The sequence below is a fragment of the Pan troglodytes genome, chromosome 15 (genome assembly GCF_028858775.2).
Source record: "Pan troglodytes isolate AG18354 chromosome 15, NHGRI_mPanTro3-v2.0_pri, whole genome shotgun sequence".
Lineage (NCBI taxonomy): Eukaryota > Metazoa > Chordata > Mammalia > Primates > Hominidae > Pan > Pan troglodytes.
This window is the reverse complement of record NC_072413.2, coordinates 26017043-26161221: the sequence shown is the minus strand read 5'-3', so window position 1 is coordinate 26161221 and position 144179 is coordinate 26017043. Positions and strand designations below refer to the sequence as shown.

The following is a 144179-nucleotide window of genomic DNA, read 5'->3' as shown; positions in this document are numbered from 1 at the left end:
TTTTCACGATATCGATTCTTCCTACCCATGAGCAAGGAATGTTCTTCCATTTGTTTGTATCCTCTTTTATTTCCTTGAGCAGTGGTTTGTAGTTCTCCTTGAAGAGGTGCTTCACATCCCTTGTAAGTTGGATTCCTAGGTATTTTATTCTCTTTGAAGCAATTGTGAATGGGAGTTCACTCATGATTTGGCTCTCTGTTTGTCTGTTGTTGGTGTATAAGAATGCTTGTGATTTTTGTACATTGATTTTGTATCCTGAGACTTTGCTGAAGTTGCTTATCAGCTTAAGGAGATTTTGGGCTGAGACAATGGGGTTTTCTAGATAAACAATCATGTCGTCTGCAAACAGGGACAATTTGACTTCCTCTTTTCCTAATTGAATACCCTTTATTTCCTTCTCCTGCCTGATTGCCCTGGCCAGAACTTCCAACACTATGTTGAATAGGAGCGGTGAGAGAGGGCATCCCTGTCTTGTGCCAGTTTTCAAAGGGAATGCTTCCAGTTTTTGCCCATTCAGTATGATATTGGCTGTGGGTTTGTCATAGATAGCTCTTATTATTTTGAAATATGTCCCATCAATACCTAATTTATTGAGAGTTTTTAGCATGAAGGGTTGTTGACCCAGCCATCCCATTACTGGGTATATACCCAAATGACTATAAATCATGCTGCTATAAAGACACATGCACACGTATGTTTATTGCGGCATTATTCACAATAGCAAAGACTTGGAACCAACCCAAATGTCCAACAATGATAGACTGGATTAAGAAAATGTGGCACATATACACCATGGAATACTATGCAGCCATAAAAAATGATGAGTTCATATCCTTTGTAGGGACATGGATGAAATTGGAAACCATCATTCTCAGTAAACTATCGCAAGAACAAAAAACCAAACACCGCATATTCTCACTCATAGGTGGGAATTGAACAATGAGATCACATGGACACAGGAAGGGGAATACCATACTCTGGGGACTGTGGTGGGGAGGGGGGAGGGGGGAGGGATAGCATTGGGAGATATACCTAATGCTAGATGACGAGTTAGTGGGTGCAGCGCACCAGCATGGCACATGTATACATATGTAACTAACCTGCACAATGTGCACATGTACCCTAAAACTTAAAGTATAATAAAAAAAAAAGTTAATTTGTCTCATACTAAATTCTATATTCTTCTCCTACATACTTTTTATGTTTTAAAATTTTGTATATGGCTTCCAAATTTAGTAAATATTAGCTACCTACTTCACTGTATACATGCACACCTGTACTTAAGATATTATCTAAAACCAAAACGAACTGATTAGTAGGACTGAAGATGATATTATTTCTAATTGCAGAAAAAACTATAGATTTTTTTATGATTCACTAAGTGTTTATTCAGTTTTATTAAGTGGAAAGAATAGTGATGAATGAAATTGAATTATTATTTTAACCCTCCTAGAGATATTTAAAAGAAAAATTTTCACTAATCCCACTACATGCATTTATTCCTTGAAATGAAAACATTTTAAATTGACATTTAGATCACTAATTAAGAGTGAAACTTAATGTTCTATTGTAGTTAGAACTTTGTAAACTTGATGTTCCTCAATATTGTCCCATGGTAGAAGAAACGTTTATATTTAGAACACTTCACAGCTTCCTAAGTTTTTGGTATATAGAGAAGTGAAACCTTAGCACTGCTTATCATTTATTGGGTGACAGTTAAGTTTCATTAAGGTGACAAAAACTGCTTTTTTAACATAATTTCTTTGCAGTGATTGAACCAACCACAAATATCAATACATTATAAACGGAATTTTGCTTTAGGCTGAATCCAGTTTAAACATATTTTTTTTCCTGGGAAATTCTTACTTTTAAGGTTCAAGACTATCTACTATGCATATATCACTGGAAAGCATCACCTACTAACCATGAGTCTATGATATCTTTTGAAACCATCAAAGTGAAAAATGAAGGCTTGTTTTATCACTTTAAGAAACTGGCAGGTAATCGACATGGTAAATATAGTATATATTAAAAAAACACAATAATCTACAACAATCTGGGCTTTTAGTAAGTAGTATTTCAAAATTTTGGTACTTGCTATCTTTTCTGCTAAACCTAACAGTTTCAGCCTCAGGTTTAGCCAAAGGCAAAGCTGTGAGTTATTTGAAATTTGCCTTTACAGTTTCCAGCCTCCTTCTCTTGCCTTCTTCTCTCAGAGCAGAATATCTCTGTTCGGTTATCACATGTCCTAGACAATTAAGCTCTTAAGCATCTTTACAAACTATTTTTCAGTTTTCATTCATAATTTGTGCTATTCCTTGTAAAATTATTTATTGTTTGACATCTACCTTTTCATTTTTAACATAAATTTAGTATATTCTGTGTAAGTTACTAATGCCAAATTCTAGGAAGCAAAGCTCCCTAAAAAGCTCATAGCCTGTTGGCTAGATAGAAACAAAGGAAAAACAAGAAATAGGGATATCCTAAAGCAAAATAAATGAAATGGATTAAACCAGAAAGAGTGAGAACAACAGCAAAAAGCCAAAATGTGAATATATGAGTTCCTGAGATTCATGTGGACTGCCACCAGAAGAAATATTCATAACATAAAAACTTTGAAACCAGAGATGTCTAAAATGTTTAAAGTTGTCTTATAAATCAACATGAAATCAATATAAAGGTAGACAAAAAGCATGTAGTATTTTCATATAAAAGACAATTGTCAATAGCCATGTGAAAAGATGTTCAAATTCATTAGTGATTGTGAAAATACATAAAAGACCACAATGCATTATGACTGCATGGATCATACTGGCAGAAAGTTGGCAAGTTTTGTATTACTAAGTTTTGGGTGAATATATAGCAATAGAGACACATATATTTCTGAGGAGATCACAAATTGGTTCAACAATTTTTAGAAAGTTATGGGATGTTATCCACTAAAATTAAATATGAACATACTCTATAGCTTAGTAGTTCAATTTCAAGGCTTAGCCTGCTGAGAGATTCTTGGGCACTTTCACAAGTACAAACTCTTCATAGCTGCATTGTTTATAAAAGCTAGTGACTATGAACAACTTAAATATTTGATGTAAGATTCAATAAATAAAATGTCATATAATTTATAGATGTGAAAACACATAAGCTATATTTATGTCATTATATAGATTACTAATATGAATGAAAATATTACAAGATATTGCATGAATAAAAACAAGCAGCAGAAGAACACATAAAATTTAACAGTATTATTTATAAGGCTTCACAAATTTCCTCACGCATTTTATACATGTGACAAAACAAACAAAGAGAAATGATAATGAGACATTCAAAATCCAGAATAAACACAAATGTGTTGGAAGGCAACAGAGTCTCTTGGGAATAATTGAAAAAGTAGATTTAATGTAATAATAATGACCTAATTCTCAAGTCATTTGATTTGTTCATGGGAGTTACTTTTATTACTGTATTTGAAGACTTGTGTGAGTGTGTAATATTTTATAAGACACCTAAAGTACTGAAAAATAAGCATATGTGAATTGGAAGAAAATTTTCAGTGTTAAGATGTATTCCAGATTAGAAATATATTAGGAGTATAACAATGGAAAAGAAGGTAACAATTATTATCATTTGCAATAGATATGATTATGTATCTGGCATAACCACAAAATTCAAGGAATAAAACTAAAAATGACTAAAGCAATAATAAAATGCAGTTAGTTACAGAAGTACAAAATTAATACACATACGTTACCACCGCTTATGTTTCAAACAGCTATTTAGAAACTATTTTAATGAAAGCAATGTTACAATTTAAAGACGCAACAGGAAAGATAAAATTCCTAGGAATAAACTTAAAAAGAAATTTGAAAGAACTATATAAAGCAAATTTTAAAACACTACTGAAGGCACTAAATACATTTTGAATATATGGAAATAATTATCATGCTTTTAGATAGGAAAAGTCAATATTAAAAAGTCAATTCTTTGTAAGTTGATAAGGTCTAGAAAGAATACCGGGGCCTGTTGTGGGGTGGGGAGAGGGGGGAGGGATAGCATTAGGAGATATACTTAATGTTAAATGACGAGTTAATGGGTGCAGCACACCAACATGGCACATGTATACATATGTAACAAACCTGCATGTTGTGCACATGTACCCTAAAACTTAAAGTATAATAAAAAAATTACGCTGGTCAGAACCCACTAAATTCATCCATTACTGGGTTGGGATCACAGTTTACGAAATACAGGTCTCTGTCTATCTCCTATGATAACAACAGATCTTGATGATTACTTCTGGAAAAGGGAACTCAGTGGCTGAGTCAGGGGACTCTTGCTTTTAATTGTCCCTCCTTTTGAAACTTTTATTTTTGTATTATTTGCATGTACGTATTCAATAAATAAATGCTATTTTGACTCAAAAAAAAATTTTGACAAGTTGATTTTAACATTTACTTTGAAAAAAGCAGACAAACAATGATAGCCAGAAAAAAAACAATAAAAACAAAAACAAAAATAAAAATTAAAAGAATAAGAGATACTAGTTTAATAGTTATTAAAATATATACATGAAATAATTAAATATATATCAAAATACTTCCTTAGTTATCTAAAATCAGTTTTTCTGGAAAGCAAACTCAGTTGGAGATTTGTGTGCAAGAAGCTTATTGAGGAATGGACTCAGGATAAACACATGAGAGGGAGGAAATGGAGAAAGATTGGACGAAGAAAAAAAGTTGATCTATGATGCAGGCAATTCCACAGAGTATTCTTAGAGATGTTCCACCTGAATAAATGAGGCTGGGGCTTTGAGTCCTAGCATCAACCAGTGATTGAATGTGAGTTGTCTCCAAGGTGGGGATGTGGCCTTAGAAAATACTCTGGCTAAGGATAGTCTCATTCACACTCCCAACAGTGGTATAAGAGATTTGGTTGTTGTGTTTTGGTTTTGGGTTCTCTCTCCCAGGAGAGAGTGGGTATAAACTCCAAACATGCCATAATAGGGTTCCTGTGGAGGAACTGTGAATTTTACAGAGTGTTTTTCATGGGATACTTTTTGTTGTGGCAGACAGCCTAACGCCTAATGCCCAGTGCCCAAGTGTGACCAGGAGTCCCTCTCACAGAAAAGTTAATCACACTGGCAGACAACCTAATAGCTCTTGTCTAACCTATGTCCAGTGTATTTGTACCAACTTAGCTACTCCCTAGGAGAGCCTTGACTGGGAAAGAGGTTAGATTTGGGTGTGTCAGTCAGGTAAGACACAGAGGAGGCAACCCAACAAAACACATGAAATAACAAAAACAGTTTATTATTTACAAATACAGAGAGAAGATGGAAGTACACCTTGAAGAGCCAAAAGGAAGGTGAGGGAGGTGTCCAGGACATGCTTGCCCAACCAGAAGATACAGAGCAAAAAAGAGAGAGCAAGGGACCTACAGGCACAGGCCTTTACTGGGGTCCATTGTGTTACCTAAGTAGATTTCCCCAGAGGAGTTCTAATTGGTAGATTTAGAGCAGTCATGAGTTCCATGGAGTCATGCTGTGACCAAGAGGTGGTTGCTGTGGTGTATCTGTGCAGTCCACGCAGGATGTGGGGGTCAGTGGGGTAAGACAGTCAGTTGTATCTAGCTATCGCATATGGAGGTAGTCACCAGAAGGTCGTTGTATGAGGTAGATGTTTGATCAATCACACTGAGAAATGGAAAGAAGTGGAGAACTGAAAATTGTGTCAGGGATGACTAAGCCATGCTTCTAGTATAGAAAGTTATTCCTGTTTTCAAATGGATGGTGAGGAGACATCAAATCATAAGAATTCACTACATTGGGCAGCGTATCACAGCATCCACTACTAGCTTGTAATGGACCTACTTGCACCACTCATTTCTACTTACCTAATATAAAAAGTTCTAGAAAATATTACTGCTCTGAAGCATTTGAAAGAAAAGTGGCAAACATGATAACCATGTACCCATAAGTGGTTTTATGTGTACTTCCTAAGAAGAAGGACATTGTGTCATATATTCACAATTACCAAAATTAGGGTGGTAGAATATTGTTTTATCTATTCACTGTTTCTCCTTCCTCATATGCCCCTTTCTGCTTTTCCTACTCCAATTGGTGTGTTGTTCTCAATAATCCACTAAAATCACTCTTGTAAATGTAGCCAATGCTTTGATGACATTGGCTATTGACTATTGAGTTAGTTCTCCATTCTCTTCTTTTTTTAATCTCTTGGTAGCAACTGTTCAACTGATCAGTCTTTATTATTATCGTTAAACATTACTTTATTTTTACTTAGCCCATAGTGTACCATACCCTCTTTGTTCTATTCCTACTTCTATAGCAATAGTTTCTCAGAGCCCATGCTGTTGCATCTCATCTTACAAACTTTAACATCTTGAGAGGTCAGGGCTCCATTATGAGCTTTTTCTAATTTCTATCTACACCCATTCCTGGGTACCCTCATACTGCTCAATGAGTTTAAATAAATTGATGGCCTTCAGATTATTATCTCCTGCCACGACCTCACCTGTGATTTCCAAACGTATCCAGTTGCCTACTTGACATATTCCCACTGACATTTAATAAACATCTTACATTTATCATGTAAAACAGAACTCTTAATTTCTCCTTAATCTCTTTAAACCCTGCCCTAGGCTTTTCAGTAAGAGGTATTTTCATAGCCTTACCCCAGGTGCTCAGGCCAGTAATCAAGTATTCATCCTTTATTTTTCTCTTTGTCTACTTTTCAGGTATCTTTCTGCAAATACTATGTATTTCAATCATCAAACCATATTTTTAATTCAATCAGAAATCTTCTATTTCTGATTTTTTTCTAAGCTAAAATGATTTTTCCCCTGGACTACAGCAATAACCTCTAACCTTACCTCTTTGATTCTACTCCTGGTGTCTCTGTGTCCCTACAGTTTATTTTTCACTTCTTAGGAGATGAGATACTTTAAGAGATAATATATTATGAGTTGCCTTCAAATCTGTAATGATTTTGGGTCATACTTGGAATAAAATTTGAAGTCAGTAACATTTCCAAAGTGTCCTATAACATCAGACTTCTGCCAAATTCTTTAACTTAATTTTCCATGACCTTCTAGCCTGCTTACTCCAATCCAGCCGTGCTGGACTTTTTGTCATATCTTGAACATATCAATCACATTTTTGTTTTAGAGCTTTTGCTGGCTTTGTTACCTCTCTTTAGAATATCCTCCATGGAGCTACATGGCTTGCACACTCACAACATTTAAGTTATCTCTTCCTCAAAGATGTCTTACTGGACAAGCCTATCACTCATCTCTATTTCCTATTTGTAAAATATCTCAATCCCACATGACCATCTTTCATCTTTTACCATCTCCTTCAACCATCTCTTTTTTTAAAAATCTGCTTTTATTTCTCTTTAAAACATATATTAATGGAATTATATTGTGTATTTATTTGATTATGGTATATCTTCCTGACAACAATATAGTCTCGATAAAGACCAAAATGTGCATTCTATTAAATGCTGTTACCTCAAGGCCTAGAAAATAATTGATAATATAAATGACACCAATATTTATATAATAAATGTGACATATTTAATGTTTTCTCTCTTCTTTATAGCATCCATCACAAAATAGAGTTTTGTGCTAATTGTTAACACCTTTCATCTCTCAATTTCTCTTTTCTAAACTCCTAACTGCATTAATCCTCATGTATACATTAAAACATCTGTTGTTTCCTTATAAGAGAATAGGAATTTTCAATAACTGCTGGTTATGAAGACAACTGGTAAAATCTTTTTGGAGATCAGCTCCGTAATACCTGATAAAGTTTCAAGTACACATATGTGATAACTAAGAAATTTTTTATCTAATTATATGCCCTAGAAAAAAATATAAGGAGCCATGGGCAAAGATGTTAGATATAAGTGAAATGCCCATAATTAATAGAATAGTTAATGAACCTTGGTTTATTTGTATATTTATATTTAGCAGTTATAATCCATGAACCAGATCTGTATGAATCCCTGTACCTAGGAAATGTAATGTTGAGTGAAGAGAGCAAATATCACAATTTTTTATATTTACAGCAATTGAAAACACTCACTAAACAATATTATATTTGCGTAGTGTGTATGAATGAATGTGTGTATAGTTAAAATATAAAGACATGAATTTGATAATAATTTTATGATTGAACCATTGATCCAGGAAAATGGCAAAATCCAAAGTCTCATTCTTTCTTTGTGCCTCCTTCTCTCTGCCCACCCTCTCTTCTTATCTGCAGCAATTCATAAGTCAACATCCAACTTTCCAGTCACTTTTTTAGGTTAATTCATTAACCTAAGAACTTGAATAACAATTTTCTAAATCTTCATATTTCATATTAAATGCTATCTTTAAAATGTATTTGTTCTCATGCTTCGCATTTTTGTATATAATCTCAGGGATCTCTACTCAGAATGTGTGAATGGCATAGCAATGTCCCATGTTGTGATATCTTTGTCAGGTTTTGATATAAAGATAATGTAGGTCTCATAAAAAGTTTTAGATAAGATTCTCTTTGTTTCTATTCATTTTTAAAAACTCTGTTGAGAATTCCCTGTTGAAAAACATGTGGTTCCCAAAATTTCACTGGGGAACATTTTAAAATTAAGAGTCTAGTTACCAAATACTTACAGAATTAATTTAGTCTCATATTTATATAAGCCTCTATTGCTAAGTGTTGTATTTTTCTAAGACTATGACCATTCAAAGTTATTTGTAAATTTACCCTGTTTATAAAAGTATTCATAATCTGGATAATTTAAGTTGTTTTTAAATGACATAAGATGTACATAAAATAATATGCATACATTTCAATGTATAGCCACATGTTTCACTTAGACACATACCTAAATACTACCACAGAGACTAATACATTTAACATTTCTATCACACCCAAAATATTCTCCTGTGTCCCTTCTCAGTAACCATTATTACCCCTTCTAAAACTACAGATGAGTTTCCTGTTACTTCATATAAATGGAAATATAACCTAAAGTGTCTAGCTTATTTTGCTCAAAATAATTTTTTACTCACCTTTATCACTAGTATATCTTTTGTTATTATATAGTATCCCATTAGATGAAAATACTACCATTTACTGATTTTCTGCTAGATGAGCATTTCTGTTGTTTCTAGTTGTTAGCTATTTTGAATGAAGCTGGTATTACCTTTTTAATGCATCCTTTTTCGGTAATATGCACTTCCTTCTCTTGGGTATATACCTACAACTGGAATTTCTATATGTTTAGCTTCAGGTATTTTTGAATTGTTCTCCAAAGTGAATACAGGCATTGCACTTTAGCAATTATGCATAAGATTTCTAATTGCTCTATCTAATACTGATCTTACCAACAATTACTATTGTCATTCTTTTTTATATCAACTATTATGTCTTTGTGGTTTAATTTGAGTTTTTCTTTATTCTAGTGATGTTAAGTGCCTTTGAATATTTTTCTAGATCATTTGGATATCTTACATTCAAGGTAACTCTATTTTCCTCCTATCTTTATCTCTGTCTTTATTATTGATTCGAAGCAGTTCATTTTCCTATATACATCGAAATCTTCTAACTCATTTATATGTAACAAACATTTTATACCAGTAGTTTGTTTGCCTTTTTATTTTATGAGTAATTTTCTTTGTTGAACAAATTTCTACATTTTAGTAAATTTCAATTAAATCAATATCTTCTTTTAAGGATAACTTTCATTTCCTATTTGAAATGAATGTTTACTCCAGTTTCACAGGAGAAAGAAATGAATGGAATCCATTTGGTAAAGAGGAATTTAAACTGTCACTGTATGCTGATGATATGACAGTGTAACTAGAAAACTCTAAAGACTCATCCAAAAAGCTCCTAGAACTGGTAACTGAATTCAGCTATGTTTCAGGATTCAAAATTAATGCACACAAACCAGTAGCTCTGCTATATACCAACAGTGGCCAAGTGGAGAATTAAATCCAGAGCTCAACCCCTTTTACAATAGCTGTAAAAAAAGAAAGAAAGGAAGAAAAAACACTTATGAATATACCTAACCAAGGAGGTGAAATACCTCTACAAGAAAAACCATAAAACACTGCTGAAAGAAACCATAGACAACACATCTTATGTTCATGGGTGGGTAGAATCAATATCGTGAAAATGACCATACCGCCAAAACCAATCTACAAATCCAATGCAATTCTCATTAAAATACTACCATCATTCTTTACAGAATTGGAAAAAACAATCCTAAAATTCATATAGAATGAAAAAAGAGCCCACATAGCCAAAGCAAGATTAAGCAAAAAGAACAAATCTGGAGACATCACATTACCTGACTTCACATTATACTATAAGGCCATAGTCACCAAAACAGCATGGTACTAGTATAAAAATAGGCACAAGAACCAATGGAACAGAATAGAGAACCTAGAAATAAACCTAAATACTTACAGCCAACTGATCTTCAACAAAGCAAGCAAAACCATAAAGTGGGGAAGAACACCCTATTCAACAAATGTTGCTGAGATAATTGACAAGCTACATGTAGAAGAAGGAAATTGGATCTTCATCTCTCCTTTATATAAAAATCATCTCAACCTGGATTAAGGAAGTAAATCTAAGACATGAAACCATAAAAATTCTGGAGGATAACATTGGAAAAACCCTTTTAGATATTGGTTTAGGCAAAAACTTCATGACCAACAACCTAAAAGCAAATGCAACAAAGACAAAATAAATAGTTGCAATTTAATTAAACTAAAAAGCTTCTGAACAGCAGAAGAAAAAATCAGCAGGGTAAACAATCCACAAAGTGGGAGAAAATCTTTGTAATCTATATATCAAACATAGGACAAATATCCAGGAAAAATAAACAATCCCATCAAAAAGTGGCCCAAGAACATGAATAGACAATTCCCAAAAGAAGATTTACAAGTGGCCAAAGGCGTAGGAAAAAAAATGCTCAACATCACTAGCAATCAGGGAAATGCAAATCAAAACCACAATGGAATACCACCTCACTTGTACTGGAATGGCTATAATCAAAAAATTTAAAAATAATGGATATTGGTGGGGATGTGGTGAAAAGGGAACACTTTTACACTGCTAGTGGGAATGTAAACTAGTACAACCACTATGGAAAACAGTGTGGATATTCCTTAAAGAAATAAAAGTAGCACTACCATTTGATCCAGCAATCCCACTACTGGGTATCTATCTACCCAGAGGAAAAGAAGTCATTATATAAATACAAAAAGATATTTGCACATGCATATTTATAGCAGCACAATTCACGATTGCAAAAATATGGAATCAGCCCAAATGCCCATCAATCAACGAGCGGATAAAGAAATTGTGGTATACATACACCATGAAATACTACTCCACCATAAAAAGGAATAAAATAATGGCGTTCACACGACCTGGATGGAATTGGAGGCATTATTCTAAGTGAAGTAACTCAGGAATGGAAAACTAAACATTGTATGTTCTCACTAATAAGTAGGTGCTAAGCTATGACGATGCAAAGGCATAATAATGATACAATGGACTTTGGGGATTCAGGGGAAAGTGTGGGGGGTAAAGGATAAGACTGCAAATTGGGTACCATGTATACTGCTCAGGTGATGGGTGCTCCAAAATCTCAGAAGCCACCACTAAGGAACTTATTCATGTAACTGAACACCACCTGTTCCCCCAAAACCTATGAAAATAAAAATAAAAATAATAAATAAATAAATAAATATTACCTGTGGCATTTGATCACTTGGCTGAATAGAAATAAATATATAAAAGTGAATATATTTGTCTTCATTAATACAAATATAGAAAATTAGTATTAATAGAAATATTACTTTTTCTTTCACACAACATAGCATTTAACTGCCAATCATTTTTGTTCCATTTTTCTCCCCAAATGCCGTGAGAATCATTCATTTTTCCTCTGTTATTCACAATTAGAAATTCTGTAGCTTAGAACTCTTTTCAAAACTAGAATACCTGCACTCTTCAAGGAGTCAGGAAAATGAAAGAGGCTCCTATTTAACATGATCTAGTCAGCTTGAAGGGTAATTCTAACTGTAAATAATGTTTTCTTTTAAAATTAATGGAACAACACTGTGTGTCATGTGAAGTAATAACTGAAATCTGCACTCCTCAGACAGTGTCTGCAATATCACACCCCATACCTGGGGCACTATTTTAAATGACATACTGTGACAGAGAAGCATTATCAAAATAATTCAGAAATGGTTTTCTATAAGCATTGCTTTTAAGGAACTGAAATCAGTGAGAGAAAACAAAGAAAAAAAAAGGCTTCAAAGACATTGTAGAGAAAATTTTTCCATTGCTAGAATGTTAGATAAAATGAATAAGGGCCAAGCTAATTCTAAGATTTAAGCTTCTACATATCGGCCTTTTTTTTGTTTGTTTTTCATGTCATTTATTAAATAATTTTAATAAACAGAGTAGATAATCCTCAGTTTGCCATCACTTCAAATTGTTGTAACTTTCAAATTAGTGCTAAATATCCAGGGAGATTTATTTTATATTAAAAAGAAAGCTTTTCTTGACAGCAAACTACTCATCTATTGAGAAGGATTATTTATCCTTTTAAGAAACCGGTGTACCAATTATCTAAGAAAATTCATTTTTCGTCCAAGATAAAACAATATATTTAATATATATTCAGATAATAACTTCTGTATGAATATGACACTGTGGAGAATTTTCTTAGGTTAAAGTGAATTCTCATAGTTCTATTTTTTATTTTTATTATTTATTTTATTTTATTTCAACAGTTTTTTGTGGAATAGGTGGTTTTTGATTACATGGATAAGTTCTTTGTTCTTTCGTGGTAATTTTTGAGATTTTGGTACATCCATCACCAAGTAGTGTACACTGTACCCAATGCGTAGTCTTTTATCCCTCAACCCCCTCTCACCCTTCCCTCTGATTCCCCAAGATCATTGATATCATAATTTTGCCTTTGTGTAATCATATCTTAACTCCCACTTGTAAATGAGAACATATGCTATTTGATTTTCCATTTTTGAATTACTTTACTTAGAATAATAGTCTCCAACTCCATTCAGGTTGCTGCAAATGCTATTATTTTATTCCTTTTTATTGCTGAGTAGTATCACAACTCAAGATGGACCAAAGACTTAAATACAAGACCTGAAACAATAAAAAATCTAGAAATTAACATCCAAAAAACACTTCTGGACATTGCCTTAGGCAAAGACCTCATGACTAAGAACCCAAAAGCAAATGCAACAAAAACAAAAATAAATAGATGGGACCTAATTAAACTAAAAATCTTCTGCACAGCAAATAATAATAATAATAATTAGCAGAGTAAACAGATAACACAGAGAATGGGAAAACATATTTGCAAACTATGCATCAGACAAAGGACTAATGTCCAGAATCTACAAGGAACTGAAACAAATCAGCGAAAAACAAAACAAACAATCCCATCAAAAAGTGGGCACGGTACATGAATTGGTGACTCTCTAAAGAAGATATACAAATGGCCAACAAACACGAAAACTCTCAAAAGAAGAGAAATTGTCTCAATTGACAACTCTCAAAAGAAGATCCACAAATGGCCAACAAACATGCTCAACATCACTAATTATCAGGGAAATGCAAGTTAAAACCACAGCGGGATATCATGTTACTCCTGCAAGAATGGCCATAATTTAAACAATAATAATAACATGTTGGCATGGATGTGGTGAAAAGGGAACACTTCTACACTGCTGGTGGGAATGTAAATAGTACAGCCACTATGGAAAACAGTGTGGAGATTCCTTAAAGACCTAAAAGTATAACTACCATTCAATCCAGCAATTCCACCACTGAGTATCTACCCAAAGGAGAACTGGTGATTATATGTAAAAGACATATGCACATGCATGTTTATAGCAGCACAATTCACACTTGCAAAAATATGGAACCAGTCTAAATGCCCATCAAAGAACAAATGGATAAAGAAAATTTGATATATATTTTTTCAAATTCATTGACTAGTCAATGTTATTTTAAAATAAAGACTGATGTCACAATTCCTGTTTTTGTTACGATCTTTGTGCATTGGATCTGATTGTGTATAATCTTTCTAGTTCCCTTGACATTTATATTGGCATAAGTTTAGGCACCTGAAAATATTGCCCTCAGATACTCAATGCCTTTCAGATTTGAATCCTGATGTTATTGCTACAATTCTGATATTCTTTCATTCTGCTTGATAATGACAAAATTCAGTACTTCAATGTATTAAGTACATCTGTAAAGTAAAAAGGTGCTTATATATGCACAACTCAGCATGCATGCATGTATACACAAAAACACACAATGTATTTGAAACCCATTTTTCTCCACTGGAAGATATGTTCTTCTTTTTCTAAAAGGATAACTTTTTCCTGTTTCTGATTCAGTGTTTTCCCATATGATTATCAACATTTTGGGCTTATAATTGTAAGTTGTTTATTCTCAACTACAGCTAACATGCCATCTTTTTCAGAACGATGTCATTTTTGAAAACATGTGGTCATAAGGATTTCACAAAAATTTAGATTCAGAACTATTGTCTGACTAGACATACATGTCCTCTATGCATGCCTACTTCCATTTACATTTGATTTGGTTTTCATAACGTATATAGATTTCTACACCTATCCATCTACAATAGATTCAAACAACAAATAAACAGAATTTCTCATAAATTCTATAGGTTTATGTGCATATTAATGTGTTTATGTATATGTGTGGTGGTGTGACACAGATTGGTTCTGTGTCCCCACCTAAATCTCACTTTGAATTGTAGTAATCCCCATGTGTCAAGTACAGAACCAGGTGGGGCAGGGCGTGGGGGAGGTTTTCCCTATGCTGTTCTCGTCATAATGAGTGAGTCTCATGAGATCTGATGATTTTATAAGCGTTTGACATTTCCCATGCTTGTGCTCATTTTCTCTACTGCTATCCTGTGACGTTGTGCCTTCTGACATAATTGTAAGTTTCCTGAGGCCTCCCAGCCATGCAGAACTGTGAGTCAATTAAACCTCTTCACTTTATAAATTACCCAGTCCTGGGTATTTCTTCATAGCAGCGTGAGAACTAACTAATACAGTGTGTAAAGGGGTTAATTTTAGAGGAAGAAAAGTCACCGTCTGTATAAACATGTTATAAAATTCTTTGATATTTCATTTCATTCTATTTTCCCCATTCCTCTCCCTACTACTTTCCAAGAAAAGTTATACTAATTATTTCTTTTTCCTTAAGTTATTGGGGTACAGGTGGTATTTGGTTACATGAGTAAGTTCTTTAGTAGTGATTTGTGAGATTTTGGTGCACCCATCACCCTAGCAGTATACACTGCACCAAATTAGTAGTCTTTTATTCCTCACCCCCACCTCCTAAACTTCCCCACAAATCCCCAAAGTCTATTGTATCAGTCTTATGCCTTTGCTTCCTCATAGCTTAGCTCCCACATATCAGTGAGAACATATGATGTTTGATTTTCAATTCCTGAGTTTCTTCACTGAGAATAATATTCTCCAATCTCATCCAGGTCGCTGCAGCTAATTCATTCATTTTTATGACTGTTTAGTATTCCATTGTGTATATATATACACCACAGTTTCTTTATCCACTCATTGGTTGATGAGCATTTGTGTTGGTTCCACAATTTTGAAATTGTGAATTGTGTTGCTATAAACATACATGTGCAAGTATCTTTTTCATATGATTACTTCTTTTCCTCCAGGTAGATACCCTGTAGTGGGATAGCTGGATCAAATGGTAGTTCTACTTTTAGTTCTTTAAGGAGTCTCCACACTGTCTTCCATAGTGACTGTACTAGTTTACATTCCCACCAGCAGCGTAGAAGTATTCCCTGGTCACCGTATCCATGCCAACATCTACTGTTTTTTGATATTTTGATCATGGCCATTCTTGCAGAAGTAAGATGGTATCGTATTGTGGTTTTGATTTGCGTTTCCCTGATCATTAGTGATGCTGAGCATTTTCTCATATGTTTATTGGCCATTTGTTTATTTTCTTTTGAGAATTGTCTATTCATGTCCTTAGTCCACTTTTTGATGGGATTGTTTTTTCTTACTGATTTGAATTCTTTGTAGATTCTGGATATTAGTCCTCTGTCAGATGTATAGATTGTGAAGATTTTCTCTCACTCTGTGGGTTGTCTCTTTACTCTGCTGACTGTTCCTTTTGCCATGCAAAAGCTCTTTAGTTTAAGCCCCAACTATCTTTGTTTTTATTGCATTTGCTTTTGGGTTCTTGGTCATGAAATCCTTGCTTAAGCCAATATCTAGAAGGGTTTTTCCAATGTTATCTTATAGAATATTTTAGTTTCAGGTCTTAGATTTAAGTACTTAATCCATCTTGAGTTGATTTTTGTATAAGGTGAGAGATGAGGATCCAGTTTCATTCTCCTACATGTGGCTAGCCAATTATCCCAGCACCATTTGTTGAAAAGGGTGTATTTTCCTCATTTTCTGTTTTGTTTGCTATGTTGAAGATCAGTTGGCTGTAAGTATTTGGGTTTATTTTGGGGTTTTCTATTCTGTTCCTCTGGTCTATGTGCCTATTTTTATACCAGTACAATGCTGTTTTAGTGACTATGGCTTTATAGTAGAGTTTGAAATCAGGTAGTGTGATGCCTCCAGATTTGTTCCTTTTCCTTATTCTGTTCATATGTTTACTTATTAACTTTTCTGCCTTTTTCTACTAAATAACATTGAGACCAAGTTCAGCATTTGGCTAGATGTTTTAAAATACCCATTATAACAATATTTGTGTTTCATACATATTTAACGTACCCAGTTGGGTGGCTTTATATCCATGAACACTAGAATTCTTCTTTACTCTTCATATTACATTCATGGAACAACATTTCCTTGGTCTTCAAGTCAGTTAGACGTTCTTTGGAAGTGTTTGCTGTAGAATGAAAAGTCAAGAAGATTCCATTCATGAAAAGGATTTCACGTGCCTCTGTAATGCAGAGCCCATGTGCAAAGACCTGAAAGAAGCTTCTTGTGGTGAATGCAGTTTCTGATTGACAGAAAGTGAGGAAACCGGGACCCCAGTCTTATAAATGTAAAGTACTGAATTTAGCTAACAGCCTAAAAGAGTTGTTCTTTCTCAGAACCTCCAGTAAGAATTCAGCCCTGTGATAATCTTGAGTTTGGCCTAGTGAGATCTGTTTCAGATTTCTGAGCTACAGAACTGTGAGGTTATATAAATGGATGCTATTTTAAGTCAATGAGCTTTTGTAATTTGTATGGCAACAGTAGGAAACTCATACAGGCAATTTCAGAAAAAGGCCTAAGGAGTGTTTTACAATATTTCTAATTCTCTTAAGTGATTGGTCTGATAGTGACTCCATTCTCAACCCAATTCAAATACCATTAACAGTTTCTCATTATCCATAGGGTAAACCTTACAGTTCTTGGCCACACACTTTAAGCAATAGTCCTAAACTGTTTTTCTAAATCTAATGAAAAAAATTTCTTTTGAGTGACTATTCATGACTTCTATTTGCAGTCAGACTAGACATTTTGTAGCCAATCTGGGGTTTTCTGATAAAATACAAAGCACACTAAAATGCATTTAACATATTAAATGCATTTACTTTTTTGTAGTATAAAGATGAATGAATTTTTAGGTTTATTTTTTAATGGAGTTTTTACAGTAGTCTGCTTTACACCTTAAATTCTGCAGACAGTGACTTTATCACATATCTCTTACAAAGACTTCTTATTTTTTAGCAAATTTTTAGGATTCTGCCCAGAAATGTATCAGACTAACAGAAAACTAATCTGTCCATCTATTATTTTAAAACATAACATAATAAACATACATAAAGCTTTTTGGTCATTTGTTGTTTTAGAAATAACCTCTATCACTTCAAAGGATAGTGACAAATTTGCAATATAATAAGATATATTCTGTCTCACTTATTTATATAAGCTATCTATAATTTTTTCCATTACTACTTTAAAAATAATTTCCATTATCAAGGAAACAAAAATGACATACTAACTAGGAGAGAGAAAAGAACCTCACAGATTTGCAGTAATTGAATTTTGTGCCACCACTGGCCTTTTAGAAAGTCATTTACCAGGTGAGAAAGTCATTTCTCTTATGTGCTCTTATAATGCCTATGAGATTCATTTACATACAATCCCTTGACACTATTATTACCTCTTCATCTTGATAGTAGAAATTGTTCATTGTTATAAATAGTAGTGCAAAAATGAGTATTTATATCTGCAACCTTTACTGACTTGGTCTTTATATAAAATTAAACCATTTGTTAGAATTATATGGCCATAATTATAAGTGAATACATTTTTGAGTATTTGCTAATAAAGTTTTATCTGCTTTTACTTTCAGTTCCAATTCTAGGAATTTCAAAATAATGGGTGTAACTGGGGTTGCATTTTATGTAGCAGTAAGCCAGCTGCTGCCATTTAAAGAAGTATTTAATAATATAGAATTCTATTGTTTGATATAATAAGAACACAGTTTACCATTCTACACAGGAAGTTTACAACTCAGTCAATATATTTAAAATATAATCTATTGTAAAATGAATACAATTATCTTAGATTTACCCTCATAGATACTAAATTTCTGCTCATTTTAGGCAAGTGTTTATTTCCACGAATCCTAGCATGTTTCTACGTTTAGCCAATTATTTATAGAAAAGTTGGGCTTCTCAAACCTTAGTGCATTCATACAAACTGTTAAAATAATATTTGTATTGCCAGGTACAGTGGCTCACACCTCTAATACCAGCACTGTGGGAGGCTGAGGCAAAAGAATCACTTGAGTCCAGGAGTTTGAGCCTAGGCAGGGCAACACGGCCACATCCCATCTCTCAAAAAAAAAACAAAAAAGAAAGAAAGGTGAAGATTTATGTTTTATGTCATGTTTCATGCTTTTCCAGAAAATGTGGCTGAAATGTGTTAATGCTTTTTAAATGCATAGCAGAAAATATTTTTGGGGAAGAGCACCCACTGTATTATTCATGGTTCTGACAAAGCCCCTCTCTTGACCAAACTTTATTTAGGTTCCTGTGAGTTCTTTTTTGGACTAGACTTTGACCTTGACGTTCTCTGTCTGTCCTTGCCAAGTCCAATTTTAGGAAGAATCCTGGTAAAATCAGTGTGCGGAGAACCTTCTCACCCTTGATATCTGATCACCCTTGATACCTGATCAAATTCTTCATCCTCAACCCTTGATTTCTGATTACCCTGGATTGCATTCAGCAAGAATCCTGTTAAGTAGGCTTAGCAAGAATCCCCCTACCTTTCATGTCTTCTATTAGTAATTTCTACCCACTCACCCCCACACCCTGATCCTTGGCTTTAAATCTACACTTAACGCTTATTGTATTCAGAGGTGAGCCCAATCTCTCGCCCATGTTTTAATACCTCTATTGCAATAGTCTTGAATAAAATCTTCATTATCATTTTAGTAAGTGTCAGAATTCTTTTTCTTTATCAGTTCTCCCAAAAAACTGAACCAATGGGATATAAATACATATGGAAAGAGATTTATTTTAAGAAATTAGCAAATGACATTGTGAGGACTGATAACTCTGAAATCTATGTGGATGGCCAGCAAATTAGAAAATCAGGCAGGATTGCTATGTTACAGTTTTGAGACAGAATTTCCTCTGCTGGAAACCTAAGGTTTAACTTTTGAGTCTTGATTGGATAATGCTCACTCACATTATTTAGAATAATCTCTTTTACTTAAAGTACAGTAATTATAAATGTTAATCACTCTACAAGAAATCTTCACAGAAACATCTAGATTGGTATTTGGCCAAAGAACTTAGCACCATAGGCTAGCTAAATTGGCACATAAAAATTATCATCAAAAGTACCAAAAGTCAGTCTGTAGTGTTCCAAACAATTCAACATACAAAAAAAGTGTTTGTATAAATAATTAAAAGGCATAGCAAAACTCTATTTAAATATGGATTATTGGCTCTCACTACCTTATCTTTATCAAAATTCTACTATTTGTTTTTTGTTGTTGTTGTTGTTTTGTTTGTTTGTTTGTTTTTTGAGACGGAGTCTTGCTCTGTCGCCCAGGCTGGAGTGCAGCAGTGTGATCTTGGTTCACTGCAATCTCCACCTCCCAGGTTCACGCCACTCTCCTGCCTCAGCCTCCTGAGTAGCTGGAACCACAGGCACCTGCCACCACGCCCAGCTAATTTTGTGTGTGTGTGTGTGTGTGTGTGTGTGTGTGTGTGTGTGTGTGTGTATTTTTAGTAGAGACGGGGTTTCACCTTGTTAGCCAGGATGGTCTCCATCTAGTGACCTTGTGATCCGCCCGCCTCGGCCTCCCAAAGTGCTGGGATTACAGGCGTGAGCCATCGTGCCTGGCTTACATTCCACTATTTGATTATCATTGACTAATTTCTAACTAAAAAGGAGCTTGAAATTTAAAGTATAGTCACATATTTCAAAAAGATCAGTAATATTGTACAAGATAGGAGGGTAGCGGATTCATAATCTTTCTAAAAATCTTGATGGACATGTAGCTGTCATGTTACTCACAAATTAGCTGTTTTTACAGATGTAACACTCAACTGAAGCATTCTCAGGTTTTAATAGTTGGAGTGCCCTAAATCCTATAAGAACTTCATTGGCACAACTTACGGCAGTATTTGTATCAGTCACCGAGGCCTTAGGGAAAAATCATAGATTTCAGCAGCCTTGTTGACTGAGCTTAGGGCTCTGATTAACGCTCCCTCATAGCTCTAAATTAAAATGAAAAATGATCATATAATCTGCACAATGACTAGAAATAATTCAATTTACTTAAATATTTATTCATCTATAAGATTTATTTATATTGTGACAACTTGCCATCTAAAAATTAAAGAAATAATACAAGTGAAATGACACCTGATTACTTAAACTTCTTTTCTTGGATAAGAAATCAAAATTTTAGATCAAATAAATGATTATACTAGGAGTATGAAGGTCATAAAACTCCACTCAATCAAAGTCAGATTAAAGGCAGACACAAAGTGGCAGCTAAGGAACTTGAGGGGTAAAACATGCAGAGAGAAAAAGAGAAACCAGGACTATGAAAGCTTTTCAGAAAGAGCAGATAGTTTCCATAGTAACGAAGCATAATGTTCTTTCAATGTAAAAGATCCTATTTTGAATGTGTTATTGGTGATTCAGGCACACACAAAAAAATGTGCTTTAAGGAAGATGGCACATGAATTTACATACCACACATCTTAACTCGAGGAAGTGATGAGCTGTTAAGAATACACTTCTAATTCTGTTGTTAGATAGTGTGCCTATAAGATATCTATATTTGATTTCATTTCCTATGGTGTTCGAAACAATAGATATGTCAATTTGTTACATTATAGTAATCTTTTTACTATCTATCATCTATCTATTCTATCATCTATCATCTATCTCCCATAACATCATGTTGTATACCTTAAATCTACAATAAATGTATTTAAAAATGAATAATATAAACTTTTTAAATAAAAAAGGTATCTACACAGTAGATTTCCTTAGCTATGGTTTCATTTTTCACAGTTTTAATTCCTGTCTTTCAACTACGGTCTGAAAATATTAAATAGAAAATTCCAAAAATAAACAATTCATGAGTTTTAAATTGCGTGCCATTCTCAGTAGGGTGATGAAATCTCACATCACACTCTGTTCCACCAGGGTGTGATTAGCTTTTTCTCTAGGATATCTTCACTGTCTATACCACCTTCCCATTAGCTACTCAGTGGTCCTCTTGATTATCAAATTGACTGTATTGATGTCACAATCCTTGTGATTAAGTAACTCTTATTTTACTTAGTAATGGCCCCAAAGCACAATAGTAGTGATGCTGGCATATTGTTATAATTGTTGTACTTTATTATTAATAATTGTTTTTAACCTCTTACCGTGTCTAATTCATAAATTTTATCATAGGTATGTAGGTATGTATGTATAGGAAAGAAACATAGTATATTACACATAGGATTTGGCACTATCCATGGTTTTAGGTATCCACTAGGATCTTGGGACAAATCTCCTCCAGGTAAGGGGCAACTACTACCCTGAGTGGTGCAATGTATTCAATCCATGAGTATCTATCAGTAAGAAGTTAAAAGATCCTAAAATTTTTCACTCACTTTATTTGCCAAGCTTTGCGCACTAGAAAAATATCCACCATAGCACCAACAAGAAAAAAAACACTTTTTAAAATTTGTAAATGAGCTAGTTATAGCTTTGTGTGTGTCTAAGTGTGTGTATTTACTGAAGACACAGAAATAAGTAAAATTTTTATTAAAAAGTGTATGTACCAATAAAGTACTAACTGGTTTCAGATTAGATAACTATTCAGAAATATTTATTTCAATTTTGACCCCACCTCTGTGAGCAGAGCGTACTTCTCTACCCTTGATCTTTGGGACTGGTCATGTGGTTTACTTTTGTCAGTAGAATATACTAGGTAGGAAGTGGCAAGAGACTTTACAACACCTTCACTATTGATCTTGCTTTCTTGAAACTCTGTCACCACCCTAAGAAAAACGTGCAGGGTCTAGTTTTTAGTATTAAAAAAATAAGAGAAATATAGAACATATGCCTTTTTGCTGATTCCATCTTAGATCAACTAACATCCAGCTGAACCCAGGAGTATTTTGTTATGCATCAATAGTCAACCATTACAAAACCTGGCAAAGATAAATGAAGTGTTGTTATATTAAAGTCCTCACATATGTGAGAGTGGCTTTGGAATTAGAAAGCAAGTAAAGACAAGAAAAAGCAGGTAAGCTCAGAAAATAAAAATAAAAATAAAAGGGTAGTTTTTAAGCAGAATTTACAGAGAATTAAAATGAAACTGGTTCTTATTCCTGGATTCTTCAGTTAGTAACACACTCTCAAATTAAAATTCAGTATGGGAGTATAGTCAAAATTTAGTGCATCCACGGTAAAACATGGTCCCAGAGAAAAGACTAAATTAGGGGCCTAGCTTTAAAACATTTTATTAGGAACTTTGAAAAAATTAAAGTTCCTCTTAGGTAGAAGAAAGGTCTTTTAGGAATCTTAAGTGTATGCTCCAAGGCAGCTTGATGTGCTGAAAATATCATATATTAAATACAGAAAGAGATGTACGTCACAAGAGCTATTACAGGTATGTCTTTTGTCTCAGTGCATGAACACTAGAATCACTTACATAAAAACCCACAAAGATTTTGATAGAGTTTTATGTCTATGTGCATTATTATTCAGAATTCAAAGTGACTGAGATTGCTCCAAATGTAAAATTTATTCTTGCACTTACATAGTTTACAGACAGGAAGCAGGTGGAAAATGCTGTTCAGTAATATAAAAAAAGTACATTTTCTAATGTCTTCTCCAGAAGTTGCCCAAAGAGAATGATAGAAAAAAAGGTTGTCCCATTAGATAAAGCCAAAAACTGGAGAAAAACAGCAGACCAGGGAGTCATTCTCGGCCAGCAGAATCAGATCCTAATTATAAAATATTCTCCACCCACAGGACGTATGATAACAATACTTGACAATGACATTTGCCTGGCAGTATTTCAAAACTGCTGCAAACAAGTATGTGCCTCTCAGTCATTCCTTTTCCAAATAGGAGTTATTTTAGTTATCTTTTCCTACTTGCACCATTAGAGTGTTGTGTGTTAAAGGGGGATGGAAAAATATGAAGATAACTAATAGTTTTTACTTCATAAGTTTCTAGATCAAAATCCTATCTAGGCTTGGTATACATCACAAGATCCTGGACTTTAAGCATAATGCTGTTATAGAAAGGACAATGTGCATATTTTAATTGTTGGAAGGAAAATAATATTCATCAACAAGAGGGCAGACTCTGAAAACTTACATTGTGTCTCAGAAATATTAAATGTCTTTCCTTACCCAATGCCTTCCACCCCCAACCAGTCTAATAGAAATGATTTCCTTACCTGACTTGAAATGTCCTTGCCTGACTTGGAAAGTGACTTGCTTTGACTAATAGGATGGTGCAAGGGTAGATGTGACCAAAGGCCTGCAAAATGCATACCTGATTGAAATTGCTCCTTTGAGCTTCTGCCAGAGAGACAGAAAAAAACTAGGATAGATTGTCATGAGATGGCAGATTAGGAAATTATGGAGAAGCAAGTTAACAACAATATATGGACCAGAATACCTCTGTGAGAACTCTAGAGACCATGTGAGAAGGTACAACAGCCAGGCCATTGTAAAACCAAGAAGAGGTTTCCAGAGAAAGGGGTAAAAAAATTGTCACATTCTTTTGTGCCCCAACCCCTTCCCTTTATGGTATAGTGCAGAACAATTAGAAGGAAACCTTCCATACTGGGGCTCCCACATTTAGATGTAAATAAAAGAGTTCACTATATATCCAATGTTCTGGCTTATCTTAGGGCTACCAGGGAGACTGATTTCTTTCTCATCTGTCTGGAAACAATGAAAGAACAAGTTCCATAATCTGGAAGCCATTGAAAATAGAGGCAAGTAGCATATTAGAACTAAAATTCTCCAGGGAGAAACTATGGAGAGCAAAATATCGGAAAAGATTTACAAGGTCTTAGAATCTCCAGCTGGGCTGATTGGTGATGTCTTTTCCTGCACAAACTAGTGCACAAGAACTGAAGGAAGCAGTAGTTTTCTTAAATTCCCATATATCAGCAAAATACTATAAGGCACACCAACAAACAAAACAAAACAAAACCAAGAAAACATGGCCCCAGCAAATAAAAAAAGTAAAACTTCAGAAACTAACCCTAAAGAAATGAAGAGCTGGAAACTGTCTGACAAATATGTACAATAACTATAAATATGCTCAATTATCTAAAATAGAGCACAGATAATTACAAAATTCAGAAAATGATGTATGAATAAAATGAGAATATCAACAAAAAGATTAAAACTATAAAAAATGAAACAAAAATGCTGAATCTGAAAAATACATTGCAGAAGTTCATAAACAACTTGATCAAGCAGAAGAAAGAATCCATGAACTTGAAGGCAGGTCATTTGAAATCCTTGAGTCAGAAGAGCAACTAAAAAATAAGAAAATTAAAGAAAACATAAGAAACTTGTGGCATACTGTGAAGTTAATGAATATACACATCAACTCAGAAGAAAAAGAGAGGAAAAAAGTTCCTATATGTTAAAAACTTCCTATATCTGAGGAAAAAAAATTAACATATTGATTAAAGAAACTCAACATACTCCAAGTAGAAAAAATTCAAAGAGAACCAAATAAGACAAATAGTAATCAAACTGTCTAAAGTTAAAGACAAAATGATAGCCTTGAAAACAGCAAAAATGATTTTTTGCACACAAAAAAGTTTTCATAAGATTATCAGCTGGTTTATCAGCAAAACTTTGCAAATCAAAGGCAGTGGGATAATATATTAAAAGTGCTAAAAGAAATAGCCTGTCAACCAAAAAAACTGTATGTGGAGGGAGGTGGAGCAAGATGACAGGATAGAAAGCTCCACCAGTTGTTCCCCCTCCGCAGGAACACCAAATTAGCAACTATCTACACAGAAAAAACACCTTTATAAGAAGCAAAAATCTGGTGGAAAATCATAGTAGCTGGTTTTAACTTCATATTGCTGAAAGAGGCACTGAAGAGATAGAAAAAGTCCCGAGTCACCAATGGATGCCACCCCTCCCCCAACCCTAGAAGCAGCCACGTGGTTCAAAGAGCATCCCTGGATGCTGGAAGAGGGAGAACACAACAGTTGTGAGGCATTGAATTCGGTGCTGTTCTGTTAGAGCAAAAAGGAAAACCTGACCCATCTCAGCTGACACCCACCTACTGAGGGAACATTTAACTCAGCCCTAGCAAGAGGAGAATCACCTATCCCAGCAGTCCAAACTTGAGTGACTGCAACCTCACCACTGAAGACCAAAGGGCTCTGGGTTCCTAAGTAAACTTGAAAGGCAGTCTAGGCTGTAAGGATTACAACTTGTAGGTGAGTCCTAGGGCTGAACTAGGCCCAGAGGCTGTGGACTGAGGGAGTACACAACATACTGAGATACCAGCTGGGGCAGCCAAGAGGGTACTGGCATCACCCCTTCCCTAACCCCGGGCTGGACCACTCACAGCTCTGAAAGAGACCTCTTCCATTGCCCACAGGCACTGAATAACTAGCAGTGATACCCCAGTACTACATCAAAGTCCTTGTTGAGTCACTGAGACTTGGTGGCTGCAGGTGAGACTCAGCACATTACCAGTGGTGGTGGCGATGAGACAAAACTCCATTTTCTTGAGAAAAGCAGGGGGAGAATTAAAGGGGACTTTGTTTTGCACCTTAGGTACCAACACTAACACGGGGATAGAGCAACCAGAAGGCTTTTGGAGTCCCAGATTCCAGGACTTGACTTTTGGATGCATTTCTGGGCCTACTCTAAGACAGAGGGTAACCCACTGCCCTAAAGGGTGAGTCCTAAGGCAGGCAGTACTAACAACAAACTGACTTAAGATACCTTGGGCCTTAAGGGAACATCTGTGATAGTCTGGCAGCACTCCTTGTGGCCAAGATTACCAGTGGCTATGGAGTGAGGCTCCTCTGCCTTTGGAAGGGGAGGGAAGAGTGGGAAGGACTGCATCTTGTTGTCTGAGTGCCAGCTCAACTACAATCAAGTAGAATACCAGGTAGACTTCTAAGGTTTATGACTCTGGTCCCTGACTCTTTGATAGCACTTACAGACCCACCTGGTACCAGGGGCACCTTGCCACTCTAAAGAGAAGATCTCAGGTCTGGATAGCTTTGCCACCTGCTGATTGTAGAGCTCCAATGCCTTGAGCAAAAATAGGCAGTAGCCAGGGAGTGGTTGTAGTAGGTTTTGGGTGAGGCCCAGTGCTACGCTGGCTTCAGGTCTGACCCAGCACAGTCATAGTGGTGGTGGCCACAGGGGTGCTGTGTCACTCCACTCTCAGCTTTATGTGGCTCAGCAGAGAGACAGAGAGAGAGAGACTCTGTATGTTTGGGAGAAATTAAGGGAAGAGAATAAGAGTCTCTGCCTGGTAATCTAGAGAATTCTTCCAGATCTTGTCCAAGACCACAAGGCAGTACTTCTATGAGTCTGCAGGAACCACAGCATTACTGGGTGTGGAGTGCCCTCTAAAACAGAAACAACTTAGATCACATCACCCAAATCCTTTCAAATATCTGAAAAGCCTTCCCAAGAGGGATGGCTACAATAAGCCCAGACAGAGAAGACTACAATAAATACCTAACTCTTCAATGCCCAGACATGGAAAAACATCGGTGAGCATAAACAACATCCAGGAAAACATGACCATACCAAATGGAAGTCCCGGAGAAACAGAGACATGTGACCTTTCAGACAGAGTATTCAAAATAGTTGTGTTGAGGAAACTCAAAGAAATTAAAGATAACACAGAGAAGAAATTCAATCAGTTAAGTTTAACAGAGATTGAAATAATTAAAGAGAGTTAAGGAGAAATTCTGGAGGTGAAAAATGAAATTGCCATATCAAAGAATGCATGAGTCCTTTAATAGCAGAATGGATCAAACAGAAGAAGGAATTAGTGAGTTTAAAGACAGCCTATTTGAAAATACCAAGTCAGAAGAGGCAAAAGAAAAAATAATAAAAAATAATGAAGGATTCCTACAGGATCTAAAAAATAGACTCAAAAGGGCAAATCTAAGAGTTATTGGCCATAAGATGAGGCAGAGAAAGAGACAGGGATAGAAAGTTTATTCAAGGGGACAATAGGAGAGAACTTCCCACATCTAGAGAAAGATATCAATAACCAGGCTCTAGAAGGTTATAGAGTACAATGAAGATTTAACCCAAAGAAGACTACCTCAAGGCATTTCATAATCAAACTGCCAAGGACCAAAGATAAAGACAGGATACTAAAAGCACCAAGAGAAAAAAAACAAATAACATACAGTGGAGCTCTAATACATATGGCAGCAGACTTTTCAGTGGAAACCTTACAGGCCAGGGGATAGTGACATGACATATTTAAAGTGCTAAAGGAAAAAGAAAATGTTTACCCTATAATAGTATATCCATTGAAAACATTCTTCAAACATAAAGGAGAAATAAAGACTTTCACAGACAAATGAAAGTTGAGGAATTTCATCAATACCAGACCTCTCCTACAAGAAATGCTAAAGGGAGTATTTCAATCAGAAAGAAAAGGACATTAGTGAGAAATAAATAATCACCTGAAGGTACAAAAGTTACTGGTAATAGTAAGTACACCAAAAAACACAGAACATTATAACACTGTAACTGTGGTGTGCAAACTACTCTTATTGTAAGTAGAAAGGGGAAACAATAAACAAATAAAAAAACTTGTTAAGACATAGTAAAATAAGATACAAAAGTTAAAAAGTGGGAGAGCAAGGTCAAGGTGAGTGTTTATTAGTTTTCTTTGTGCTTGTTGTTTGTTTATGCAAATAAAGTTTAGTTGTTATCAGGTTAAAATAATGGGTTATAAAATAGTATCAACAAGCCTCATGGTAACCTCAAACCAAAAAATATACAATGAATACACAAAAAATAAGAAAGCCAGAAACTAAACTATATCACTAGAGAAAATCATCTTCACTAGAGAAAGACAGGAATAAAAGAAAGAAGGAAGATAAGATCACAAAATAACCAGGAAACAACAAAATGTCAGTAATAGATATATTACTTATCAATAATAATATTAATTGTAAATAAACTAAACTCTCTAATCAAAAGACATAGACAGGATTAATGGATTTTAAAAAAAGAAGAAACAGAGCCCATTAATCTGTTGCCTATAAGAAATTCATTTCACATTTAAAGACACACATAGACTAAAAACAAAAAATGGAAAAAGATATTCCATGCCAATGGAAACTCCAAAAGAGCATGAGTCACTACACTAATATAAGACAAATGGTTTTCAAGAACAAAACTATAAGAGGAGACAAAGAAATCACTATATAATGATAAAGGGGTCAATTCAGCAAGAGGATATAACAATTTTAGATATATATGCACCCAACACTGGAACACCCAGATATATAAAGAGAACATTATTAGACCTAAAGAGAGAGATAGGCCTCAATACAATAATAAGTGGAGACATCAACACCCTACTTTCAGCATTGTACAGCTATTCCAGACAGAAAATCAACAAAGGAATATCATACTTAATCTGCATTGTAGATCAAATAGACCTAATAGATATTTACAGATCATTTCATCTAAGAGCTGCAAAATACACATTCTTTTCTTTGGTACATTGATTATTTTCAAGGATAGACCATGTATTAGATCACAAAACAAGTCTTAAAACATTCAGAAAAATTGAAATAATATCAAGCATCTTCGCTGACCACAATGGAATAAAACTAGAAATTAATAGCAGGAGGTATTTTGAAAACTATACAAATACATGGAAATTAAACAATATACTGATAAATGACCAGTGGGTCAGTGAGGGAATTGAGGAGACAATTGATAAATTTCTTGAAACAAATGATAATGAAAACACAACGTACCAAAAACTTTGGAATACAGGAAAAGCAGTACTAAGAGTGAAGTTTACAGTCATAAGTGACTACATTAAAAAAAGAAGAAAGAGTTCAAACAAACAATCTAAGGATGCATCTTAAAGAGCTAGAAAAGCAAGAGCAAACCAAACCCAAAATGAGAAGAAGAAAAGAAATAATAAAGATCAGAGCAGAAATAAATAAAATTGAAATGAATAAAACATAGAAAAGATCAATGAAACAAAAAGTTGTTATTTAAAAAGTTAAACAAAATGTGACAAACCTTTAGCCAGACTAATAATGAAAGAGAGAAGATCCAAATAAATAAAATCAGAAATGAAAAAGGAGATGTTACAACTGATACTTCAGAAATTCAAAGGATCATTAGTGGCTACTATGAGCAGCTGTATGCCAATAAATTGGAAAATGTAGAGTAAATGGACCAATTCCTGTACACATACAACTTCCAAGATTGAACCAGGAAGAAATCTAAAACATGAACAGACCAATAAGTAACAAGATCAAAGCTGTAATAAAAATTATTTTTGTAAAGAAAGTCCTAGGACCTAATAGCTTCCCTGCTGAATTCTACCAAATATTTAAAGAAAAACTGATACCAATCCTACTCAAACTCTTCAAAAAAATAGAGGAGGAGAGCATACTTCCAAACACATTCTATGAGTCCAGTGTTACCCTGATACCAAAACTAGACACAGACAAATTAAAAGAAGAAAACCACAGGCCAACATCTGTCATGAATATTAATGCAAAAATCCTCAACATAATACTAACAAACCTAATGCAACAATACATTAGAAAGAACATTCATAATGACCAGGTGGGATTTATTGCAGGGATGCAAGGATAGTTGAACCTACACAAATCAACATGACACATTATATCAACAGAATGAAGGATACAAACCATTGAAACATTCAAATGATGCTGAAAAAGCATTTGATAAAATTCAACATTGTTTCATGATAAAAACGCTCAAAAAACTGGCGATAGAAGAAATATACCTCAACATATAAAAAGCCATATATGACAGATCCACAGCTAGTATCATACTAAATGGAGAAAGCCTTTCCTCTAAAATCCGGAACACAACAAGGATGTCTACTCTCACCACTGTTATTCAATGTAGTACTGGAAGTCCATGCTAGAACAATCAGACAATAGAAAAATATAAAGGGCATCCTAATTAGAAAAGAAAAAATCAAATTATCCTTGTTTGCTGATGATATAATCTCATATTAGTAAAAGCTGAAGACTCCACAAGAAAACTATTAGAACTGATAAACAAAGTCAGTAAAGTTGTGGGATACAAAGTCAACATAAAAAAATCAGTAGCTCAACCATTGTGGAGACAGTGTGGCAATTCCTCAAGGATCTAGAACCAGAAATACCATTTGACTCAGCAATTCCAAAATTCTGTATATACCCAAAGGATTATAAATCATTCTACTATAAAAACACATGCACACGTATGTTTATTGAAGCACTATTTACAATAGCAAAGACGTGGAACCAACCCAAATGCCCATCAATGGTAGACTGGATAAAGGAAATTTGGTACATATACACCATGGAATAATATGCATCCATTAAAAAAAAACGAGTTCATGTCCTTTGCAGGGACATGGATGAAGCTGGGAACCATCATGCTCTGCAAACTAACACAAGAACAGAAAACCAAACACCTCATGTTCTCACTCATAAGTGGGAGCTGAACAATGAGAACACATGGACACAGGAAGGAGAACATCACACACTCGGGCCTATCAGGGGGTGGGGGGCGAGGGGAAGGAGAACATTTGGACAAATACTTAATGCATGCAGGGCTTAAAACCTAGATAACAGGTTCATAGGTGCAGCAAACTACTATGGCACATGTATACCTATGTAACAAACCTGCACATTCTGCACATGTATCCCAGAACTTAAAGTAAAATTTAAAAAAATTAGTAGCATTTTTATATCCCAACAGTAAACAATGTAAAAAATAAATAAGTAATTCTATTTATTATAGCCACATATAATGTTAAAAACATGGTAATTAACCAAAAAGTGAAAGATTCTAAAATGAAAACTATAAAAAACTGATGTAAAAATTTGAGGAAGACATAAAAAAGGAAAAAATATTGTATGTTCATGGATTTGAAGAAACTGGTGGAATCACATTACCTGACTTTAAATGACACTAATAGAGCTTTAGTAACCAAGACAGCATGGTGCTGGCATAAAAACAGATACATAAACCAAGGGAGCAGAATAGAGAATGCAGAAGCAAATCCACACACTTATAGTGAACTCATTTTTGACAGAGGTGCCAAGAACACACACTGGAGTAAAGACAGTCTCGTTAAAAAACGGTGCTGGGAAAACTGAATAACCATATGCAAAAGAATGAAACTAGACCCCCTATCGCTCACCATATATAAAATCAAATTAAAGTGGATAAAACACTTTAATCTAAGACCACAAGCTATGAAACTACTACAAGAAAACATTATGAGAAATCTTCAAGACATTGGTCTGGGCAAAGATTTCATGAGTAATAACCCCACAAGCACAGGCAACCAAATCAAAGATGGTTAAATGGGATCACATGAAGTTAAAAAACTTGTGCACAGCAAATGATACAGTCAACAAAGTGAGGAGACAGCCCACAAAATTAAAGACAATATTTGCAAACTACCACTCTGGCAAGGCATTAATAACCAGAATATATAAGGTTCTCAAACAATTCTACAGGAAAACAGCTAATAATTTGATCAAAAGATGAGCAATTATTTGAATGGACACTTCTCAAAAGAAGACATACAAATGGCACACAGGCACATGAAAAGCTGCTCAACATCATCGATTGTCAGAGAAATGCAAATAAAAACTACAATGAAAAATTTTGTCACCCAAGTTAAAATGGCTTATATCCAAAAGACAAGCAATAACAAATGCTGGTGAAGATGCAAAGGAAAGGGAAAAAAAATACACTGTTGGTAATGTAAATTAGTACAACCACTATGGAGAAGAGATTGGAGGTTCCTTGAGAAACTAAAAATTAAGTTTTTTGAAAACTCATATGACCATACGATTCACTGCTGGGTACATACCCAAAGAAAGGAAATTAGTATATTGAAGAGATATCTGCATTCCTATATTTGTTGCAGCACTATTTACAGTAGCTAAGATTTGGAAGCAACCTAAGTGTCCATCAACAGATGTATGGATAAAGAAAATGTGGTATATATACACAATGGAGTACTATTCAACCCTAAAAAATGAGATCCTGTCATTTGCAACAACATGGATGGCACTGAAGGTCATTAGGTTAAGTGGAATAAGCCCAGGCACAGAAAAACATTGCCTATTCTCTTATTTGTGTGATCTAAAAATCAAATCAATTGAGCTCATGGACATAGAGAGTAGAAGGATGGTTACCAGAGGCTGCCAAAGGTTGTGGGGAAGGTGCGGATGGGTAATGGCTCAAAAATAAAATAGAAAGAATGAATAATACCTACTATTTAATAGCACAATAAAGTGACTATAGTCAATAATAACTTAATTGTATATTTTAAAAATCACTTAAAGAATGTAATTGGATTGTTGTAACTCAAAGGATAAATGCTTAAAGAGATGAATACCCAATTCTCAATGCTCTGCTTATTTCACACTGCAACCCTATATCAAAACATCTCATGTACCCCAGAAATATATACAACTATCATGTTCCTGCAAATATATATACACATATGTATAAATATATATACTTATTATGTTCCTGCAAAGATTAAAAGAAATAAAAGAATAAAAAACACAAAATATTATATCTGGCAAAACTGTCTTTCAAAAATGAAGTAGAAATTAAGACTTTTCCAGATAAACAAAATTGAGGGAGTTCATGACAATTAGACTGGCTCTAAAATAAACACTAAAGGGAGTTCTTCAAGTTGAAGTGAAAGGACAACAGACCACTTCATGAAGCTATTATTAAAAGATGGTTCTCCACTAAAGGAAAATACATGGACAAATATAACAAACTGTACTTTTGAAATTTTGACAGACAGTATTTAAATAATAAAATTATAAAAAATAAAGTCTAAGTCTATGTAAATGGATATGCAATACATACAGGTATAATTTGTTACATTAATAAGATAATATGAGGGTGGAGATGTAAGGGAGTACAGCTTTTGGATGGAACTGAAGTTAAGTGGTTATCAGTGTAAAATACAATGTTGTATCATTGACAGATTTTATGTAACTATGATGACAACCACAAGAAAATAGCTATAGAATACACTCAGAAGGAAATGATAAGGGAATCAAATCATATTACTATAAATAAATCAATGAAACTCAATAGAAGAAAGTGAGAGAATGAAGGAGGGATAATAAAAGATACAAGATATACAGAAACCAATTAGCAAACTGCAATAATAAGTTTTTTCTATCAGTAATTACTTTAAATCTAAATTAAGCTCCTTTATAAAAAATTATAAATTGGCTAAATGGATGAAAACACAGGGTACAACTATGGGCAGGAGATTCACTTTAGGTCTAAGGGCAAACATAGACTGAAAGAAAAAGGATGAAAAAGATGATCCATGCAAGTGGTAACCAGAAGATAGCAATAGTACCTATACTAATCTCAGACGAAATAGACTTTAAAATCAAACCTGTTACAAGAAACAAATGAAGACATTATATAATAATGAGTGTTAACTCATTATATAATAATGAGTGTTAACTCATTATATAATAATGAGTGTTAACAATTATAATTACGTATGAAACCTCAAAGCTTCTAAATATATGAAGTAAACTTTGATAAGATTGAAGAGAGAAATATAGCAGCACAATAATGATAGGTAACCTCAATATCCCATAAATAATGTGTAGAAAAACCAGACAGAAGATAAATAAGGAAGTACAGGATTTGAACAACATTATAAACTAATTGGGACTAACAGACATATATAGAAGACTCTACCCCAAAAGCAGAATATACATTCTACTTAAGTGTACCTAAAGTGCACATTCTGGAGAACACATATTCTTCAGAAATGCCTGCATGGTAGGCCACAAAACAAGTTTTAACAAATTCAAGAACTTTGGAATCATAAAAAGTATCTTTTTAAACAAAAATTAAATAAAACTAGAAATCAACAGTACAAAGAAAACTGGAAATTCATAAATGTTTGAAAATTAAATGACACACTATTAATGACCAATGGCTAAACTAAATCACATAAAAATTTAGAACATACCTTGAGAAAAATTAGAATGAAAACACAATGTACCAAAACTTATGGAATGCAACAAAAATAATGCTTACAGGAAAGTTTATAGCAGTAAATGGCACATTAATAAAGAAGTAAGATCTCAAGTTAGCTTAGCCTTAAACAAAAAGAATTATAAAAATTAACACATTAAACCCAAAGCAGACAGGAGAAGAAATAATACAGATTAGAGCATAGAATAGACAAATGATAGAGAAAAAACAAAACCAAACCAAACAAAGAGTTGGTGCTTGGAAAACATTTTAAAAATCCTTTAGCAAGGGTAATCAAGAAAAAAACAGAGAACACACAAATAACTTAAATAAGAAATGGAAAAGAGAACATTACAACCAATGTCACAGGAATAAAAAGGATTATAAGGCAATATTATTAATATACCAAAAAACTGGATAACCTACAAGACATCAATAAAATTCTAGAAACATACGACCTACCAAGACTGAAATGTGAATAAATAGAAAATATAAATAGATTAATAATGAGTAAAGAGATTGAATCAGTAATCAAAATCATCTTCAATTAAAAAATTCCCAGGACCTGATGGCTTCACTGGATAATTCTGCTAACCATTTAAAGAAGAGTTGACGATACTGAAACTCCTCCCAAAATTTAAAAAGAGAACACTACCAAGCTCATTATCCTGATACCAAAGCCATATAAAGATACTACAAGAAAACTGCAGGTCAATATTTCTGATAGATATTGATGCAAAAATCCTCAATAAAATACGAAGACACGGAATTCAATAACGTATTTGAAGAAATATATACTGAAACAAGTGAGAGTTACTCTTATAATGCAAGAATGTTTCAACATGTAAAAATCAATCAATGTAATACATGGCATTAATAGAATGAAATACATAAAAATACCAAACAAGTATAAGTTTATCTCAGTTGATGAAGAAAAAGCATTTGGCAAGATTTAACATTCGTTCATGATATAAACACTCAACAAACTAAGAATGGAAAATACTACCTCAATATAATCAATGGTGAAAGACTGAAACCTTTTCTTGTAAGATCAGAACAAAGTAAGAATGTTCACTCTCACCACTCCCACTCAACGAAGTATTTTCCTGTTGTTAAGACTTAGAATTATTGTAAGTCTCAACCAAAGCAATTAGTCAGGAAAAAATAAATAAAAGGCTTTAAAATAGAAAAGGAAGAAATAAAATTGGCTCTGTTTACAGATTACATGATTTGATATGTAAAACACCCTAAATTTTCTTCCCCTAAAACTGTTATAACTAAAGCAGACCCAGCAAAGTTTCCGAATACAAAATTAACATTCAAAAATCAATTATGTTTTTGGACACTAACAATAAAAATATTTTAAAAATTGAGAAGCTATTGCATTTAAAATAGCCAAAAACCCCCAAAATATTTAGGAATACACCTAACCAAGGAGACAAATGACTTGTACACTGAAAACTATGAACCATTGCTGAAGGAAATTAAAGATGAAAATAAATGTGAAGACATTTTATGTTTATGGATTTAAATACTTAATATTGTTAAGATGTCCATATTATTCAATAGCATGAACAAATTCGTGATGAGGGAAGAATCATGAGGTAATTCCAAAAGTGAAATAAGGCCGATGTAGTTAAAGAGGCATACAAATATATATGAAATTCTGACTTGTGGCCAGGAGTTAGCGACAAGCCTGAGCATCAAAGCGAGATCACATTACTAAAAAAATTTGAAAATTATGTGGGTGTGGTGGGTAGAGCCTGTAGTCCCGGCTCTTCTGGAGGTACAGGTGGGAGCAACCCTTGAGGCTGGGAGTTTGAGGTTGCAGTGAGCTATGATCCTGCCACTGACCTCCAGCCTGGGAGCTGAGAGAGACCCTGCCTCCAAAAAAAAAAAAAAAAAAAAAAAAAAAAAGGAGCTGAAAGAGTAGTCTTGTTTATCAGCTTGACAGCTTAAGGAGCTTTTGGGCTGAGGTTACAGGATTTTCTAGACATAGAATCACGCTGTCTGCAAACAGGGATAATTTGACTTCTTCTCTTCCTATTTGGATGCCCTGTATTTCTTTCTCTTGCCTGATTACTCTGGTCAGGATTTCTACACTATGTTGAATAGGAGTGGCAAGAGAGGGCTTCAGTGAAGTCACAGGACACAAAATCAATGTACAAAGTGTACTAGCATACCTATATACACCAACAGCAGTCAGGCTAAGAGCCAAATCAGGAACACAATCCCATTAACAATTGCTGCAAAAAGAATAAAATACCAGGAAAACAGCTAACAAGGGAGGTGAAAAAACTCCTCAATAAGAACTACAGAACACTTCTCAAAGAAATTAGTGATGACCCAAACAAATGGAAAGACATTCCATGCTTATTGATAGGAAGAATCAATATCATCAAAATGGCCTTAGGACCCAAAGCAATTTATAGATTCAATGCTATTCCTATCAAAGTATCAATGACACTCTTTCCAGAACTAGAGAATTGTTTTAAAAAAAATCATGAGGAACCTGAAAAGAGCCTGAGTAGCCAATGTAATTCTAAGCACAAAGAACAAAACTGGAGGCATAATACTACCAGACTTCAAACTGTACTATAGGAATACAGTAACAAAAATGGCATATTACTGATACAAAAACAGCATATGACTGATACAAAAACAGACACATAGACCAATGGAACAGAATAAAGAGCCCAAAAATAAGGCTGCACATCACAACCATCTGATCTTCGACAAAGCTGAGAAAAACAAGCAGTGGGAAAAGGACTCCCTGTGTAATAAATGGTAAACCGGACTCCTTCATTACACCATATACAAACATCAACTCCAGATGGATTAAAGATTTAAAACCCAAAACTATAAAAACCCTGAAAGACAACCTAGGCAATACCATTCTGGACATAGGAACAGGCAAAGATATCATGACAAGTTGCCAAAAGCAATTGAACAAAAGCAAAAATTGATAAATAGGATCTAATTAACTTAAGGAGCTTCTGCACAGCAAAAGAAACTATCAAGAGAGTAAACACACCACCTACCAAATGAGAAGAAACATTAGGAAACTATGCATCTGACAAAGGTATAACATCCAGCATCTATAAGGAGCTTACATTTACTAGAAAAAAAAAATCATTAAAAAGTGGGCACTTTTCAAAAGATGTACATGCAGCCACAAAGCATAAAAAGAAAGCTCAAGATCACTGATCATTAGAAAAATGCAAATCGAAACCACAATGAGATACCATCTCACACCAGTCAGAATGACTATTATGAAAAAGTCAAAAAATAATAGATGCTGACAAGGTTGCGAAGAAAAAGGAACACTAATACGCTGTTCGTAGGAGTATAAAATAGTTCAATCATTGTGGGAAACAGTGTGACAGTTTCTCAAAGACCTAAAAACAGAACAAGCATTTGATCCAATAATCCCTTTACTGGCTATGTATCCAAAAGAATATAAATCATTCTATCATAAAGTCATATGAACACATATGTTCACTGTAGCACTATTCACAATCGCAAAGACATAGAATCAACCTAAATGTCCATCAGCGATAGACTGGATAAAGAGAATATGATACTTATATGCCATGGAATACACCATGAAATAGATAGAATAAAAAAGAATGAGATTATGTCTTTTGCAGGAATATATTGAAACTGGAGGCCATTATCCTTAGCAAACTAATGCAGGGACAGAAAACCAAATACCGCACCTTCTCATTTATAAGTGGGAACCAAATGATGAGAACACATGGACACAAAGAGGGGAACAACAGACACTGGGACCTGCTAAAGGGCGGAGGTTGGGAGGAGGCAGAGGATCAGAAAAAATAACTGATGGGTAGTAGACCTTGTGTCTGGGTGATGAAATAATACGTACAACAAACACACATGACACAAGCTTACCTATACAACAAACCTGCACATGTAGCCTTGAACTTAAAATAAATGTTTAAAAAAAAGAGTAGTCCTATGAGATAAGGCAGAAAATACTGAAAGTTTCTGTTCAGGTGTTTTTAAGCCATATTCACAATTTTGCTTCTTACATTGTACAAAATGAGGAGCCAATAAAGGATTTTCCATAAAATATTGATATTAATATTTGCATGGAAATGTTACTTTGTATGACATGTTTTTAGGTCAGCAGTTCTAACTCCAACTTAACATCATGTCTTTACTGTATAAATGTAATAATTTTAAAATATTTAGCACAACTTTTTTATTACATTCATTACATTAACCTTTCTTATAGTGATTTTTAAAACTTCTGTTATATGTGTTCTATTCAAATTATTACGTGTGATGGATTATATGTGATATACTACAAAATTTTGATTATCTAGTTCCTAAAAATTTTATCCTTTCTGTAAAGCTAGGATTATATAATATCAGAAATATGGCCGGGTGCAGTGGCTCATGCCTGTAATCTCAACACTTTGGGAGGCTGAGGCGGGCAGATCCTCTGAGGTAAGGAGTTCAAGACCAGCCTGGCCAATGTAGTGAAACCCCGTCTCTACTAAAAATACAAAAATTAGATAAGCGTGGTGGTGCGCACCTGTAATCCCAGCTATTTTGAGGCTGAGGCAGGAGAATCGCTTGAACCGAGGAGGCAGAGGTTGCAGTGAGCCGGGATCATGCCATTGCACTCCAGCCTGGGTGACAAGAGCAAAACTCCATCTCCGAGAAAAAAGAAAAGAAATATTTTCCTTTCACTTTGTGCTTGGAAATAACCACAGTGAACTCTAAAAAAAGAGAAAAGCATTACAAATTTATTTTACTACTATTTTTTTTTTAGGGAGGGGGCAGGAACACCACCTCAAAACACCTTTTCTGTCCACAAATAAGGAAAGGAAAACAGTATTATGCAAAGCAACAAGATCAACATAGTAATCCTTCTTCCCAGACTGTAAAAGAGTTAAGGGCAAAAGTCACTTCTACCCACCAAGGCTTTCCACTCCACTCCAGGGTCCAGGTGCAGGACTAAACTAATGTCTGCAGAACAAAATGAATCACAAAATGCAACCTTGAAGGCCCATTCACCCATTTTCCTGGTGTTCTCTCTCCTCAAATGAGGCTATAGTTGGACAAACTGGATTGAGGCCATGTATTCCACAATTCACTCTCCAAAGTTAAAATATTTTCACAAACACAATTTACAAATGGAAAGCACAAAAAAAGAACTGGTTTGACCCTTTCAAAAATGGAATACCAAAGTAATTTGTTTTAATAGTAACAGAAAATGACTTTGATGAGTCTTGCAACAGCAGTTAAATGTCCTAATCTAAACGAGCCCAGATATTTTGTGAGCATTACCTATTGGTCAGAATTAGGTACATGTTTCTGCTGAACAACACAGGAGGCTGTGAATCTGTAATCCTACCTTTTGCCCCTCAGAATTATGTGTTTATTAAGGTCAAAAAGTACATCATCTTTACACATTCATGTATACTCACTTCTTATATCAAAACTGGCAGGAAATAGATACTTATCAAATTTAGGTTGATTTAATAATGTATTAATGAATAACAGAAAATGGCAGCCTAGATTTGACTCAGGTATTATCATCCAAATAAACCTGGAATGCCACTAGAGGCAAAATATTGTTTTTTCCCCCAGCTCTTACAGTGATTTATGAATATTTAAATTGATATGTTAAAATTTCCCTATACAATATATTAATAAGTTGTGTCACCAGGTAATAGAAAAGTCAGAGCATTCCAACGTGATACTGAAAAGAAATGCTGAATAATTGGGTTGGAGTTGAAATGGTGTTATACATACCTAGAGAAGTGACACATTAAGGAGCTCTTTCTTTCTTGGAAACTTAAGTGATCCCTTGGTCAGTAGAAACTGTAATAGCTTTTTAGAAACCTGCTGTGGCTGAGAATGAATTGGCCATCCATGAGTGGTTAGTAGTGGTCTTTGTCAAAAATACATTGTGAGACATTGGCTACACCCTATGGTGGTAGATTTTGCGAAGAGGTCATGAGTGGAGCACATTTGGTAATGGAAAAATCCTGCCACCTACAGAGCCCATCTCTATAGCGCATATTAATTGTTAGGCCGGCAATTCTTTTACAATACCATATTACATATCAAATTATCTTCCTTGTTTCAATATTATTCTTCTCATACTCTTATTGCTCAAATTTCTGTTATAAAAAGGCCTATCAAGAAACAAAATAACTGTAACTGAATATCTCATTTCAGTTTTAATATCTAAACACAAAGCCTAAATCTTTTTTATAATCCATTTCCTAATGCAGTTTTATTTCATTTTCTTATTTTATGTTAGCAATGTGGCATGCATTAAATCAGCATGTTTATTTTCCCTGTAATTTGATTTCTTTTCTTACCCAATGTTGTTCAAAACATGAAAAATATTAATCCTAATTAGATCACACTCAGTCTCTAATTTTTTTACATTTTTCATTTTTCTTCTCCTCCAGTGTCAGGTAATGTTGTTATCTGTGATTGTAAGGAGAACATTTATTTTCTCATGGCTTTAGATCAATTGGTGCTTATGTCTAAAGTCTTTTAAAGACAACTGTTCTCAAAGGGTGTTTTCAGGAAGTGTAGTACCAGAATTACCTGAAGACTTGTTAGGAATGCAGATTATTGGCCCATACCTCAGATCGAAGGAATCAATACCTCTGGGGGTGAAATCCAGAAATCTGTACTTTAAAACATTCTTAGGCACACTAAAATTTGAGAACCATTGCTCAAGGGCAGTGTAATTTTAGTATATTCTTCTCCAGACAAAATGGAAAAAATGCTCTTTAAACTCAGATTCATTTTCCATTTTTTTGTGCTTTTAAGTGGTGTCACCCTTATAAAGAATCATATTAATGTTACAAATGATAAATTTGATTTTCAAGTTACATCTAACATTTATTTGATTCTTTTAGCATCCCTGCTTTTTTTTTTTTTTAAAAAAAGAAAAAAGACCACCTAATTTTTTCAGATAAACCTAAAGTACTAGTTTGGGGAAAGAAATACAAAATTAGTTTAACAGTAAGTATAAAAGTACAGAAACATAATATATATGCAAATTTTAAATAAAATTATTAAGTATACTTCTAAATTGCAAGGAATATGAAATAAATTTAGTCTCAAAAACGATATATTATAAATTCTGTCATATATAAATTATAATTTTCATAGTCTATTTACTTCAGCCAGTATTTATAATTTGTTTAATATCAACATAAGACTTAATGGAAATGTGCAGTCATAAATATTGCCTATTATATGACTAAGATAATGTGCTGCATAAATTAGAAACAATGACAGCAAAACCATGTTAAATGTAAATTTACCTAATAACATTATACATTGACAGAATGTATTTTTTTAATGACCAAGAACACTCAGTAGGGTCTCCAATAAACATCAATAAATTTGACTTTTCTCTGTTTTAGGAAGCAAAAGTTTGAATTATACTAGATTTGTGCTTCTAAGGGAATTTATATTTCACATTATTTTCAAAGTTCTATGTTATGCATTGATTTATAACATTATGAAATATGAATTTAAATATGATACACTATTATGTCTTTCTTTTAGTAGAAAGCATCCATTCAGTGGTGTACAATTTGCAATATCTTCCAACTGCCAGATACACATTTAAAATTAGCCTACACAAAACAGGTACTTTATTGGTTCATCTGACTTTATGTCCAAGGAGGCCTTGATAAGGTCTAAATTCAGAGATTCATATAATATGAGAAGTCAGCCTCTCTTTTTCAAGACTGCTCATCTCTGCTTGCGCTTGCCTGTTATACTCAGGCATGTTCTCTTTGTGTGGTTGCATGATGGCACCTGCTATCTTGGAGCTGTAGCTCAGAATACTGAAGGAAACAAAGGAAGCTCCTCGCATATCTCTGACTCAAATTGTTCTAATTTAGGTCAATAATCGCTCTCTCTGAGCTAATTATTGGCTGAGAGGGTAAGTTCTCTGATTAGCTAAGCATAGCTCAACTATAAGCATCTAAGAATAGAGTAGGTGAGAGGACAGGCTCAGTCTAACTGGGTTGGTTTAGTAAGAAATGGGGAACAGGTATCTACCCAAAAGAAGATTGTGGGTCAGAAAATGGTATGTCCTATAGGATTATTGAGTGAGCCTATCCCACTATTACCATCAGAACCTAAAAGTGACTTTGTGATTCTCTACCTCAATATTTAGGAAATCGTATAAAATAATCATTTGATTCTTTAGGAAACATTGTCCAAAAGAAAGTGTTATTCAGGTGATGGACGTGAATAGGTTTATAAGTTTTTCTTGGGAAGGAGTTGTTGTTTTAGTTGTTTTCCTTAGTAAGATTATAGTGATAATAATAAACATTTATATAAATTAAACAAATCTTTACATGAGGAAACATTTATCTTAAGTTTGATACACAGACACACACACACACACACACACACAAACACACACTCAGATTCCTCACAATAGTCCTGTGAACAAGTAATATTGTTCCTATTTTTCAAATGGGGAAACAAAGACACAGAGAATAAATACATTTTCATCCAGGTAATATATTAGTTTTATGTTGCTGTATTGCCAGTTACTAACATATTACAACTTAGTGTCTTCAAACAACACCTTTTTATAAACTCACACACAGTCCTGTACAGTTCTAAAATTCAGAAGCCCAGCATAGCACCACTGGATCATTGGCTTAGTTTATCACCAGTCTGGAATCAAGGTATTGGCCAGACCCAATACCTTGATTCCCAAACCCCTTTTCTGGGGGTTCCAGAAGAAGTCTATGAGCTTAACTAGTATGTTAAACTGCCCTGTTATAGTCACACAGTTGGATGTTTTATTAAGATTAGTACATATTCCTCATGAATATCAAGTTTATGTTTGCTTTGTAAATTCTGATTTATATATATATGTGGCATATCTATATTAGCATTCTCTTTTATTCAAATCATTAACTTCTAATAGAAAAAGGGGGGTTTGTGCTGTTCAGATTAATTCATGCACAGTAACTTCATTTTTGCATCAGTTCAACAAGTATTTACTAAATGCCAACTCTGCACAATACCCTGTGCTGGACAATAAGGTACAAAATACTCTTGTAGCTACAGTGGAACAGAGAACACAAATTTTATATTATTACACAAATAATCAACTGAAATATGCAGGGCTATGTTCTGACTTTAATGGGCTGTATGCACATTTATTTTTGTTGGCTGCCTCCTCTATTAAAAATACATCAAAAAGCATATTTTATGACTTTATTACTATAAAGCTAACTAGATTAATATCATATGTTAACACATTTGATTTGACCTAAAGTTCATTTTCTCTTTTCATTTTAAAGAATTTAAATCATTTTTGTGGTTCTGTAAGAGTACTGTGGTCCCTAGGCACTATGGCCACTGGGCCTAATGGGTAAGTTGACCTCGACAAAATAATAATTGCTACACAGGAACAGTACCAGAAAGGAAGTCAGAGTGCTATGACCTGACATTAGGAACACGTTAAAATGGAAGGAACCAATCTAATTTTTCTGGGAAAATAGATATTTGGGAAGTCTTCAATTCTTTTAGGTTGGTCATCAATCTTTTTATCCCCTGCCACACAGAAGCAGCAACTTAACAGTGTCATAATTTTAGGGTGTACATTTTGCTTTGAGTTTTGTGATAGTTATGTAAATGTTTATATCTTCGGTTTTCATTGAGAGGCACTTTCCACAAATTTTGTTACAGTGCAATACCAATAGTATTTTCTCAAATTGGTTTGTCTTCTCCCCTAACATGAAAAATCCTTGCTGCTTTTCTTCTTTTCGCACCAGTGTTACAAAGATATTTTGAAGCTTATTTGGAGGTAGTGGCACAATTTATAATAAAACATTCTCAAGAAGAAATGATTTTTAGCGTAATACCTACAGTGGCTTTATACACAATATCACTTAGTGAATTATATAATTCAGTACTTTACTAATCAAGACTATGGTTTTAAAATATTGTTGAAGAGATATCTCACAGTCAGGTAAAGATGTGATGTTTTTCAATGTGCACATCTTGGAAAAAAAAATATATATATAACGATTTGTCAATCAGACTCTTTAGGCTTGTGTTAAAACGGTTTTAAAAGTTTATTAGAATCTAATGAAAATTACTTGCTTTTAATTAGGCAGTTTAAAATCAGTAGAAATAATATTACATACCAGCTAGAGAATACTTAAAATAGCAAGAAGAAACAGTGTTTTAATCATTAGCATTGAACTTCAAGAGTCTCCTAAAAATTTGTTGGGGTGTCTAAAATTGTGACATATGTAGGTCTCTACATTTGTCGAAACAAAATCTCTAATTGTGTATTCTAGCATGTCGGTTAATTGACCACCTTAAGAAGTATTTGTAACAGATAAATATATCCTTAACTAAATACAAATAAATATATTATATTTGGGATGATGAGAATGTTACAAGTACCAATGAGGCAATTGGAAATTTGACCTTCTATATTATATTTTTGTTAAGAGTAATATGCAATACAATCTGAGATTAAGTCAGATATTAAATCAGTCATACAAAGAAGAATATGTAGATTACAATTATTCATTTTCTTTTGTGCTTTAGGTATTTCTGTTGACCATTAAGGCATTCGTCTAGTGGGCAATCTTCAAATAATAGTTAATGATGGTGCCAAATTTTGCCTTACCTTGCCATAGGTAACTAAGACCATGAAATAATATTAATATTTTAGTAAAAGTAAAAGGTGTTCATTTGGAGACAACTCTATCCATAAATAAAATGGATGAATACACATAAGTGTAGTTTCCAAGTGTGGAGATGTAACCAGTTATAGCCAATATTTGAAAAGGAATTGGCAGTATTGTTAAGGTACCCTAAGGAACTGTTACAAGCATTTTTTTTACCTCTAGACCTTAAATCAATTTTATTTTCATATAAAAAGATATAGAGCTCATAAAAAATTAAATCATTAATAATTTTACAGTAGCATACCTGACAGTTCTGACAGCCACATGTGGTAGCTTAGAACTATATTCCTTTGCCAGGTAAAATATTAATAGAACATTGACTAACTATCTTTCCATGGTGTATAGGGCCCAGAAGTTATTATGAAATCCAGGTTTGCTTTCAGGGGATTTGGTTTAGTTATTATACCAGCAGGTAGTTTTTGTGTATTTGCTTTCTAAAGGGTGGATAATTTTTGAAGTGAAGGCAGAGAAGTCTTAATAAATCACATCTTTATGAAATATTTATTACATTTGTATACTCTTTAAAGGCCTCTATCAGCTAAATTAAAATAAAAAATTATGTAAAAATTAGTAGTAGGTTGACAAGTTACTTTATAAACCTAGAAGAGTTTTGGGTTATAATTGACAAAGTTTTCAAAAGAAGTTCTGCCCGATCTTATTATACAGGTAGAGAAAAAATGAAACCAAAAAACAAAGGAGCTCTAGAGATGGCTAAGTTGCCTTTTTTTAGAGGTAAATTTTCCCCTACTACTGACTTTTGACATTATCTTTTTTATCAGAGGACTCATAATGTTCAGTGCTTAGAACTGATGATTTGCTGAATGCAAAAGATTACTAAAAGTAAACGTCAGGCCCCAGAGAGCTTCAGTTCAGGCCTATAGAAGCAATGATATTATAACAATGATATATATCCATGTGTGGTGTTAAGAACAGATTCTGGAGCCGAACTGCCTGAGTCCAAATTTCAGCTCTGGAAAGTAACTTCACTTTTCGCTGCTTTAATTGTCCCCATCTTTCAAATGGGAATTTTATTAGATACCTAGCTTGTGTGGTTGTTTTGAATATTAAATGAATTAATATATGCTAAGTGCTAATAAAATAACATAAATTATTACAAATCTTAGTTTAGACAACTATTCTAAATGATAACTTTAGAAAAAAATATATACCCTATCCATGAATTCAGAAGAATGGTGACGAAGAGTATTTGTGGTTTTGGTTTTGTTTTGTGTATTTTGAATCTTATATTTAATCTCATGTATCTATAGCTAACACTTCTCATGGTTTTTGATTAGATAGAGAGAGATGAAATGCATTATACATGTACCATTGCCACCCCTTGCTCTAAGATCATCTTGAATGGCTAACCTATGGCCTAAAGTCCCTGACCGTGTGAAATAACACTGAATTTTTTTGCTGCATCGTGCTAATATGTCATTGTCCAGCTTTTAGCTGGCCCCTCTCAGAGGATTTGTACTCCCACGAATACAATTTTCACATTCTTAAGATTCATTTCCAGATAATTAATGACTGTCTTACTACCACTCTAGTTTAAATAGCTCATGTGCACCCTGCTGAGAAACTCTTTATTTGGGCATAGAAATTAATGACGCAGACCGTTTTATTTCTCCCAAGTGCAAGGGTCTATGAGAAATAAAAGAATGGTGCTGACAGACAAAGTAAGTTATAGTATTGCACTGCTATGGAATATTTCATAAAGCTTCCGTTGTCTTAGTAGCGCAGATGCCTCCAAGAGTTCGCTGTAATTGCTGTAGAAGAGTTAAGGGCAGAAAAGTGAGATTCATTCTAGATGTGAAAATTAAGAATATCTTGGTAGACATAGAATTTGGCAAGCATACAAAAGACATTTTAATCGCTTTAGAAAAGTAGAAAGGTAATGTTGATAAAAATAAGATCATATATTTCATGTTATTTCTCTAAAGCAGCACTTTGACTCAATGTTATTTGGAGTGGAGTCAAACAGATAGATTCTACAAAAAGAAAATTCTTCCTCCAGGCTCATGGTAAGCTCAAAACAGTGGCTAAAAAAATTGCACAATACCATGAGATTGGTTGTTACTTTGAGCTGTGAACAATATTTTATCAAAAGTCAAAGAAACTATGTCATCTTTGCTATTTCAGCTTTCTCTTTTGGCCTTCAATTAGGTTTAAAGTAAAAAGAATGAAGTAGAATTTTGATAGAAGTTATTATTCTAAGTTATAGGAATACAAGATTGAGTGAAAAAAAAAAAAACATTAAAATGAGGAGTTCCAAGCCATGATTCCAAATTCCCTGCATTGTATTGGGCACAGTTTTAAAGGTAGTCATTTTACCTGGAACATAGCAATTCTACAACTTATAATATTCTATGTCTATATTCTATTCTATTTCTATAATTATAATATTCAGTGTTGTAATTCTATGATAATGAGTCAGTAACATTTATGTGGTTCTGTTGTATACTAGGTATTGTCTTTAGTCCTTTTTAGAGCTACAGTGAGGATTAAATAATTGATATGAGGATTAAATAATTGATATGACTAACCTTTGATAATCATAAAATCTATACATTTATTACCTGGCACCTATGACTACCATCTTCCTCCACATCATCAGATCTGGATATATTTGTTTTGAGCCTAATGAAAATAGATGCTAAATAAAGTATTTAAGTTTTGAAAAATCTGTGTTCTAGAATGGTGCTCATACCAATTTCCATATACAAATGTCTAACAACATTCCTAATGATACCATTAAACTATTCTCGTATAATCTGATGACTTATTTGTTTAAGAGTTGCAATCTTACAAAATTAGCCTCACTTATTTTTTGACGTGATTTTTTTCTTACATTGTGGCTATTTTAATTTGCAGCAGAAAGTTATATGAGTAGAATTTTAATGTGAATGAGAGATCATTTAGTATTTTAAAATGTCATTTGACAATGTAAACAGGAAGCAAAGAATAGATTTTGACAAAAGGAGGTACAATTATAGTTCAGCTGTTAATAAATAGCTTTGTACCTTGTTCTTAAAAAATAAATACAAATTATAGGCCAGGCGTGGTGGCTCACGCCTATAATCCCAGCACTTTGGGAGGCCGAGGCCGGCGGATCAGGAGGTCAGGAGACTGAGACCATCCTGGCTAACCTGGTGAAACCCCGTTTCTACTAAAAATACAAAAAATTAGCCGGGCGTGGTGGTGGGCGCCTGTAGTCCCAGTTACTCGGGAGGCTGAGGTAGGTGAATGGCCTGAACCCGGGCGGTGGAGCTTGCAGTGAGCCAAGATGGCGCCACTGCACTTCAGCCTGGGCAACAGAGCGAGACTCTGTCTCAAAAATAAATAAATAAATAAAATAAATATAAATTTTAAATTCACAATAATTTCTATGATTTATGATGGTATAAATGACTTTCATTTTGCATCTGAATTAGAATGGAAAAATATCTATGTATACATATGTGTATATATATATTAAAATTATGCATGTAATTTTATTATTTAAAATATAAGCTTGCTAACTGGTATCTTATGGTGCAGATAAACCTATTAGTACTACTTGTTTTGATGGACATAATGAGAAATTTTTCATTGGCTCGGAATTTATTTGTTTTAATTCTGTGACTCTCAGCCTTCTTTCTAAAATATAGTGTATGTTTTAGGTAAGTCCAGACAGCAGCCAGCACTACATTTGGTTTAAAATCCAGCTTTATAATGACTTCATCTTTCAACCAGCCAAAGGCTAGTTACCTTGTGTCTGCCATCATGCATATGCTCTCAACTCCCGACTGAGAAAACATGCCTGCAAGCAGTTCCCTGCCTGAGATTATATTAAAAATCCATACCTGTGCTAGCAGCGTGAGTTCAAGTTGATTATTGCTCTAGATCTGTAACTTCCCATTCATCCTCCTAAAGATATAAATGGTTGCTTTTCAATAGACCACATACATAGGAATGATTATGAAGGCAAGATTTAGTAACAATAATATACATAGTACTCTAATGGGATTGAATAGGAATACCCACATTAAACTCTCTTAAAATATGTGGAGCAGAACACATGAGAGAAAGCAAAAGAACAAGCGCACACAGCAGAGCTGCGAGTTGCATACTCTGTGCATGCTAATACCATCGCGTCAACATCACTAAGGCTTCTGGGTAATGTTTGCCACAGCATATTGTGACGTGCATTTGTTTTTATATTTTACTCTAAAAGGCAAAATAACTCTCCATGTGATGACAGAGGGAGCACACACACAAAAAACCCTCTCAGAAATAGTAAAAGTGGTTACAGGTAATGCAAATCGTGTACTGTTTTGAAAGGTACTTGCCTAACACTTTAAATTGGAAAAGCATCTTGGAAGTCTATAAAATCCATATTTACATTACTTGAATTGTGACCCTAGCTTGACATTTCCATGGTGGGAGACATATTTTATTTAGGAGGCAGCAGTCTATTTAGTTTTTGAGAGCTTAATCGATAGATGATTCAGGTTTTCCACTGAACCAAAATCTAAATGCCTACCCATTGGTTTTGGTAGCCAACCTCAATATCCAACTGCTCTTTCACACAACATGGCTTCAAAGGCTATGTAACTAACATATCCAACTGCTCTTTCACACAACATGGCTTCAAAGGCTATGTAACTAACATCATGTCACTGCACCTATGTCTTTTTAAAGCCAAGTACCTCTAGTGCCCCTCATTATAGCTCATATTTCAAGGTATCTTTCAGCAACAATGAATTGCATTAATCAAACTCACTTTTTTGCGTGTGCTTCACTTTATAGCACTTCACAAATAATACATTTTTCACAAATTGAAGGTTTGTGGCAATCTTGCATCAAGCAAGTCTATTCATTCTATTTTTCCAACAACATATGGTCACCTGGTGTCTCTATTTGACATTTTAGTAATTATCATATTTCACACTTTTTAATTATTATTATTATTTTAAATATTTTAACTTTTATTTTAGGTTCATGGGAACATGTGCAGGTTTGTTCTTTAGGTAAATTCGTGACTCAGGGGTTTGATGTACAGATTATTTTGTCACCTGAGTAGTAAGCATAGTACCCAACAATTTTTTTTTCCCTGAACTGCACCCATCTCTCATCCTCCTCCCTCAAGCACACCCCAGTGTCTGTTGTGCTGCTCTTTCTGTCAATGTGTTCTCATTATTTAGTTCCCAGTGATAAGTGAAAATATGCAGTATTGGGTTTTCTGTTCCTGTGTTAGTTTGCTAAGGATAATGGCCTCTAAGCTCCATCCATGTTGCTGCAAAGGACAGATCTCATTCTTTTTTATGGCTGCATAGTAATTCATGGTGTATATGTACCGTACTTTCTTTTTCCAGTCTACCGCTGATGGGAATTTAGGTTGATTCCTGAGTATCTATTACCTAAATTACATATAAAAGCAGAAAAGAAAAATGACAAATAGAACATGAAAGTTAAACAGTATCCTTTCAGGTTCAATGACATAAGTATTCTTATTATCTAAAGGTATAGAGTCCAATGTTTTATTTCCTATAGTGCTTTTATAGCAAAACACTTCAGAATTAGATAAACCAGATTGAGGCCCAGTCTTACTACCTATTAGCTAGATAAACTTGAGCTTTGGGATTTTCAGATTCAGATCTCTCAGGCAAATAAGATTTCTTTGATATTACTTGAGGATGACAATCTCTATCTCGCAGATTATTATGGTAATGAGTTTATTTATGTGGACTGTTTTAGGGTATTTTAAAACTATGTACAGACCTAAAAAAATATCTTCACAATCTTTGCAGAACCGGGGAGGCATACAGACATAATACAACTATAAGAGTTACCATTTCTCATGCTTTTGTTTTCTAATTGCTCTGGCCACTGTTTTAGAAGGAAGGGTGAATATATGTAAATATTCCTGAAAAAAAAAGTTTTAGAATATTAAATTATTACATATTTCATTCAGAATTTTTTAAAAGGTAAAACCAATGACTGAACGTAGTTCATGGGATGATCTGGTCCATATTCATCTACCATGATTTAACAAATTTTTTTCTCATCTATTGATGAGAAAAAATTAAGGGGAAATGTAGAAATGTAAGGTAAATAATCTGCAAAGAGATACACACTGGAGGCATGTGGGAATGTAACTGTGTAGGTCCGCAGGCAAACTAGGTGAAGGAGGAAGGTGAGGAAGAAAGGCATTTAAGACTTACTCTTTCTGTTTTCTTCTCAATTTTAAAGGCTGATGGAACATAATTTTCTCTACAGTGAAAGTTGAGTGAAAATCAGTTTTGTGTGTGTTAATAATGACTTCATCAAGAGCATTTGAAGCTCTGTCTTATATTTTGATGCTCAAAATAAAACATTGTTTTTATAGCTTAATAGTCTCATACGGTCAATTAATGCCTCCCTTCCAGACTGACACTTTGAACATTATTATTAACACTGCTGTCCTTAAACCATCATCAGGCTGCAGTGCAGACAATTTATTGATAGCTAATAAAGCACAGTGTTCAGGTGCTGCCTGAGGGCAGGATTCAGAATTGTCATATCAATGCATAACCACATTTGATTTTTTGGAACAAGTTCCATTACTTAAAAATTATGGTTTCATTTTCTTATTTTTATATCTAGATTTTAACATTTTATGCATGCCTATACAAGCATTAAATATGTTATTCAGTTATGAGTGAATGTAACTCAAATTTCTTGTAATGTGTATGTACAGTTTAATATAAGATAGATTATTGATTAGGAAATAGTTAACAATTAATAATAGACATTGGCCAACCTCAATTACTAAACCAGAAAAAAAGTTTATTTAAATGTATTGACTATTTTTTAGTCACTACACAAATCATCTAAAAGAAAATACCACAGATGAAACCTGCAGATCCACTAACTGGTTATCAGTTTATCAAGACTGATCGTGTCCACTCCCTTCAGAAATCACATAGATCTGTGCATTATGCAGATCTCTTTTGGTCTTCCCCATCTTTTCCCATCCTGAACTAGAAGTAGAAATCTATTGCATTTTTCTCTGATACTTTCTTTTGCATTTAGTAGAAATACATACACATACAACTCTAGGCTACTCTGCAGTACATTAAAATTTCCTTTTGCTTTCCAGTAATTTCAAATATCTCAACTAACTTTCTCAGTCAAAAAATCAAAGTTTTAATTCTTATCCATCTTTCAACATAAAAACTTTTAATATTGATTATAATTTGTTGCCTGCACTTTTGTTTGTTTTGATTTGTTTTGAGACGGAGTGTCACTGTATTGCCCAGGCTGGAATGCAGTGGCCAGATCTCGGCTCACTGAAACGTCCCGGCTTTAAGCGATTCTCCTGCCTTAACCTCCTCAGTAGCTGGGATTACAGGCAAGCACCACCATGCCCTGCTAATTTTTGTATTTTTAGTAGAGATAGGGTTTCACCATGTTGGCCAGGCTGGTCTCAAACTCCTGACCTCAAGTGATCCTCCCGCCTTGGGCTTCCAAAGTGCTGGGGTTACAGGCGTGAGCCACCCTGTCTGGCCCAGCACTCTTAATAGATATATAAATCTTACTCTATTAATCGAACTAAGAATATCTTTATAATCTTCCAAATATCATTTATAATTATTAAATATTAAAACATATTTATTCTGCTTACCAAACTTTGCATCTCCTCAGAATGCCTAAATATTTTGCCATACGAAGGTTCCAGTGGAAGTTTCAGACAATACATTTTGATGGCAAATGGTGAATTTTCCTATTGAGAAATATGTTGATTACAAGAAATAAGAGAGACAGTAGATTTTCAAAACCTTTTAAAACTTTATTTCAGATGAATAATCAGAATTATTTTACTTATAGATTGCACTCTTCTAAGGCACTTACATATTCTGACAACTATGTGTTTTTGAAGCAAATTTTGACTGAATGAATAAATGACAGCACAGATCAAAATTTAAAAATTTACAAAATTCTCAATAGATTTCACAATTGTGAAATCTATTGTGCAAAGTCCCATGCTTTCTTTTAATATCGTATACTTATTATATTTTTAAGGGTTACATTTTAACGGTTGATTTATTATCAAATAAACTTTCTATAATTTGACAGAACAACATAAACTCTTATTTTTCTCCTTTCTACCTAGAACATACATATGACGGTTGAGAAAGACACATATTCTGATCATGAAGAAATAAACACAAGTTAAATATGACTAAGCAGAAAGATGGAAGGACCAGGAAGAGTCATGCTAACTTGGAGCCACTAGCAGGCTCTAAACTCCTCTACAATCATCCTCCCTTGTGAGAAAAATACATAAGTCACTTTTAAAATAAATAGAAACCTGAACACACTTCTTAGCTGGTTTAAGTATTTTAAAAACATTGATGAATTAAACACAAAAATATGGGGAAATCTCATTACTTACCTTAAATTTTGAAATTTTCTTTACAGATCATGAGTTACTTAATGCTCTTTCACTCCTGAGTTTACATTGTAAATTAAAGTTATGTTGGCTTTAAAAAATAACCAATTAAAAATAATGATCTAAATTTATACTTTAATTTTAACTAATAGTATGATCTCTTATTATTTACCTCTGATAAAGTCCAAATGTTTGTAGGCCTATAGCTCTGATGATATACAATGAAATATCTTTCTCGTGAGTGTAGAATATCTAGATTATATTTAATGCATCTACTTTTTGAGGAAAAGGAAACCCTTAATAAAATAGCTTCAAATACTTGGTTTTAAAAAATGAGAAAACAAATACATTACAGGACTTTTGGATTTATCACCAACAAGTGAAGGGCTCAGAAGTTTTCACTCCTGGCCTTACAATAATAATAATAAAAAAAAGCTATACAAATTGAAAATCAATGACTTTTCTTAGGTCTATCAGAAAACTGTGAAAGCAGGGCAAACATCACCACAAAATTGAGAGAAACTGGCACACCAGAGAGCCATAGCCAAGATCTACTTACTGAAGCAGAAGTGGCTAGAGCCGTAACTTGTATGAACATTTCAGTGGTAATTTTAACAATTTGTGGAGGCCGGGTATGGATTAGGGTGAGGGAAGAAGCTCATGGGGACAGTTTTTTTTTTTTTTTTTTGAGACGGAGTCTCGCTCTGTCTCCCAGGCTGGAGTGCAGTGGCGCGATCTCGGCTCACTGCAAGCTCCGCCTCCCGGGTTCACGCCATTCTCCTGCCTCAGCCTCCCGAGTAGCTGGGACTACAGGCGCCCGCTACCACGCCCGGCTAATTTTTTGTATTTTTAGTAGAGACGGGGTTTCACCGTGTTAGCCAGGATGGTCTCGATCTCCTGACCTCGTGATCCGCCCGCCTCGGCCTCCCAAAGTGCTGGGATTACAGGCGTGAGCCACCGCGCCCGGCCGGGACAGTTTTTTTCATGCTTCAGACTTGCATGAATTTGGTATCCAGGAACCAACCGGGTTCTAATGGTAAAAAGCGGAGAAAAATATTTTTAAAATTGGCAGAGATAGAGGAAGAGTAATCATAGTGACCTATAAGAGCCTTCTTCAAAACAAAAACATACCATTTAGGGAAAAGGACATTACCAGAGCCTTATTACACCCAGAGGAAGGGCATTGATTCATTTAACCTTCTTTTTTTCCTCCCAGGGAGAAATTCTCCAATTCTTTATTTTATGTTAAGTTCAGGGGTACACATTCAAGATGTGCAGGTTTGTTACATAAGTAAATGTGTGCCATGGTGAATTTGCTGCACCTAACAAGCCATCACCTGTCCAGTAAGCCTAGCATGCATTAGCTAGTTTTCCTGATGCTCTCCCTCTCTCTGCCCCTGCCAACAGACCCCAGTGTGTGTTGTTCCTCTCCCTGTGTGTATGTGTTCTCATTGTTTAGCTAACACTTATAAATGTGAACATGCATGTTCTACTTATAAGTAGAACATTCAATGTTTGGTTTTCTGTTCCTGCATTAGTTTGCTGAGGATAATGGCTTTCAACTCCATCCATGTCCCTGCAAAGGACTTGATCTCATTTCCTTTTATGGCTACATAGTATTCCATGTGGTATATGTACTACATTTTATTTACCCAGTCTATCATTGATGGGCATTTGGGTTGATTTCATGTATTAGCTATTGTGAATAGTGTTGCAATGAACATACACATGCATGTATCTTTATAATAAAATGATTTATATTCCTTTGGGTACATACCCAGTAATGGGATTGCTGGGTCAAATGGTATTTCTGGTTCTAGGACTTCAAGGAATTGCCACAGTCTTCCACAATGGTTGAACTAATTTACATTCCTACCAACAGTGTAAAAGCATTCCTATTTCTCTGCAACCTCAACAGCATCAGTTGTTTCTTGACTTTTTAATAATCACCATTCTGAATAGTGTGAGATGGTATCTCATTGTGGTTTTGATTTGCATTTCTCTAATGACTAGCGATGTTGAACTTTTTTTTTGCATGTTTGTTGGCCACATAAATGTCTTCTTTTGAGAAGTGCCTGTTCATGTCCTTTGCCCACTTTTTAATAGGGTTGTTTGTTTTTTTCTTGTAAATTTGTTTAAGTTCCTTGTAAATTCTTGATATTAGACCTTTGTCAGATGGATAAATAGCAAATTTTTCTCCATTCTGTAGGTTGTCTGTTCACTGTGATGATAGTTTCTTTTGCTGAGCAGAAGCTCTTTAGTTTAATTAGACCCCATTTGTTAATTTTTCTTTTGTTGCTATTGTTTTTGGCATTTTTGTCATGAAATCTTTGCCTATGCCTATGTCCTGAATGGTATTGCCTAGATTTTCTTCTAGGGTTTTTATAGTTTTGGGTTTTACATTTAAGTCTTTAACGTATCTTGAGCTAATTTTTGTATAAGGTGTAAGGAAGGGGGTCCAGTTTCAATTTTCTGCATATGGCTAACCAGTTCTTCCAGCACCATTAAATAGAAAATCCTTTCCCCATTGCTTGTTTTTGTCAGGTTTGTTGAAGATCAGATGGTTGTAGCTGTGTGGTCTTATTTCTGAGTTCTCGATTCTGTTCTATTGGTCTATGAGTCTGTTTTTGTACCATCACCATGCTGTTTTGTTTATATGCTGGTTTGGTAGCCTCGTAGTGTAGTTTGAAGTAAGGTAGCATGATCCCCCCCAGCTTTGTTATTTTTGCTTAATATTTTCTTGGCTATACAGACTCTTCTTTGTCCATATGAATTTTAAAACAGATTATTCTAATTCTGTGAAAAATGTCAATGGTAGTATAAGGGGAAGAGCATTGAATCTATAAATTATTTTGGGTAGTATGGCCATTTTAATCATATTGGTTCTTTCTATCACTTCCCTTCTTAGCTGTATTCCTAGGTATTTTATTCTCTTTGTAACAACTGTGGAATTGGAGTTCATTCATGATTTGGCTCTCTGCTTGTCTGTTGTTAGTGTGTAGGAATCCTGGTGATTTTTGCACATTGATTTTGTATCCTGAGATTTTGCTGAAGTTGCTTATCAGCTTAAAAAGCTTTTGAGCTGAGACAATGGGGTTTTCTAGATAAAGGATCATGTCATCTGCAGAGACAATTTGGTTTCCTCTCTTCATATCTGAATACCATTTGTTTCTTTCTCTTGCTTGATTGGCCTGGCCAGAACTTCCAATACTATGTTGAATAGGAGTAGTGAGAAAGGGCATCCTTGTCATGTGCCTCTTTTCATTGAAAATGCTTACAGCTTTTTCCCATTCAGTATGATATGCATTGTTGGTTTGTCATAAATGGCTGTTAATATTTTGAGGTATGGTCCTTCAATACCTAGTTTATTGAGAGTTTTTAACATGAATGGATATTGAATTTTAACATGAAGAGTTGTTGAAAGGCCTTTTCTGCATCTATTGAGATGATTATGAGGTTTTTATCTTTAGTTCTGTTTATGTGATGGATTACGTTTATTGATTTGCATATGTTGAACCAGCCTTGTATCCTGGGAATGAAGCCAACTTGATTGTGGTGGATAAGCTTTTGGATGTGCTGCTGGATTTGGTTTCCCAGTATTTTATTGAGGATTTTTGCATCGATGTTCATCAGGGATATTGGCCTGAAGTTTTCTTGTATCTCTGCCAGGCTTTAGTATCAGGATGATGCTGGCCTCATAACATGAATTAGGGAGGAGTCTCTCCTCTTCAATCAATTGGAATAGTTTCAGAAGAAATAGCACTGGCTCCTCTTTGTACATCTGGTAGAATTCCACCATAATTCCATCTGGTCCTGGTCTTTCATTGGTTGGTAGGCTATATATTACTGCCTTAATTTCAGAACTTGTTATTGGTCTATTCAGGGATTCAACTTCTTCCTGGTTCAATCTTGGGAGGGTTTATGTGTCCAGGAGTTTATCCATTTCTTCTAGATTTTCTAGTTTATTTGCATGGAGGTGTTTATAGCATTCTCTGATGGTTGTTTGTATTTCTGTAAACTCAGTGTTGATATTCCCTTTATCATTTTTTATTGTGTCTATTTGATCGTCTCTCTTTTCTTATTAGTCTAGCTAAAATTATTTGTTAATTTTTTTCAAAAAAAAAAAAAGTTCCTGGATTTGTTGATTTTTTGAAGGGTTTTTCCTGTCTTTATCTCCTCTAGTTTTGCTCTGATCTTACTTATTTCTTGCCTTCTGCTAGCTTTGGAGTTTGTTTGTTCTTGGTTCTCTAGTTCTTTAAACTGTGATGTTAGGATGTCGATTTGAGATATTTCTAACTTTCTGATGTGGACATTTAGTGCTATACATTTCCCTCAATGCTGTTTTAGCTGTATCCCAGAGATTCTGGGACATTATCTCTTTGTTCTCATTAGTTTCAAATAACTTGATTTCTGCCTTAATTTCATTTTTTACCCAGTAGTCATTCAGAAGCAGGTTGCTACATTTCCATGTAGTTGTGCAGTTTTGAGTGAGTTTCTTAATTTTGAGTTCTAATTTGATTGTACTGTGGTCTGAGAGACTATCATGATTTTAGTTATTTTGCATTTGCGGAGGAGTGTTTTACTTCCAATTATGTGATCGATTTTAGAGTAAGTGCCATGTACCTCCAAGATGAATGTATATTCTGTCATTTTTGAATGGAGAGTTCTGTAGATATTTATCAGGTCCACTTGATCTAGAGCTGAGTTTGAGTCCTGAATATCCTTGTTAACTTTCTGTCTTGATAATTTGTCTAATATTGACAGTGGGGTGTTAAAGTCCCCCACTATTATTATGTGAGAGTCTAAGTCACTTTGTAGGTCTCTAAGAACTTGTTTTATGAATCTGGGTCCTCTAGAATTGGGTGCATGTGTATTTAGGATAGTTACTTCTTCTTGACGAATTGAATACTTCACCATTATGTAATTCCCTTCTTTGTCTTTTTTTATCTTTGTTGATTTAAAGCCTGTTTTCTCAGACACTAGAATTGCAACCCCTCCTTTGCCTGCTTTCCATTTGCTTGGTAAATTTTCCTCCATCTCTTTATTTTGAGCCTATGTGTGTCTTTGCATATGAGATGGTTCGCTTGAATACAGCACACTGGTGGGTCTTGACTATCCAGTTTGCCAGTCTATGTCTTTTAATTGGGACATTCAGTCCATTTACATTTAAGGTTAATATTGTTATGTGTGAATTTGGTCCTGTCATTATGATGCTATCTGGTTATTTCACAGACTTGTTAATGTTGTTGCTTCATAGTATCATTGGTCTGTGTACTTTACTGTGTTTTTGTAGTGGCTGGTAATGGTTTTTCCTTTCCATATTCAGTGCTTACTTTAGGAGCTCTTGCAGGCCAGGCTTGGTTGTGATGAATTCCCTCAGTATTTGCTTGTCTGAGAAGGATTTTATTTCTCCTTTGCTCATGAAGCTTAGTTTGGCCAGATATGAAATTCTGAGCTGGAAATTCTTTTCTTTAAGAGTGTTGAATATTAGCCACCAATTTCTTCTGGCTTATAGGGTTTCTGCTGAGGAGTCCACTGTTATTCTGATGGACTTCCCTTTGTAGGTGACCTGGCCCTTAACAATTTTCCTTCATTTTGACCTTGGAGATACTGACGATTATGTGTTTTGGGTTGATCTTCTCATGGATCTTGCTGAAGTCCTCTGAATTTCCTGAATTTGAATGTTGGCCTGTCTTGCTGGGTTGGGGAAATCCTCCTGAATGATTTCCTGAAGTATGTTTTCCAACTTGGTTTCATTCTCCCCATTTCTTTCAGGTACCCCAATCAGTTGTAGGTTTGGTCTTTTTACATAATTCCATAGTTCTCTGATTATTTTTCATTCCTTTTCAGTTTTTTCTCTAATCTTATCTGCCTTATTTCAGCAAGATAGTCTTTGAGCTCTGAGATTTTTTCCTCTGCTTGGTCTATTTGGTTATTTATGCTTGTGGTTGCATTGTGAAGTTCTCGTGTTGTGTTTTTCAGGTCCATCAGGTCATTTATGTTCCTCTATAAACTGGTTATTCTGGTTTACAGTTCCTATAATGTTTTCATGGTTATTAGCTTCTTTGAATTGTTTTAGAACATTCTTTAGCTCAGCAAAATTTATTACCCACCTTCTGAAGAATACTTCTGTCAGTTCATCCACCTCAAGCCTCCACCCAGTTCTGTGCCCTTGCTGGAGAGGTGTTGCAATCATTTGGAGGAGAAAAGGCACTCTGGCTTTTTGAGTTTTCAGCATTTTTGCATTGATTCTTTCTCATCTCCATGAGCTTATCTTAGATCCTTGAGGCTGCTGATATTCGGAAGGGGTTTTTGTGGGGTCATTTTTGTGGATGTTTTTGTTGTTGTTGTTTTCTGTTGGTTTGTTTTTCTTTCAACAGTCAGACCCCTCTTCCTTATTAGGGCTGCCGCAGTTTGTTGGGGGTCCACTCCAGACCCTACTCACTTGGTTCCTCTCCCACCTGGAGGTGTCACCAGTGGAGGCTGCAGAACAGCAAGGATGGCTGCCTGCTCCTTCCTCTGTGAGCTCCATCCCAGAGGGGCACTGATGTGATGCCAGCAGGAACACTCCTGTATAACGTGCTTGGAGACCCCTGTTGGTGGTCTCAGTCAGTTAGGGAGTATGTACAGGATCAGGGACCACTTAACAAAGCACTCTGGCTGCCCCTTGGCAGAGAGGGTGCACTGCACTGGAGGGAATCTCCCTTGTCCAGAATGTCCAGACCCTTCAGAGACAGCAGGCAGGAAAGACTAAGTCTGCTGAACCACAGAGACTGTGGCTGCCCCTCCCCACAGGAGTTCTGCCCAGGAAGATCAGAGTTCTGTCCATAAACCTCTGGCTGGAGTTGCTGAAATTCCCACAAGGGGGCCCCACCCAATGACTAGGGATGGATCCAGGTTCCACCTAAAAAAGCAGTCTGGCCATGATCTGCCACAGCTGCTGTGCTCCTGATCTAAACCTCCCTGTCTCCCCAGCACCACCAGGGGAAAACAGCCAACTGGAGCCACAGTGATAGTAACCACCCCTTCCCCTGGGAACTCAGTCATCTTAGACAGTCTCCAGTCTGCTGTCACTGGCCACAGCCTGAGCGGTGATGATAGTCTGCACAACTCTGTGCTTGGCACGCAAGGCCCTGGTGGTGTGGGCTCATAAGGGGATCTCCTGATCTGTGAGTTGCACAGATCCATGGACAAAGCATGGTTTCTCAGGAAAGGTAGCACAATCACTCACTGCCTCCCTTGACTGGGGGTGGGAGTGCCCCTTGCCCTATGCAGCTCCCAAGTGAGGCATTGCTCCACCCTGCTTTTCCTTGCTCTCTGTGGGTCATGCCAATCACCTTGTCAGTCCCAATGAGAGAATCTGGATACCTCAGATGAAGGTGCAGAATTCACTCACCATTTTTGTTCTTCCACGTGGGAGTCACAGACCACAGCTGCTGCTAATTGGCCATCTTGGCACCTCCCCATTTAACTTTCTTTTCTCATCTAAAGGGGATGAAGGATGAAACTGTCCCAAAGAAAAGTTTATAAACCAATTAAGGGAGAAAATAAAATTCAACTAGGCTTGTAGAATAATCAGTGGCAATCATGAAATCCACTTTCCAATTTGGCCCACTTCTTTGTAGCTGGTTGCTGCTTACTCCCCCAAGATAGTGTAGCCCTTGTCACGAGACTGTGTTCCTTTTCTTTTCTATAGATAAAATCTAAGGCATGTGAGATGACATGCTTTCTGTTTGAGTTTCTCCTTTATGTTAGGCATACTGATAAAACTGTTGATGCCAGTTGATCTGAAGGTCCCAGCAAGGAGCCGACTCACGGAAGAATGCAGTTTTCACATCGTGATGACTTAATCTTCCTTGACCTGACCAATCGACAACCCCAATTCTCCAGACACTCACCCGCCACAATCCCCTTAAAAACCCTGGCTCAGAACCCCTCAAGCAGACAGATTTGAAGCTTGAGGATTTCTTCTATCTCTTTGCCCAATGACATTGTGATTATTAAACTCTTTTTCTGCTGCAAATTATGACGTCTCAGTGTATTGGTCTATTGCTGCTCAGTGAGCATATGAATCTAGAAGTCCTGTAATAGGGACAAAAGATAAACTACTGGCAAAACACTTGTAAAGGTCATAACCTAAGACATAGGCCCACTGAGAGACGGACATTCAATCGAGCACTATAGAACATATTTCTCTGCTCATACCATAAAATTTAAACCAACATGACTCCAATATAAGGGGATAGACAAAAGAGCTACAAGAAACAGACACTGTTTGAAGATGAGTACTTAAGGAAACCCAAAGTTAAGGGAGGAGACAAAAACAAGGACACTAGAGGAATTTGAAACCTTCAGAAACTTGAGCTATAACAAATACTAAATGCAGTCCAACTCCAAGACAGATTAACATATATCCTCAGTTTAACTTTATCTCAGTATCAATTTATCTCAGCATCAATTTATCTCAATATCTATTATGGATACAACATGTCTGGCTCTCAACAATGGCAACAAAATTACAAAACATGGTAAAAGGCAAGGAAAAAAATCACAATCTGAAGAGACATGATGATCATCAGAACAAGACTCAGTGATGACGATGCATATTTTGGAAATAGCAATCAAGAAATTTTACATAACTATGATTAAGATGTTAAGGACACTAGTGGAAAATGTAGAAAATATTCAATAAAAGATGATTAGTATAAGCAGAGAGATGAAAATTCTAACAAAGAACCAAAAGAAAAGGCTAGAAGTTAAAATAACTACAATAGATTTTTTTAAAAAATGCTTTCAATGGTTTCATTAGTAGACCAGACATGTTTGGGGAAAGAATTAGTGAAACTAAAGATAGGTCAAAAATACATTTTAAAACAAAGTGCCAAGAAAAAAATAAATGAAAAAAAAAAAAGGTGAAGGACATCAAAGATCCGCTGGGCAGTTTCTAAAGTTGTACAAAATGGGAAACTAGAATAGCAGAAGGAAGAGAAAGAGAGAAATGAGGAGAATCTATCTAAGTGAGTAATGGTCAAGAAATTTTAAAGCATAATGACATGAAACAAACGACCGGTCCAGGAAGGTCAGAGAATATAATTCATGACAAACAACAAAAATACAGCACCAGACATAGCATTTACTATATGTAGAATAAAATAAAATAAAATAAATCAATAAATAGACAAAGAGAAAATCTTGAGAGAATCTGGATTGAAAACTACATTCCTTGTAGAGAAAAAAGAGTAAGGATTTCAGCCCACTTCCACTAAGAAACCAGGCAAGAAAGCAGAGAGTAGAGGGAAATGTTTAAAGTGTTAAAGGAATAAATGCACCAACTTAGAATTCTACATCTAGCAAAATTATACCTCAAAAGCAGAGGGGAAATCAGAATTTACCAGACAATAAAACACTAACAATATACTGTCAGAAAACTTTCCTGCAAATGTGTTAAAAGAGGTTATTCATGGAGAAGAATGATATAGATCAGAAACCTGTATTTACAATAAGAAAGCAAGTGTGTTGAAAAAGAAAAAGAAATGTTTTTTTCTTATTGTAAATCTATTTAAACTATATGTTTGTTTAAAGTAATATTAGTAAATGTGTTGGGCAATTACAGCATGTGGGTAAGTGAAAGGACTGATGGTGATGTTACAAAAGATACGAAAGATGAACTGGGACTATTCTATTAATGTGTCCAGAATTGGTGGGTTCTTGGTCTCACTGACTTCAAGAATGAAGCTGCGGACCCTCATGGTGAGTGTTACAGTTCTTAAAGATGGTGTGTCCAGAGTTTGTTCCTTCTGATGTTCGAACGTGTTGGGAGTTTCTTCCTTCTGGTGGCTACGTGGTCTCGCTGGCTTCAGGAGTGAAGCTGCAGACCTTCGCAGTGAGTGTCACAGCTCTTAAGGTGGCACGTCTGGAATTGTTCATTCCTCCCGGTGGGTTCGTGGTCTCGCTGGCCTCAGGAGTGAAGCTGCAGACCTTCGCGGTGGTTGTTACAGCTCATAAAGGTAGTGTGGACCGAAAGAGTGAGCAGCAAGATTTATTGCAAACAGCGAAAACACAAGGCTTCCAAGGTGTGGAAGGGGACCCAAGCAGATTGCTACTGCTGGCTGTGGCAGCCTGTTTTTATTCCCTTATCTGACCCCCACCCACATCCTGCTGATTGGTCCAGTTTACAGAGAGCTGATTGGTCCGTTTTGACAGGGTGCTGATTGCTGCGTTTACAAACCTTGAGCTAGACACAGAGTGTTGATTGCTGCATTTACAATCCTCTAGTTAGACATAAAAGTTCTCCAAGTCCCCACTAGATTAGCTAGACAGAGTGCTGACTGCTGCATCCACAAACCCCGAGCTAGACACAGAGTGCTGATTGGCGCATATACAATCCTCCAGCTAGACACAAAAGTTCTCCAAGATCCCACCTGACTCAAGAGCCCAGCTGGCTTCGCCTAGTGGATCCCGCGCTGGGGCCGCTGGGGGAGCTGCCCGCCAGTCCCACGCCAGGCACCTGCACTCCTCAGCCCTTTGGTGGTTGATGGGACCAGGCGCCGCGGAGCAGGGGGCGGTGCCGGTCGGGGAGACTCCGGACAGGGGCGGGGGAGCCCGCAGGGGAAGGCGCGGGCGGAGAGAGGCTCCGGCATGGCGGGCTGCAGGTCCCGAGCCCTGCCCCGCGGGGAAGTGGCTGAGGCCCGGCGAGAATTCCAGCCCGGAGCGGGCGGGCTGGCGGTGCTGGGGAACCCGGCGCATCCTCCGCAGCTGCTGGCCCTGGGTGCTAAGCCCCTCACTGCCCGGGCGGTGGCGCCAGCCTGGCCCCTCAGAGTGCAAGGCCGCAGAGCCCGAGCCCACCCGGAACTTGCGTTGGCCTGCGTGTGCCGGCGTGTGCCGCGCGCAGCCTCAGTTCCCGCCTGTGCCTCTCCCTCCACACCGCCCCACAAGCAGAAGGAGTCGGCTCCGGCCTTGGCCAGACCAGAGACAGGCTCCCACAGTGCAGCGGCGGGGCGAAGGGCTCCTCAAGCGCGGCCAGAGTGGACGCCGAGGCCGAGGAGGCACGGAGAGCGAGCAAGGGCTGCCTGCACGCTGTCACCTCTCATTAAGGTACCTACACTGTTTGTGAACTGGTGGAGTGCTATTTGAAGGTGATCTTAGATTAGTAACAAATGTGTATTGGATACTCTGGGGGAACCACTAGAATAGTTGAAAAAGGAAGTATGCTTTACATGTGTTATGCCTAGACCGTTAGTTCCTTAAAGAAGACTACCAGAGTCCAGAGTCAAAGCCAAGCGGCAAGGATCTTTACTACAAGTTCGAACCTGGTCTTTCCATTCCACAGCATACAAGAGGGCCCTGAACAATGCGAGTGTTTGCTTTTTATAGCCTGAAAGTTACAGGGGAACAAAGGAATTCTTTTGGTTCCTGCTCTTTCAGTAAAACTTTGAACAGCTGTCCTTTTATCGGAGACTTTCCTGGTGGTGTTTGTACTGGGCTCAGGAAGTTTGAGAGATATATGGCGATATGTGGTGGGATGGGAGGATGGGATGTGTTTGTACTGGGCTTGTTTGTTTTGAGCCCGGGGCTGAGGAATGTGCCTGGCTCTTTTCACATGTTATGAGTGACATTAGGTTTGATAATGGATTTTTAGATATAATATTAATACCAAAAGTTCTAGCTACAAAGGAAAAAAAATGATGTTAGAATTTTTTAAATTTAAAATGGAATTTTCTGCTCTGTGAAAGACTGCAGAGAGTTAAAAGACAAGCCACAAACTAGGAGAAAGTATCTGTAAACCGTATATCTAATAAAGTATTGCTATCTAAACATACAAATAACTCTGAAAACTGAATAATAAGAAAGCAAACAAGCCAATTACAAATGTGCATAGAATGTGAAAAGACACCTCACCCCTGCCCCCGAAATACCCATGGCAACTAGCATATAAAAATATGCTCAACAGCATTTTTTTTCTTTAGAGAAACACAAATTAAAACAATTGTGATGCTACCACACATTAGTTAGAATGGCTTAAATCCATGAACCGAAGTATTACAAATTCTGGTGAAAATGTAGAGCAATAGTAGCTGTTTGCTGAAAGGAATTTTAAAATTGGTACTGCACACTGGAAGACAGATTGGCAGTTTCTTACAAGTCTAAATATCGGCTCACCATGCACTTCAGCTATCATGCTTCTAGGTATTTATCCCAATGATTTGACAATTTATATCACATAAAATGTGAGTGTTTATCAGAGCTCTTTTTTATAATTATCAAAAAAGGACAGCAACCTACATGGCCTTAAACCTTAAATAAGTGAATTGATTAACCGTGGTACATCCAGAAAAAAGAAATAAATATAAATCTACAGGAATAAATACATGAATATTCAATATTTATTGCTCTGTGAAAGAAATTAGTCTGCAAATGCCTCGTATTATATGTTTCTAACTATATGACATGGTAAAAAGGGCAAAACAATATAGTAAAAAATATTAGTGCTTCCAGAGGTGAGGGGAGAGGAAGTAGGTTTAAATATGTGAAACATGAAAACAAGTTTTTTACTATACTGAAACTATTTTATATGATATTGTAATGGTGGACATAACATTATGCATTTCTCAAAATCCATAACAGTTTTTGAGCTTGAGGAGGAAACATTAATTTATACAACTAAAAAAAAAAAAACTATCCTTTAGGAAGTAAAGGGATTGCAAGATGGAATGCAGAGTGTGACAAAATATTATAAATGTATTGAAAATATATGAAACAACCTCACTGAGATGGGTGGGAAAAAATGCGCTGAAATAAGTAACTTCAGAAATGAGAGGAGACTGTAAAATTAAAGGTGAAAGGAAGTGTATACAGCACAGTGCTCCAGTTAATAAAGTTGTTTCTCATGGAGGTATGGCGTAACATTTCTGACATTACTGTATATGTGCATTGTGAATGAACAATTAAGAAAGTGAGTGATGAATGGTGGATGGGAACAAGTAGAGGGCTATTCTTGATATTCTCCTCAAATTTCTTTAATTAATTAGTAAAAGAATTAGCAAGTCCCTAATGGCCTTTAGAGTCTGCTGAAGGAGATGAATAAATAAACAGCTGGCTATTAATAGCATAATATAATATGGTGTTTAATATTATAAACAAAGGGCTATGTGAGTGTGGACCAAGAGACTATTATTTTCACCTTTTTTCTAAAACCTTGAAAAAGTTGGCACTTCTATCTTACCTTAGATAGTAATCAAGAGTTAGATAGGTTGAAATGACACATTTTTCATGTAGAAAATATTACACACGAAGGCATGGAGGTTCATAATTTTCAGGTTATAGGGAAATTGCAGGTTGCTGAAAAATGCAGGTTGCTGAAAGGAATGCAGTATGATGCAAGATATTTGATGTTGGGCAAAAATAATTTTAACTTCTATTACATAGTCTGTGGACAATGGGCAACATTGAGGGGTAACAGAAGCCTTTGTTACCCCATCTTTGAAAAGTAAATAATAATAATTGTCCGATTTAGATATTAAAGATTAAATAGGTTAGTGAATGCAAAGTATGCCATATAAATTCTGGCAAATAATATGTTCAAAATAAATTGTAACTTTGATTATTAAAACATATGTATACACATACATACATATATATGTATGTTTATATGTATGTGTATGTGTCTGTGTGTATAACAGAATTAATTGTATATCATAGTTGAAGTAAAAGAATGGGAAGAAAAAATACTTTAATGGGTCTCCAAATAGGACAAGACTATATACATATAGTCTTGCATATATATATATATATATATATATATACACACACACACAAATAAATATATATGTATGTATCAATACACACACACACACATTCTCAGTACATGGGGATAATCAGAAAGATGGCTACAAAAATACAACCCTCTTAGTTTTATATAACCCTTTATAAATATATAAAACTAAGAGAAGGAAGAATGCCTTCTGAAAGAATGCCTTCTGAAGCACTGTAAACTAATCTAAGGGGGGTAAAGTCAGAGGATTTTCCTATGTTGGGACTGAATTCATTAACATAGCTATAGAAAGAGTCTGTCAATGAAAGGAGAATTAGTTGCCTATGGAAACTGAGCTGCAGATGAATCTTTAAGGCATAAATCTCTTTTCCATCTAAGTAGAAGTCCAATTCCTGAGATAGGAAGTCTGGGCAAGTGAAACTGCCAATTAAGTTGGTAAGCCTTCCTACAATAAAAATAAACGCATGTGCACATTTATATTAGCTTCACGGTGTTAAATATTCTAATCATTGAACTTTATTTTTCTGATCTAATATATACTCAGCTATCATGTGACTACATTTTGTTTTCCCATACAGATGTGCATTTGGGTGGAAAGTATGTACTGTTTATGCTGAAGTAAGAATTTTCTTTTATATAACATAGTTCTTGCTATAAATTAATAAACTAACATTCTGATTGTTTATAGTCATTGTGTGTTGAATCATGTCTCCAAAATGAAATCCGAATCCCAATACTTGTGAATGTGACCTTATTTGGAAATAGGTTATTGCAGATGTTGTTATTTTGAAACAGGGTCATATTGAAATGGGATGGGCCCCAATTCAGTGACTGGTTTCTTTATAAAGAAAGAAAATATGGAGACAGAGAGACATAAAGAAATATAGGGAAGAAGGCCATGTAATGACGGAGGTAGACAGTGGGGTGATGCATGCACAAGTCAAGGAACACCAAAAATTGCTGGCAACCACCAGAAACTAGAAGACACACGGGGAACGGACTTTAAGTCAGAACTTTTCAGAAGGAACCAATCTTGCCAACACCTTGATTTCAGGCTTCTAGCTTACAGAGGTGTGAGACAATAAATGTTTGTTTTTTTTTAAGCCACCTATATTGTGATACTTTGTTATGGCAGCCCTAGAAAGCTAATACAATAGTCAAAAGGAAATAAATTACCTCCCTGTGGCGTAAAACTTTAAAATAATTTTTTTTTTCCCCAAAGCCTTTTTCTTTCATTTGTTGGTTTTGGTTTCTATACAATAGATCAAACGTCTTCACTGATAGTTTTCTTAGTCATTATTTTTGGAAACATTTTTCAAAGGACTCATGGAAATCTGTAATCTATGCTGATTCACTACTTCCATGTAAAGAATTTGATATTTTTCATAGTTATTACTGGCTGTTGCTGTGCTATTCCTAATTGTCTTGAATGTTGTGTATGTAGCATGAAATCCCAACTTTTATTGAAGTAGGATATATATATATATATAACTCTTCTATGGTTGTATTCAAGCTGGAGCCTATTTGTTAGCACTGCAGGGCATCGTGTGTGTGTGTGTGTGTGTGTGTGTGTGTGTGTGTGTGTGTTGTAGAAGCTACTATATGAGAAATGTGGAGATACACCTTTAGTTCAATTCTTTAGCTGCTAACTAGAGTTCTTACTGTTGTTTTAGTCAGGAAATAATGAAATATATCATCAATAAAAAGTTAAAGGAACAAGGTGAATCAATCCAATGGGAGAATCTAAATCTTCCCAGGGATCTATCCAAATCCATAAAAAGAGTACCAGTTGATAGGTAACAGCAGGGGATTAAAGACTGAAGCAGTTTGCTGCAGGCTATGAATGACCTGATCCCTTAATCCATCTGTCTTTTTATATGAGAATGTTATGCTAATTAGCTGAGTAAATTGTTTCCTGATGACATTAATTTTGTGCCTTTTTGTTATTCTAGGCTTTGACTTTCACTGTGATAAAAATATATGAAGGGGCATTTTCAATTTAGATGGTTCCTATCCTGATAAATTCCAACACAGCAATGTTGTGGGGGAAACATGTATAAATAGCAAACTTAATCAATCCCGAGGATAGACATAGATGACTTTAGCTTCCTATATAATCGTTCCCTTTAGCTTCTAAAGCATTACATTAACACACTTGAAATGTTAAAACATAATTCAAGGAGAATTTTAGCAAATGCGATTTTCATTTTCCCATTTTCTTTGGAGAAAATCAAGACTTGAATTCATTAACATGGAGGAAGTAATGGAACAGATAGTCGTGATGTGAAATCTTATTAGTAAACAAGAGCTGCATCTGAAAAAATATTGTCATTAAAAGCTATGTAGTAGTTAATTGAGTTTGATATGAAATTTAGTGCTGGAAAGTTAATGACTAATGCAGCTATTTCACAGAGCTTGGTTACTGCAGGCTCCATAATGATCTCCTTTTGCTTTGGAGCAACAATGAAATTAACCTCTCTTTTGTCCTGCAGGTGTTGTGTTCTGATAATGCATATCCTTTACAAGTTTGGGTAAATTATTTGCTTTGCATATAAATTAACTCCAAAGCTGAATCAATATTAGAATAATAAAAATGTAGAGAATATTTTTATTCCAAGGAAGCAAAGATTTATAGCAAAATATATCCCAAATCCTAGATGCAATTTCAGGAGGATAGATTTAAAAATATTTATTATGCTCCAAAAAGAAAAAGGAGAAATAAAAAAGGAAAAATACATACAATTGAGAGAAAGGAGGAATGGTTTTGGAAAATACAATATTATGTTATTATTGTTACATTAGGGAGAAAATAATTGAGAATCGATACATTTGTTTTTCAGTATAAAAATAAAAAGATGGCACTTATTTAACAATTCTTAAGTGATGTCTTCTGAGCTCCACTTTATTGGGTATGTATTGTTCCTAAGCTAAAATCTAATTTCAAAATATTACGTATTACAGCTGTAGTGTTGTCTCAGTCTGTTTTGTGTTGCTGTAACAACACCTGAGACTGGGTAATTTATAAAGAAAAAGGGTTTATTTAGCTTATGGTTCTGGTGGCTGGAAAGTCCAAGACTATGGCATTGGCATCTGTTGAGCTTCTGATGAGAGCCACATGCTATGTCACAACAAGCCAGAGAAACAAAATGGAAATCAGGCAAAACATTGCTTTATAAAAGAGGCAACTTTCTTTAGAATGACCAGCTTTTATGAGAACTAACCCATTATCACGAAAAATAACCCAGTTTCACCAGAAAGTTATTAATTTATCTTAATGACCTAATCACCTCTTCAAAGCATGATCTCCTAACACCTTACATGGGAAATTAAATTTCAACATGAATTTTGGGGAGAATAACCCATGTCCAAACTATAGCAAGGGTAAAGACCCCAAATTTACTTAGACTTGGGGATTAATAATCATGTGTCATTGCCAATAAACGTTTTCTTTCTTTTGCACTTCCAAAGAATTTTTTCACCACCTATTTTCCTCTATGTTTTTCTTTCTCTAGTATTTCTTTCTCTAAAAATTTGCGTTTGTGTGATTTACAAATGCAACTTTTTTCTTCTTTGAAATGATAGCTAAATTCAAATTACTTTTATCCTATTCAAAATTCAGAGGAAAATTCAGAAGTTACCTATTCGATGTTTGAGAATGTGCCATACTACATCAAGTGCACAAGCTCCTATGAATAAGAAGCGAAAAAGCTAGCACTTTCCCTAGTTCTGTTTTTAAAGAATAAGCTTATCAGTGGATATTGAGAAAAAAACTACTGGTAATATTTAAATGGTAAAATGGGTATGGTAAAATAATATTATGAGCACTTTTTCAAGTAATACATTTTGAACTTTAAGTTTTCTTCTGTTTATTTTATCTGTTTATAGGAATAATCCTGTTTTGTTCACTTCAGTATATTCACTATTCCTTTCCCTTACAGTAAAGCATTGGACATGGCCTTGATATTGCTGGTTATTACCCATAGGGTTCAATGTTCATCTTTTGTTTCTAAATTCCAAAAGCAAAGTTGATTCTAAAGGATGATAATAATCATTAATAATTTATAGAATACCCATCTCCAAAACAGAATCAGGAATGCTATAGACAATAATAAGCACACATTAAACCAACTGGGCACAGTGCCCAGAAAATCAGCCAAGTACACACAATAGGCAAGAAAAGAGCTTGTATGTGTGTGAGGAGAAATAAGAAAGGGAAAGCAATGCATAAAAGACTTCCAAACAGAACAACCAGGGAGTCAACAGATTTTCAAACTTTCATAGAAAACACAAATATTTTGAAGTTATTTCTGCTGGGTCTACTAACTGTCTTACAATGTATGATAGCTATGAACCCCAATGGAAGAAGTAGAAGCAAATTGAGTATATTCTAAAAAATTCAAAATTTGTAGGCATATTAAGTTTTAGGTTTTACAAGCTTCCAAGTGGTGAGTTACAAGACCACAATATAGGTGTAGGTTTATGGGCTTTCTTGTTTGTGATTATGACTTAAACCAACCTTCTTTTTTCTATATGATTTGTTGAAATTCAAACACTGTACATGTGATTATGACGAGGAGCAAGGAGTCTCATGTATATGTTTTCTTATATTATAAAACAGCACCTGAACTTTTTCATGTCAGATCTCTGCTGGCAAATTAAAGGAGGAAAATACCCCCATGAACTGAAGAAACCTGTGGAAGTTAGCTTGTTGAAATGCTGCCAGAGGCTTCATTTAGAGGGGTTTTTATAGGTAGTAGGTCTAAAGGATACTAGCAAACAAAAAATGCTAACAACATTTTTTTTTCCCCAAGAGAAGTACCCCACCAAATTTATTCCATGTAGGCCTGAGGGTTGGATACTAATTTACTTACCATGTATTTATTATAAAACACTACTTAGGCAGGTGTGACCCAGCTATAATTGGCAAGAAACCAGGGATGTACATTTGCTTTTGCTATTATATCTAAACTAGAAGAAGACTAAATCCTTTAATAGGAATAAAAAGTTAACACAATGATTTAATTTAATTCTACTTCGTATAGATAACATTTGGTAGAGTTTCAGGAACTTACTATATATTTTAGCGCTTACTTTGTAATGAAGGCTATTGACAGTATAAATCTTGGGATAAACTAGGTAAATAAATTACTTTTTTTGAATATGAATGTTCTTTTTTATTTATCCTGGAGTCATATTCAGTGAACTGAGAAATGCATTTTGTTAAACTGACACCTAGATTTCAGGGAGAATATACTCAAATGATAAAATATTTATATCAAGAAAATAACTTTTACTCCATGACATTATATTATTTATCAGATATGAATGTCATTAAAATTCATTTTCAAACTGTGTAAAAGAGAATGATTCCTATGCCAATGTTTTCTTACAGTGTGAAATCTCATATTGATAAAAGTACAATATTTATATATGAAATTTTGGAAAGCTTTGAGCATAAAGTTCTCAGTCACATCATAACATTTTCTCTGACAGTGTGTGTGTCTTAGGGTAGGGAAAGAGAGTGGTTGAATGTCCATATCTTACTAACTAAGATGGTATGCCCACTGTCTTAACAATTTAATTCCTGTATTGACTCAACTAATTAGGCTGCCATAACTTTATTTCTTAATTGTTAATATGTTGGGGAAATTATTGATAAGTATAGAAAATGACAAAGTTATTGTTTCTGAAAAACTATGAAAAAGAGGATAGCCTTACTTATGCAGAGCCTATTAAAAAGGGAGTACTTTTTCTTCTTAAAATGCATAGCTTGACCAGCTCCATTTAACACTGTTTTTTAAAAGACATGTTAATATCCTAATGGTATAAATGAATTCAGTCATGACTAATTGAGTCAAAGAGATTTAAAAATTATTTAAACTGTTTTATCAAATTGCTAGCTCATTGTTTAGTGCTAGATATTCACAAAACAAATAATGAAGTTCCTAAGATTATTGTTGCAAACTGTGGGAACTAAAAGTCTTTAATTACATTATTTTGAAAGCAAAAAGTGATTGCCATGCAAAATATTTTAAAGGATTTCTACCCAATGTCAAATTTTCTTATCTATTCATTTAATAAGCATTGATTGAATATCCATTGTGTCTTAAAAATCAATGACAAATAACATTCTAAACTTCAGCAAGCATATGGTTGAACACTAAATAAAGAACAAAAACCAAGGTAATTACAGTAGAGTATTTCAGTGATATATTACCACCGAGAACAGAGAGCTATAAAAATCACTGGAAGAACATCTAACTGAATCTTTGGGGAGTGAGGAAAAGCTTTCTTTGGAGAATAACCTGTAATCTGATATCTAAAGGACCAGTAGGAGTTATCCATAAAAAGGAGAAAGAAAATTCCAGATAGTTGAAATGGCTTGCTGAATTGCCAGGGCACAGATTACTAAAATGTTTAGTAATACTCATGGTAATTTTGTTTATAATTTTGAAACAGATACCATGTAGTGAACATAATAGGTCAGATCAGCACCTTTGGTACACATAACCCTTTTTCTGTAAGGTATTGATAGGTATCATTTGAATAAAATTGGCAATATTTAGTGTTTATTGGTGTTTGGGAAAAACATGTGCTTCCTAAAATTTTAGCATATTTTCCTATATGATTTCTCCTTAATAAATTAATGTACAAAGCAAATATCCAGGAGGTGTTAATAGTAAGCAGTAATTTCCAAAACTGCGTGACCGAGAAACTTTTTACTCATAGAACAACTCTTTGAAATACTTTTCTCAGGAATATACTTTGAGAAACATTGCGTAAATACATGTGGAAAAAAGTGTTCTAAATCCAAGTTCTTTATGATGGAGATTACTGAATCCAAGTGTTCTAAATCCAGGTTCTTTATGGTGGAGATTACTGAAAAAGTATGGGAGAAAATTACACATTTTGACAGAAAATCTTAAGAGTTGAATGGTGTTTGCCCAAAAGGTTTGTCCACCCAGAATCTCGCAGTCTGACCTCATTTGTAATAAGCATCTTTGAAGATATAATAAGGTAATAAAGTGTGCTTATCCTCTATTACAATAAATTCTAAATCTAATGAGTGTCCTTATAAGAGATAGAATAACAGAAAGAAAAAAAGGCAGGGGGGTGGGCATGTGAAGACAGAGTCAGAGATTGGAAAGACAAAAACCGCTAAGAATTGCTGACAGCATGGAATGGGTTTTTTCTGGGTCTCCTGTGGAAACCAATACTGCCAACATGTTGATTTGTCTTCTGGCCTCCAGACCTGTGAGAGAATCAATTTCTGTTGTTTTAAGTCATCAAGTTCGTTGCAATTTGTTATGACAACCCTGGAAACCTAATAGAACAATGTGATGCTTTAGAACTAGTTGTATTCAAACAAATTTAAGCCTTAACTCATATTCTTACCAAACAGTCCCCAATGAATTATGGATGTCCCTTGATTTCATGTTCTTGCATTACCCTCCCAACCAGACAATAGATTAGCCTTGTGAATTAGTTGAGCCATGAGAATTCAGCTAAAGAGACACTGTATAAGTTTCAGTCCTAGGCTTAAGGAAGCTTTATAGCTTTTGTTTACTCTGTCTTTTGCCTTGAGCCACTGTGCAAAGATGTCTAGGTTAGCTTCCTTGTGGATGAGACACTTTATGATGAAAAAGACCAGGAGGAATGAAAGACTGGGAAGATAGAGAGGAAGACCCAGTTAGCTTCTAGTCATTCCAGCACAACATATGAATGGGGCCAGCTAGGATCTTCCAGTCCCTATGGAGCTGCCTGCTAAATACAAACATATTAAAGAGTCCAGCAGGAGACACCATCTAGGGAGAGATGAGCCACCCAGCTGAGTTCAGCCCAGATTGAAGAATCATGAGCAGGTCCATCTGTGCTGCTTAGCTGTTTTAAGCTGCTGTGTTTAGACTGGTTTATTATGCAGCAATAGAAAGCTGTAACCATCTAATATGATTATCAAGTATGTTTTTTTAAAACAAAGATAGACAAAAAAGATTAATAGATACAAGATTACGTTGTGTGCTGTAGCAAAGGTGGGTTTGACCTTTTTTTTTCAATTAAGAATTTTGATAATCTACCATACATTTTTAAATTCTTTCTTGCATTAACTTTATCTCTGGATAAAAAATTCAAGCCACCTGTAAGTAAATAGAAACAGTAGGCATAAATACACAAAAGGAAAGTTATATTAAAATTCTGCAGAAATGTAACAAGAATAAAAAAGCTGAACTGGATTTTTAGGATGTTGTACACTCAGCTTTTATGAGAAACAGACAAATGACAATCTCATGCCAAGGATTTGTTTTAAAAGGCTGTATAACAGGTAGAGCATTGACTAACACATGTTTTACCACCTTTATCTTCAGAGTACTGCAGACAGATGATATTCATAATGACTCTACACGATGTTGAAATGGTATCTGAATATTAACAACTAAATTCCGACCAGTTGTGATTTAAAACATTTAGCTATTTATTGATTGTTATTTTTTTAAAAAAATTGGAATGTGCATTATATGTATATTTAACTATGAAGTCACTGAACATTTAATTAACATATATCCTGTTTTTCAATCATTACTAGGAGTAGTCTTTATAGAAATACAAGTAGCAACCATTACCACAAATGAATTCTTATAAGAAACAGTTATTCAAGTCTTTTTCTCTCTCTGTCAAACGCATGTGCGTGCACACGCACACACTTTAATGTTTGTATGCCTGTGGATTGTGAGAGAGTGAGAATAAGCCTGTAAATACAGAATTATATCAGAATTCTTGTAGCAAATAAGCTATCAGGAAAATTGAGCCAACTTAGTCTTGGTCTTGTGAAGGACATTTTCTCTTTTCTGACCTAGTCTTTTCTATTAAGTGAAAGATGTCACAAAATGACCACTCATCTATTTTTGATGGATACATGAATTGTACATTACATGGAAAGAAGAGAGAAAATAATCCTAATTTTATATAATGTACAGGTTAGAAAGCCTGATATAGACTAATATAAAATTAATGCTTTGAATAAATTTGTTTATACTATTGCTCTGTTAGAGTGCTGCTACTTTTGGTTTGTTTTTCAGTTGTTTTTTCAGTATATATTTAGTTTGATTTTTAATAATCTTATCTCTCTCTTTTTTCTTTTCTTCTCCTTTACCTCTTGCTCCTCTTCCTTATTCTCCTTGCCTTCCTCCTCAGTCTCCTCATCCTCATCTTCCTCCTCATCCTCTTCTTTCTTTGTTTTCATTACAAAATAAAATAAGCAATCAGAAAAGTTCATACAGATATTGTTACTTATCTTTAGGGACCTGGATCTAACTTAGTGCTGTTGCTTCTGTTTCTTCTCTTTTGTCCTCCTCTTCTTTTTCTCCTTTGTGTTCTGTTTTACTTTTTAAAAATAGATGCCACAACTCTGATTTTTAATCTGATTGTGTAAATGATCCTTAATAGTAAAATCAATTTGAATATTTCTTATAAAACAGAAACACAGCAAAGCATTTTGCAAAATTTACCATAAAGTAAATAATAACCATTCCTAGTACGATAATGCTGCAACTATTTTTCTTTCATCTTCTGCAACATTTTTATCTGAAACAGTCTCTGCTGTTTCCAAGTTCAACGTCCTGCAGCAAGCCTTGCCAGCAATACAGAATACTTTCAATTGGTAGTTCTCTACTTCTCTGGTCGCTAAGCAACTGACCTATGGTGAAGAATACATAATGATCTGCATAGACACCTTAGAGCAATAGAAAGTATAAGCTTCACAAGTTTCATTTGCTCTCTTGTGTTGATGTTACAATAACCAGTTAAATGCATGGAAATATTTTATAGTAATTTGCTATAATAAACTTAAAGATTAAAAGAAGCCTCGGACAAAGGTAGAAATAAACACAACATAAAATATTGTATTTGTCATTTGTTCATGTATGTTATTTTATTGTTTATAGGGAGGGCAAGCAATCAGGTTAATATTTTATTAAATGCTTATATTCTAGCTACTGTTTAAGACAGAATTCATCAAGTAGCAGAAGTGATGGAAGGGCCAAGGGGAAGAAAGATGGACAAAACCTGAAAATTGAAAGTGCAAATAAAATGAAAATTACAAATGAAAACCAATATGCCTGAGATATACATGCCTGTTTAGTAGACTGTCTTCATGTGGGTTAAAGAAGAAAAGGAAATATCAGCTGGAATCAGCAGAACAGATTTAGCACTTGACCCTTGGATACTTTTCATTCTATTTATCTATCATATTTTTATTGGTTTTTATTCCATTGACTACTATATGCACTGACCCTCAGCAAATTCACTCAATAGAGAGGAGAGATTATATCTCCACTGTATCAGTGGAGCTGCTTAGGAACATTTCTCCCGCTTCTTGTATGTATTTTGTCCTATTTGTACATTGTATTTTATGAGCTGCTTTAGAATAGTAGAATAACTTTCCTTGATATGGTATAGAACTTTTGATATATCTCAACAAAAATTTTAAAAAATGATCATTTGAAATGTATGTTCTCATACTGTATGTGCAAATATCAGTAGTACAAACACTTAGGATTAATGAAAATGAAAATCCTAATATATTAAACTTAGAAAAATAGACTAAATATTTACTGAAAAGAAACAGATAACCAAAATTTCATGATACACAATGAAAAGCCTCGAGACATTAAAGAGGACTTTCACTGTCTTTGATGATGTCATCTTTTACATATTAAGTTCTTCTAGCATGGTAACTAGAACTAAACTTTTAACTTAACTTCCTTTTAAACCACACACTGTGAATGCATCTGTGAAAAAGACCTGCGTACTACAAGATAACTTTAATTACATATCTTCTGTGGGGTCCATGCTTTTAGTTTAGTATAGGTTTATGCAAAGTGATACTATTGGTAATGTGTAATTTAAACACACACACAAACTAACAGGCCCTGCCCCCTATCAATGTCTGGGTGATATCAGAGAAGGCCATGTGGGAATCCATAACTTTCTTCTCTGCCAGGTAGTTCCAATGTGCCCCGTCCTTCCCCACCAGATTCCTTAGGTGTCAAAGTAAACTAAGTGAGAAGTTGGAACTTTCACCATCATCTAGTGGTAAAAAGGTCCAAGGCCTCCTGATGTTTGCCTTCCCTTCAGTGTAGGCCATAGTGGGAGCAGAAACAAGAAAAGAATCCCCCACTCTCCAAAGGTGGTTGAGCAGGGATAAATTTTTATAACCCCTAGCAATAACAAGGCACCCCCACTTTCACCGTGTGTGGTGTCACAGGAGGTTTATTTCCAAGAGTTAAAATACAGAGCCTCCTAGCATAATATACAAATTACCCTAGTACATTGAAAATTACTCAGCATATCAAGTACCAGAAAAAAATCTCATCTTGAATGAGGTAACACATGCCAACACAGTGATAACACATAAATTAGATTTATTCACAAGGATTTTAAAGCCACCACCATAAAAATGTTTTAATGAGCAATTCCAAATATGCTGAAACAAATGAAACAATGGAAAGTTTTACAAAGAAATAGAAGATGCCAAGAGACAAATAGAAATTTTGGCACCAAAAAATATAATTGAACCTTTAAAAAATACTTGATTGCTCAACAGGGTAATGGAGGAAATAGAGAAAAGAATAAGTGAACTTGAAAATAGGGCATTAAAAATTTACTAATCCAAAGACCAGAGGGAATACAGACTGAAAATGAAAAAAAAAAAAAAAAAAAAAGAACAGAGTCTCAAGGACCTATAAGACTATAGCAAAAAATCTGCTATTCATGTCATCACAGTCCTAGAAGGAAAGGCAAAAGTGGGTTGGGCTAAAAATATATTTGAAAAAATAATGTCCAAAACGTTTTCGAGTTTGGCAAAAGACATACAACTACAGATTCAAGAAATGAGAAAATCTAAAACGGGACAGATACAAAAAAATCAACATAGAAACAGGTCAATTTCAGAAAACTTCTGCAGAAGAAAAAATCTTGGAAGCAGTGAGGTAAAACAATGCTTCATCTCTCCAGAAGAAAAACAATTTGAATGACAATGATTTTCTATCAGAAATAATGGTGGCCAGAAGGAAGTGATATATTTCTCAAGTACTGGAAAACAAGAACTGTCAATCCAGAAGTCTGTATTAGGCAAAAATGTCCTTTAGAAATGAAGGAGAATTAAATAAATTCTCAGAAGAAGAAAAATGAAGAATTGGTTGCAAACAGACCTACCCTAAAGAAAAGCAAAAAGTTCTTGAAACATAAAGAAAATGAATAAGGTGCCTGAAATCATCATAAGAGTAACAGAAAGAGCAAAAATATGAATAAGTACAAGAGATTTTTCTTCTTGCGTTTTCTAAATTATGTTTGACTTTTGAATCAAAAACTGTAACATTGAAATGGTTATCAATACCTAAATGAAAAATTTTAAAAATTATATAAACAAGGATTGGTAAAGAGACTTCCAATGAGATAAGATTTTTACACTTCACTAGAAGTGTTAGATATTTTGATAGTGGTAGTGGTCACAAGAATTTACACATGTAATGACAGATGTATGCATACATATTTTTTCAATGTCAATTTCTTGGTTTTAATGTTTTACTGTAGCTACAAAAAAATGTAACCACTGGGGAAACTAGGTGAAGAGTATGAGAGACCTCTCTGTACTATATTTGCAACCTTCTGTAAATCTATAATAATTTCAAATCAACAGTTAAAAAATAAAAATATGTCTAATAGACCAATAGTTGCATATGGAGGGCAGAATGATTAAAAAGGAGATATTTTGTTTATATATACCTGTAAAGGCATCCATGAAAGGTATTAACATTTGAAATTATGTAAGTCCAATGCTGCAGGAACATGGGCATACTATAGCTTATTTTAGATGCTTTAGAAAGCCAAAGTCATCTCTGATAAGTTCTACATTGATAATAATAACCTGAGAGACTTCTCAGTCTCCAAAATTATACTGTTTCTAAAATATAGGTAAATATTATTTTCATCCTAAATCTTTCAAAGTTTAAGAATGTCATCGATAGTCTTTGCTTTAGAGGAAAATACAGAGATCAAGAAAAAAAGGTCTGGAAAAATGAAAAAGAATAATTTTAAAAGCTTCCTCAGAGAGACAGAGTTACAGATGGATATAATTTAACTACAACTCAGCCATGAATTTCTTACTTCTCTTCTAGTTACTATCGGTTACTCTTTTGCTGAATGAATCTACCTTATGAACATAAGTTAAAAAAAAGTACCCATGATAAGTAAAACATTATCAAATACAGCTATTTTTATAAAAGTTTCAAGTCAAAAATGGATCCATTTCTGTTGTTCTTCTTACAGGGAGATGCTTATTCCCCTATCCTTTATTAAAATGGCCAAAAAGTATACTCATCTGTAATAGAGAATATGCATAATGTTTATTAACTCATGCTTATTATAATGTTAACACATTATCTGCCACTCCAAGAATGTGGGCATATTTAGAAAATGTTCAATATGGTATTTATAAATTATTCTGTGGCAGACTTTGATTTAATTCTTTTCATCTTCATTTTAATAACAGTGGAGTGGTTCTTAATATAATATTTTCATTATTTGCATGTCGTTTGCAAGAAGGCTTGGGATACTATTTGTAATATTTACCCCAAAATAAGTTCCAAACAGGTCAGACTTCTAATTGTTCATTACAAATAACTAAGGTTTAGAAATATAGATGCTATACAATTCTAATATAAATCTTTTGGTATTAACCCCTCACCATTGAAAACACATTAACTGACATGTAGTGTTTGATCATTTCCACACAAAGAAAATGGATCACTGTATGTCTCTTGATATCTGCATAGCCTTAAACCAGAAGATAGAACGTGATTGCTCAGGATAGTCAAATGATTTCAAATCAAATTATTCTACGTATGTCATTTGAGCAGAAATAACACAATGTGCAGAATACTGCAAGTGAATTTTCTTTTCTCCAAATAGTGTGAGCTAAATCATGTTTACTATAGTGATAATATTAATTATTCTATGGATATGCTAGAATTATTCTACAATCTTATGTTGTTTTCTGACCACATTTTCCAAAACACTTTAAATTGTGCTTTACCCTTTCATACCCTTTTATTGTTTACTGATTCATTCCACAAATTAAAATTATTTAACTAATTGGTAATAATGTGCACTGAAACAAAAAACAATAATGTCACTTCCGATTGTGACTGATTCTTAAAATATTCTCTTCTATGGTCTTCATGGCCTAATGGTTTTAAGTTATACACAGTATTTCACTTAAAATATTATGGAAAGCAGCATCTAGAGCTTTAAACAAGTTAGATAGTTTATATCTGTAGTTTATAAATCATGATGTGTTAAACTTTATTATGATCTTACAATTTGAATTTAATTCTTTTATAATGTCTCTAGGCTCTCTCTCCTGATGATAGATAGATAGATAGATAGATAGATAATTTTCCTTTTAGAAAACCTCTTGCTTTTCTGATATCCCACTCTCTGACAGCATTATACTCAAGAGCAAGGGTGGGAAATGTGTTGACTGCCAAGGTATTAGATAGCTGGGTTAAATGCCAAAATTAAACTGATATAAAATATAAAGTAATACAGAAACAAGAAAAAAAGTGGAAAATGAAAATATAAACTTGTAAAAAAGTTTTTATTCTAATATTCAGGTATGTTAATGAAAATAATAGAGTGAATGGTTTCCGAAAGGCATAAATGGACATTATTGTTTTATGAATACGTCAGTAAGAAAATACTTTGACGGGAAGGGGAAATTATCCAGGTTCATTGTGAGATTTCCACCTGCAATTTTCACTTGGCTGGCGAGAGTTACTTGCGTTACTTGAGTTATGCTATTTTAAAAGTATTTGTCACCAGTATGTATCCCTTCTTTGATATTTTTCCTCCCTTCTACAGTGACTTTTAAAATCCAAATCTAATCAAGCTGCCACTGAGGACATATTGTTGTATTAAACATATAAATGTTTAAGCCTTATTAAATACAGACTGGGTTTCAGTAAATCAGAAATGGTTAAAAAAAAAAAGTGAGGCCGGGCACGGTGGCTCATGCCTGTAATCCCAGCATTTTGGGAGGCCGAGGCGGGTGGATCACGAGGTCAGGAGATTGAGACCATCGTGGCTAACATGGTGAAACCCTGGCTGTAGTAAAAATACAAAAAAATAGCCAGGCGTGGTGGCGGGCGCCTGTAATCCCAGCTACTCGGGAGGCTGAGGCAGGAGAATGGCGTGAACCCGGGAGGCAGAGCTTGCAGTGAGCGGAGATCGTGCCACTGCACTCCCTCCAGCCTGGGCGACAGAGTCTCAAAAAAAAAAAAAAAAAAAAGTGGATGAAAAATAGTATGAAAAGAATTACTCCCTAATTATTGATATTGTACTAAATAAAATTCCCAGTTCCAAAACCACAATGTAATGACTGCACCATTTTTCACTTTTTCTAGATGTGGTCAGAGACTTTAAATGAGAGAGATGATACATGAATATACTTGGAGAGTAATAGGTATTGCTGAATAATATAAAGTTTGAGAATACACTTGTTTGCTTAAAACATAAAATTGGTGATTTATATTATTTTATTTTTAAATGTAGAAATAGCTAAAGTATAAATTTTGTATAATGCAAGTGCTTTTCCTAAGTTTTAGTTTTGTTTTAATTTAGGATTAAGGATAAAGGAAGCTATTTATAAATAGTACTAAGTCCATGTTTTCTTTTCTCTAAATACATCTTGATGTGTTATGAAGATCAAATGTTCTGAAAAAGCAAATTTCCCCTAAACCTGAGTCCTCTCTTTCACTAGCAGAGAGAAAAAGTCTCTGCTAAAGTTACTGGCTGAAAACAGAAACTGTATACTTGACTCTATTAAAGGAAAAAATAAAATGTTTTTTATAATATTAAGTCAACTTGAAATAAAAGAAAAAAGTTAGCTATTCAGGCCTGTCCCTAACATTTGTGGGAGCTCAGAAGTATTGCAAATCTAGACCCACATATTAATGACTACATATTTATAAGACATCAATCAAGCTTAAGAATTGTTAAAGTGTATTGAAATTCCTGCATTGATAACTTCATAACACTTAAAAAAATAAATTGAAATCTGCATTCTTGGACTGCCAGGAGAGGTCCATATTAGAATATGAGAATTGGAAAGAGACCCCAGGTCATAGTCAATTTCATTCTCTTCCCATCCCTCTTTCCATCTTGCTCGATGAGGGGTTTGTTACATTCAAGATACTGCAGCCTATTTGTCCAGCATCTCCTCATGAGACATCCCTTTCACCAAGGCTTGTACATACCAGTCCACCTTCAAAAAGGCTGGTGTAGGGAATGGCCTTGAATAGACCTTGAAGGCAATCTTAGGACCTTTTATTTCTCCTAAGGAGGAATCCAGAGTCTTGGGTATTGGTACATTGGCATAGCACATGGATGGGCATGAGTCTTGTTTCACATGAGCACATTCACTTGTTTTGTGGACTCATCGCCACTTCCCCTTCTACTCTCCTTCCCAGCCCCCATGGGAGGAAGTTGAAAGTGGTTTGTGGTTCACTCTAAATGGCTGGCCTAGAACCTGAGTTCCTCTTCCCTTTAGTCTAAGTTTAGCACTGCAACTATCCCGTTCTACTGTTCACATTTACCACGAAATGGGTCAAACATATAAAGAGAGCCTAAAGACACTTTTAATACATATTTGTAAATGAAAGTTTATTAATAAAATTGAAGGAGACATATCAACACATAGTCACTTCTTTTCTGGAAAGAAAACACTCCCTACTTTATAGAATTGCTATGTGTATAGTTCCTTAGTAAGTGCTATGTGTGATCAGAAAATGTAGAATACAGATCTTTTATCTTCAGGTCACTTAATATCCAGGTCTGAACATAAGAAACATAAACACAAAAAAGTAACTTTCAGAAAAGTGCTGTGCAATATATATTGGGGATCTTCTAAGGAGGGAGATGCCGTCGTGGACTATGATGATCAAAGAAAGGTTAATAGAGCTTCCTATTATGTGATACTTGGAATAATAATATGGGGAAGAGGAAAAATGCATTATGGATTATTTAAAAGACAAGTGCAAATTTGGTGATAAGCATAGAAAACATATTCAGACGTATAGAATGCATACCTTAGACAGAATGATGTGATTGTTTCAGAATATTTGAATATAAAATTAGAAGTAAATGTTGGGACAAATTATGAAGGATTTAGAATATTAGATGTGAGAATTTGAACTTTATTCATAAATAATCAAAAAAAGAAAGAATGATTGTAAATTGCCCAAAAAAGGGCTATCCATCAAAAGGAGAGTCAGGGAATAACATGTATTGTGTGCATTCAAAAAAAAAAATCAAAAGAGTGTCTTCCACTTTCACCTTTTAAGTGTAAGGGTCACAGAAGGTAAAGAAAGTAGAAATAAATTTGAGAAATCATTGAAGAAAATAATTTAAGTATATGAGTAGGCATAGGCAAACTAAGGTAATGACAATGTCTGTGACCACAAATTTTTAATCAGTTTGACAATTAGTACCTTTGACATAAATAGGAGAAACTTGAGTCAGGAACTTTGTCCTTTACTCATAGCACCTGGCATAAGAGCTGGAGCCAGTTTTAGGTTTTTGCTAGTTTTTGTTTGTTTGTTTTCTTTATACATATATCAAAGTAAAAAATGAAAATGACCAGAAAAAAGTTGGAAATTTGAGACTGGAGCTCAGGATAGGGATTATGATGTGCTTGTAGTATAATCATTTACATAGACATGATGGTTTACACTATTTTGAGAAAAAATAGTGATTTAGACGGAAAGTTAAAAATCAAGAAAAGAAATAAAGCATTAGACAGAAAGAAATATTCAGGATAGGTTCATGTTATAAAAGCCTTGAAAGGACAGGTTGATAGATTTTAAAAATATTACAGTAAATAATAATGTTAGACATTGATCGCAAATTTCTCCCACAAAACATGCTATCATAATCAGATTACCTCAAAGCAGAATTTAATCAAAACCATTGCCTTTTTCTCTAACAATAAAGATTACTATTTACTACTGCTATAGAATTTTGATACCTTCAGGTCTGTAGGAAAGGAATAAAACACCAAATGATTCTCAGCACAAAAATGGATAACGAATATCCATTTATTATTATTAAAATAATGGGCATGATTATGCTAATAGGTAATATTCTTTCTTTAGTATGAAATTGCATTGTATCGTGTCTCAGAAAAAGTGTTGGTTGTTTTTGCAAAGTGTAATTCAGGAGATTAAGTGTATTCACCAATCCACAGATTTCACTAATGAGAAGTGAACTGGAATTTGAAAGCACATACACTTTTCCCCTTAAACAATTGCCAACTCCATTTTGCAAGGTGAGAAGTGGAGAAAGAGGGATATCAATCTAGGTAAAGTGTGAGGTGCTACTTGTATTAGCAGGACTCAGGAATCAAAAATCTGTACTTCCTCCCATAAAAAGGGGTGAGATTTTTCCCTATGGACAGTGAGTTAATGTGGCTGCCTTCAAAGGCAAACAGACTTCAATGTGACTAGAAGAAAAAGACAATGGAGAGTCCCCAAAAGAGAGGCATGTTTTTTAATGAATGAAAAACCAGAGATACTTTACAAAATATAGAATAACATGGCTTAGTTATTTTCATTACATTACAATACATTTAGTAGACTGTTCTATCCTTCAAAAATAACAAGAGCCACAGTGAAATGACAATAATACATAGTAACCCTTTACTATGAGCCTAACACTAAAAATATTAATTATTTTGTATTTATTGTTTTATTTAATTTTCACAAAAATATAATGCCTATGCTACCAATACACACTTTTGCAGATGAGACAATTGTATCAGAAGATGTAATGAAATTCTTCAACTTTACATACCTAATAACTGCTAAGATTGGCATTTGAATATACTTTGTCTGATTTTAGAGATTGTGACCTTAACCACTATGTCATACTTCCTTCCTGAAGTGTTATTGATTCACATAGACACACAAATCTGGGCTTGGCTAGGTTCGTTTTCCCAAAGAAAGAGATGGGAAAATCTACTCCGTAAATGGACTATCAAACCAAACTTTAGATATCTTAGTCACAGAATACTACAATGTTAGTATATTTTATTTCTTAGTAGGTTATTAATGAAAAGTTTTAGGAAGAAACTTAACAGGAAGCATAACAACACATTGTTACAATAGGGAGTTAGAGATGAAATATTTTTAATAAATGAAGGACTATGTAATAATAGCCATATCAAGGAGGTCTTTTGGAATGGACTAGCTTGAGTCTGCATTAGTACAGGAGGAACCACAGAGGATTAACAGCTTAAAGTTGATAGAGAACATTTGATGTTAGAGATAAAAGGAATTGATTGAATTTAAAGTTCTAGTGGAAAAGTTAGTCTGGACAATGGGCACTGAAAATTCAAGAATGGGTGATTTCAAATGTAGGAAAATGTGAGCTAGGGTGATTTATAGGTACATAAAGGAGCTCTTCATAGATGGTCACTGATGGTTTCAATAAAGTAGAAATGAGTTCATTTGTCAAGAATAAAGAATTTGGGACCATTGGGAGCTTAAGGTGGTTAGGCAAAGCTTGGCACAGATGCTGACAGAAGTGTATCAGAAAAGTAACAGGTCCAATCTTACTGATCTACTTTTATTGATTCATTTGTTTACTTGTTCATTCACTTTTTATTTAACAAAGAATTTAGTCATAACATATTTTATATTTATGTATATATTTAAATTATATTTATATTTATTTAGCCCCCCACCCCACAACAGGCCCCAGTGTGTGATGTTCCCCTGCCCGTGTCCATGTGTTCTCGTTTTTCAACTCCCACTTATGAATGAGAACATGCGATGTTTGTTTTTCTGTTCCTGTGTATTTTTGCTGAGAATGATGGTGTCCTACTTCATCCACGTCCCTGTGAAAGACATGAACTAATCCTTGTTATGGCTGCATAGTATTCCATGGTGTATATGTTTCACATTTTCTTTATCCAGTCTGTCATCAATGAGCATTTTGTTGGTCCCAAGTCTTTGCTATTGTGAATACTGCTGCAGTAAACATACATGTGCATGTGTCTTTATAGTAGAATGATTTATAATCCTTTGGGTATATACCCAGTAAAGGGATTGCTGGGTCAAATGATATATCTGGTTCTAGATCCTTTAGGAATAACCACATTGTCTTCCACAATGATTGAACTAATATACATTCCCACCAACAGTGTAAAAGCATTCCTATTTCTCCACATCCTCTCCAGCATCTGTTGTTTCCTAACTTTTTAATGATATCCATTCTAACTGACATAAGATGGCATCTCATTGTGTTTTTTTTATTATACTTTAAGTTTTAAGGTACATGTGCACAATGTGCAGGTTTGTTACATATGTATACATGTGCCATATTGGTGTGCTGCACCCATTAACTCGTCATTTAACATTAGGTATATCTCCTAATGCTATTCCCTCCCCCTTCCCCCCACCCCACAACAGGCCCTGGTGTGTGATGTTCCCCTTCCTGTGTCCATGTGTTCTCATTGTTCAATTCCCACCTATGAGTGAGAAACATGCGGTGTTTGTTTTTTTGTCCTTGCGATAGTTTGCTGAGAATGATGGTTTCCAGCTTCATCCATGTCCCTACAAAGGACATGAATTCATCATCTCATTGTGGTTTTGATTTGCATTTCTGTAAAGCCCAGTGTTGAATTTTTTTTTCATATGTTTTTTGGCCACATAAATGTCTTCTTTTGAGAAGTGTCTGTTCATGTGCTTCACTCACTTTTTGATGGGATTGTTTGTTTTTTTTTCTTCTTGTAAATTTGTTTAAGTTCCTTGTAGATTCTGGATATTAGCCCTTTGTCAGATGGATAGATTGCAAAAATTTTCTCCCATTCTTTAGGTTGCCTGTTCACTCTGATGATAGTTTCTTTTGCTGTGCAGAAGCTTTTTAGTTTAATCAGATCTCATTTGTCAATTTTGGTTGTTATTGTTTTTGGTGTTTTAGTCATGAAGTCTTTGTCCATGTCTATGTGCTGAATGGTATTGACTAGGCTTTCTTCTAGGGTTTTAATGTTTTAGGTCTTATGTTTAAGTCTTCAATCCATCTTGAGTCAATTTTTGTATAAGGTGTTAAGGAAGGGGTCCAGTTTCAGTTTTCTGTATATGGCTAGCAAGTTTCCCAGCACCATTTATTAAATAGGGAATACTTTTCCCATTACTTGTTTTTGTCAGGTTTGTCAAAGATCAGATGGTTGTAGATGTGTGGCATTTTTTCTGAGGCCTCTGTTCTGTTCCATTGGTCTATATATCTCTTTTGGTACCAGTACCATGCTGTTTTGGTTACTGTAGCCTTGCAGGAGTTGCAATCCCACTATCTGATAAAACAGACTTTAAAGCAACAAAGATCAAAAAAGACAAAGAAGGGCATTACATAATGGTAAATGGATCAATGCAACAAGGAGTGCCAATGATTTTATATATATATAAATATATATATATATATGCATCCAATATAGGAGCACCCAGATTGATAAAGCAAACTCTTAGAGACCTACAAAGAGACTTAGACTCCTACACAATAATAGTGGGAGACTTTAACACCCCACTGTCAATATTAGACAGATCAAGAAGACAGAAAATTAACAAGGATATTTAGGACTTGAACTCAGCTCTGGACCAAGCATACCTAATAGACGTTTACAGAACTCTCCACCCCAAATCGACAGAATATGCATTCTTCTCAGTACCACATCACACTTACTCTAAAATTGACCACATAATTGGAAGTAAAACACTCCTCAGCAAATGCAAAAGAGTGGAAATAATAACAGTCTCTCAGACCACAGTGCAATCAAATTAGAACTCAGGATTAAGAAACTCACTCGAAACCACACAATTACATGGAAACTGAACAAGCTGCTCCTGAATGACTACTGGGTAAATAGTGAAATTAAGGCAGAAAGAAATAAGATCTTTGAAAACAGTGAGAACAAAGACACAACATACCAGAATCTCTGGGACACAGCTAAAGCAGTGTTTAGAGGGAAATTTATAGCACTAAATGTCCACAGGAGAAAGCAGGAAAGATCTAAAATCGACACCCTAACATCACAATTAAAATAACTAGAGAAGCAAGAGCAAACAAATTCAAAAGCTAGCAGAAGACAAGAAACAACTAAGATCAGAGCAGAACTGAAGGAGACAGAGACATGAAAAGTCCTTCAAAAAATCAATGAATCCAGGAGCTGGTTTTTTGAAAAGATCAAAAAAATAGATAGACCACTACCCAGACTAATAAAGAAGAAAAGAGAGAAGACTCAAATAGACACAATAAAAAATGATAAAGGGGATATCACTACTGATCCCCCAGAAATACAAACTACCATCAGAGAATACTATAAAAACCTCTACACAAATAAACTAGAAAATCTAGAAAAAATTTATAAATTCCTGGACACATCCACTCTCCCAAGACGAAACCAGGAAGAAGTCAAATCCCTGAATAGATCAATAACAAGTCCTGAAATTGAGGCAGTAATTAATAGCCTACCAACCAAAAAAAAAGACCCAGGACCAGACGGATTCACAGCCAAATTCTACCAGAGGTACAAAGAGGAACTGGTACCATTCCTTCTGAAATTATTCCAAATAGAAAAAGAGGTACTCCTCCCTAACTCATTTTATGTAGTCATCCTCTTTTTAAAGTACATTCTTATCATGATAAATAAAATAGGAATTTCTTGATTTATTTTATCTAATTATTTTATCTTGCCCTAATCTCTAATCTCTATTTTTATTTCCTTCTGCTTCTCCCTCTTACTTCAATTGCATTCATGTGTTTGTGGTAGGCCCTTGAATATGCATTTTTGAAAACGATAAAATTTTGTGGTTGTTTTTGAGTTATATGCTGTATATATAGTTTTTAGTTTTGTAAACTCAACACTATATTATTAAGACCTACTCTTGTTATCGTGTGTAGCTTTACCTCATTTTTTATGCTGCACAGCACACTATTCTTTCTTCTTCTTTTTTTTTTTTTTGAGATGGAGTCTCACTCTGTTGCCCAGGCTGGAGTGCAGTGGCGTGATCTCGGCTCACTGCAACCTCTGCCTCCTGTGTTCAAGCGATTCTTCTGCCTCAGCCTCCCGAGTACCTGGAACTACAGGTGCATGTCACCACGCCTGGCTAAGTTTTGTATTTTTAGTAGAGATGGAGTTTCACCATATTGGACAGGCTGGTCTCAAACTCCTAACCTTGTGATCTGCCCGCCTCGGCCTCCCAAAGCACTGGGATTATAGGCATGAGCCACCACGCCTGGCCTGTATTCCATTTTTATAAACAATTGTGTGTGTGTGTGTGTGTGTGTGTGTGTGTATGTATTACAGTGATAGATTCTTTGCCTCCTTCCAACTCCCTGCAACAGATGTCTCTAATGGATATCATATCTTTTCATGAGTTTAAACTTAAGTTGATTTGCCATGTGGATCAAGAGTAGGATTGCTGGTTCATAGGTTTGGATTTCATTTCACTCCACATTGCTCTCTGGATAGTTGCATCAGTCTGTACTCCCATCAGCAGTACATGTAAAGTCTAGTTTTCTAAATTAAAAAAAAAATTGTTATTATTTGAACATTATCTTCCATCTCACTAATGAGCACTCCTCAAATTTAACCCTTCTGCTGTTTATACCATATATTTAATCCTTCATTTCAACAGATATGGTTTTCATACTGAAAAAATATTTTATGATTGCTAATTTCTTCTTCAGGTTTCAAATATTTTGCCTTATGTCTTTGAGAACATTTACTATACATATTTTTGGGTTTATTTTAACTTTCTTTTTTATTTCTTCAGAGACAATGTCTTTCTCTGTTACTCAGGCTGGAGCAAGTGCAGTAGTGACAGCCTCCTAGCTAACTGCAGCCTTGACCTCCTGGGCTCAAGAGATTCTCCTGCCTCAGCCTCCTTGGTAACTGGGACTACAACTGCATGCCGCCACGCCTAGCTTTTTTTTTTTTTTAATTATTATTTATTTTGTAGAGACAGGGGCTCTCTTGGTTGCCCGAGCTGATCTCAAACTCCTAGCTTCAAGCAATGCTCCTGTCTCGGCCTCCCAAAGTGCTGGGATTGCAGACATAAACCACCACACATGGTCACATATTTTAAACTATTGTTAATTTTTGTAAATCTAGTTGTCTTCGATATACATGTATTTTATTTTAGAGTCATTGAATTCCTTTGAGGCCTATTTTTTTTCCTGGTAAGATTTATTATGCTGATTAAGAATACATGGCACTAAAATCAGGCTCAAGATTGACCCACCAGAAATGTTTACAATGAAGGACTCCTTAGGAAATAACTGGATTCTGCCACCCTTTTTTTGCCTTCCTCCTCCATAAAGGTTGGTGTATTCATGTGTCCATGTGTCCTGGGTGGTGCTGTTTACCAAGACTGGTCTTCCTCAGTTTTAATCACCATCCTAACACTCATTGTATGGAGTAGCTGGATTAGAGGAGAATGCCTAGGGTTCAGATGGTCTTTCTGCACTTGTCACTATTTCCTCATTTTCCAAGCTAGGCTGAGTCATATTCTGCCTGGCCGACTCCAAAATGGCTTTAAAGGAGTTAGCAGTGGTCTCTTTTCAACTCTAGTTTTGTTAGAATGGGAGCTGCATTTGGTCAAGGTTTTGTCTTTCTGGCTCTGTAGGGTATTCTCACTATTTAGAAGAGTGCCTTGCACACTGTGGGTACTCTAACTATTGAAAGAGCAGAAAAAAATACAGGAATGCAATGAAAGGAAATGGTGACCACTAAAAACTTCCGCCCCAGCATATTCTGGTTCCCTTACATCTGACTTTTCTGCTCTTTGCTGTCATTTTTTTCTCTACTCGCAGACTTTACTGTGGTTTGTAACTGCAAGGGTTTCTCACATCTTTTAGTATTAGATGCTGATTTCTGTGCCATTTTCAGGGTTGTGGTCACAGAAAGAAGCCCACATCATGTTAGTTCTCCATCTTACCAGATAAAGCTTAGCTTAATGTACTTCTATGCCAATTTCTTTGAATAACTAAACTTTCAATAATTTAATCAATCACTGATTAATCCAAGATTTGTCTCAGATGGGGCACAACTTCCGCAACCTAATGTAGCTCCACAACCTAATTTTTAATCCCCGAAAATGAAATTTACTGATTATTTTGTTATAATCATACAAATATAAAAATTCTGAACAGTGAAATTAAGTATCTCAAAAGTAAGAGTACTCTTGGACAACGATAGCTAAAAAAGTGTAACAAATATGAAAATATGCAGGCTCTGTCTCTGACCTTTAATCATTCTATACTTTTGGGGAGCACAGTTATTCTGAGACTCAGTTTTTACAGAAGTAAAACGGGAACAAAAACAGTTCCTCTGCCTGGCTCATAGAATTTCTGTGAGAATAAAAGACAATCTTTCTAAAGATATATTACATATATTGTAAAGTACCACAATTATAAATACAGGAGAATACTTGCTTCTCTTCGTATCCATTCTGTTTCCAGTGCTTGTTTGGTTTTTAAATTTTCATAGTATTTTCCTGCTACTCAATGTTTGACTACTGAAATTCTTATATAAATGTTTTCTGCAAAAAAATTTTATGGACATAGAATAATAATTGTATGTGCTCAGTTTCTTGATTAAAATATTTTATTGTGATTATTTTGTAAAGAAAAGAATTGCAGTGTAATTTCAATTTTGTGGAAATTATAATAATTAAATATTTAGACTAAAAAAGATAATGCAAGAAGGCTAAATTGTATTGTCGTATTATTAAGATTACTTTTTATTTATTCAAACTTGTTAATTGTTCCTAATGAGAAGTGAGTCATTATCTATGTAAAAATAATTTGATTCAGAAAATTTTGGTCTCAAATTTACATAATGCCGTCATTATCCTTTTTATGTTCTGGACAATTTATTCTAAATTACCTAGAAAAAAAGGTTGATTCTATAGTGTTATTTTTTATTCTCTATATCTCAGGTAAGAATAAAGGGAAACAAGTAAGTAAAGGAAAAACAAAGACAAAAAAGGAAATTGTACTCAAGTCACATAGACATCTGAAGTCTCAGATTTATGTGAAACTTTCTGTTTGGTAGAGAATATAGAAAAGAGAAAGGGATATTGAATTTCTGACAACCTACGTGCTTAGTGCTTTGTCTACCAATGTGATGAGGACATATTTATTTTTTCCCTGTGCTTTCTGCATTGAGACAAGTACATTATAAGCTTATCATACAAATGATTCAAAAAAAATACTTGCCATTTATTTTCTATTAGTTCTTTTTCTCCCGAGGTTACTGCCCTACAAGGAGCTATTTTAACCTCCTCCTGTCTTTGCCAGTGAGAACATCTTGACATGACTCCAATTCCAATTCTGATGTACTGGAAGAATAAAAACACATTTATTTAAAAAATCTAAAGCATGTTAATGATGCCATAGAAAGACATCTTGCTTAAGATAAGCCCATTAATTTTACCTTTGTAAACATGTTTCAGCATGACTGTGTGATTAAGGTTTCATTCTGTGCCGACTACAACTGTAGCAACGGCAGCAGCCAAGAAAAAGTAGCAAAATATTTTTAAAAACAGAAGCAAACAGCAAGGTTTTCACAATCCATTGTTTAAATTCGTCTTTTATATCTTGTTTTGTTACGTTTTTCTCTCTTACTTTATGTGTATAATGAAATACTATTATCACTGTCATCATCGCCAGATTAAAGCTTCGAGAAAGAAGGAAAGCCTATCCTAGAATTGATTTTTAAGCCATTTTACTTGAGATGATCGACAACAAGAGGATTTTCATTTGCTTTATCAGTGTAAGCTGGCTGCTGTGCATCTGCAGTGAAGGCAGCACAGGTCTCTGTTTGCATTCTGCGGTTTGTTAGCAGCAATGACCTGTCACAGAAAGGCTCTGCAGCACAATATTTACACAGATCATTAGCAGAGCAGACCCTGTTTGCCTGATCGCTAATCAGTTTTGTGACTGCCCCAATTTCATCAAGACTATAAATAAAATAAGCTATCAGAAAAAGCCCCAAAATGGGCATTGTCAGAGCTGGTGACACTTCTGGCAGCTATAGGCATATAAATCCTCTGATAATAATGCAGTGGTAGTGACAAATAAAAGACTGCATTTTAACTATGAGCCTGAAAATGAGTGTGTGTGTTACTGCAAGAGGACTTTCTTTTCTTTATACTCTGTTGATTTCAGCTTACTCTAGCCCTATCGTGTAAACAAGCTAGCAATAGTCAAGTAGGATTTGCTTTTTTCTCCTTTCACTCAGGATTGAAATTTGCTTACTGCAGTTTGCGATGTAGAGGCCATGACATGTGAACCCATGGTGAAAAGCCACAAAAGAAGGGGAATTCGTAAGTGAGAGGGCACGCTGGACTTACTGGCCTGTCTGACCTCCTTGCAAATATTGCTCACAGAATCAGTAGCATTCAAAATGCTGACAGAAAGATTGTAAGAGGTCAGCAAAGGGTGAACCTGTATGAGAGCCTAGGGACCAACCTTTAAGAGTTATGATAAACTATTAGCTGTATGGTGGCCACAATTGAAATGCAACTGTTCATTTATTTCTCTTTTTTGCATTTTTGATATGTGCCCAAATCAATAGTGATTACTTTCTCCTTTGTTGTAGAAAAAAAGTATATAAAAGACTCAGAAGAGTCAAGCCCTGGGATGTTTTAATAAGCAGTTGACATTGAATAAAAACATTATTTGCAAAGATAGTTTATTAAAGTCTTTCAGCTTTGCTCCCTCTGTCTCCTTTGTCACTTGACTCTTACTGAGAACCACAAGGCCATCTACTAAAGACTACATGGTAATCATTAGTAGACAGATGCAATTTTGTCTACCATGTAATCTTTACTTTCTGTTCCAGGAAAATATGAGTATTTTTAAAGTTAGTGGAAATTTACAGATTTTCTATATACAGGGCATTGGCAGGCCAGAGAAACGCTAATTAATTCATGTCATAAATGTTTATTGTGCAGCTACTATGTGTACTGGATAGAAAGTAGTATCTGATGGACATGTTCCTTGCCCTCTGAAACTCAGTTTAGAAAAGAGAATACAGATTCAAATGTAATGAACATTTGTTTTATTTTATATTACATAATATCTTTTTTTTGTTTCTATCTTCATTTTCACCAGAGGAAGGGAATGTGTGTCTATTGGAACTCTTTTCCCATATTCGTTTTAGGATTGCCATACCTCTGGTTTCCCAGGTATAGTTCATGAAAACTAGGGACAGATCTAGTCTTTGTGGGAACTGCAACTTATAAAATGTGGAGTTCCTCTTTAGGAAAAAGGATATGCAGCCCTAGAAAATGAAAGGATCCAACTTTAAATAATCGTCTAAAATTTTGGAAGAAAATGAACTTAGTATGGTATATTCTTACTTTTTTTCTGAGTGAAAGATACCTTATGTATCATACCAATTCCCAATAAGTTTCATCCTTTTGTCTGGGTTATTTTCAGGTTTCAGTAAAATAAATGCATGTATACCACAACCTCTAAGTACTTCCTTTAGACCTTATGGTTTAAATTTGGTATGAAAGAGGAAGCTTCTAAAAGTGTTTTCTATTTGCATGATGATTTATAGGCAAATATACCGGCATATGTAGTTACATTAAAACTTAGATATTTAAGTATATGTTGGATGAATGAAAAAATTGAAGAACAGAAAAATGTAAAAACAACAGAATGTAAGTCAAATATTTTGTGAGAGTTCTTGGATGAAAAGTAGAAATTTAAAATGCAAACTTTTAAAAAATAGCAATGTCCAGTAAATGCATGCACACAAACATGAAATAACTTAAATGTCATTATGCTAATTGTACTCGCATAAACTTTCAGGACACGAATACAGAGAAGGACATAATTACAGTAGTTAGAATGATCAAAAAACAGTGTGCCCCATACTATGAATTTCACACACAGTTTGATTACTGGGAGACATTTAGAGTCAGCAGACTAAATGTATAGGTGCTATACTGTAAATTGTAAGTTGGATGGGAGGCCACCAACTTTGGTATTGGCTTTAATTGAAGTGCTCTTCAATTAAAGAAAAGTGGCCAGGCCTGGTGGCTCATGCCTATAATCCCAGCACTTTGGGAGGCTGAGGCTGAAGGACTGCTTGAGCCCAGCAATTCAAGACCACCTTGGGCAACAAAGTGAGACCCTGTCTACCGAAAATTTAAAAAATTAGCCAGACATGGTGGCACATGTCTGTGGTCCCAGCAAAACGGGAGGCTGCCTTGAGAGGATTACTTGAGACCAGAAGTTCAAGGCTGAAATTAGCTGTGATCATGCTACTGCACTATAGCCTGGGTGACAGAGTGAGATCCTATCATAAATAAATAAATAAAATAAAACTTAAAAGTGTCATTTACATCTGTTTATGTTTTTTTAAATCCTGTTTGAGGTATTTTCTTATCACTGTACAGACACTAAACATATGCATTCTATAATAGGGTAATCAAGTAAAAAAAGAGAAATTTATTTTTTCATAGTATTTTTGTTAAAATTCATTGAAGGATATCTTATAGAAAATGTGACATTCTTACATTCTGATTATCAGGGCACAATTTGATAACATTTTATCAAGTGAACAATACTCTGGTAATCAGAATGCAGATTAAGAAAGAGAACACTAAAACCTCATAACCTTACCTTCCCTGCACTATTTACTCTAAACTCCATTCCATCCATTAAAGATAGTGATGACTGAATTTTAACATAGACTCAGTTTGCCTGGTTGTACATTGACGTGTGTGTGTGTGTGTGTGTGTGTGTGTGTGTGTGTGTAACTCTTATTTTGATATACTATATTTTTTTGAGATGGAGTTTTGCTCTTGTTGCCCAAGCTGGAGTGCAATGGTGTAATCTCGGCTCACTGCAACCTCCACCACCTGGGTTCAAGAGATTCTCCTGCCTCAGCTTCCCAAGTAGCTGGAATTACAGGTGCACACCATCACTCCAGGCTAATTTTTTGTATTTTTAGTAGAAACAGGGTTTCACCATGTTAGCCAGGCTGGTCTCGAACTCCTGACCTCAGGTGATCCACCTGCCTCAGCCTCCCGAAGTGCTGGGATTACAGGCGTGAGTCACCACACACAGCCATTTTGACAATTTTAAACTTACAAAGAAGTTGCAAGAATGGTAGAAGAAAGTCCTATATACCCTTTTATCCAGATTTTTTTTCTTAATTACATTTGAATATATTGGTAGTGTGTTCTCTCTCTCTCTCTTCTTTCTATACTATTTGCAAATTGGAGCCATCTTATTATTTTAATCCTAAGTACTTTATTGTATATTTCCTAAAAACCAGAACATTCTTTTAGGTAATCACATTTTATTATATAATTCCTACATAGTTTAAAAAATCAGGAAAATTTAGAGTATATTTTAGTGTTTTTTAAAAATATATACTAGGTATGAATTATTTCTTAATGGGTTAAACATAGACTTGGAACTAAATAACTATAACTAGGGCCACTCTTTCTTTATAGAAGTTATTGACATTTTCTCAAGGAGAACAGATGAAATTCTAGGGGACATGCCTTGCAAATTCATCATTTAATATGAAAACTGCTATTGGAAGAGCAACAGCTATTTGGGGCCCTATATTTCGGTGAGGCCCTAAATGGCAACAATTTTAGAATTAATGGCAAATGTAGTCCCTGATTCTTTTTGTTTGTTTTTGTTAATAGACTCACTTCAGCATCCATCAAATATTCCATTAAAGGTCATCTTCTTGGTTTCTTGATGTAGTTGCTGTTGGTGATATTTCTTAATATATTAAGATGGAACAACTTACCATTCCATTTTGAGTCATATTTTAATTCATTAAGCTAAAATGTTTGAGTAAGTATAGGGTCTAGCATAGTACTTTGCACAGAATACTTAAAGAAATACAGATGTTTAAAAAGCAATCTTGCTCTTAAGGACCTTCAATGCTAATAGAAAGACCACTCCTATAAGAAGAATATGTGATGTAATCCCAAGTGCACTAAGGATTTTGATGAGGGAAAAATTATTTCTTCTTGGGTTTATCAGAGAAGATCTTGAAAGAGCTGGCATCTGAGATGTGCTATGAAAGTTATGTAGGTTTCTACAGGTGATAATAGAAAAACAGTGTATTGAAATGGGTATGTGTGTGATGCCACAAAGAAATTTTAGTAGAATTTAAGGTACTGAATAGTTTGATGAGAAGGTGGTTTAGCATGAGCAAGAAAAATGAAATATTACTGGAACAATTGTGAAAGGCTATAAATTACTGGCTAAAGAGTTGGATATTTCTCAGAAAATGTAGGGAACAGTGAACATTATTTTATTTTTTGAATAGGTGATGCATTTACATGATACAGAACTGGAAAATTCCACATTCTATCCTTTTCTATTGTCTGCCCGGTTCTCAACTCTTAACAACAGCTTCTTGGTGTCTTAAGTATTTTATGTATATATAAGAAATAGCAAAATACATTACTGATTTCCTTTATTTGGACAGCATAACACGTATCCTTTTGACACATTGCTTTATTCGTTAGCAATATATCTTGAAAAACTTTCCACATTAATACCTATAGAAAATTTTCAGTATTTTTACTGTTGCAGAACATCAGAGGGATGTGTCATCATTAAGTCATACTATATTAAAAACTTTGTTGTTTTCAGAATCTTGTTCTTATATATTTTTCTGCAATGAATATAGTCATATATGTCATTTTATATGTAAGTAGTTATTTAGGATAATCTGCCTAGAGTATAATTGATTGGATATGCACACATGCATTTTTTGTTTGATAAATATGTACTAATTTATACTCCAATCATGCAGATGCATGAATGGAAGTACCTATTTCTCTATATGTTTGCTGAAGTTTGTGTTATTAAATATGCTATTCTAATAGGTGAAAGAGTATTGATAGAGTTTTATTTGTAGTTTTATTATGGTTGAACTTGAATATGCTTTTATATACTTAAAAGTAATTTGCATTTACTTATTTTTTTATTTTTATTTTATTTATTTATTTTTTTGAGACAGAGTCTCGCACTGTTGCCCAGGCTGGAGTGCAGTGGCACAATCTCAGCTCACTGCAAGCTCCACCTTCTGGGTTCACGCCATTCTGGGATCACTGCAAGCTCCGCCTCCTGGGTTCACGCCATTCTCCTGCCTCAGCCTCCCGAGTAGCTGGGACTACAGGCACCCGCCACCAAGCCCAGTTAATTTTTTTTAGTAGAGACGGGGTTTCACTGCTTTAGCCAGGATGGTCTCGATCTCCTGACCTCGTGATCCAACCGCCTCAGCCTCCCAAAGTGCTGGGATTACAGGCGTGAGCCACCGCGACGGCCTGCATTTACTTTCTATCAATTGTTTATATACTTGCCTATATTTCTTTTGAGTTTGAGTCTTTTGCTCATACATTTCTAGAAACACTTCATATAGTAAAGAAATTATACTATATGAAGAGTAAATATTATTCTTTATTTGATTACTTGTAGTTTTAATTTGTTTACAATATTTCACTTGATCTTAGCCAAAAGGCTGAGAAGTGAATGTTTACAATATTTTTTCATGAAGTTATTGTTACTGTATTCACATATACCCATTTTTTAATCTTTTAGCTTCTGGACTTTTAGTTATAATTACTTATACCTTAACCACTTAAAGGTTATAAAGGAAATGTCATGTCCTATGTTTACTTCTAGAGCCTTTGTGGTTTTATTTTCTACATTTAATGCTTTAATCTCTTTGAAAATAATCTTACACGCAGTAGGGGATATGAATCTACCCATGTCATTTTTCCACAAAATGATAACTCATATTTCTTTACTGGTTTGAGCATTAATATATACTTTTTGGGATATTCTATTCTTTTTTATTCACCAATCTAGACTCTATTAAAATTCTCCTCACAGTCCTGCTTTAAAAACAAAAAAAAAACAAAACAAAAGAACAAACTTTTTTTTTCTTTTATGCTGTCCTCTGTCAGTCACATTTATTTACATCTTTGGCCCTTCTTTTATTACAACTTATACCCTGCAAATAAAAGAAAGCCCACCTAAACAATGAAGGGATTATATATTATATATTAAGAAGTAGATAGGTAGAAAAGTTTTCAGCTCTGGTTGATTTATGGTTCAGAGATCTCAGCAAGGAAGCACATTCTTTCTGCCTCTCCACCCTGCAGTTCACCTATTAGCTTCATCCTACTTCTGCTTCCCCCTGTAGTATGCAATGGCTGGTAAGAGCAATGAGCGGTACAGGATTTCTCATTCAAATCCAGTGAATACAAGGGAAAGAGTTTTCCCCTTTTATGGATAGAAGTCTTTCCTTCTTTATATTATAATAGAAACCATTTGCACTGTCTACTTATTCCCAGGTAATAATTTACAAACACAGGTACTGATTGATGTATGTCTTATTTTTTTAAACTACCAGGAGCAATGGGAAAATAATTACCCACATTGTCTAAGAGTAACTGGGGCCCAACTCTGGAACTGGGGAGTTCTGTTTATTTTATTCAGATATCCCTTCTATGGATAAAGCTGGTCTTTCCCTAAACACAGGGACTATTTACAAATAGAATGGATATCTGAATAAAATATGGATTCTGTTTAAAAAAAAAAGATAAGGAAAATGTAAGAGGGTTAGGCAGCCAACTGTGTCCACTAGAAATTGTTTTCTTGAGAATTCCATCAGGGGCATTCTCTGCATTCTCTACTTTATATTTGTGGTTAATCCACTATTCTGTCTCTCAAAGAATGTATCTATGTGTGAACTGGTTTTGTTACTCTAATTTCTGTGTGTCCAGAATGGCAGCTAATTACTTGGTAACTTTCTCTAACCTAAGATTTTGAATAGCTGATAAGACATATTTCTTTTAATTGTGGAAATGAGAAGCTAATGACTTGATTATGATGTAAAAGTGAAATGAGTTACTGTGTTCACCCACATTTTATCTTATAGTCTATATTATGACACATATATCTTAAGATTTATTTACTCAATCCAAAGCTATGAATAAAATGGTAAATACTTTTACTACAGGAGAAATACTTAAAGTAATAATTTTTTTTGGAGGAAAAGATACTTCATTAGCTCCAAAGTGAATTTTATATTTTTAGTACACTTAAATTCAGGTTTGCATATAAATTGAGTCTGTGATATCATCTTAGAATTCGCTGGGAGTAAGAGTTCTTCTTTAACACAGACTTTGTGAAGCTTTATCTCTTACTCTTACTCATTACTTCCCACTTGTTCTTTTGAAGCTGCTCTATTCTACAGACTTTTAAGGCATTTAGGGGCTGAATGATTGAATTTGTTTGGTCTCGTGAGATAAAATTCAAGAGTTTTTTTTTTTTTTTTTTTGGAAAACAAATCCTTCTTCATTGAGAAAGAAAAGGATGGGAAGCAGATGTGCTATCTAGGCTCTTCCTTTATATAGAGGACAAGGAAATAAAAGTCATATCCTTGTTTTTATGAATAAATCAAGTTCCCCTATAACCTATATGTTGAGTCTCTAACCCGCAAAGTGACTGCATTTGGAGATATGGCCTTTAAAGAGGTAATTAAGGTTAATTAAGGTCATATGAAAGGGACCCTAGTGCAATAGGACTGGTGTCCTTTTATGAAGAGGAAAAGACACCAGTGAAGTGCTTGCATCAAGAAAAGGCAATGTGAGAACACAGCAAGGAGGCAGCCATGTGCAAGCAAAGGAGAGAGGCTGCAGGAGGAACCAAACCTGTTGACATCTTGATCTTAGACTTCTAGCCTCCAGAACTGTCAGAAAATAAATTCCCACTCTTAAGCCACCTGGTTGATGATACTTTGTTATAATACCCCTAGCAGACTAATACATTTGTAAACATGCTAAAAGCAGACTTTTTAGCAAACAAGCTAATTACATTAGCTAGTGGGAGGGTTTTTATCTGCAGGGTGTTTTTAGCAGCATGTACTTGGTTGTTTAGCATCTCCTGTGTTAAACAACAACAACAACAACCCTAGAATCTATGGATATATGGGGCATCGCTGCCTGGAAAATATTATGCATCCTTTATGCCTATTTGATTATAAAATGGAAGTGTTTATTACTGATACTTTTTATCTTTTGTGTAAGTAATGTGCCAGAACTTATTTATTGTAGTAGGAAGAGATCCAGTGAATACTCGACCTCTCACCTTAGTTCTCCCTGGGCCTCTAGACACTAGACTTTTATATCCTAAAAATGATTAAACATTTCTACTTCATATGAGTCTGATTTGACAGTTGGATTCTTTGTACCCTCTCACTGATGATAAAATTAGGAGTTATATTGTGTAGAATATATAGATAGGTAGGTTATAATTTTTCTATGTTAAGTTTATATAGAGAAGAATAAATGCCACTGATAACTGGTGATGAAGCATAGAACAATGACTTTTCTACATATCTAATTCAATAAAAGAGTTTACATGTGGAAATTCAACAAAGTAACTATACTCTGGCAATGCACATCAACTTAACTGGTGGGAATATTTCCTGAGGTGGAAATACTTCAGTTTTATGGCATAATCTACCAAGGATGAGTATAGTATAATCCACCAACTAAGATAAATTGTCTCCAGTTTTATTAATCAAATGAATATTATGTTGGAAGTGAGCCTTTAATATTTATATAGTTGTCTACTTCAAGAGCTTCTGATTATATACATCAGAAAAATAAAAATTTTTGATAATAAAATATATTCAAAGGAGCCTCCCAAACATCCCACAGTAACACAGCACATGATCTAACAACCCTAATAGTCACAACTGTCCACATAATGTCTCATTGTATACGCTTCCGGTTTTAATTTGAAAACAGCCTGTAGTTTCTCATCCTTAGTAGACAAAAAAGAATAGCTGTTCACCATTTCAAGCCTCTTTATTTGTTTGAAAAATGCATTCAGTGCCAGTGAGATTTACATACATTTTTAGTAATAAAAAAGTAAAAGTTTTTTCCTTAATGGCACCAATCAACCTCAGTTACTCTAAACTACTTTATGAAATACTTTTATAAAGTATTAGTAGTACTTGCTTTTAAAAGTTATACTTATGCTGTTCAAAGAGATTTTGAAAATACCTTAATGAAACACACAAAGTGATTACCTGTGTGTTAAAAGAACCATCCTAGATGGAAGAAACAATTTAATGTATGTATTTGTTGTTAAGGATTTCTATCTTGCCTGTATCTCTATCCTAACAACCCTAGCTGTATTAGTCTGTTTTCACGCTGTTGATAAAAATATACCCAAGACTGGGCAATTTACAAAGGAAACAGTTTTAATGGACTTACAGTTCCACGTGGCTGGGGATGCCTCACAATTGTGTTGGAAGGTTAAAGGCAAATCTCACATGGTAGCAAATAAGAGAAGAGAGCTTGTTCAGGGAAAGTCCCCTTTATAAAACCATCAGGTCTCATGAGACTTATTCACTGTCACCAGAGCAGCATGGGAAAGACTTGCCCCCATGATTCAATTACCTCCCACTGGGTCCCTCAAATGACACATGGCAATTCAAGATGAGATTTGGGTGGGGACACAGCCAAACCTTATCATTTCACCCTGGCCCCTCCCACATCTTATGTCCACACACTTCAAAACCAATTACGCCTTTTAAACAGTCACCCAAAATGTTAACTCATTTCAGCATTAACTCAAAAGTTCACAGTCCAAAGTTTCATCTGATACAAGGCAAGTCCCTTCCACCTATGAGTCAGTAAAATAAGAAGAAAATTAGTTACTTCGTACATACAATGGAGGTACGGAACTTTGAACTTGAGAGAGATGATTTAGGGTATCTGGCAAAAGAAATGTCTAAGCAGCAAAGCATTCAAGAGATGACTTTTTAGCCGGACATGGTAATGTGTGCCTGTAGTCTCAGCTACTTGGGAGGCCGAGATAGGAGAATTGCTTGAACCCGGGAGTGGGAGGTTGCAGTGAGCTGAGATCATACCCCACTGCACTCCAGCCTGGGTGCAGGCTTACCCCCAGTGGGGGTAAGTACAGCTGTTGAAAATGGAAAAAAAAAATGGCTAAAACAAAGGAGCTAACAGCCCCATGAAAGTCTGAAATCCAGCAGGGCAGTCAAATATTAAAGGTCCGAAATGATCTCTTTTGACCGCATGTCTCATATTTGGGTGACACTGATCCAAAAGGAGGTTCCCATGGTCGTGAGCAGCTCTGCACCTCTGTCTTTGCAGGACACAGCCTCCCTCCCAGCTGCTTTCATGGGCTGACGTTGAATGTTTGCAGCTTTTTCAGGTGCTTGGTGCAAGCTGTCGGTACAGCTACCATTCTCGGGTCTGGAGGACGATGGCATTCTTTTCATATCTCCACTAGGCAGTGCCCCAGTGGGGACTCTGTGTGGGGGTGCCCACTCCACGTTTCCATTTCACAATATCCTAGCAGGGGTTCTCCATGAGTACCCTGCCCCTGCAGCAAACTTCTGCCTGAACATCCGGGTGCTTCCATACGTTCTCTGAAATCTAGGCAGAGGTTGCCAAATCAATTCTTGACTTCTGTGTACCCTCAGGCTCAACATGTAAAACCTGCCAAGGCTTGGGGCTAGCACCCTTGGAAGCCACGGCCTGAGCTGTACCTTGGCCCCTTTTAGTCATGGCTAGAGCAGCTGGGATGCAGGGCACCAGGCCCCTACACGGCACATAGCAGAGGGACCCTGAGCCTGCCTCATGAAACCATTTATTCCTCTAAAACCTCCCAGCCTGTGAGGAGAAGGACTGCCGCAAAGGTCTCTGACATGCCCTGTAGACATTTTCCCCATTGTCTTGGTGACTAACTTTCAGCTCCTTGCTACTTATGCAAATTTCTGCAGCCAGCTTGAATTTCTCCTCAGAAAATGGGATTTTCTTTTCTGTCACATTGTCAGGCTGCAAATTTTCTAAACTTTTATGATCTGTTTTCCTTTTAAAACTGAATGCCTTTAACACCACACAAGTCACATCTTTTTTTTTCTTTCTTTTTTTTTTTTTTTGGAGTCTCACTCTGTCACCCAGGCTGGAGTGCAGTGGGGTATGATCTCAGCTCACTGCAACCTCCCACTCCCGAGTTCAAGCAATTCTCCTATCTCGGCTTCCCAAGTAGCTGAGACTACAGGCGCACACTACCATGTCCGGCTAAAAAGTCACCTCTTGAATGCTTTGCTGCTTAGACATTTCTTTTGCCAGATACCCTAAATCATCTCTCTCAAGTTCAAAGTTCCACAAATCTCTAGGGCAGGGGCAAAATGCCGCAAGTCTCTTTGCTAAAACATAACAAGAGTCACCTTTGTTCCAGTTTCCAACAAGTTCCTCATGTCCATCTGAGACCACCTCAGACTGGATTGCATTGTCCATATCACTATCAGCATTTTGGTCAAAGCCATAGAACAAGTCTCTAGGGAGTTCCAAACTTTCCCACATTTTTCTGTTGTTTTCTGAGCCCTCCAGACTGTTCCATCCTCTGCCTGTTACCCAGTTCCAAAGTTGCTTCCACATTTTCAGTTATCTTTAGAGCAGAGTCCCACCCCACTCCTGGTACCAATTTACTGTATTAGTCTGTTTTTACACTGCTGATAAAGACATACCCGAGACTGGGCAATTTACAAAATAAAGAGGTTTAATGATCTTACAGTTCCATGTGGCTGGGGAGGCCTCACAATCATTGCAGAAGGTGAGAGCCATGTCTCACATGGCAGCAGATGAGAGAAGAGAGCTTGTGCAGGGAAACTTCCCTTTATAAAATCATCAGATTACATGAAACTTACTATCATGAGAACAGCATGGGAAAGACCTGCTCCCATGATTCAATTACCTCCCACCAGGTCCCTCTGACAACACATGGGAATTCACAGTGAGATTTGGGTGGGGACACATCACTAGATAACAGCAAAGCTGTACAATTCTTAAACATTGTCATGGAAAAATAATTCCACAACTCTACTTTGAACTATATGTGATGTTCTTTACATTCATCATACCCTCTTTATGCTAAACTAAAATATTTAGCTGTAATTTATGATAACTATTTATAGTTCCTCTTTCTTTCCCTCTCTTAACTTTCTGCAATACCCTGCAAAGTTGGTATATTATCTACCTTTTTCCTTTAATTTTACTATTTTTTTGAACAAAAATGTCAGAAGATGAAGTATTTTAAGTCAATTTTTTTTTAAATGGTGAAAAATTTTAAACACTGTGAGGGGCCAATAAAATAGATTATTTTCATTGTGAGGGACATTTTAGCATGAGTCAAATCACATGACAGTCAATTTTATTCTTTGATTAATGTACAGGTACCATGAATTTCAGTTATGGGAGAACTTCTCTTTCTCCTTTGACTTATTCTCTCAATTTTTACACTAATTTTTTGTTTTTTTGTAAAGAGTTTCTAGTAAGGACTATGTGCTAATCAGTTTTAAGAACACAGACTTTATCAAAGAAAATTATCTCTTTAAAATATTTGCACTAATGGAAAAATATGTGAACCACCCAGTCTTATTTTATTGGACCCCAAGTTAGTTTGTGTTTGTGTATATGTGTGGTATTTATCTGATATCAACCATTATCTTTTAACATCAGCATGAAACAACATGCTGGTCTGAAACATAAAAATATATATCACTCTTACCAAAGCCAGTCTATATTTTAATTGCTTTTTCCTGAAAGTGGAATCATGTAGAACTTAAAAACAGATTGAAATGAAAGGGAAAAATTTGATTCTGTTATTAACTTACCATGTGACCTTCACCACACTGATGGTCCTTACAGATCTAAATTTCTATATCTGTAAAATAAAGAAGGTTGATTTTACGTGATTTCAAAAAATATATCTTTTTTTGACAGTCATAGAAGTTTTATATAATTCTCTATTCTAGTCTACTGCAAAGGAATAGCAGCAGGTGAAAACTATAATGTTTGACCCTGAAGATTATTATGTGATATGTGTAAGGGTCTTAATGTGTACGATTCCATTTTTAGGGGCTCAAGAGATAAAATTTCTTTTCCAAAATGGATAAATACAAGATCATTTTTGCAATAAAAATGTATTGTGAGGGAATCTTTTGAACCAATGTGATTACTTATTGTGGAAGATACAGGCCATATCGCATTGCGTCTTGCCTCAAGGATCTTATCACTTAGTGAGTGAAATAAAACAATTACACAGATAACTGCCAGTAGGCAGCACTAAATGTCTTAAGTGATGGATAGAGAGAGAGAGGTAAGAAGGGTCCAACCAAATGCTAACATGTTAATAAAGCGCAGATCACAGGCGGTGATGATCAAATGAATTGAACAGGCTTAAGAGAAATCCATGAAAGAAATAAATCTGTATCCCTGGGATCTTTCCATTTTTGAGAATATATTACATTTGAATCTCTTAGGGATATGTGGTTCCCCTTCCCTTTAAAATAGTTACAGTATAACTTTCATTAAAATCTTGGATTTTGTCAATCATAGCAGACAATAGCATTTTATGTCCTGTGAAGAATTGTATGCATAATTTTGGAAACAAGACAAAGGAAAGAGGCTCTCTAAGCTGTTAGAAACAAAGGATTTTTAAAATCTTTCTTCTGTCATACCTCCATTAAGGTTGTCTTTTCTCCTTTAAAGCTATAAGAAATATTCTGAATACTAATGTGACAGAACCAGATGCAATCCCCAAATACCATATTTGCTTAATGATAAATTCCTAGTCCTTACCTTTAAGGAGATTTGACAATTCACTTTATCCTTTAGCCTTGGGGTAGTCAGGAAAGTTAGGCACAATGTTTTAATGCTCATTCCTCCTCTTTTGCTGTTAGCTATCATTAATCCCTAATGCCTGGAACTGCATAAATTTCTTCTACAAAGGGAGCCCACAGGTCGTTTTTATTTGGAGCACTTTTTTTTTTATATGCGCCACAATATATTCCGTTATGTATTACCTCGTCTGAATGCAAAACTGTTTTATATGCAGATTTAAGGTAATGAGCACTCAAGTTTAAAAAATGGTTCTGGTATCCTGTAGCTTCTCAATAATAATATACTCTTACATTCCAACAGAGAAGGATGGATTATGGGTTTTTCAATTTGCATCAGGCATATTAATTGCAGAGTAGGGCTTCCACATAAAATATCAATGTACTGGAACAAACTGTTAATGTACCAGAATATGAACACTTACATTCATTTCTGGAGCTTTAAAAGGAATCATCCCCCTCCCCCGCTTTTTTAAATCTATACCTCTGGAGATGGTACAGTTTTTTAGTCAGTTAATGAGAACTATGTAACCACCATTTCTCCAAAAATCCCTAATTAGATTAAGTGCAATAGGGTTATTTTAGTCATTTCTGCTGGGGAAGAATACAACAAGCCATTAGGGAAAGAGAATAATTTAGAAGGTTTGAAAGAAACTTATTTTAGAGTTACTTTTAAGAAACATGATATGGAAGATCAACTTTATGTCCTAGTTGGAGGCAGGGAAGCATACTCAACTTTTATTTGCATTATATTTCTCAACTGTGAAGAGAATACCTAAACTAGTAAAAGTTTAATTGAAAGTTTTATAAGTAATTTTCAGCCAACGTTTTGCACTGTAGGTTTGATTGTAGAGAACTGGTACTTTATTTCATGGAAGTACTTGAATTATATATTCTCTTGTAAGCATAAAGTTGTGAATGTCCATATTTTAAAAAAGCATTATAAGAATAAATAAAAACTCTTGTGTTTTAATTTGTCTAATACATTTGGTAGCTAATATAAATTATAGATACTCTGGTTAGACTAGAATATAGATTAAAATATTATTAAATATGTTCTCTTTTTTCTTTAATGTGAGTATTTCTTATTTTTCAAAAAATAAAGCAAGAGGAAGAAATAAAGTTGAGATTTAAACGCGGCTACATTTTTTTTTTCCTGAAGCTTGTACTTAATATGCAAATGCTAAGTATTTGGTAAATATTCATTAAGTAAATATCAGACCTTTCACATTTGTATTTCACTTTACATTTTTGATACTTGATAAAATTTGTGATTTTATTATTTTCTAACAAAAATAGAATGGGGGCCCACTTTTCAAATCCATTCTGGAAAAGACAGTGTTTGAGTTTTTATACCACAGCTGTAAGTAACGAATTATCTCACCAGGGAAGAGAAGAAATGCTACCCACATAATCCAACAGGAGACTTGATTCATTTTGTGTCTGGAACAGTCAGTGCAATGTTACAAACTGAAATGACTTTCCTTTTCAATCTTCAGGTGAAAAAAGTAGTGAAAATGTCCCACTTTAAAAAAAAAATCAATGTAACCTTTTTGTTTTTTCATCTTCCTTGAGAAATAATATGTGTTTGTGTGGGTGTGTGTGTTTTATTTTGCAGTGTTAGTTTTGACCTCATTATTATGCTGTTATAAGGCTAAGTACGTCATGGGTCAAAATGAAGGCAAAATAGACCTTTCTCAGCATTAAAGCACAACCTAATTTATGATAAAAGTAATTTCCATACTGTTTTAAAGAAATAGCCCTGGACAACGTGAATCTTCCTTTGCTGTAGCATGCTGGCTGAAAAACGGGTTAGATATGCATTCCATGAAAAGAACAGGGAAAATCACTAGAACTGTAAACTCTGCATTTGCTGGGTGCTAACATTTTAAGAAATGCTGCAAGTGTGTTATTTTGGTTTTGTATTACATTTAGTAGGTGTATTTTAAACTCAAAGAGTTTGATTTCCAGTAAGAAGCCCAAATAAAGTGTTGCAATTGTTTTATTTAAGGTCAATTCTTTCAACTAAACACCTTTTATTTCCGGATGTGTTTTCCCTCTTGTTTGAAACGCCACATAACACAAAATGCTGCCTGTTTTGTGTGCTTTTTCTACTGCATGCATAGATAGAAAATAGGTTCAAGTGCCTCATTTGAAAATCTTTTACTTAATTCCACCAATTGAAACAATGACATCATGTTTTCAGAATTTACCTTTCTTGGTAAACATCACCAACAAAAGGTTAATGTTTATGAAGGACATCTTAAATCTTAATTTGAGGCATACAATAATTTAAATTTTTATGAACTTTTACTAAATTAAATAAAAGCTGCTTTGAGGTTATAAGTGATAATTTCAGAGGTAATGATTAAAGGCACCTGCCCCTCCTCCTGATGCATCTACCTTATGTATCCTCTGATAAAAATCAAATGAAAATTAATCTCAGGTTCAAAGTGGTGTTAACTGTATTCAGGAATCTTATGATGTCCTTTACTTCCTTTGAAGCATTACCTGATGACGTAACTACAATTTCAGCATAGCTGTTGATTTTTGATTGTAGGTTTTATTTTGTTTTTTTATTTTTACATTCTTGTGGGGAGGGGGATTTAATCTCTTAAACTTTGTTGGCAAATTACATTGATGAATGTGTTCTGACAGGAAGCTTTACTGAAATGAAAAGGAGTTGTGTGTAAGGGTGGGAATAACTATTCTAAGAGCTTTTTCATGGTTCTCGTTGCCAGGGAAACCACTGCTTTGTCTGTACGTGTTTGGAATGGCTGCCTCATTAGAACTCAGGCTCCTAGACAGTCACTTGTAATACTGATAAAATGAAAGGAATGAACCTATTTTAGCTGATTAACTTAAAATTAATAAAAAATAGCATATTTAAAAGATAGATGTTTAAAAGCTAAACATATAGAATTATGGGGGAACAATGAAGTTAATATTGATTAGGCCTATTCAGCCACTTGTGTGACTGGAAGAATAATTTTATTTTTTACTTTCTCTTTGCCTTTTTACATATTTATGGGGAGTAAGCAAATGGACTATTATATGTTAATGCCACCAAATAAACTTGGGATATGATAGATCCTGATTTTTTCACAAATATGCAGATATTTTTCTTATTAATTCATTTTTTTTCCTTGCCATGACTGGCCTGTGTCATGGCTAAAATATTATCAAAACAGACTGGATTTACTGGCTCTCAGGGGCACAAAAGGTAGTGAAAACTTATATTGGAAACCCATCTCTGGGTAGTTTCATTTTTCTTGAGAGAACAAAAGAAGTAGCACACTAAGAAATTATATGAACCAATATTAAAAACGAAGAGGATAACATAACAGATTATTGCTCTAAATTTAAAGTATTTTTAAAAAGTCAAGAAACAGGCATAGATAGAAACATCTCAAGTTCAAGGAGCTGAGACTAACTCTCAATATACTACTGCTTCTTCCTTTTTTTTACTATAAGCCAAATTCCCTTTGGAAATTTATTGACATTTAAAATGTTTGTTTTTAACTCATGACAAAGAGATGAAATCTTTTTATAAGTTTTTTTCTTCCAACAACAGAAGTTCTTTAAATTTCTTGTTGTATCATTCTATCTAAATATACTCAAAATACTACAATCTTAAATATTATTATTTAACACTTTTCCCTGAAGGAACAAAGAAAAACAAAATCCAAAGATCTTTTTTAAAAGTCTATATTATTCAAATAAGTTCGCTTCAAAAAATTGGCAATATTGATTTTTTATTTGTAGTACTATTTTAGGAAAAGAAATGTCAAAATGATATTTTGGACTTTGCAAGTCCTGTTTTGGTTAGAAATGTCAAAAACTTTAATTTTATGTATGTTAAAACTTGAAATGGCCATTAGACATTCAAGAGAAGATGTTTAAAAGGAATATTTTATAATTATAGGATTCATGGGATTTGGATTTTATTTGAGTGTGGAATAAGAGAAAGGCGGGGATAAAGTCTGGGTTTAACATGACTCCTAGGCCTGGATGAGTAATTGTGTGGAAAACAGTGCCATTCATTGAGATGAAACTACTAAAGCAATGGTTTTCCACCTTGCCTACACATAAGCATCACCTGGGGAACTTGAAAAAAATACGAATTCCTGAAATCCAACCTCAGAGATTCTTATTCAATTGAAATGGGTTTGGGTCTATAATAGTATTTAAAAATTGCTCTCCTGGTGATTCTAATATGAAACCACCTTTGAATACCCTGATACTAAAATTCATTCTTGTGCTTCCTAACTTTCAGGTTGCCTGAACCTTAGGGGCACCTCAAATATTTTTAAAATCTCAATGTCTAGGTACCGCAGATCAATTACATCAACATTTCTGAAAGTCAGTCTCAGAATTTTATTTTTATTTTTATTTTTATTTTTTTATTTTATGAGACAAAGTCTCTTTCTTCCTCTGTTGCCCAGGTTGGAGTGCAGTGGCACAATCTTGGCTCACCGCAACCTCTGCCTCCTGGATTCAAGCGATTCTCCTGCCTCAGCCTCCCTTGTGGTTGGGATTGCAGGTGTGCACCACCATGCCAGGCTTAATTTTGTATTTTTAGTAGAGATGGAGTTTTGCCATGCTGGCCAGGCTGGTCTCAAACTCTTGACCTCAAGTGATCCTGTCGCCTCAGCCTCCCAAAGGTGCTGGGATTACAGGCCTGAACCACTGCACCTAGCCCAGTCTCAGAATTTTAAATTTCCTCAAGTGATTCTTATGAGTGTCAAGGCTGGGGAATCATGATACTAAAGAAAGAATAGTTCAGGTGGAGAAGCTGCTGTTTGACAGAAACATGGTATTTGAGGTGGATCTGGAACACCATTCTGGAAGGACTTAGTAGGGTCTTAAATATGATTCTGATGTTATACAGCAAAAGTCTATACGGGCTACAGAAACATAATGTGTAATAATGGAACCCTTCAAGAGGAGGGAGTCATGAGGGTGCTTACAAAGAAGGACAAAAAAGGAGCAAAGAGCAGAAGGTTGGGAAACAGTGGCCGGCCTTTGAGAGGAAGGAAGGAGAAAAAGAACCAGAACTGAAAACTGAGAAAAATATAGAAATGGATTTGGAAAGAATGATGTCATAGAAAGCAAGGCTTTTAAAGAAAAGTTGAGACTCTGTATGAAAAAATAATACAAAAACTAAAAATAGTTAACTGGACTTGGAAATCAAGGGAGATATTAGTGCCCTTCAAAAGAACTGTTTTAGGGGAGAAGTAGAAGTAGAAAGTATTTGGAGTACATGAGAGAGGAATGAGAAACCATTGTCTGAGTTAGTAGAACAGTGGTTTCAAAATACGGCTGCGTATAAGAATCACATGGGAAGGGCTGGGCACGGTGGCTCACGCCTGTAATCCCAGCACTCTGGGAGGCCGAGGCGGGCGGATCACGAGGTCAGGAGATCGAGACCGTCCTGGCTAACACAGTGAAACCTGTCTCTACTAAAAAATACAAAAAATTAGCCGGGCATGGTGGCGGGCGCCTGTCGTCCCACCTACTTGGAAGGCTGAGGCAGGAGAATGGCGTGAACCCGGGAGGTGGAGCTTGCAGTGAGCCGAGATCGTGCCACTGCACTCCAGCCTGGGCGACAGAGTGAGACTCCGTCTCAAAACAAAACAAAACAAAAAACAAAAAAACAAAACAACAACAACAACAACAACAAAGATGACTGTCACTGTACCCTAGACCAACGGAATCAGAATTTCTTGAAGAGGGAAAAGGACATCAGTGTGGCTCAAAACCTCCCCCAAGGTGACTCTAAGGTGCAGCCAGATTTGAAAAACATTTCATAGAATATTCTTTTCAGAAACTTGACTGAAAATGAAAGGCGAGGATTTAGGGTAGTTTCTACTCGGAGGTGGAAATTGTGAGAGAAAATAAGAGACTTGACTGTAAGAACTATGACAGAGCCACCGTGTCTAAACATTAGTTGAAAATACTTGAGATCAGAATTCAGGTTATGGTAGAAATGAAAGTATAGAAATCAAAGTCACTGGTGGAAAGATCCCCTCTAAAAAGAGAATGGGAAAAGCTCATCCTGTGGGCCTATAGAAAAAGATGTGAAAATGAGTAAAATTCTAATTCAATTGCTTTTCTTTTTATTTGTTATATAAAGAGATACAGACAAGACATTGAAGGAATCTTACTAATAACCACAATTTCCCATATGATTATATTCACTCTTTGCATTTGCAGCGGTGGAAATGTGAGGGACTTGATGTGCTTGGTATCCATTTAGAATAACTTACGTGGGAAATGGAAAAGATGACTGATAAAAGATCATGTTTAACTAGTACGTATAGACCAGATGAGGTTTACAGTGCCATAATCTACACAAATACCTGGTTTCCTCTAATGGCATTCTGATGTCAAGATACAGAAAGAGAAAAAAAAAATTGGTACAGTGATCCAGTACTTGGGATCATCATGGAAGGTAGAACATAAATGAAGAGATTTAAACACTAAGAATGCGGGCATGAAATTTCTGTTTAAAATGCTCCATCATTTGTTTAGATGAAAGAAAAACTATGGGGGGTGCTTATAAACTGAGATAAAAAGGGAAGAATCTGAATCTTTAAATAGTACAAAAAACAGATAGATACAGAAGTACAATCTTCTTTTAGTATTTGTGAAGTGTTGGTTTCAGGACCCCTCAGATATCGAAATCTGCAGTTGCTCTAGTCCCTGATAAAAAATGGTATAGTATTTACGTATAACTCACACACATCCTCCTATATAATTTAAATAACCTCTAGATTACTTATCATGCCTAATACGATGTAAATGCTCTGTAAATAGTTGTTATGCTGTATTTTTTGTATTATTTTTATTGTTGTATTGCTATTTTTGTTGTTTTTTCTCAAATATTTTCAATCTGTGTCTCTTTGAGTCCATGGATAGAGAATCCACAGATAGGAAAGACCCACTGTAGCAAAGAGGTGAGCAGGTAAAATAATAAATTAATTTTACTAACAGTCTTTTAGAGATTGAAGTTCTAAATTTGAAATAGTTTGGAATAAAGAATAGTCCAAGAATGTCTAGGAACACCGTAATCCAAGATAATGGTTCTAGAATGTAAAGTATGAGAGAAAATTAATACATTTAAACCGAAGAATTTAGAATTTATATTACTGTACACTTATAAACCTAGATACTATTCATGATAAAAGCATAATTCAGTGTGAAAAGAAATAGTAAATGATCAATGAGTGGGGCAGTGGGGGAAGGAGAGAGAGAGGAGATAGGAGGCAGGGGAATGTGAATAATCTGGGTTCTTGATGTTTCAGCTTCTGATAGCACCACAGCTTCCTGCAATGGATTATATACTGCCACTAGAAAGATAAAAAATCACTGGGAGAAGCCATCTTTGGTTAGATCTATCTTTTTGAGTTTAAAAATATCCATCTCATGGAATGACAGTAACTCGAAGCAACTCTGGATTTCTAATTCAAAACTACTCTGTTTCCAGCAATAAGAAAAGGTGTTTTTTTTTTTTTCCCCACATATGTATGAGTTTCACTGATGGGAGTTTACAGGGCTTGATTAAGTAGGAGATTTTGATAATATATCTTAAGGTGTTAGAGTGATATGAATTTCACTAGAAATATTGATAGTTTTGTTTTATTTCATTTTTTGAGAATGAGTCTCTGTCTGTTACCCAGGCTGGAGTGCAATGGTGCAATCTTGGCTCACTGCAACCTCCGCCTCCTGGGTTCAAGCAATCCTCCTGCCTCAGCCTCCTGAGTAGCTGGGACTACAGGTGCGCACCACCATGTCTGTCTAATTTTTGTATTTTTACTAGAGACGGGGTTTCACCATGTTGGCCAGGCTGGTCTCGAACTCCTGACCTCAGGTAATCCACCTGCCTCGGCTTCCCAAAGTGTTGGGATTACAGGTGTGAGGCACCATGTCAGAACGATAGTTTTATAAAACCTGGATTTAAGGCAGAATTTAGAAACAGAAACTCTAATAGGAAAACCTTTTTCTATATTATTATTTTTTTTAAATTTAAAGGTAAACTTTAGTGTCGAAAATGCAAACTTGGGGAGGGCAGAAAGATCACACATAAGGCTGCCACTTCACACCTGGAGGGTTGCATGGTGGCTGGGCAGAGGCACTCCTCACTTCCCAGGGGATGCGTATGAATCACAATGTAGGGGATAAAGCTGTTAGATAAAAATCTTGAAAGTAAAAGTGGATAAGAGAAAAATGCAAAAGAGTTTAGAGTGATGTGTAAAAGAATTCAATAATAGATTATCTTTTACAGACAAGAATGAAGATAAAAATATGGTTTCAGAATACTTACCATAAACAACGTACAGATATGTGTAACAGGTTATTGTATATGATAGTTGAAAGAAAATAATGATTTGAGATGGGAGGAAATCATTTTTATTAAGACATAATAATTTTGAATTTAATGCCTGAACATTTATGTGGCTTTTAAGAGTCAGTGCATTTCCAAAGTGGTACTGCAATATATGGAAAATGCCAGTACTGGAGATGTTGCATGCCATCCATGCAGAAGTGGGCATTCAAATCTTAAGAATGGATGAGATCTCTCAAAAGGCAATTATAAATGATGACAGAGAACTGAAGAATGTTGAGCCATGGTATTAAGGGGACATGTAGCATGGCGTGACGAGAGAACATAGTCTTAGAAATCAGACTGAATTGTGTTTGTATTGTGGCTTCGGGATTTACTATGTTATCTTGGGCTTTCCTATTAAATGGACAATTTCATTGTATTCTTATTATAAATTAGAAATAATAACTTTCTAACAGAATTGTGGAAGTGTGTGTGTGTGTTTATGTGTACACACAGAGAGAATATAAATAATTATTAAATAAACATTTCTATTTTGTAGTAGATTGTAAATAGAAACTTAATCAAAAGTTAAGTCAAAGTTGTCAAGAAGATTATAAGGTATTAGTAAAATTCAGTATTTTAGAAACCGAGAGAGAGGGTTTTAATGACAATGGTTGGTCAGCAGTTTCAAAAACCACTAAGAAAAATTGCTCCTAGAAGATAAGAGAATGAGTCTATCCCTTACAATTAGCCTAGGATCACATTTCTTAACTTATTCCTCTCAAAATTGAAACATAAAGTACTCTATGCATATTATCTTATTTGCCTTATGTAAAAGAAAAAAGGAAGCAAATGGTTTCCAAATGTTTAAAAACATATATTGTCTCTCTCCCCATTCTTCCCTCTCTCTCCTCTGTCGTGTCTCTTTTCTCCCCTTCTTTTCCTCTCCTCCCACTGTATTTCTCCACATTTTCTAGACCTATCAGTTTTACAATAGAGAAGTTGTATTTGAAGATGTATTAGAATCTTCCCAAATGGGATTGGTCGTGAGAAAAACTAATATATGGGATGCCTAATGCTGACCCAATTAAATTTGTGGTTTTGGAATAGCAAGATTTATTGATTGATCAATGCCGTGTGTATGGTGGATATGCTTGCCTTGTCTCACAGAAAGGCAAACAAGCAGCCCATTATATTAAAGCATGTGGATTATGTTTTAGTCCCTATGGAAACATAATATAACTTCCTTATTCTTACTCCAATCTTTAAGGATCTCAAATAAGAGAAAAATAATTGCATAATTCATCGTCCTTTGTGATTTGAGACATACATGATCATGTTATTGGCAGAAAATGAATTGGTTTTATACATTTTATTGATAAGTATTCCCAAACATTTGTAATTAGTTGGCCATATTCTTGTTTCTCCACCTTCAGAAGAACTGGTTATTATGATTACTTTTTATGAAGGTGATAATTACAAAATAGAATTGAGCTGAATGAAATTGAAGAGAAACTGAAAAAAGAAATTCCCTGCCAGGAAATAATTTCATTTGAACTAATACAGAGTTCTTTGCAATTCTTACTTAGCTGAAGTGTATTTCTAGTTGTGTTTCTAGATGTATATCATTATGAAAATAGCCACTTTCTAGGTTCTCATTTTTCATATAAAAACAATGTTCACTAGGAATAAATTTCTTCCCTGGATTCAATTTCTGAATATTTACAAGGTGAAAATTGTGTTCACCTCTTTTCAGATGGAGATTCTCTGAACTGTAATTGGGTGACTATTTCACAGATCAAATATCAGCACATATCACTTTGAGATGATATAGTGTAAAAGGGCCCAAATTGTGTGTGCACACCTAGATGTGTGTGTGTCAGCATGATGTGGAAACTATGTGGATAGATAAATATCTAAAATCATAGGTATATAGATAGCATGATGTTCCAATAATTACCAATAAGATCATGTCTTCAGTGGAGAGTAATACATACCAAATTTTTAAATCTTTAATTTTTAATTTTCATATCTGATTATTTCTACTATGATCTCTTTTTTTATCAGAGGAGTTACTAAAAATATGAGTAGATAAGAATACATTTGAATTTTTATATGTATGATAACTTTAAAATTTTGCCTACTTTATAGATTTCTCAGTTGGACTTATATTAAATCTCTATTTTTGTTTTTAACTTGGAATAAATTCTCTGACACTAATTACTAAATTGTCAGTATTTATAATGTAAACATTTTAAATCCCCTAAATGTCTACTACAGAAAGAGTAAATGGTGATGTGTCTGTGTTATGGAATACCCTGAAAACCATGGAAAATAATAATATAGCTCTACATACATTGACATGGAATGAATGAATTAATAAATTGTTTCACTGAATGAAAATCATCCAAGTTGTGTAAATAAAAGTATGTACCTGTAGGGCTGCAACATTATGCAACTCAAGCAAGTATATAATTCAGTAGTGCTATTAGGTATGCATTATAGATATTTCTGCATACAAATACACAGTGAAGAGAAACAATTAATATTTTTTAAATGTATATATGTTTATACATATGTAGAAAAAGTTATGAAAGTAAATACTGCAAATTACTAACAGTGGAAACTCTTTAACAGGTAGGTGTGAGGTTAATTTTGCTTATTTTGCGTTACACACTTTTGTATTGACTGAATTTTAAAATTAGATTTGCATTACATTTTTTCCCTAAAAATATAACTATAATTGAAAACCTAGTTTCTGAATTGTACATTCTGTTTAACTCATTTTCTTTCTCTTTAATCGTCAATTTCTTCACTGACATCACAAAAATACTAGGAATTTTCCAATTAAAGAAACAAAAAACTAAAAATCAGGAAAATAAAGAAGTATTTTAGAACCAGACCTTCTCTTAGTGTCATCACTCTTTATTCCAGGCCTCGAAATGAAATGGCACAGACTGTCTTTGTCTCCTCTCCCGAAGACGCTTGGTTTATTCAGTAATCACCTCCCAAATTTGCAATGGCCCAGAAAGATAGCCTTTACTTTGCATACCTTCTAAAATACTAGCCTGATTCAAGTATTTATCATTCTTGAATTACAGCTAGTAACTTCTTCACTGGTTTCCTTGCCTGTAATTTCTTACCTTTGCAGTCATCCCCAGATATTGCCTTAGGGCTATCTTCCTGATGCAGAGATCAAATCATGTTGTTATACTTAAAATATTTTTGGCTCTATCATCCACAGAATAAGTTTCACATTTCCAGACATAACATCATGACCTTTCATGTCCTATTGCCAGATTGCTCTTTTAGCATCACTTCAAACTTCACTGTTTTTTTTTTTTAAATAACTTTTAAGTTAAGGGATAAAGGTGCTGATTTGTTACATAGGTACACTTGTGTCATGGGGGTGTGTTGTACAGATTATTTCATCCCCCGGGTGTTAAGCCCAGTACTCATTAATTATTTTTCCTGATCCTCCCCCTCCTCCCAACTTCTGCCCTCCAAAAGGCCCCAGTTTGTGTGTTGTTCCCATCTACGTGTCCATGTGTTCTTATCAATACCTCCCACTTAATAGTGAGAACTCCAAATGTCCATAAATATAATATACCATTTTATACCTTTAAGTCTTGTTGTTTACATCTCTTATTCTTCTAGTCTTTCAAGGCCCACCACAAATATCACACTTATATCTGACAATGGAAAGAAATATTCCTGCTCTCCTAGGGCACTTTGCTTTACCTATATTACAAATCTTATTTCATTTATACTTACTTTAGTTAGCTTTCATTTGTTTCACTCAGCACTAAATAATGTAGTCTTGAAATCAGAACCCACCTTCGATTGATCTCTGACCTAGAGTCGTTATCTGAATTCAATATATTTGTTTGCCTTGCTTTTAACCAAATATATTTGGAATCCGTTTATCCATACACGTATGAGGAAACAGTATTGAAAAGGTTGCTATCCATTAATATGGCTGTGGAAAAAAATGTCACCTTAGTTCTATTTTAAGATAGGAAAAAAAGTCTTATCTATTTTTAGTAGATTTGATAATACTTGTATGAGTTTAAATCTTACTGATGCTGTACAGTTGTGCTATCCAATATGGTAGCCAATAGACACATGAGGTTATTTACATTTGTATTTAAATTAATCAAAATAAAATAAAACTTCCATAAATATACCATTGTATGCCTTTAATTCTTGTTCCAAGGTTTCAGTATATTATGGAAATTTTTATTATCACAGAATTTTCCATTTAAAAGCTCTGCTCTAAAGTTTAAACTCAAAATGTAAATTACTCCTGTGCTAACTTGGTAAAATCCTGATACAGAAATGGCATAGTTTACAATAGATTTTTTGCATTGTTTTTATCTAAGTTGAATATAGTTGTATTACTAGCTCACCAGGCAATTGTTACAGGGATTCATCATTTCTTTAACACTTTAAAATTTATTCTAATGAACTCAGTTGATTGCATATACCCCTTTACACATCCAGGTCACATGAATCACTCTACTAGAATCAGCTGCTCTGGGGAAAAGAGAAGAGGTTGTGCATGTTTGTGGAGTATGTATTATTAAAGAAAAGTCCCAGTTCCCTATGGTAGCAGATCTGACCATTCTGACCATCCTGTGGCTCAATTTTAGGAAATAATGTCTAAGAAGGAATCAAGAATGAATGGATGTATTGCATTCAAAATATAAATTTGTTCTCATCACTAGTGTGGATGTGTTCCATCCTTACTCAATAATTGTATACAGTGTCATGCCTTCAAACCTTACATAATGGTCTGTACTTCATTCATTCTCATCCTTCAAGTTTCACCTTAAACTTTTTTTTTTCCTAGGTTTTCTCCACACTAGCTAGGAAGTTTGCATGTACACAATGTAATGAAAAAATGAAATTTCTGTATGCAGGAATTCGACATTTTGTGTTGAATCCTGTGATAACAGAATTTCTTATGCAGACTCAATATATATTTGATCATCTAACACGAAAATTGAAACTGGCATCTGCTTGAAAACCACCACTTTGCTGGCTCAATTTTAGACATGCAAAGGAACTTGCTGCCCTTTTGTTAACTAGATAAGCTATATATTTCACTTTGAAAAGACATGTCCCTGCAACTTTGATGGTGAGATACTGCCTCATAACATTCATTTTTCTCTATTAAGGTATTATAGTTTTGATTTAATAATTTTCAGTGGAGATTCATTTAACACTAGAGTGAATGAAAATCTAAAAGAGGATCAAATGGTTATTAGTGGAAACATAATAACATTTAACAATTGACCTTCAGTAATGGAGAGACTCCTCAGTGGGAAGAAATCTTTCATGTTGAAACTTTCCTGATAGAGAACTCTTTGCATATATAATCAATGAGGTATGGGCATGGCTTCATCTTTGGTATGAATAACAAAAAAGTTGTCATAGAAAGCTATAGAATTAAAATTTATTTTTCAGAAGGAGTATTGTTTGCTTCTTTCAAAAGTGGAGGTAAAAATGATACAGGGGAAGGTACTCTCAAATAAATTAGTATAACCAAGTAATAGTTTTTCAGAAATAGATTAGAAAATATTCATCCCCCAAAATTAATGTTTGCTAGTTACATTTATCAATTTCCTTTCTACAATGCTAATTTTAACATCATAATGCTTTCATTAGTGCATTATATGAAATATCATATATGAAATATGGTATATGTAAATTGCTGTTGTTGAAATAAGGTTTTGTTGTTTAAAAATAAGATATCCATTCAATATACATGTGTTAACACTAACCACAGCAAAAAAAATCAAAAAGAAAAATTAAGAGCACTTTTTCTCTACTCCCCTTAAACACACTTATCTCTTATGCCTTAAATTAGATTGTATATAACAATTCTAATATATTGGTATCTGTATAATTATATAACTTAATTTTAATCAGGGAAACAAACGAATATTCCTCATCATTTTAAACCTTTTTATTGTTATACCATTTCGTTTTTCCCTGTTTTTATGCTTTTGCATGTTTGGCATAATATGAAACCTCAAAAATATCTCTGGGCAACTTCTGAAGATTGCTATGTTAGGATTGCTAAACAAATGTATTCAAATGCATTTTCATGACTGAATTTTTATTACGCAAGTTCAGTGTTTACCTTTTCCTTGCTTCTTTGAAAATTGTTTTAGGATGTTTCTGAAAATAACATCATCCAGGTTAAAATGTTGAAAATACCCCAAAACATATAAGGCTCATAAAGAGTGTGGGACGTAAGCGTGCCGGCTAATCTAGTTCTCATTCTCATAAAGGGCAGTAGTGGCACTTAAGAGCCAGTATACCTATTCCTTTTCATTGTAATAAAACCATTCCTGAAAGTGACTTTGTCCAGAGCAAATGACTCCAACATGTTGTACTTCAGAGGTAGATTGTCATAACAGATTTAACTCTGTTAAATACATTAAATCATAAAAACAAAAACAAAAAAACACCCTGACAATATAAAACATTGATGAATAGTCTACTGGTTAAAAGTGAAAATTTTGAAAGCAATAGTTGTATATAATCAGTGGATATGCCTTGCTTCTTTTCAAACAAGTGGTTTTTAAAGGTGTATTGCATTATGATCACATAATATGTATTTATTTCGTAAATTATATAAGTCTTCTTAAGCTGAATCACTCAAATACAAAAACTTGGGCTTTATTTTAATATTTTTGTAAAATGATTTTTTCACCTGGATTGCAAATACCCTATAAACCGATGTTTAACATGAATATATTAAAGATTTCTTTGGATTATAATTATATGAAAGAGTTATACATTTGTATTCTCAAGACCTTTATTATACATTGTATAATGACACTTTCTACCAAATATGAATGAGGAATAGTAAATAATTATTAAGGCAAAAGACCAGAAGAGGAAAACTATGAGGAAAGACAATATAAATATTCCTAGTTTTTAAATTAATTTTTAATTCTGTTCTTTCTGATGACTTAATGAGAGTCTGCACACCTGCAGTCTGAATTCAGTGTTATCCTCTTTTGTTAAATTGAAAAAGAGGCAAGGATAGAAAAATCATTCACTGGCTAGAGAATGCTTCTGGTCAGGTCATGGATTCATACTGTTTTCAGTATATAATTTCATTGTCAATTGAAACAAAGTGCTAATTGAGCACAATATTGATGGGTGGTTCAGAGGCGAGACTAGTATAGTTCTCTAAAAGGGATTAATAATAACCACTCCTGTTTCACCTTCCACTAACATATCTAGGAGAGCCATGCAGAAGGCAATTATCTGTTCCTCAAAGACATTTCTCCTGGCGCATAAATTATCGGGGTCCTAGACTAGTGGCCCTATAGACCCAACCAATAGCTCTTTCTGTCTCAAAGTGGTTTATATCATGAGTGGCCTTTGTTCTGAATTGGTCAAAATCTTCATATATTTTGAAACTGTTATAATTTAAAGACTTCACAAAGGGACACAATACTAGTCTCTCATTGCATTCAGTTCTGTAAAGGCATCTACTGTGTTACTGCTGGATAATAATAACCTTCAAGTGATTCTATAATTTTAATATGTTCATCATCACAAATTTCAAACTTTGGTTTAGGTTTGCCTTCTGAAGCAATACTGAGTACATTGTTTCCATTTTGACAAGTCAAACAACCTTTCAGATATTTGGGGACAGCTAAGTTCTGTGGTTGATTGATAACTATAATTTTGGTGCCCCATATTCTTCTTCATTTTGCATTGTCTTTTAACGTTTCCTTTGGAGAACTTATCCCAATGCCAGGTGCTTCAGAGGAAGTTTTCTCAACCTCACCACTATCGATATTTCAGACCAGATAATTCTTGGTCATTGGGACATGTCCTGTGTATTACAGACTGCTTAGGAACATTCTTGGGAGTGTTTGTGGTGGTATGAAAATGTTGAGAAAACTGTACTTCCCAATTTCCTAAGCAGTTGGGAGAAGCTACTTGATGCAACTCTGGCAAATGAGAAGCAAACAGAAGATACTAGCCGATGACTCTGAGAAAGCTCTTTAAAGGATATAATCACTTCTTGTTTGTTCTTTCTCACTGAATCTTATTCTGTAAATGCAATGTCAAGTGATGTGACAACAGTGTTATGCTTCAAGCCTAAGCAAGACTCTAAGAATACTGGAGTGAGAGGATTCCACCAGTCTTGGTCCTTGAATCTTTCTTTGCTCATTTTGGCACTAAGTCTCCAGATATCTTGTTGGGGGAAGGATAGTGGCAGGAACTAACTTTTTAAATATACTAGTTTTATTTTGTCTTCTATAAATAAATTAAAATCTACATAATCTCTAACTAATAGTAATAGCTTTGCTTTAGGAAAAAAACAAGTGTCCATATTATAAATATCTCAAGCTTCTTCTTATGTTGAAGCTGTTTTCAAATGTATTTTTTTTCAGTCATTCCTATTTATCGTTTCTCAACTACAATGGGCAAGGTACCCTACTAAGCTCCAGAGATAAAGATAAAAGAAACAATATTATTATTTCCTCAGAAAGTCTCTGAGGATAGTGGAGACAAAATTAATGGAACTGCTAGTGTTCTGTGATAATTGTGTGTAAACTATCAGGAGAGTAGGAGAATATTAGACAAGATAGGAAATGAATCTCAATAAAAAAGAAAATATAATAAAATGTCACTGTTAAATCGTTTAAAACATATGATAAAGGCAGGAGGAGCTATTGCTGACAAATTCCTAATTTTATATCTGTTACCTCAGCATCATATATGAAGACATAAAACAAAACCTGAGTTTTAAATTTCCAAAACTATCTGTTGCCTATCTGCATGATTTTTCTTTTACTGTGTCACGGACTAGTATATTTTCAAGTGCGTAGCTAGGCTCAATTTTATTTTTGTTTCAGTTCTATAATATTTAATAACATCTTTTCTCCCCAAAGACCTTTGCTTAGAAACCAAGAGATACACCGTGAGGAGCAAGTGTTGTGCTAAGTACCCCTCTGTGGCGCCACCTGTGGGCATGCACCTGCCTTCCTCCCAGTATGCTGATTGCATTCCTCTCACTCACATTGTCAGATTTGCTTCATGAGCTCTAGACTGTGTCATTAGTTATGACTCATCAATTGTGGCATAATCGTATCAATTCCAGCCCAGTGTCTTCTGTCCTCATTTAAATACAAATTTTTCTTCTATTGCCAAGCTATCAAATATGTTTTATTCACTGAGTCTTTGTAATGAAAGGTGAAACAGCACAGTCTGCACTCAACAGCCAGATTCTTTTAAAAAGTATAATAATAATAATAATAAAAGGTTGTAACATTCAAGTGATTGGCAGGCATTTTTCTAACACATTCTTTATTTTTGAAAACCTAACATCTATGACACCACGTATGTATATCTGCTGATTGTAGTTAGCAATCTCATTCAACACATTAAAAAACATGAAATTGTCAATCCTATCAAGTTGTTTTTTGGTTATTTTAAACAGCTTCTCAGCCATCTTGGAACTGACCCAGAGTGTAAAGGTCTTGAGGATTATCTTCATCAGTATTACCTGAATACAAGCCTTCTGAAAGGAAAAAGAAACTCTAGCTTTTCAAACCAGAAAGTCTAGTAAAATTCAATATTGTAAATTGAATTTCTTTATTTTTATCAAAATATAATAAATGGTAGACAAATCCATTCTTACAGTTCTATTTACAATCCTCTTTCAGTTTTATCTATGTAAGCACCACCATTTAGGTTTATTATATTTTCTGTTCATGGTTTTTTTTTTTTCCTACATTTTATTAGTCGCATTTCCCCCTACATTTTTATTTTAGTGCTGACCTTCAATTCCTCAGGGGTCAGTTCCTTGTGCATAAATAATACTTTCATGTTTCATGAGGTCAGTTACCACTCAAATTGGCACAAATGGCAGAAAATAAAAACAACAGAATCCAAAACTTCCCCCTGAGATTTCATCACATATTATAATTTTAGAATTCCCACTTAGGTAGCTTTTACTGTATTGACAGATTGAAGTTTAACTGTAGCCAATTTTAAAAGACAGAAGTATGACTGCGTTATCATATAGTTCAGTGACAAATCATATTAACATTATATTTTGATATATCTCAATACAAATAAAGATAATTCTCTGATATCTTAGACTCATCTCAGATACTTTTATTTCTACATTAAAAATAGAAATAATTCAGGAAAATAAAATTGGTGAAAATTACAAAGCAAATATCCAATTTTTTTGAAAGAACAAACTTGTCTCTAATTGTCATTCAATGCAATTTCATTGTTGTCTTCTGTAGTTCTTTAAATATGTATTCAGGAAAAGTTTCCAGATCTGTAAAAAAATCTAGCAGCTTTCATGACTTCTTTTGGTAATTGGTATTTAATAGATAGTTATATTATATTGTAAACCACAATTTTATTTCAGAAATTAGAATATGAATTTCTATATTTTAATTAAAATATAATTCAGATATGTTTTCTCCCCTACCTCTTTCATCTGTAGGGTGTGGGAAGGGGTCATTCTTGGTTTCTTTTCCTTTCCAGCTGTCTTCACCTTACTTACCCCCTCTCCTATTGGATAACTGCTTCTACTGACCACTCTAGGACTGAAGTCTGGAAATAGGAGTGGTAATGAACAGAGAAATTTCTTTCTTAACTGATAGTAAGTGATCATTTAATCTACAACTTTCAATTCCCATGAAACTTTTCACTTTCTAGAATAAGCTTGTCCAACCCACAGCCCAAAGGCCACACACAGCCCAGGACAGCTTTGAATGAGGCCCAATAGAAATTGGTAAACTTTTTAAAAACATTATGAGATTTTTTTGGTGATTTTTTTTTCTTTAGCTTGCCAGCTATCGTTAGTGTTAGTGCATTTTATATGTGGCCCAAGACAATTCATCTTCTTGCAGTGTGGCCCAGAGAAGCTAAACGATTGAACACCCCTGTTCTAGAAGTTCATTTCATTCAATGGAATCCCACCGAAGTGTTCTTAAAGAACACTTGGCTTCAAGCCATCTGCTATCTTTCATTGCTCATGTGGATCATTTCTGATCTGGGCTAAAAGGTAATGCATTCATGGGCCCTGAAATCCAGAAAGTGAAACCCCGGGTCAGCTACTTAATTTGCAGGATCCCTTTTACAAACAAAAGAAAATATAATAGAATTTTTCTTCCTATGGTTTCTTTCTTGACCTGTCATGATGTTTTTTCTTTGCTCTTAATTTCACTCTGCCTTGGAAACAGGGATACTCACAGAGCGCTCAGAATTACTCAGGATATGACCCTGAGTCTCCTTGTATTTGAACTCAGACCTCCTGCTGGGCAAGAGGTGGTAGTGGTCTCTAGGTATCAGTGGGGGAGCAAGATGGCAAAAGGTGAGATGACATGTGAGCTGAGGCCCGATGCTCCTGGCTCATGCTCCATTGTCCCATCAGAGTTCACTTACAAAACACAAGTTCAAAGATAAAATTATTAAGGATTTCAAGACAGTAACAGTAAAGTTTTGAAGGATCCACTGAATGTGGGTTCTTGTACAACTACAGTGGTCACAAACCCATGAAATTGACAATCTAAATGTATTAGCAGCTGTTCTTTAATTTAGCAGCAAAACAGCTTATCAGCCTTTGTCTTTTACTCTTACAATTCTGGAAAATAATTAATTAAACATCAGACCCCTGTGCCACTCCTAAATTTTGGAGATATTCATCAAGCTTTATAAATACTCTCCCCTCACCTGAGTGGAGGAACATTGCTACCCTCCCATCCAGTGTGGCTATTCTAGAACACCTTTCCCAAATAAACTTTTCATAAGAAAGAAAATTCTTATTTTCCTCAATTCTGGTAATTATTTGTGGTGTTTTGCATTGTGTCATCTTGGGTAGGCAAAAAAGTACATTTTTTTCAAGATGTCCTTCTCTGTATTATCCAAAAGAGGAACTTGTACGTAACTGGGAAAAAGGAAGTAAGGTGGTGGCCCTTATTCTCTGAAGGTCATCATAATCAACTGCAGTATCCGATCAATGCAGAGGTTCCAGCCAGCTTGCAACCTGTCCTAAATCTGCTCTATTCCATGTTCAACACCTTTGCCAACTGTTGCCTCTGTCCATCAACAGCAGCCCAAGACTCACCAAAAGATTCTTAGATGTGAATCCACAGAGGTTGTAGCTACACAAAATCACAGCCTCTCAAACGGCATCCCAGGAGCAACCCTTACATAAAGAGATGTTTGGTATTTCATATTGACTTGTTAGTGAGAGGTCCTCTGATCCTTGAACTTCCCTTTCAGACCTTGAGTTTCCCAGCTACTTGTACAGCTCTACACATCTAATTCCTTTAATAAGTCCTTTATCCCATAAAACACGTTATTAACTTTGTTCCCCTGTCTGACTCCTGTCTGATATATCATTTTGTACTTGTATTTTGAGTTAAGCGAGTTCTTACCAAGTAATTTTAAAATCTACATCTTGTAATTCTATTGATTTATTTCCTATGGTCTTAGTCAAAATTTTGATTTTATAATCTAACTATACTGGCACTAATTCTTTATGCTGTGGTCATTGTATCGGGGACAAAATCAAAGTGTCATTCATCAAAAAAGCAATGTGGAAAGGAGTAAAGAAGCCCCTGGAAATACTAGGTGCTCATATTGTAAAAATTTACCTTGATCAGTCATCCCTAGGCTTTCTACAAAAAACAGGTTGACCTTAGATCCAGCAGTTTAATCTGTATTGTCTTTGATTTGTCACAAATGTGTGTCATGCCTATAATTCCCAGAAATTACACTGCTTCAGCCTCACTGATAGTAAACCTGTGTGCTCATAGCTCTTATGATATATATCTAATTAGTGCCTGCAGGGAAAATACCCCTAAAGGTTCTGTCCTATGTTCTGATAACGGATTCTTTCACTGTTACTTCCATGAAAGACATTTTCTTCTCTTACAATAAGAAGACCAGGATATTCTGCCTCACTATCAGTTTGTATAGAGGTTGATCTGTTCTCCATTTTAGAAAATCAGCAGTTGGACCAATATTGCTTCTGAAACTGTGATATATGCACCTTGCCTTTTACAATTTTATTTACTCTCAGAACATCAGACATAAAGATTTTGCTTCATCATATATCCCCTGACTTTCTCCCCATTTTTTTTATTCCTTCCTTCAGCTTGACTCGGGCTATGCACACTCTGGGCTTTGAAGACATGGCCCAGCTTTGGTCTCTGGGGACTGGCTGTGCTGTGCCAAACATTTCTTGTGCCATGGTCCCTCTTTCCAGAATAACTTGTTTTTTACTTTTATTATTGGAAGTGATTGTGCAGAATTGATATAATTTCCTGATTAAATGTTTGGTAAGATTTAGCAGTGAACTTATCTAGCCCTGGTGCTTTCTGTTTAGCAGGATATTAATTATTAATTCAGTTTCTTTAATAGATAAAGTCCTGTTCAGATTATCTATTTCTCCTCATGTGAGTTTTGGTTGATTGTGTCCTTCAAGGAATTGGTACATTTCACCCTCGTCATTAAATTTTTGTGCATAAAGTTGTTCATAATATTCCTTTACTATCCTTTAATGTACATGGGATCACTAATGATGTCCTCTCTTTCATTTCTGGTATTAATAATTTATGTCTTCTCTATTTATTTTAGTTAATCTTGATGGAAGTTTATCAATATTATTGATGTTTTCAAATAACTAGCTTTTTTCTTTCAATCAATTTTTTTGTATTTATTTTTTGGTTTTAATTTTATTGACTTCTAATTCAACACAATTTTGAAAATGCATAAAGGAAAGCACAGTATTATAAAAGGTAACAATTCTGTTGAAACATACTTAAAATGTTTTTAAAATAATTTTTAAAATTATAGTGAAATTTTTTTTCTAATGCATTAATAAGACAACATATATGAACTATAAGCAATAAATTTTATTTGTTAAAGGCAGATTAGTGTTAAGGTATTCTCTTTAATTTGAAGAAATTATTAAACCATGAGGTAAAATTTGATAAATCCTCATATATATCATGTTAGATATCTAAATGATTTATTTTTGTTGTTTCTTCATAATTTATTTTTATTGCTTGTCTGTTTACCAGTGTTAAATATATTGATTTGTAAGGATTTACTCTTGCAAGTGTAACTAAGGTTTTCATAATTCACACTAGATGAAGGCAGGTGTCTCTCAGGAAAACTTCAAATTTTACAAGATTTTTTGGTGAAACTCCAACTAGAGTAATTTTTTTCTGCTAAGATTTAAAATGGAAATTCTTAATATTTTGCAGCTTGGAAGAGTAATCTCTAAAACCTCAGTGTGATTTTCAGCTTCTGATTAGGATGTAGAAAGGTGAAAAGAATGATGCTCCCACCCTTAAGGTGAGAAATATTTGAATTATCTACAAAGTCATAAGTTGTTTTCAGCCCATCAGAGATGAAGTTGCGTGGCAACCAAGTAAACTGATTCCAGAGAGGGACAAGCCCTCATGGATGGAAAGGACACACAAAAGTTTCATCTTTGACCCATCAAAGAATGAAGAGGAAGTCACCATATAATCATATAAGAAATCAGCTAAACTTTAATAAATTCTTAAAGGCTAAATGTGAGTAAATTGTAAGTTTAGAATAGCAGGAGGCCTCAGGCACAAGAAATGGTCATTTCTCAAACTCTTTTCCATGGACCTTTGTCTGTTGAAGGGAAAGACTGGGAACTGGGCAGAAGATGAGAGAGACCCTCTTGCGTAGTGCAGGCTTCGGGTAGTAATCGGTTGCTGCTGGGGGACAGGTGAAAAGCCTTGCCTACTACCCCAGAACATTCTTTCTTAGGAAGCAAAAGCTTTAAGCCACTATAGAAGAGACAGCACAACTGTCATTTCCACTAATCAGAGGCAAAGATGCACCGAGGCTTGGGAACAAGTGGAAGAATGCATCCTATATCTTTGGAAGAGTGCTAGGAAACTGTTGTGGCTAAGATTCTATACCAGTAACAAGAAGAAGCCTTTAACTACTATAGAGTGGTAAATATTTCCACCCCAAACCAACCACAGATCCAAGACAGAGTTTCATTGTCGTAGATGAGTTGGACACAATGCAAGAACACTAAGAATGCCCCATTTTGAGAAAAAAAAATTCAGCTTAATTCAATGACAGTAGTCTAAAACCAACATGACAAAAAGAAAAAGGAATGAAAACTTGGACTTCTTTCACACAGGACATACCTAAGATTGAATGAGGCTGAGCCAGGGCAACATAAAACATCCCACTTTTTACCCCTATGCCAAGCCTCATACCAAATAATAAGCATCAGCTGTCTACATATTGAGTAAGGGAAAGAGGAAAGACAGAGAACACCTCAGCGGTACAGGAAGGTAAGGATGCTGAAAGCTGAGAGGGGAAGAGATACTAAACAAAATCCTCCAGCACCCCAGGACCCACCTTAAACCCAGCCAACATCAGCCATTCCTATGGGAATTTGAAGCCTGTGTAGACTGAAGGTAATGATAATCACAATAAAATCTATATCTAGCTCAAACCCCTGACTAAAACAGTTCGCTCTCTCATACAAATTGTCGGACAAAATGATGTGCTCTTTTGCTGGCATAAATATTATTTTAAAAGTAATTACTGCTACCTACTTGATTTTGGAATAAAACATATGCTAGCCTTAGCTAGGCAATTTGTTTTTCTATATTTGGAAGTAGCATAATAAATAACAAGATTCTTAAAATTCTGGTAGAATTTGCTTATGTGAGGATTTGAAGGAATGATCTTTAATAGACTAAGAAGTAAATATTGAAATGATTGTTAGATACTTCCTGTAAAATCCTATGTTCTTTATCTTTAGTTCCTATTATTAATATTTCTTAGCTGTTGCAGTTCTTACATCTTTCCATCTCTAGCATTCACATTTATTATAATGAAGCTATTTTAATACTTAAAAATTCTTAATTGTGCATATTACACAGTCTCTCTTATTGTCTTGATTAAACTTCCACAGGTTTCTGTATCCTAAATGTTTTCTCAAAAACTAACTTTTGGTTAGATTAACATTCTTTGTTGTTGCTTTAAAGATTTTTGTTCATTAACTATTTCTATTGGGTTTCCTCCACTGCTCTTTCTCCAATTTTTAATTGAAAAATAGAGCTCATATAATTTTAATCTTTAATAATAAATATATTTCAGTGTACATATTTTTACCTAAAATTATATTATGTCATGTTGTCATGTAAATATTGCCCCTCTAGCTTTTCAGTATTTAAGCATGGTGTGTTATAAAATAATTTTAATGTTAGTAGTTATATACATATATATTTTCTCTTAAATTTTAACTTATGTCAACAAGATGTTTTGGCTCTTAATTGTTAAAAAATTTATAAAAGTCAGGATCCTTTAATTACTGCTTTTAATCCATTTGCATTTATTGTCATTATTGTTACATTTAACTTAGTTCAGCCAATTTATATCATATTATACGTTTACTCACATTTTTTGTTTGTTTCCTTTCCCCATTTCTTCTATTTTTTGTCTATAGAATGGCTCACTATATTAGTTTAACAAGTATTTAAATTTATCTCTGTGGTAATTATCTTAACATTTTAAATAAGAAAATAAATATTACTTTCTTAAACTATTGATATCTGCATATTGTATCTAAAGATACATTTGCCTTGTCATAGTCATGTGTTTCTTAGATTTCAATTTCATCTTTCTCATTATATAGATAATTTCTATAATTTCAATTGTGAATTGCTTTTGTTTTAAAATTTGCTTTCCCTTTATTTTTTCCTTGTTTTTCTCTTTTCTCTAAACTATAAACTGACTCTCTACTCAACTCTCTTCTTATGAAAATTGTATAAGATATGCATGGAGGTATCAAAAAGATTCCAAGGCATTAAAGATTACAAGGCTAAAATACTGAAGAAAACAGCACTTCAGAGAATTGAGAACAATATTGACTATCCCTTGACCCATGAAACATTTTCTCACATGTATGTGGCTATTGATAGACCAAAAACCTAAGCAGAAATATTCATACTCTTATAGTTTTAAGAGAATAAAATATATGGCTCAAGACTTATCAATGAGAAAGGCCCATTTATACGTCCCAGGCTTCATCTGACACTTCAAAGGTTTAGGAATATTAATGGAAATAAATAGATTATCATTCACAATAATTGCAGTTCGGTCTCAAACCAGCTTAATCACTGATTATATGAATATGGTCTGTAACCCCCCCCTTGATAACCCTCCAAAAAACAGAGTTAGAATTAACCAGAATTAACTATTAGCTGCAATTTCATTAGAATATTAGAAATATTAAGGGCAAAAGCCACATTTAAATAGGTAAACTTAACATTTTTCAAAAATGTTGGAAGCCAGGCATGGCGGCTCATGCCTGTAATCTCAGCACTTTGGGGGGCTGAGGTGGGCAGATCGCATGAGGTCAGGAGTTCCAGACCAGCCTGACCAACATGGTGAAACCCCATCTCTACTAAAATACAAAAATTAGCCGAGCGTAGTGGTGGGCACCTGTAGTCTCAGCTACTTGGGAGGTCGAGGTGGGAGAATTGCTTGAACCCAGGAGGCGGAGGTTGCAGTGAGCCGAGATCGTGCCACTGCACTCCAGCCTGGGCAACAAGAGTGAGACTCTCTCAATAAATAAATAAACAAACAAACAAATAAATAAACAATAAAAAAAATGGAAAAACTCTAAGTCACAGTCTCAGGAAGTGCCAGAGTGAAGCATGATAAATACAGAGACAGCTACATAGCTCATATTAGAGAATTAATGACAAAGAGACTATCTCAAAAATAGTTCTAGAAAAAGGCGTATTACCTTCAAAAAGTGGCAATGTGACCTAGGGATGACTTCTCAAATGGAAGCCAACTGGTAACTAGAATTTTATTCCTAATAAAATGTTATAGAGTAGAAGAAAAAATAAATTCATGTTCAGGAAAACAAAAAATAAGGGAACTATCTATATCATATATACATTACACTAAATGAAATAATAATGTCTTTCAAGCAGAAGAAAAATTATTTTAGATGTAAATATAGAAATTTGGAAATGAAATCAAGAAAATGAAGGACAAAACATCTGGATAAATCTAAATAAATAGTGACTATAGAAATAAAATCCATCATATAAAATTTAAAATAAATATCAAGAAAACTACCTAACAAAATATCAAAAGTATTATAAGATCTTCATAGTCTAAGAAAAGTAATGAAAATTTTACTTTATACTCAGACACTAATAAGTCGAGGAATCATGAAATAATATCTAGGGCAAAATCAAAAGATACTTAGACTTGTAGGAGATTATAAGGGCATATTGGAGGAAAAAATGCTTAATTGAGAAAAAAGGCAAGAAAGAGCAAGTCCAAAATACAACAGATGGAAAACTAGCAAAGTGGTAGACCACAATAAAAATATCTTCAGCTAAATATAAATGATTTTCATACTTCAGCTAATAAAAATATCTTAAATGAATTTTAAAAGTAATTAAATGTTTTTTATTAAAAATAAGAACGGAGGAAGTCTGAAAAAAATGTAAAAATGATCTGTTAGGCTGACATAACCAAAAGAAAGCTGAGATAGATGTACTAATATCAGATGAAATAAACTTAGTGGCAAGAAGCAGTACTAAGACAAAAGAATACCTTTCAAAATGATAAAATGAGCAGTATACCATGATGTGACAATTTAAAATTTGTATGCATGTAATAATGGGAGAAATATATGCATCCATATCATACTGGGGACTTTTGCCCACTTTTCTTACACTGTTGGAAGAAGTAGAAAAAAATGTAATTAAGAATAATAAAGAATTACATATCTCTATTAGCAAATTTGATCTAATTGATATATATAGTATAATATTAAACTCGATAAACTTAAAATTGAATGTAATGAGAATGCACATTTAATATTTATTCAAATGGTCTCTGTTGTGTCATAGATCAAGCTGTGACAAATTTTCATATTTGAAAATAGAAATAATACATTTTCTGACATCAGTTAAACTGTTAGAAATCATTTACAAAAGGACAACTTAATCCACAAATGTTTTAAAATCAAGCAACATATTCCCAAATAACTCACAAGTCACAAAATTAGTCTCAATGGAAATTAGAAAATATTTTAAGAAAATGAGAATAAATGTATGACATATTGAAATTCAAGAAAATGGATATCCTTGGTTACGCAAAGTCATACAGATGGTAAAATGGTCATTGGAGACTCAGAGCGGGGAGGGTGACGGGAGTGAGGGATGGAAACTTGCCTAGTGGGTACAGGGTACACTATTCAGGTGATGACTATATTAAAAGCCCAGACTTCACCACAATACAATGCAAACATGTAACCAAAAGCCCTTTATCCCTAAAACTATTGATTTTTTAAAAAAATTATAGCCTTAATGGTGATATTGCAAAGAATAAAATATTAAATGCCAATAGTCCAAATACCCACAGGTTGAAAATAGAACATGCTTAAAAATGGTACATTTAAAGAAGCTGAAAACCAAACAGTAAACCAAATCCAATGAAAATAGAAGTCATACAAGAGATATTAATGGAAAATAATACATTCAAAAAGAATCACATAATCAAGGGGATCAAAAAAAGCCAAAAGTTTTTCCTTGTAATAATGTTAAAATAATCTTTTACAAAATTCAGAGACCCAAAAAAAGTGTGAGAGAGAGAGAGAGGGAGGGAGGGAGCACAGTAATATAAAAAGAAAAGGTATTACTACTGATCCTACAGAAGAAAGAAATTCAAAGTTATGAGCTACATTATTGCAGTACATATTTGACAATTTAAATAAAATTTGTAAAAAACTTGAAAAATGTCACTTACCAAAACTGACATGAGAAGACATAAAAATCGGAATATTCCTGTAACTATTTTTAAAATCCATAATAAATAACTTTTTCTCATATATGTACAAAAGTTCTAGGTCCAGATGTTTCACTAGAGAATTCTCCAAAACATATTAATAGGAAAGAAAACTAACATTACTTACATATTTCCCCTATTGAAAAATTTCTCAGCTTGTTTTATAAGGTTACCGATAATTTTAACATAGAAATGTGAGAAGGACATTAGAAGAAAAGACAATAACAGGCCAATCTCTCTTACAACCTAGCTAAAAATAATTTAAATTAAATATTATACATAAAACTCAGCAATATATAAACCACAAACATAGGTTGGGCTTGTTACGGGAATGAACGTGTTTTAATATTCAAAATTTTAAAACTGCAGTGTGTTTTCTTAACAGAATAAAAGCCAAAAATTATATGACATTCTCTATAACTAAAAAAAAAAAAAACCCCAAAGTCTATGAGTGACAAAACCTATTACCTAAGTTGCAGTGATGAAAAAAATATTTAAATTATTAAAGGCTACCTCCAAAATGACTGTGATGAACATTTTCCTACTGACATTGCGAATGAGAAAATGATACTATGATCAACTTTGTTCAACCTTACACCTGACAAAATTGCTAGTGAGAAAGTAAAGAAGAAATAAAAAAGGTATAAGAACTTGAGGAGAAGTAATTAAGCTAATTTTTCACCAAGAAAATTAATAACTTACAGATAAACTATTATATGAATATATTTACAAGGTATGTGCCTATAAGATAATATTTGAAATCAATCGTATTTCTTTTTTAAGGAAAGAAGAACTTCTAAAATTGAAATTTGAAAAAAATGATACCTCTAACAATAACATCAGAAATATCAATTATACAGGAATTAATTTACTAACTAGAATACAAAATCTGAAAATGAAAACCCAGAAAGCATTATGAGAAAATTATTGAAAGTCAGGACATTAGTTACCTGGAAAAGGTAGGCAAATATTATCCTAGGAATGAGTTTAGGAGAATTCTGGGTTATCAGTAATAGCTAATTCCCTAGCCTGCGTGGTTATTTATGTTTTTACTTTTTAAAATTTTATAATATCCATTGAATGTTTATTATGTTATACCCATTGAGATCTATGTTTATGATTTGTATATTTTTTAGGGGTGTGAAACAACAATAAAACATTTATTAAAAAGAAAATTAATGAATAACAGTAAATTTTATTATGACAGATGATTTGTACATCTGATAGTTCTTGACATACCATCTATATTTGACTTTCTTGTTTGAATAATTTCTCTAAAAATGTTTTTAGTACCCTGCTTTGGGTAGCAAACCACCTGAGGGAGGATGTGTCTGGGAATATTTTTTAAAATGCTCTCAATGTTCAATAGCATTTTATTTGGATATAAAATTCTACATTATAGCTGTTTTCCTTCTATAATTTTTTAATAAAATATATTTCCATAGGTTATTGGGGAACAGGTGGTGTTTGGTTACATGAGTAAGTTCTTTAGTGGTGATTTGTGAGATTTTGGTGCACCCATCACCCAAGCAGTATATACTGCACCCTCTTTGTAGTCTTATCCCTCACCCCCTTCCCACCTTTTCCCCTTGAGTCCCTAAAGTACATTGTATAATTCTTATGCATTTTCATCCTCATAGCTTAGCTCCCATTTATGAGTGAAAATATACAATGTTTGATTTTCCATTCCTGAGTTACTTCACTTAGAATAATAGTCTCCAATCTCATCCAGGTTGCTGCAAATGCCATGAATTCATTCCTTTTTATGGCTGAGTAATATTCTATTGTGTGTGTATACACACACACACACACACACACACACACACCCCACAGTGTCTTTATCCACTTGTTGACTTATGGTCATTTGGGTAGGTTCCAGGTTTTTGTAATTGCGAATTGTGCTGCTATAAGCACGCATGTGCAAGTATCTTTTTCGTGTAATGACTTATTTTCCTCTGGGTAGATATCCAGGAGTAGGATTTCTGGATCAAATGGTAGTTCTACTTTTAGTTCTTTAAGGAATTTCCACACTGTTTTCCATAGTTGCTGTACTAGTTTACATTCTCACCAGCACTGTAGAAGTGTTCCCTGATCACCGCATCCATGTCAATATCTGCTGTATTTTGATTTTTTGCTTAGGGCTATTTTTGCAGGAGTAAGGTGGTATCTCACATTGTGGTTTTGATTTGCATTTCCCTGATCATTAGTGATGTTGAGCATTTTTTCATATGTTTATTGGCCATTATATATATCTTCTTTTGAGAATTGTCTATTCATGTCCTTAGTTCACTTTTGATGAGATTGTTTTTTTTCTTACTGATTTCTTTGAGTTCCTTGTAGGTTTTGGATATTAGTCTTTTGTCAGATGTATAGATTGTGAAGATTTTCTCTCACTCTGTGGGTTGCCTGTTTACACTGCTGACCATTCCTTCGGCCTTGCAAAGGCTTTTTAGTTTAATTATTTCCCACCTATTTATCTTTGTTTTTATTGCATTTGCTTTTGGGTTCTTGTCATGAAATCCTTGCCTAAGCCAATGTCTAGAAGTGTCTTTCCAATGTTATCTTCTAGAATTTTTACAGTTTCAGGTCTTAGATTTATTTCTTTATTTATTTTTGAGATAGAGTCTTAGAGTCTTGCTCTAGCCCCAGGCTGGAGTGCAGTGGTGCAATCTCAGCTCACTGTAGCCTCTGCCTCCTGGGTTCAAGCGAGTCTCCTTCCTCAGCCTCCCAAGCTGGGATTACAGGCGCATGCCACCACGCCTCGTTTACTTCTGTATTTTTTTAGTAGAGATGGGGTTTTGGCCATGTTGGCCAGGCAGGTCTTGAACTCTTGACCTTAGGTGATCCGCATGTCTCAGCCTCCCAAAGTGCTGAGATTACAGGCGTGAGCCACAGCACCCAGCCAGATTTAAGTTCTTAATCCACTTTGAGTTGATTTTTGTAGAAGGTGAGAGACGAGGATCCAGTTTCATTTCCTACATGTAGCTAGCCAATTATTCCAGCACAATTTGTTGAATAGGGTGTCTTTTCCCCACTTTGTGTTTTTGTTTGCCTAGTCAAAGATCAGTTGGCTGTTAAGTATTTGGGTTTATTTCTGGGTTCTCTTTTAATATGCCATTACCTTCTTGCAATGCAGTTGCAGTAAAAGTTTGATAGAATGCTTTGGTCCTCTGCAGGTGACTACTTATTCTCAGTTATTATTATCTTATAGTTAGAATTTTGTTTTGACTTAACCGAATTGGCTTAGAAACAAAAGGCACATTCTTTTCAAGAGCATATAGGATATTTTACAAAATAAAACAACCATATGCTGGCTGTATAGCAAGTCACAGTCAATTTCAAGGAATTTAAATCATTCAGATTGTGTCCTCTGGCCAAAACATCTGGAGAAAAGCAACATATTTTGTTTCTTTGTTTAAAATTCTGTAGAGCATATATGTATAATTTCTGTTATTTCTGATAAATGTAAGATAGTGTTAAATTGGTCTAGTACTTCTTTTCTGTCCTCCTTGCACAGTCACCCTTACTGTACTGTTTTTGGATTTCTTGTGGTTTGTGTTGTGACACAAGCCTAATTTTTCCTCAGGTTTTAAAGCCTGCTACTTGTTTCTGAAGTACTGAGTCATTGCTCAAGCTAATATTTTTATATATATATCCATATCTTATCATTTCACCAAATGTAGATAGTTAAAAATTTTCAAAGTTGACATTGATACATTTATTCCAGTAGTTACATTTATTATGCCTTAGAAAGTAGTAAGAAAAGGACTAAAAAACAGACTGGAATTTGGCAATTCAGGAATCAAATAATTAGGTTTTAAAAGATATTGTCGATTCTCCTGCCTCGGCCTCCTAAGTAGCTGGGACTACAGGCGCCTGCCACCACGCCCGGCTAATTTTTTGTATTTTTAGTAGAGACGGGGTTTCACCATGTTAGCCAGGATGGTGTCAATCTCCTGACCTTGTGATTCGCCCGCCTCGGCCTCCTAAAGTGCTGGGATTACAGGCGTGAGCCACCGTGCCCAGCAGAGCTTGCTGTCAACTGAGATCGCGCCACTGCACTCCAACCTGGGCAATAGAGCGAGACTCCATCTCAAAAAAAAAAAAAAAATGAAATATAAATAAATAAATAAATAAAAAGATATTGTCTAAAGAAATGTAGACAAGCATGACATTTGTCACTACAATGCTTATTCTTCACAATTTAGACATTGATTAGGTAGGGGTTATGAGAGCAGGAATGAAATAGAGACAAATTAAGATAATATGAATGTAAACTTAAGGTTGACTCTAGATTTCCAAACCAAAGAAAGTGTTATTTATTATAATGAAAATGAAGAAAAGGTGCAACTTTGTGGTTGAAGTGAATTTACAATAGACGAAAACACTGAGCCAAGGGAATGTCTCCCAGACTCAAAATAGTGAAATAAAATGAGCCAGTGAATATAACAGTGAAAACTTCAAAAATTTGAAGCAGAACTGTAAACCTGCAATGTCACAGAAGACAAAGGCTTCCATGAGTATTGGCTATAGCAAATAAGCAATTACTTATGAACATAAAGAATAACTGACTTGGGACAGTAATGACTATTATTTCCTAGTTCCTGAATATTTCTGACAAGAAAAGCAGTAATTTGGATCAACCGTTATATTTTGATAAATACTTTACTTTCTAATTCTACGTATTTCTGCATTTCAATTTAGGTGAGATGGCTATAGTAATTTTTAACTCACCTATTATTTCCTTTCTATCTAGTTGAATTGTTTTTGAAGTCAAAGTCAAACCTCTTTTGACTTTATGTATGCCATCTAGTTCTTACTGAGGAGCCTCAGCATGCTGTTGAAACCTCTATTTAATTTACCTATTTTAAAAGTTTTTCTAAAATACTTTCATGAATATTATTTCTTTTTGTTACTACATCACACTTCTCAAAAAATTATATACCAAGAAATAGAACTGGGCACATGCACAAAGCAATGCAGTAGTATTAAGGAAGGAAATTGAGGAAGAAATACATATATCTAAAACAATCCTTCATTAAACCAAGATAATTAAAAGATAGACTAAATTTAATGAAATTTTAAAATCACATATTACTAGATGATGACTGGAAAAGAAAACCTTTTGAAAAATAAAGACTCATAATTTTGAACTACTTTGTATTGAATTAGAAGTTCAGTTAACAATAACCAACCAAGTAAATTTTGGTAACTGAAATGAGGTACCAGAAGGAATAAATCAAGAAAGAAAGCAGAGAAAATTTAGGATAATTAAAGAAAATTATGATTCAAAGTTAAATAAAATTTAGGCATTGAGTCTATGTAAACGGAATAGAATTAAATAGTAAAGAGAACAGAATGTAAGGAATAACAGATAAAACAGGCACAAGGCCAGTCGCGATGGCTCACGCCTGTAATCCCAGCACTTTGGGAGGCCGAGGTGGGCATATCACGAGGTCAGGAGTTTGAGACCAGCCTGGCCAACATGGTGAAACCCTATCTCTACTAAAAATACAAAAATTAGTCGGGCATGGTGGCACAAGCCTGTAATCCCCGCTACTGCAGAGGCTGAAGCAGGAGAATCACTTGAACTAGGGAGTGGAGTCTGAGGTTACAGTGAGCCGAGATTGTGCCACTGCACCCCAGCCTGGATACAGAGTGAGACTTCATCTAAAAAAAAAAAAAAAAGTAGCTTAATATTATATTTTAATATCAAATGGAAGATACAGAAAAGAAGGATTTTTTTTAAAGAAAAAATAGTTTTATGAGACCTCTTTATAGCCCATTACAGAATAAATATGTCAAAGAAATGTTTGCCATTTGGTTGTTTTTATGTTTTGGTCCTATTGTTCAACAAGAAAAAGGAAAATAACATTTGCATAAAACAATTGTACAAGTCATTTTACATGAAAATTCAAATTATAGTTACCAATTGGCTTTTACTTACAGAAAAAGAAGTTTAGAGTAATATAAAGTTTTGATAATATGGGAATATAACTGTAAGTAAATGTGTTGGTGAAGCTCTATAGAAGTGGTTCATCCTTTGAGAATGTCAATAAATGCTCCAGGAAGAACTTTTTTATTTAGGAAGATAAAATATAAATGAACTAAAGTACTAAAATATGAACTAAAAACGAAAATGTGAAACAACTAAAAAGTGGAAAGGAATAGATTAGTAAGTGGAGAGGGAGGCAATTTGATGGGGGTATTTGAAAAAATTGGAGGATACATGGATTGAGAGAAAGAAAATCCAGGTTGGAGGAAAACTTTAAAAACACTTGAAAACCACATAGAAAACATGCAAGAAAAATATGAAAGAAAATATAAAACCACAACTGAGAACTATAACTGAAATTATAATCATTTTTCACTGTATAATAATATATGTTTTTACCAACCCTTGGAATAATGTTTTCTAAAATTTGAATTTATTTATATAGAGAATGATAATACACAACCTTACAACAAAATATATAATTTAAAAATCCTACTTATTTGATTTGAAAGACTTCTAGAAATTAACAAAATTATTACATAGGTTTGATTTCTCATATTTTTTACTTAACATTAAACTCAATTATTTTCTAACAGTTTTGTACATCAAAAGTCCAGGCAGACGCCACCGGTTTGTTTACTTAGGAACTCACAGGGTGATACTGAAGATATGGCTAATGTTAAGTTTTTATCTGGAAACTAGGGGAAAAGTCACCTCTAAGCTCATTCAGGTTATTGGAATAATTCAGTTTCTTGTGGTTGTAGCACTGAGGCTCACATTTCCTCTGGATGTCCACTTGGGATTGCACAAGCTGCTAGAAGACACCCTTTGATTCTTGCATGTGGCCCCTTTCCGTCTTCAAAGGCAGCAACAATACACTGAACCCTTTTTGTGATTCAAATCACTTTGACTTCTCGGGCTGCAAGCCAGGTAAGACTCCTTTTTTCCTTCTTTTAACTTTTATTTCAGGTTCAGTGGTACATGTGCAGATTTGTTATATAGGTAAACTCGTGTCATGAGGCTGTGGTATACAGAACATTTCATCACCCAGGTACTAAGCATAGTACCCAGTATGTATTCTTTCTAAATCCTCTCTCTCCTTCTGCCTTCCACCTTCTAGTAGGCCCCAGTGTTGGTTGTTCCTGTCTATGTGTTCTCATTATTTTGCTTCCACTTATAAGTGAGAACATGCAGTCTTTGGTTTTCTGTTCCCGCATTAGTTTGCTAAGAATAATGGTCTCCAGTTCCATCCATGTTGCTGCAAAGGACATGATTCCATTCTTTTTATGGCTGCATAGTATTCCATGGTGTATATGTACCACATTTTCCTT

At 34.7% G+C, this 144179-nt stretch overlaps 1 protein-coding gene across 1 annotated transcript; it reads left to right on the top strand.

The window, feature by feature from the left end:
• The first annotated feature begins 62443 nt into the window (after positions 1-62443).
• Positions 62444-143796, top strand: LOC129136965 (uncharacterized). The gene is made up of 2 exons (XM_054665930.2): positions 62444-65126; positions 143613-143796. The coding sequence occupies exons 1-2, from the start codon at positions 64567-64569 to the stop codon at positions 143728-143730; spliced, it is 678 nt and encodes a 225-aa protein (XP_054521905.1). The 5' UTR covers positions 62444-64566; the 3' UTR covers positions 143731-143796.
• Positions 143797-144179: the final 383 nt, after the last annotated feature.

What these genes read in the sequence shown, in the direction of transcription:
- LOC129136965 (XM_054665930.2), top strand. Translation starts at nt 64,567, where the DNA reads ATGGGACCAGGCGCCGCGGAGCAGGGGGCGGTGCCGGTCGGGGAGACT. An exon ending in CGCTGTCACCTCTCATTAAG is followed by an intron (nt 65,127 to 143,612) that starts GTACCTACACTG and finishes TTGTGGTTGTAG; the next exon opens with CACTGAGGCTCACATTTCCT.